Source organism: Passer domesticus, chromosome 5 (genome assembly GCF_036417665.1).
Source record: "Passer domesticus isolate bPasDom1 chromosome 5, bPasDom1.hap1, whole genome shotgun sequence".
In the NCBI taxonomy this organism is placed as follows: Eukaryota; Metazoa; Chordata; class Aves; order Passeriformes; family Passeridae; genus Passer; species Passer domesticus.
Window position 1 is genome coordinate 54,612,185 of NC_087478.1, and position 119,386 is coordinate 54,731,570.

At 44.7% G+C, this 119,386-nt stretch overlaps 3 protein-coding genes and 1 long non-coding RNA gene across 8 annotated transcripts; 1 reads left to right on the forward strand and 3 right to left on the reverse strand.

Annotated features, from left to right (window-relative positions):
- Positions 1 to 31,003: 31,003 nt before the first annotated feature.
- Positions 31,004 to 33,104, reverse strand: LOC135301463 (inositol 1,4,5-trisphosphate receptor-interacting protein-like 1). Its single transcript, XM_064421617.1, has 2 exons — positions 33,043 to 33,104; positions 31,004 to 32,678 (listed from the first exon to the last, which is right to left on the reverse strand). The coding sequence occupies exons 1-2, from the start codon at positions 33,102 to 33,104 to the stop codon at positions 31,004 to 31,006; spliced, it is 1,737 nt and encodes a 578-aa protein (XP_064277687.1).
- Positions 33,105 to 43,343: 10,239 nt separating this feature from the next.
- On the reverse strand, positions 43,344 to 66,809 carry PARVG (parvin gamma). 4 transcript variants are annotated; one of them, XM_064420570.1, is made up of 13 exons: positions 66,226 to 66,809; positions 61,349 to 61,450; positions 60,779 to 60,843; positions 57,865 to 57,967; positions 56,797 to 56,928; positions 56,288 to 56,403; positions 55,363 to 55,418; positions 54,462 to 54,484; positions 52,455 to 52,516; positions 52,280 to 52,348; positions 51,336 to 51,437; positions 47,765 to 47,837; positions 43,344 to 45,760 (listed from the first exon to the last, which is right to left on the reverse strand). In XM_064420570.1, the coding sequence occupies exons 2-13, from the start codon at positions 61,425 to 61,427 to the stop codon at positions 45,681 to 45,683; spliced, it is 960 nt and encodes a 319-aa protein (XP_064276640.1). In that variant the 5' UTR covers positions 61,428 to 61,450; positions 66,226 to 66,809; the 3' UTR covers positions 43,344 to 45,680. The 4 variants fall into 4 exon arrangements, with proteins under 4 accessions (XP_064276640.1, XP_064276636.1, XP_064276639.1 ...); XM_064420566.1 differs by having other exon boundaries at positions 56,797 to 56,937; positions 66,226 to 66,807; XM_064420569.1 differs by lacking the exon at positions 66,226 to 66,809 and adding an exon at positions 63,026 to 64,764 and having other exon boundaries at positions 56,797 to 56,937.
- Positions 60,457 to 67,593, forward strand: LOC135300770 (uncharacterized). Its single transcript, XR_010362544.1, has 3 exons — positions 60,457 to 60,508; positions 61,672 to 61,741; positions 67,247 to 67,593. It is a non-coding gene; the product is annotated as an uncharacterized LOC135300770 (long non-coding RNA).
- Positions 67,585 to 118,605, reverse strand: PARVB (parvin beta). Of its 2 annotated transcripts, none has more exons than XM_064420564.1 (13): positions 118,286 to 118,605; positions 98,906 to 98,995; positions 96,957 to 97,027; positions 90,346 to 90,448; positions 86,957 to 87,097; positions 86,489 to 86,604; positions 81,273 to 81,331; positions 79,669 to 79,688; positions 78,426 to 78,487; positions 77,167 to 77,235; positions 76,116 to 76,217; positions 74,436 to 74,508; positions 67,585 to 70,633 (listed from the first exon to the last, which is right to left on the reverse strand). In XM_064420564.1, the coding sequence occupies exons 1-13, from the start codon at positions 118,398 to 118,400 to the stop codon at positions 70,557 to 70,559; spliced, it is 1,098 nt and encodes a 365-aa protein (XP_064276634.1). In that variant the 5' UTR covers positions 118,401 to 118,605; the 3' UTR covers positions 67,585 to 70,556. The 2 variants fall into 2 exon arrangements, with proteins under 2 accessions (XP_064276634.1, XP_064276635.1); XM_064420565.1 differs by lacking the exon at positions 118,286 to 118,605 and adding an exon at positions 117,923 to 117,944.
- Positions 118,606 to 119,386: the final 781 nt, after the last annotated feature.

The following is a 119,386-nucleotide window of genomic DNA, read 5'->3' on the forward strand; positions in this document are numbered from 1 at the left end:
TTCAGTCCCTGCGCTAGGCCCAGCAGAGACCTGAGAGGGGCTGTGGACAAGGGCCTGCTGGGACAGCACCAGGCCCAGTGGCTTCCCACTGACAGCGGGCAGGCTTGGGCTGGAGATGTGCAAGAAATTCTCGCCTCTCAGGCTGCTGAGGCCCTGGCCCGCGCTGCCCACAGCAGCTGTGGCTGCCCCATCGCTGGCCGTGTTCCACGCCAGGCCGCACACGGCTTGGAGCAAGCTGGCCTAGTGCAAGGTGTCCCTGCCCTTGGCAGCAGGGTTGCAACAAGACCATTTCTAAGGACCCCTCCAAGGCAAGCTCCTCTGTGATTCTGTGATCACTGGGGCCGGGGGCAGCTGGGCTTGATTTCTCATTAGAACCAGTGCAGCACTGCATATTTGGCTGACTTCAAGGAGACTCTTCACAAGCCCAGCTTCACAACTTTTTGACTTTTACCATGTTTACAGGTCTGCTTAAGATCAATAAAGTCTTGCACCATCCACGTTCTGGAATATTGTAGTTTATTGAATCAAGAGCAAAGCAGTTTCCAGGTTGCTACTCGTCAATGCACTAACTATAGAGCATCATGGTGTGTCCCCAGCAGTCAGAGACACCATCTATGGCTTTACTGCTACGTCAAAAACCATTCTTCTATGCAATAAAGAAGATGTAATAGTTATGTGTCTTACATATGTATCTCTTTTATGAAAATCTTTCCAGCTATCAATGTGCTAAGAGCATGAATACATATCACAACTTAGAGTGGCACTAAATATTGGCTATATTGTATTCTCTAAACAAAATTACATATTTGACTGTTTCTAATCATATATCATCACGATATAAGAGTTACATCATTGGTATTGTTGATATAATTGGTTTTTATTATATCTTACTCTTACATATGCTAATTGATATGCTTTCTTGCATATAATATGAATACAGGGGATATATATATCTATATAGATACAAATTAAAAATCTAGACCTTTATATATACAAAATATCAGGTCAGCTGCAACACAGTTGCAGGTACAATGCTGACCTAAAGTTTTCCCATGCAAGAACAAGGAGAAACACCATCCATTATCTGATCCCAAACACTGCCCAGGGATGGTGGAGTCTCTCTCCCAGAGACAGTCAAGAACCTTGATCGGAACGCAATCCTTTGTAGTGCACGGCGGGAAGACCTGGCTGGAGCAGCCCTGGATCAATTGATACCACCAGTGGTCCTTTCAAACATTCCCTCATCTGGCATTCTGAGTTCCCCAGCACAATTACAAGATGTTCTGCAGTAGAAAGATGCATTTTGGGTCACCAGTTCCAGATACATTGATCTTTCTGTGCAGAAACAGGCACAGCTCCAAAGACTGCAGTGATGAACCGCCTTTGAAGAGTCACAGGCTGGTGCTGCTGGCCTTCCCCCTGCTTCCTACCCAAAAATGCTCAACCCCATCAGCACCATCAGTAAGCTCTAGACAGCTGGAACACCCCCTTACATTGATGGTGACCCCAGCGCCTACCCTTCCCTTCCTGTCCCTTCTGCAGTGTTACAAATATATATAAAACGGAGGGAGAATATTAGAGGGGGCCATAGAGTCGGCAATTCGGGCAGTCTGTTCCTTCCGAATACCGCAGGCAGTGGGAGAAGAAAGAGGGTGATGCACCTGGGAATTAGGATAAAAAAGGAAGCTTCGCCCTTGTCCTGAGTCTCAACAATTCCAGACACGCCATGGGAAATGTCCCTTGGCCTCTCCCTCTACTCCAATAACATTACAGGACTCCTCTGTGTCTTTCCTGGATCCAACCGCTGGTGGTGTGAAGGTTTTTGCACACAGGGAGACACCCTTCTCCTTCAGTGCCCATTCTCCAGCTCTTCTCTGCTTTCTCACGCACCTAGAAGCCCGTGTCCTTGCTGCTGCACGGATCTCCCACGGCTCTCTGCCAGCCGCACTCCAGAGCTCCCAGCTCCAGCTGGCAGGGCCTCAGCGCCCGTCCTCTGCCCTCCTTTCCTGACGGCCACAGCAGGCCCTGCTTGCTGCCCTCATGGTGGCACTCCTGGCCCCAGTGCTCTCCAAGGCCTTCTGCGGGGGCACCTTCCTGCGGCCTTTCAGTCCCTGCGCTAGGCCCAGCAGAGACCTGAGAGGGGCTGTGGACAAGGGCCTGCTGGGACAGCACCAGGCCCAGTGGCTTCCCACTGACAGCGGGCAGGCTTGGGCTGGAGATGTGCAAGAAATTCTCGCCTCTCAGGCTGCTGAGGCCCTGGCCCGCGCTGCCCACAGCAGCTGTGGCTGCCCCATCGCTGGCCGTGTTCCACGCCAGGCCGCACACGGCTTGGAGCAAGCTGGCCTAGTGCAAGGTGTCCCTGCCCTTGGCAGCAGGGTTGCAACAAGACCATTTCTAAGGACCCCTCCAAGGCAAGCTCCTCTGTGATTCTGTGATCACTGGGGCCGGGGGCAGCTGGGCTTGATTTCTCATTAGAACCAGTGCAGCACTGCATATTTGGCTGACTTCAAGGAGACTCTTCACAAGCCCAGCTTCACAACTTTTTGACTTTTACCATGTTTACAGGTCTGCTTAAGATCAATAAAGTCTTGCACCATCCACGTTCTGGAATATTGTAGTTTATTGAATCAAGAGCAAAGCAGTTTCCAGGTTGCTACTCGTCAATGCACTAACTATAGAGCATCATGGTGTGTCCCCAGCAGTCAGAGACACCATCTATGGCTTTACTGCTACGTCAAAAACCATTCTTCTATGCAATAAAGAAGATGTAATAGTTATGTGTCTTACATATGTATCTCTTTTATGAAAATCTTTCCAGCTATCAATGTGCTAAGAGCATGAATACATATCACAACTTAGAGTGGCACTAAATATTGGCTATATTGTATTCTCTAAACAAAATTACATATTTGACTGTTTCTAATCATATATCATCACGATATAAGAGTTACATCATTGGTATTGTTGATATAATTGGTTTTTATTATATCTTACTCTTACATATGCTAATTGATATGCTTTCTTGCATATAATATGAATACAGGGGATATATATATCTATATAGATACAAATTAAAAATCTAGACCTTTATATATACAAAATATCGGGTCAGCTGCAACACAGTTGCAGGTACAATGCTGACCTAAAGTTTTCCCATGCAAGAACAAGGAGAAACACCATCCATTATCTGATCCCAAACACTGCCCAGGGATGGTGGAGTCTCTCTCCCAGAGACAGTCAAGAACCTTGATCGGAACGCAATCCTTTGTAGTGCACGGCGGGAAGACCTGGCTGGAGCAGCCCTGGATCAATTGATACCACCAGTGGTCCTTTCAAACATTCCCTCATCTGGCATTCTGAGTTCCCCAGCACAATTACAAGATGTTCTGCAGTAGAAAGATGCATTTTGGGTCACCAGTTCCAGATACATTGATCTTTCTGTGCAGAAACAGGTACAGCTCCAAAGACTGCAGTGATGAACCGCCTTTGAAGAGTCACAGGCTGGTGCTGCTGGCCTTCCCCCTGCTTCCTACCCAAAAATGCTCAACCCCATCAGCACCATCAGTAAGCTCTAGACAGCTGGAACACCCCCTTACATTGATGGTGACCCCAGCGCCTACCCTTCCCTTCCTGTCCCTTCTGCAGTGTTACAAATATATATAAAACGGAGGGAGAATATTAGAGGGGGCCATAGAGTCGGCAATTCGGGCAGTCTGTTCCTTCCGAATACCGCAGGCAGTGGGAGAAGAAAGAGGGTGATGCACCTGGGAATTAGGATAAAAAAGGAAGCTTCGCCCTTGTCCTGAGTCTCAACAATTCCAGACACGCCATGGGAAATGTCCCTTGGCCTCTCCCTCTACTCCAATAACATTACAGGACTCCTCTGTGTCTTTCCTGGATCCAACCGCTGGTGGTGTGAAGGTTTTTGCACACAGGGAGACACCCTTCTCCTTCAGTGCCCATTCTCCAGCTCTTCTCTGCTTTCTCACGCACCTAGAAGCCCGTGTCCTTGCCGCTGCACGGATCTCCCACGGCTCTCTGCCAGCCGCACTCCAGAGCTCCCAGCTCCAGCTGGCAGGGCCTCAGCGCCCGTCCTCTGCCCTCCTTTCCTGACGGCCACAGCAGGCCCTGCTTGCTGCCCTCATGGTGGCACTCCTGGCCCCAGTGCTCTCCAAGGCCTTCTGCGGGGGCACCTTCCTGCGGCCTTTCAGTCCCTGCGCTAGGCCCAGCAGAGACCTGAGAGGGGCTGTGGACAAGGGCCTGCTGGGACAGCACCAGGCCCAGTGGCTTCCCACTGACAGCGGGCAGGCTTGGGCTGGAGATGTGCAAGAAATTCTCGCCTCTCAGGCTGCTGAGGCCCTGGCCCGCGCTGCCCACAGCAGCTGTGGCTGCCCCATCGCTGGCCGTGTTCCACGCCAGGCCGCACACGGCTTGGAGCAAGCTGGCCTAGTGCAAGGTGTCCCTGCCCTTGGCAGCAGGGTTGCAACAAGACCATTTCTAAGGACCCCTCCAAGGCAAGCTCCTCTGTGATTCTGTGATCACTGGGGCCGGGGGCAGCTGGGCTTGATTTCTCATTAGAACCAGTGCAGCACTGCATATTTGGCTGACTTCAAGGAGACTCTTCACAAGCCCAGCTTCACAACTTTTTGACTTTTACCATGTTTACAGGTCTGCTTAAGATCAATAAAGTCTTGCACCATCCACGTTCTGGAATATTGTAGTTTATTGAATCAAGAGCAAAGCAGTTTCCAGGTTGCTACTCGTCAATGCACTAACTATAGAGCATCATGGTGTGTCCCCAGCAGTCAGAGACACCATCTATGGCTTTACTGCTACGTCAAAAACCATTCTTCTATGCAATAAAGAAGATGTAATAGTTATGTGTCTTACATATGTATCTCTTTTATGAAAATCTTTCCAGCTATCAATGTGCTAAGAGCATGAATACATATCACAACTTAGAGTGGCACTAAATATTGGCTATATTGTATTCTCTAAACAAAATTACATATTTGACTGTTTCTAATCACATATCATCACGATATAAGAGTTACATCATTGGTATTGTTGATATAATTGGTTTTTATTATATCTTACTCTTACATATGCTAATTGATATGCTTTCTTGCATATAATATGAATACAGGGGATATATATATCTATATAGATACAAATTAAAAATCTAGACCTTTATATATACAAAATATCGGGTCAGCTGCAACACAGTTGCAGGTACAATGCTGACCTAAAGTTTTCCCATGCAAGAACAAGGAGAAACACCATCCATTATCTGATCCCAAACACTGCCCAGGGATGGTGGAGTCTCTCTCCCAGAGACAGTCAAGAACCTTGATCGGAACGCAATCCTTTGTAGTGCACGGCGGGAAGACCTGGCTGGAGCAGCCCTGGATCAATTGATACCACCAGTGGTCCTTTCAAACATTCCCTCATCTGGCATTCTGAGTTCCCCAGCACAATTACAAGATGTTCTGCAGTAGAAAGATGCATTTTGGGTCACCAGTTCCAGATACATTGATCTTTCTGTGCAGAAACAGGCACAGCTCCAAAGACTGCAGTGATGAACCGCCTTTGAAGAGTCACAGGCTGGTGCTGCTGGCCTTCCCCCTGCTTCCTACCCAAAAATGCTCAACCCCATCAGCACCATCAGTAAGCTCTAGACAGCTGGAACACCCCCTTACATTGATGCTGACCCCAGCGCCTACCCTTCCCTTCCTGTCCCTTCTGCAGTGTTACAAATATATATAAAACGGAGGGAGAATATTAGAGGGGGCCATAGAGTCGGCAATTCGGGCAGTCTGTTCCTTCCGAATACCGCAGGCAGTGGGAGAAGAAAGAGGGTGATGCACCTGGGAATTAGGATAAAAAAGGAAGCTTCGCCCTTGTCCTGAGTCTCAACAATTCCAGACACGCCATGGGAAATGTCCCTTGGCCTCTCCCTCTACTCCAATAACATTACAGGACTCCTCTGTGTCTTTCCTGGATCCAACCGCTGGTGGTGTGAAGGTTTTTGCACACAGGGAGACACCCTTCTCCTTCAGTGCCCATTCTCCAGCTCTTCTCTGCTTTCTCACGCACCTAGAAGCCCGTGTCCTTGCTGCTGCACGGATCTCCCACGGCTCTCTGCCAGCCGCACTCCAGAGCTCCCAGCTCCAGCTGGCAGGGCCTCAGCGCCCGTCCTCTGCCCTCCTTTCCTGACGGCCACAGCAGGCCCTGCTTGCTGCCCTCATGGTGGCACTCCTGGCCCCAGTGCTCTCCAAGGCCTTCTGCGGGGGCACCTTCCTGCGGCCTTTCAGTCCCTGCGCTAGGCCCAGCAGAGACCTGAGAGGGGCTGTGGACAAGGGCCTGCTGGGACAGCACCAGGCCCAGTGGCTTCCCACTGACAGCGGGCAGGCTTGGGCTGGAGATGTGCAAGAAATTCTCGCCTCTCAGGCTGCTGAGGCCCTGGCCCGCGCTGCCCACAGCAGCTGTGGCTGCCCCATCGCTGGCCGTGTTCCACGCCAGGCCGCACACGGCTTGGAGCAAGCTGGCCTAGTGCAAGGTGTCCCTGCCCTTGGCAGCAGACCATTTCTAAGGACCCCTCCAAGGCAAGCTCCTCTGTGATTCTGTGATCACTGGGGCCGGGGGCAGCTGGGCTTGATTTCTCATTAGAACCAGTGCAGCACTGCATATTTGGCTGACTTCAAGGAGACTCTTCACAAGCCCAGCTTCACAACTTTTTGACTTTTACCATGTTTACAGGTCTGCTTAAGATCAATAAAGTCTTGCACCATCCACGTTCTGGAATATTGTAGTTTATTGAATCAAGAGCAAAGCAGTTTCCAGGTTGCTACTCGTCAATGCACTAACTATAGAGCATCATGGTGTGTCCCCAGCAGTCAGAGACACCATCTATGGCTTTACTGCTACGTCAAAAACCATTCTTCTATGCAATAAAGAAGATGTAATAGTTATGTGTCTTACATATGTATCTCTTTTATGAAAATCTTTCCAGCTATCAATGTGCTAAGAGCATGAATACATATCACAACTTAGAGTGGCACTAAATATTGGCTATATTGTATTCTCTAAACAAAATTACATATTTGACTGTTTCTAATCATATATCATCACGATATAAGAGTTACATCATTGGTATTGTTGATATAATTGGTTTTTATTATATCTTACTCTTACATATGCTAATTGATATGCTTTCTTGCATATAATATGAATACAGGGGATATATATATCTATATAGATACAAATTAAAAATCTAGACCTTTATATATACAAAATATCGGGTCAGCTGCAACACAGTTGCAGGTACAATGCTGACCTAAAGTTTTCCCATGCAAGAACAAGGAGAAACACCATCCATTATCTGATCCCAAACACTGCCCAGGGATGGTGGAGTCTCTCTCCCAGAGACAGTCAAGAACCTTGATCGGAACGCAATCCTTTGTAGTGCACGGCGGGAAGACCTGGCTGGAGCAGCCCTGGATCAATTGATACCACCAGTGGTCCTTTCAAACATTCCCTCATCTGGCATTCTGAGTTCCCCAGCACAATTACAAGATGTTCTGCAGTAGAAAGATGCATTTTGGGTCACCAGTTCCAGATACATTGATCTTTCTGTGCAGAAACAGGCACAGCTCCAAAGACTGCAGTGATGAACCGCCTTTGAAGAGTCACAGGCTGGTGCTGCTGGCCTTCCCCCTGCTTCCTACCCAAAAATGCTCAACCCCATCAGCACCATCAGTAAGCTCTAGACAGCTGGAACACCCCCTTACATTGATGGTGACCCCAGCGCCTACCCTTCCCTTCCTGTCCCTTCTGCAGTGTTACAAATATATATAAAACGGAGGGAGAATATTAGAGGGGGCCATAGAGTCGGCAATTCGGGCAGTCTGTTCCTTCCGAATACCGCAGGCAGTGGGAGAAGAAAGAGGGTGATGCACCTGGGAATTAGGATAAAAAAGGAAGCTTCGCCCTTGTCCTGAGTCTCAACAATTCCAGACACGCCATGGGAAATGTCCCTTGGCCTCTCCCTCTACTCCAATAACATTACAGGACTCCTCTGTGTCTTTCCTGGATCCAACCGCTGGTGGTGTGAAGGTTTTTGCACACAGGGAGACACCCTTCTCCTTCAGTGCCCATTCTCCAGCTCTTCTCTGCTTTCTCACGCACCTAGAAGCCCGTGTCCTTGCTGCTGCACGGATCTCCCACGGCTCTCTGCCAGCCGCACTCCAGAGCTCCCAGCTCCAGCTGGCAGGGCCTCAGCGCCCGTCCTCTGCCCTCCTTTCCTGACGGCCACAGCAGGCCCTGCTTGCTGCCCTCATGGTGGCACTCCTGGCCCCAGTGCTCTCCAAGGCCTTCTGCGGGGGCACCTTCCTGCGGCCTTTCAGTCCCTGCGCTAGGCCCAGCAGAGACCTGAGAGGGGCTGTGGACAAGGGCCTGCTGGGACAGCACCAGGCCCAGTGGCTTCCCACTGACAGCGGGCAGGCTTGGGCTGGAGATGTGCAAGAAATTCTCGCCTCTCAGGCTGCTGAGGCCCTGGCCCGCGCTGCCCACAGCAGCTGTGGCTGCCCCATCGCTGGCCGTGTTCCACGCCAGGCCGCACACGGCTTGGAGCAAGCTGGCCTAGTGCAAGGTGTCCCTGCCCTTGGCAGCAGGGTTGCAACAAGACCATTTCTAAGGACCCCTCCAAGGCAAGCTCCTCTGTGATTCTGTGATCACTGGGGCCGGGGGCAGCTGGGCTTGATTTCTCATTAGAACCAGTGCAGCACTGCATATTTGGCTGACTTCAAGGAGACTCTTCACAAGCCCAGCTTCACAACTTTTTGACTTTTACCATGTTTACAGGTCTGCTTAAGATCAATAAAGTCTTGCACCATCCACGTTCTGGAATATTGTAGTTTATTGAATCAAGAGCAAAGCAGTTTCCAGGTTGCTACTCGTCAATGCACTAACTATAGAGCATCATGGTGTGTCCCCAGCAGTCAGAGACACCATCTATGGCTTTACTGCTACGTCAAAAACCATTCTTCTATGCAATAAAGAAGATGTAATAGTTATGTGTCTTACATATGTATCTCTTTTATGAAAATCTTTCCAGCTATCAATGTGCTAAGAGCATGAATACATATCACAACTTAGAGTGGCACTAAATATTGGCTATATTGTATTCTCTAAACAAAATTACATATTTGACTGTTTCTAATCATATATCATCACGATATAAGAGTTACATCATTGGTATTGTTGATATAATTGGTTTTTATTATATCTTACTCTTACATATGCTAATTGATATGCTTTCTTGCATATAATATGAATACAGGGGATATATATATCTATATAGATACAAATTAAAAATCTAGACCTTTATATATACAAAATATCAGGTCAGCTGCAACACAGTTGCAGGTACAATGCTGACCTAAAGTTTTCCCATGCAAGAACAAGGAGAAACACCATCCATTATCTGATCCCAAACACTGCCCAGGGATGGTGGAGTCTCTCTCCCAGAGACAGTCAAGAACCTTGATCGGAACGCAATCCTTTGTAGTGCACGGCGGGAAGACCTGGCTGGAGCAGCCCTGGATCAATTGATACCACCAGTGGTCCTTTCAAACATTCCCTCATCTGGCATTCTGAGTTCCCCAGCACAATTACAAGATGTTCTGCAGTAGAAAGATGCGTTTTGGGTCACCAGTTCCAGATACATTGATCTTTCTGTGCAGAAACAGGCACAGCTCCAAAGACTGCAGTGATGAACCGCCTTTGAAGAGTCACAGGCTGGTGCTGCTGGCCTTCCCCCTGCTTCCTACCCAAAAATGCTCAACCCCATCAGCACCATCAGTAAGCTCTAGACAGCTGGAACCCCCCCTTACATTGATGGTGACCCCAGTGCCTACCCTTCCCTTCCTGTCCCTTCTGCAGTGTTACAAATATATATAAAACGGAGGGAGAATATTAGAGGGGGCCATAGAGTCGGCAATTCGGGCAGTCTGTTCCTTCCGAATACCGCAGGCAGTGGGAGAAGAAAGAGGGTGATGCACCTGGGAATTAGGATAAAAAAGGAAGCTTCGCCCTTGTCCTGAGTCTCAACAATTCCAGACACGCCATGGGAAATGTCCCTTGGCCTCTCCCTCTACTCCAATAACATTACAGGACTCCTCTGTGTCTTTCCTGGATCCAACCGCTGGTGGTGTGAAGGTTTTTGCACACAGGGAGACACCCTTCTCCTTCAGTGCCCATTCTCCAGCTCTTCTCTGCTTTCTCACGCACCTAGAAGCCCGTGTCCTTGCTGCTGCACGGATCTCCCACGGCTCTCTGCCAGCCGCACTCCAGAGCTCCCAGCTCCAGCTGGCAGGGCCTCAGCGCCCGTCCTCTGCCCTCCTTTCCTGACGGCCACAGCAGGCCCTGCTTGCTGCCCTCATGGTGGCACTCCTGGCCCCAGTGCTCTCCAAGGCCTTCTGCGGGGGCACCTTCCTGCGGCCTTTCAGTCCCTGCGCTAGGCCCAGCAGAGACCTGAGAGGGGCTGTGGACAAGGGCCTGCTGGGACAGCACCAGGCCCAGTGGCTTCCCACTGACAGCGGGCAGGCTTGGGCTGGAGATGTGCAAGAAATTCTCGCCTCTCAGGCTGCTGAGGCCCTGGCCCGCGCTGCCCACAGCAGCTGTGGCTGCCCCATCGCTGGCCGTGTTCCACGCCAGGCCGCACACGGCTTGGAGCAAGCTGGCCTAGTGCAAGGTGTCCCTGCCCTTGGCAGCAGGGTTGCAACAAGACCATTTCTAAGGACCCCTCCAAGGCAAGCTCCTCTGTGATTCTGTGATCACTGGGGCCGGGGGCAGCTGGGCTTGATTTCTCATTAGAACCAGTGCAGCACTGCATATTTGGCTGACTTCAAGGAGACTCTTCACAAGCCCAGCTTCACAACTTTTTGACTTTTACCATGTTTACAGGTCTGCTTAAGATCAATAAAGTCTTGCACCATCCACGTTCTGGAATATTGTAGTTTATTGAATCAAGAGCAAAGCAGTTTCCAGGTTGCTACTCGTCAATGCACTAACTATAGAGCATCATGGTGTGTCCCCAGCAGTCAGAGACACCATCTATGGCTTTACTGCTACGTCAAAAACCATTCTTCTATGCAATAAAGAAGATGTAATAGTTATGTGTCTTACATATGTATCTCTTTTATGAAAATCTTTCCAGCTATCAATGTGCTAAGAGCATGAATACATATCACAACTTAGAGTGGCACTAAATATTGGCTATATTGTATTCTCTAAACAAAATTACATATTTGACTGTTTCTAATCATATATCATCACGATATAAGAGTTACATCATTGGTATTGTTGATATAATTGGTTTTTATTATATCTTACTCTTACATATGCTAATTGATATGCTTTCTTGCATATAATATGAATACAGGGGATATATATATCTATATAGATACAAATTAAAAATCTAGACCTTTATATATACAAAATATCGGGTCAGCTGCAACACAGTTGCAGGTACAATGCTGACCTAAAGTTTTCCCATGCAAGAACAAGGAGAAACACCATCCATTATCTGATCCCAAACACTGCCCAGGGATGGTGGAGTCTCTCTCCCAGAGACAGTCAAGAACCTTGATCGGAACGCAATCCTTTGTAGTGCACGGCGGGAAGACCTGGCTGGAGCAGCCCTGGATCAATTGATACCACCAGTGGTCCTTTCAAACATTCCCTCATCTGGCATTCTGAGTTCCCCAGCACAATTACAAGATGTTCTGCAGTAGAAAGATGCATTTTGGGTCACCAGTTCCAGATACATTGATCTTTCTGTGCAGAAACAGGCACAGCTCCAAAGACTGCAGTGATGAACCGCCTTTGAAGAGTCACAGGCTGGTGCTGCTGGCCTTCCCCCTGCTTCCTACCCAAAAATGCTCAACCCCATCAGCACCATCAGTAAGCTCTAGACAGCTGGAACCCCCCCTTACATTGATGGTGACCCCAGCGCCTACCCTTCCCTTCCTGTCCCTTCTGCAGTGTTACAAATATATATAAAACGGAGGGAGAATATTAGAGGGGGCCATAGAGTCGGCAATTCGGGCAGTCTGTTCCTTCCGAATACCGCAGGCAGTGGGAGAAGAAAGAGGGTGATGCACCTGGGAATTAGGATAAAAAAGGAAGCTTCGCCCTTGTCCTGAGTCTCAACAATTCCAGACACGCCATGGGAAATGTCCCTTGGCCTCTCCCTCTACTCCAATAACATTACAGGACTCCTCTGTGTCTTTCCTGGATCCAACCGCTGGTGGTGTGAAGGTTTTTGCACACAGGGAGACACCCTTCTCCTTCAGTGCCCATTCTCCAGCTCTTCTCTGCTTTCTCACGCACCTAGAAGCCCGTGTCCTTGCTGCTGCACGGATCTCCCACGGCTCTCTGCCAGCCGCACTCCAGAGCTCCCAGCTCCAGCTGGCAGGGCCTCAGCGCCCGTCCTCTGCCCTCCTTTCCTGACGGCCACAGCAGGCCCTGCTTGCTGCCCTCATGGTGGCACTCCTGGCCCCAGTGCTCTCCAAGGCCTTCTGCGGGGGCACCTTCCTGCGGCCTTTCAGTCCCTGCGCTAGGCCCAGCAGAGACCTGAGAGGGGCTGTGGACAAGGGCCTGCTGGGACAGCACCAGGCCCAGTGGCTTCCCACTGACAGCGGGCAGGCTTGGGCTGGAGATGTGCAAGAAATTCTCGCCTCTCAGGCTGCTGAGGCCCTGGCCCGCGCTGCCCACAGCAGCTGTGGCTGCCCCATCGCTGGCCGTGTTCCACACCAGGCCGCACACGGCTTGGAGCAAGCTGGCCTAGTGCAAGGTGTCCCTGCCCTTGGCAGCAGGGTTGCAACAAGACCATTTCTAAGGATCCCTCCAAGGCAAGCTCCTCTGTGATTCTGTGATCACTGGGGCCGGGGGCAGCTGGGCTTGATTTCTCATTAGAACCAGTGCAGCACTGCATATTTGGCTGACTTCAAGGAGACTCTTCACAAGCCCAGCTTCACAACTTTTTGACTTTTACCATGTTTACAGGTCTGCTTAAGATCAATAAAGTCTTGCACCATCCACGTTCTGGAATATTGTAGTTTATTGAATCAAGAGCAAAGCAGTTTCCAGGTTGCTACTCGTCAATGCACTAACTATAGAGCATCATGGTGTGTCCCCAGCAGTCAGAGACACCATCTATGGCTTTACTGCTACGTCAAAAACCATTCTTCTATGCAATAAAGAAGATGTAATAGTTATGTGTCTTACATATGTATCTCTTTTATGAAAATCTTTCCAGCTATCAATGTGCTAAGAGCATGAATACATATCACAACTTAGAGTGGCACTAAATATTGGCTATATTGTATTCTCTAAACAAAATTACATATTTGACTGTTTCTAATCATATATCATCACGATATAAGAGTTACATCATTGGTATTGTTGATATAATTGGTTTTTATTATATCTTACTCTTACATATGCTAATTGATATGCTTTCTTGCATATAATATGAATACAGGGGATATATATATCTATATAGATACAAATTAAAAATCTAGACCTTTATATATACAAAATATCAGGTCAGCTGCAACACAGTTGCAGGTACAATGCTGACCTAAAGTTTTCCCATGCAAGAACAAGGAGAAACACCATCCATTATCTGATCCCAAACACTGCCCAGGGATGGTGGAGTCTCTCTCCCAGAGACAGTCAAGAACCTTGATCGGAACGCAATCCTTTGTAGTGCACGGCGGGAAGACCTGGCTGGAGCAGCCCTGGATCAATTGATACCACCAGTGGTCCTTTCAAACATTCCCTCATCTGGCATTCTGAGTTCCCCAGCACAATTACAAGATGTTCTGCAGTAGAAAGATGCATTTTGGGTCACCAGTTCCAGATACATTGATCTTTCTGTGCAGAAACAGGCACAGCTCCAAAGACTGCAGTGATGAACCGCCTTTGAAGAGTCACAGGCTGGTGCTGCTGGCCTTCCCCCTGCTTCCTACCCAAAAATGCTCAACCCCATCAGCACCATCAGTAAGCTCTAGACAGCTGGAACCCCCCCTTACATTGATGGTGACCCCAGCGCCTACCCTTCCCTTCCTGTCCCTTCTGCAGTGTTACAAATATATATAAAACGGAGGGAGAATATTAGAGGGGGCCATAGAGTCGGCAATTCGGGCAGTCTGTTCCTTCCGAATACCGCAGGCAGTGGGAGAAGAAAGAGGGTGATGCACCTGGGAATTAGGATAAAAAAGGAAGCTTCGCCCTTGTCCTGAGTCTCAACAATTCCAGACACGCCATGGGAAATGTCCCTTGGCCTCTCCCTCTACTCCAATAACATTACAGGACTCCTCTGTGTCTTTCCTGGATCCAACCGCTGGTGGTGTGAAGGTTTTTGCACACAGGGAGACACCCTTCTCCTTCAGTGCCCATTCTCCAGCTCTTCTCTGCTTTCTCACGCACCTAGAAGCCCGTGTCCTTGCTGCTGCACGGATCTCCCACGGCTCTCTGCCAGCCGCACTCCAGAGCTCCCAGCTCCAGCTGGCAGGGCCTCAGCGCCCGTCCTCTGCCCTCCTTTCCTGACGGCCACAGCAGGCCCTGCTTGCTGCCCTCATGGTGGCACTCCTGGCCCCAGTGCTCTCCAAGGCCTTCTGCGGGGGCACCTTCCTGCGGCCTTTCAGTCCCTGCGCTAGGCCCAGCAGAGACCTGAGAGGGGCTGTGGACAAGGGCCTGCTGGGACAGCACCAGGCCCAGTGGCTTCCCACTGACAGCGGGCAGGCTTGGGCTGGAGATGTGCAAGAAATTCTCGCCTCTCAGGCTGCTGAGGCCCTGGCCCGCGCTGCCCACAGCAGCTGTGGCTGCCCCATCGCTGGCCGTGTTCCACGCCAGGCCGCACACGGCTTGGAGCAAGCTGGCCTAGTGCAAGGTGTCCCTGCCCTTGGCAGCAGGGTTGCAACAAGACCATTTCTAAGGACCCCTCCAAGGCAAGCTCCTCTGTGATTCTGTGATCACTGGGGCCGGGGGCAGCTGGGCTTGATTTCTCATTAGAACCAGTGCAGCACTGCATATTTGGCTGACTTCAAGGAGACTCTTCACAAGCCCAGCTTCACAACTTTTTGACTTTTACCATGTTTACAGGTCTGCTTAAGATCAATAAAGTCTTGCACCATCCACGTTCTGGAATATTGTAGTTTATTGAATCAAGAGCAAAGCAGTTTCCAGGTTGCTACTCGTCAATGCACTAACTATAGAGCATCATGGTGTGTCCCCAGCAGTCAGAGACACCATCTATGGCTTTACTGCTACGTCAAAAACCATTCTTCTATGCAATAAAGAAGATGTAATAGTTATGTGTCTTACATATGTATCTCTTTTATGAAAATCTTTCCAGCTATCAATGTGCTAAGAGCATGAATACATATCACAACTTAGAGTGGCACTAAATATTGGCTATATTGTATTCTCTAAACAAAATTACATATTTGACTGTTTCTAATCATATATCATCACGATATAAGAGTTACATCATTGGTATTGTTGATATAATTGGTTTTTATTATATCTTACTCTTACATATGCTAATTGATATGCTTTCTTGCATATAATATGAATACAGGGGATATATATATCTATATAGATACAAATTAAAAATCTAGACCTTTATATATACAAAATATCGGGTCAGCTGCAACACAGTTGCAGGTACAATGCTGACCTAAAGTTTTCCCATGCAAGAACAAGGAGAAACACCATCCATTATCTGATCCCAAACACTGCCCAGGGATGGTGGAGTCTCTCTCCCAGAGACAGTCAAGAACCTTGATCGGAACGCAATCCTTTGTAGTGCACGGCGGAAAGACCTGGCTGGAGCAGCCCTGGATCAATTGATACCACCAGTGGTCCTTTCAAACATTCCCTCATCTGGCATTCTGAGTTCCCCAGCACAATTACAAGATGTTCTGCAGTAGAAAGATGCATTTTGGGTCACCAGTTCCAGATACATTGATCTTTCTGTGCAGAAACAGGCACAGCTCCAAAGACTGCAGTGATGAACCGCCTTTGAAGAGTCACAGGCTGGTGCTGCTGGCCTTCCCCCTGCTTCCTACCCAAAAATGCTCAACCCCATCAGCACCATCAGTAAGCTCTAGACAGCTGGAACACCCCCTTACATTGATGGTGACCCCAGCGCCTACCCTTCCCTTCCTGTCCCTTCTGCAGTGTTACAAATATATATAAAACGGAGGGAGAATATTAGAGGGGGCCATAGAGTCGGCAATTCGGGCAGTCTGTTCCTTCCGAATACCGCAGGCAGTGGGAGAAGAAAGAGGGTGATGCACCTGGGAATTAGGATAAAAAAGGAAGCTTCGCCCTTGTCCTGAGTCTCAACAATTCCAGACACGCCATGGGAAATGTCCCTTGGCCTCTCCCTCTACTCCAATAACATTACAGGACTCCTCTGTGTCTTTCCTGGATCCAACCGCTGGTGGTGTGAAGGTTTTTGCACACAGGGAGACACCCTTCTCCTTCAGTGCCCATTCTCCAGCTCTTCTCTGCTTTCTCACGCACCTAGAAGCCCGTGTCCTTGCTGCTGCACGGATCTCCCACGGCTCTCTGCCAGCCGCACTCCAGAGCTCCCAGCTCCAGCTGGCAGGGCCTCAGCGCCCGTCCTCTGCCCTCCTTTCCTGACGGCCACAGCAGGCCCTGCTTGCTGCCCTCATGGTGGCACTCCTGGCCCCAGTGCTCTCCAAGGCCTTCTGCGGGGGCACCTTCCTGCGGCCTTTCAGTCCCTGCGCTAGGCCCAGCAGAGACCTGAGAGGGGCTGTGGACAAGGGCCTGCTGGGACAGCACCAGGCCCAGTGGCTTCCCACTGACAGCGGGCAGGCTTGGGCTGGAGATGTGCAAGAAATTCTCGCCTCTCAGGCTGCTGAGGCCCTGGCCCGCGCTGCCCACAGCAGCTGTGGCTGCCCCATCGCTGGCCGTGTTCCACGCCAGGCCGCACACGGCTTGGAGCAAGCTGGCCTAGTGCAAGGTGTCCCTGCCCTTGGCAGCAGGGTTGCAACAAGACCATTTCTAAGGACCCCTCCAAGGCAAGCTCCTCTGTGATTCTGTGATCACTGGGGCCGGGGGCAGCTGGGCTTGATTTCTCATTAGAACCAGTGCAGCACTGCATATTTGGCTGACTTCAAGGAGACTCTTCACAAGCCCAGCTTCACAACTTTTTGACTTTTACCATGTTTACAGGTCTGCTTAAGATCAATAAAGTCTTGCACCATCCACGTTCTGGAATATTGTAGTTTATTGAATCAAGAGCAAAGCAGTTTCCAGGTTGCTACTCGTCAATGCACTAACTATAGAGCATCATGGTGTGTCCCCAGCAGTCAGAGACACCATCTATGGCTTTACTGCTACGTCAAAAACCATTCTTCTATGCAATAAAGAAGATGTAATAGTTATGTGTCTTACATATGTATCTCTTTTATGAAAATCTTTCCAGCTATCAATGTGCTAAGAGCATGAATACATATCACAACTTAGAGTGGCACTAAATATTGGCTATATTGTATTCTCTAAACAAAATTACATATTTGACTGTTTCTAATCATATATCATCACGATATAAGAGTTACATCATTGGTATTGTTGATATAATTGGTTTTTATTATATCTTACTCTTACATATGCTAATTGATATGCTTTCTTGCATATAATATGAATACAGGGGATATATATATCTATATAGATACAAATTAAAAATCTAGACCTTTATATATACAAAATATCGGGTCAGCTGCAACACAGTTGCAGGTACAATGCTGACCTAAAGTTTTCCCATGCAAGAACAAGGAGAAACACCATCCATTATCTGATCCCAAACACTGCCCAGGGATGGTGGAGTCTCTCTCCCAGAGACAGTCAAGAACCTTGATCGGAACGCAATCCTTTGTAGTGCACGGCGGAAAGACCTGGCTGGAGCAGCCCTGGATCAATTGATACCACCAGTGGTCCTTTCAAACATTCCCTCATCTGGCATTCTGAGTTCCCCAGCACAATTACAAGATGTTCTGCAGTAGAAAGATGCATTTTGGGTCACCAGTTCCAGATACATTGATCTTTCTGTGCAGAAACAGGCACAGCTCCAAAGACTGCAGTGATGAACCGCCTTTGAAGAGTCACAGGCTGGTGCTGCTGGCCTTCCCCCTGCTTCCTACCCAAAAATGCTCAACCCCATCAGCACCATCAGTAAGCTCTAGACAGCTGGAACACCCCCTTACATTGATGCTGACCCCAGCGCCTACCCTTCCCTTCCTGTCCCTTCTGCAGTGTTACAAATATATATAAAACGGAGGGAGAATATTAGAGGGGGCCATAGAGTCGGCAATTCGGGCAGTCTGTTCCTTCCGAATACCGCAGGCAGTGGGAGAAGAAAGAGGGTGATGCACCTGGGAATTAGGATAAAAAAGGAAGCTTCGCCCTTGTCCTGAGTCTCAACAATTCCAGACACGCCATGGGAAATGTCCCTTGGCCTCTCCCTCTACTCCAATAACATTACAGGACTCCTCTGTGTCTTTCCTGGATCCAACCGCTGGTGGTGTGAAGGTTTTTGCACACAGGGAGACACCCTTCTCCTTCAGTGCCCATTCTCCAGCTCTTCTCTGCTTTCTCACGCACCTAGAAGCCCGTGTCCTTGCTGCTGCACGGATCTCCCACGGCTCTCTGCCAGCCGCACTCCAGAGCTCCCAGCTCCAGCTGGCAGGGCCTCAGCGCCCGTCCTCTGCCCTCCTTTCCTGACGGCCACAGCAGGCCCTGCTTGCTGCCCTCATGGTGGCACTCCTGGCCCCAGTGCTCTCCAAGGCCTTCTGCGGGGGCACCTTCCTGCGGCCTTTCAGTCCCTGCGCTAGGCCCAGCAGAGACCTGAGAGGGGCTGTGGACAAGGGCCTGCTGGGACAGCACCAGGCCCAGTGGCTTCCCACTGACAGCGGGCAGGCTTGGGCTGGAGATGTGCAAGAAATTCTTGCCTCTCAGGCTGCTGAGGCCCTGGCCCGCGCTGCCCACAGCAGCTGTGGCTGCCCCATCGCTGGCCGTGTTCCACGCCAGGCCGCACACGGCTTGGAGCAAGCTGGCCTAGTGCAAGGTGTCCCTGCCCTTGGCAGCAGGGTTGCAACAAGACCATTTCTAAGGACCCCTCCAAGGCAAGCTCCTCTGTGATTCTGTGATCACTGGGGCCGGGGGCAGCTGGGCTTGATTTCTCATTAGAACCAGTGCAGCACTGCATATTTGGCTGACTTCAAGGAGACTCTTCACAAGCCCAGCTTCACAACTTTTTGACTTTTACCATGTTTACAGGTCTGCTTAAGATCAATAAAGTCTTGCACCATCCACGTTCTGGAATATTGTAGTTTATTGAATCAAGAGCAAAGCAGTTTCCAGGTTGCTACTCGTCAATGCACTAACTATAGAGCATCATGGTGTGTCCCCAGCAGTCAGAGACACCATCTATGGCTTTACTGCTACGTCAAAAACCATTCTTCTATGCAATAAAGAAGATGTAATAGTTATGTGTCTTACATATGTATCTCTTTTATGAAAATCTTTCCAGCTATCAATGTGCTAAGAGCATGAATACATATCACAACTTAGAGTGGCACTAAATATTGGCTATATTGTATTCTCTAAACAAAATTACATATTTGACTGTTTCTAATCATATATCATCACGATATAAGAGTTACATCATTGGTATTGTTGATATAATTGGTTTTTATTATATCTTACTCTTACATATGCTAATTGATATGCTTTCTTGCATATAATATGAATACAGGGGATATATATATCTATATAGATACAAATTAAAAATCTAGACCTTTATATATACAAAATATCGGGTCAGCTGCAACACAGTTGCAGGTACAATGCTGACCTAAAGTTTTCCCATGCAAGAACAAGGAGAAACACCATCCATTATCTGATCCCAAACACTGCCCAGGGATGGTGGAGTCTCTCTCCCAGAGACAGTCAAGAACCTTGATCGGAACGCAATCCTTTGTAGTGCACGGCGGGAAGACCTGGCTGGAGCAGCCCTGGATCAATTGATACCACCAGTGGTCCTTTCAAACATTCCCTCATCTGGCATTCTGAGTTCCCCAGCACAATTACAAGATGTTCTGCAGTAGAAAGATGCATTTTGGGTCACCAGTTCCAGATACATTGATCTTTCTGTGCAGAAACAGGCACAGCTCCAAAGACTGCAGTGATGAACCGCCTTTGAAGAGTCACAGGCTGGTGCTGCTGGCCTTCCCCCTGCTTCCTACCCAAAAATGCTCAACCCCATCAGCACCATCAGTAAGCTCTAGACAGCTGGAACCCCCCCTTACATTGATGGTGACCCCAGCGCCTACCCTTCCCTTCCTGTCCCTTCTGCAGTGTTACAAATATATATAAAACGGAGGGAGAATATTAGAGGGGGCCATAGAGTCGGCAATTCGGGCAGTCTGTTCCTTCCGAATACCGCAGGCAGTGGGAGAAGAAAGAGGGTGATGCACCTGGGAATTAGGATAAAAAAGGAAGCTTCGCCCTTGTCCTGAGTCTCAACAATTCCAGACACGCCATGGGAAATGTCCCTTGGCCTCTCCCTCTACTCCAATAACATTACAGGACTCCTCTGTGTCTTTCCTGGATCCAACCGCTGGTGGTGTGAAGGTTTTTGCACACAGGGAGACACCCTTCTCCTTCAGTGCCCATTCTCCAGCTCTTCTCTGCTTTCTCACGCACCTAGAAGCCCGTGTCCTTGCTGCTGCACGGATCTCCCACGGCTCTCTGCCAGCCGCACTCCAGAGCTCCCAGCTCCAGCTGGCAGGGCCTCAGCGCCCGTCCTCTGCCCTCCTTTCCTGACGGCCACAGCAGGCCCTGCTTGCTGCCCTCATGGTGGCACTCCTGGCCCCAGTGCTCTCCAAGGCCTTCTGCGGGGGCACCTTCCTGCGGCCTTTCAGTCCCTGCGCTAGGCCCAGCAGAGACCTGAGAGGGGCTGTGGACAAGGGCCTGCTGGGACAGCACCAGGCCCAGTGGCTTCCCACTGACAGCGGGCAGGCTTGGGCTGGAGATGTGCAAGAAATTCTCGCCTCTCAGGCTGCTGAGGCCCTGGCCCGCGCTGCCCACAGCAGCTGTGGCTGCCCCATCGCTGGCCGTGTTCCACGCCAGGCCGCACACGGCTTGGAGCAAGCTGGCCTAGTGCAAGGTGTCCCTGCCCTTGGCAGCAGGGTTGCAACAAGACCATTTCTAAGGACCCCTCCAAGGCAAGCTCCTCTGTGATTCTGTGATCACTGGGGCCGGGGGCAGCTGGGCTTGATTTCTCATTAGAACCAGTGCAGCACTGCATATTTGGCTGACTTCAAGGAGACTCTTCACAAGCCCAGCTTCACAACTTTTTGACTTTTACCATGTTTACAGGTCTGCTTAAGATCAATAAAGTCTTGCACCATCCACGTTCTGGAATATTGTAGTTTATTGAATCAAGAGCAAAGCAGTTTCCAGGTTGCTACTCGTCAATGCACTAACTATAGAGCATCATGGTGTGTCCCCAGCAGTCAGAGACACCATCTATGGCTTTACTGCTACGTCAAAAACCATTCTTCTATGCAATAAAGAAGATGTAATAGTTATGTGTCTTACATATGTATCTCTTTTATGAAAATCTTTCCAGCTATCAATGTGCTAAGAGCATGAATACATATCACAACTTAGAGTGGCACTAAATATTGGCTATATTGTATTCTCTAAACAAAATTACATATTTGACTGTTTCTAATCATATATCATCACGATATAAGAGTTACATCATTGGTATTGTTGATATAATTGGTTTTTATTATATCTTACTCTTACATATGCTAATTGATATGCTTTCTTGCATATAATATGAATACAGGGGATATATATATCTATATAGATACAAATTAAAAATCTAGACCTTTATATATACAAAATATCAGGTCAGCTGCAACACAGTTGCAGGTACAATGCTGACCTAAAGTTTTCCCATGCAAGAACAAGGAGAAACACCATCCATTATCTGATCCCAAACACTGCCCAGGGATGGTGGAGTCTCTCTCCCAGAGACAGTCAAGAACCTTGATCGGAACGCAATCCTTTGTAGTGCACGGCGGGAAGACCTGGCTGGAGCAGCCCTGGATCAATTGATACCACCAGTGGTCCTTTCAAACATTCCCTCATCTGGCATTCTGAGTTCCCCAGCACAATTACAAGATGTTCTGCAGTAGAAAGATGCATTTTGGGTCACCAGTTCCAGATACATTGATCTTTCTGTGCAGAAACAGGCACAGCTCCAAAGACTGCAGTGATGAACCGCCTTTGAAGAGTCACAGGCTGGTGCTGCTGGCCTTCCCCCTGCTTCCTACCCAAAAATGCTCAACCCCATCAGCACCATCAGTAAGCTCTAGACAGCTGGAACCCCCCCTTACATTGATGGTGACCCCAGCGCCTACCCTTCCCTTCCTGTCCCTTCTGCAGTGTTACAAATATATATAAAACGGAGGGAGAATATTAGAGGGGGCCATAGAGTCGGCAATTCGGGCAGTCTGTTCCTTCCGAATACCGCAGGCAGTGGGAGAAGAAAGAGGGTGATGCACCTGGGAATTAGGATAAAAAAGGAAGCTTCGCCCTTGTCCTGAGTCTCAACAATTCCAGACACGCCATGGGAAATGTCCCTTGGCCTCTCCCTCTACTCCAATAACATTACAGGACTCCTCTGTGTCTTTCCTGGATCCAACCGCTGGTGGTGTGAAGGTTTTTGCACACAGGGAGACACCCTTCTCCTTCAGTGCCCATTCTCCAGCTCTTCTCTGCTTTCTCACGCACCTAGAAGCCCGTGTCCTTGCTGCTGCACGGATCTCCCACGGCTCTCTGCCAGCCGCACTCCAGAGCTCCCAGCTCCAGCTGGCAGGGCCTCAGCGCCCGTCCTCTGCCCTCCTTTCCTGACGGCCACAGCAGGCCCTGCTTGCTGCCCTCATGGTGGCACTCCTGGCCCCAGTGCTCTCCAAGGCCTTCTGCGGGGGCACCTTCCTGCGGCCTTTCAGTCCCTGCGCTAGGCCCAGCAGAGACCTGAGAGGGGCTGTGGACAAGGGCCTGCTGGGACAGCACCAGGCCCAGTGGCTTCCCACTGACAGCGGGCAGGCTTGGGCTGGAGATGTGCAAGAAATTCTCGCCTCTCAGGCTGCTGAGGCCCTGGCCCGCGCTGCCCACAGCAGCTGTGGCTGCCCCATCGCTGGCCGTGTTCCACGCCAGGCCGCACACGGCTTGGAGCAAGCTGGCCTAGTGCAAGGTGTCCCTGCCCTTGGCAGCAGGGTTGCAACAAGACCATTTCTAAGGACCCCTCCAAGGCAAGCTCCTCTGTGATTCTGTGATCACTGGGGCCGGGGGCAGCTGGGCTTGATTTCTCATTAGAACCAGTGCAGCACTGCATATTTGGCTGACTTCAAGGAGACTCTTCACAAGCCCAGCTTCACAACTTTTTGACTTTTACCATGTTTACAGGTCTGCTTAAGATCAATAAAGTCTTGCACCATCCACGTTCTGGAATATTGTAGTTTATTGAATCAAGAGCAAAGCAGTTTCCAGGTTGCTACTCGTCAATGCACTAACTATAGAGCATCATGGTGTGTCCCCAGCAGTCAGAGACACCATCTATGGCTTTACTGCTACGTCAAAAACCATTCTTCTATGCAATAAAGAAGATGTAATAGTTATGTGTCTTACATATGTATCTCTTTTATGAAAATCTTTCCAGCTATCAATGTGCTAAGAGCATGAATACATATCACAACTTAGAGTGGCACTAAATATTGGCTATATTGTATTCTCTAAACAAAATTACATATTTGACTGTTTCTAATCATATATCATCACGATATAAGAGTTACATCATTGGTATTGTTGATATAATTGGTTTTTATTATATCTTACTCTTACATATGCTAATTGATATGCTTTCTTGCATATAATATGAATACAGGGGATATATATATCTATATAGATACAAATTAAAAATCTAGACCTTTATATATACAAAATATCGGGTCAGCTGCAACACAGTTGCAGGTACAATGCTGACCTAAAGTTTTCCCATGCAAGAACAAGGAGAAACACCATCCATTATCTGATCCCAAACACTGCCCAGGGATGGTGGAGTCTCTCTCCCAGAGACAGTCAAGAACCTTGATCGGAACGCAATCCTTTGTAGTGCACGGCGGAAAGACCTGGCTGGAGCAGCCCTGGATCAATTGATACCACCAGTGGTCCTTTCAAACATTCCCTCATCTGGCATTCTGAGTTCCCCAGCACAATTACAAGATGTTCTGCAGTAGAAAGATGCATTTTGGGTCACCAGTTCCAGATACATTGATCTTTCTGTGCAGAAACAGGCACAGCTCCAAAGACTGCAGTGATGAACCGCCTTTGAAGAGTCACAGGCTGGTGCTGCTGGCCTTCCCCCTGCTTCCTACCCAAAAATGCTCAACCCCATCAGCACCATCAGTAAGCTCTAGACAGCTGGAACACCCCCTTACATTGATGGTGACCCCAGCGCCTACCCTTCCCTTCCTGTCCCTTCTGCAGTGTTACAAATATATATAAAACGGAGGGAGAATATTAGAGGGGGCCATAGAGTCGGCAATTCGGGCAGTCTGTTCCTTCCGAATACCGCAGGCAGTGGGAGAAGAAAGAGGGTGATGCACCTGGGAATTAGGATAAAAAAGGAAGCTTCGCCCTTGTCCTGAGTCTCAACAATTCCAGACACGCCATGGGAAATGTCCCTTGGCCTCTCCCTCTACTCCAATAACATTACAGGACTCCTCTGTGTCTTTCCTGGATCCAACCGCTGGTGGTGTGAAGGTTTTTGCACACAGGGAGACACCCTTCTCCTTCAGTGCCCATTCTCCAGCTCTTCTCTGCTTTCTCACGCACCTAGAAGCCCGTGTCCTTGCTGCTGCACGGATCTCCCACGGCTCTCTGCCAGCCGCACTCCAGAGCTCCCAGCTCCAGCTGGCAGGGCCTCAGCGCCCGTCCTCTGCCCTCCTTTCCTGACGGCCACAGCAGGCCCTGCTTGCTGCCCTCATGGTGGCACTCCTGGCCCCAGTGCTCTCCAAGGCCTTCTGCGGGGGCACCTTCCTGCGGCCTTTCAGTCCCTGCGCTAGGCCCAGCAGAGACCTGAGAGGGGCTGTGGACAAGGGCCTGCTGGGACAGCACCAGGCCCAGTGGCTTCCCACTGACAGCGGGCAGGCTTGGGCTGGAGATGTGCAAGAAATTCTTGCCTCTCAGGCTGCTGAGGCCCTGGCCCGCGCTGCCCACAGCAGCTGTGGCTGCCCCATCGCTGGCCGTGTTCCACGCCAGGCCGCACACGGCTTGGAGCAAGCTGGCCTAGTGCAAGGTGTCCCTGCCCTTGGCAGCAGGGTTGCAACAAGACCATTTCTAAGGACCCCTCCAAGGCAAGCTCCTCTGTGATTCTGTGATCACTGGGGCCGGGGGCAGCTGGGCTTGATTTCTCATTAGAACCAGTGCAGCACTGCATATTTGGCTGACTTCAAGGAGACTCTTCACAAGCCCAGCTTCACAACTTTTTGACTTTTACCATGTTTACAGGTCTGCTTAAGATCAATAAAGTCTTGCACCATCCACGTTCTGGAATATTGTAGTTTATTGAATCAAGAGCAAAGCAGTTTCCAGGTTGCTACTCGTCAATGCACTAACTATAGAGCATCATGGTGTGTCCCCAGCAGTCAGAGACACCATCTATGGCTTTACTGCTACGTCAAAAACCATTCTTCTATGCAATAAAGAAGATGTAATAGTTATGTGTCTTACATATGTATCTCTTTTATGAAAATCTTTCCAGCTATCAATGTGCTAAGAGCATGAATACATATCACAACTTAGAGTGGCACTAAATATTGGCTATATTGTATTCTCTAAACAAAATTACATATTTGACTGTTTCTAATCATATATCATCACGATATAAGAGTTACATCATTGGTATTGTTGATATAATTGGTTTTTATTATATCTTACTCTTACATATGCTAATTGATATGCTTTCTTGCATATAATATGAATACAGGGGATATATATATCTATATAGATACAAATTAAAAATCTAGACCTTTATATATACAAAATATCGGGTCAGCTGCAACACAGTTGCAGGTACAATGCTGACCTAAAGTTTTCCCATGCAAGAACAAGGAGAAACACCATCCATTATCTGATCCCAAACACTGCCCAGGGATGGTGGAGTCTCTCTCCCAGAGACAGTCAAGAACCTTGATCGGAACGCAATCCTTTGTAGTGCACGGCGGAAAGACCTGGCTGGAGCAGCCCTGGATCAATTGATACCACCAGTGGTCCTTTCAAACATTCCCTCATCTGGCATTCTGAGTTCCCCAGCACAATTACAAGATGTTCTGCAGTAGAAAGATGCATTTTGGGTCACCAGTTCCAGATACATTGATCTTTCTGTGCAGAAACAGGCACAGCTCCAAAGACTGCAGTGATGAACCGCCTTTGAAGAGTCACAGGCTGGTGCTGCTGGCCTTCCCCCTGCTTCCTACCCAAAAATGCTCAACCCCATCAGCACCATCAGTAAGCTCTAGACAGCTGGAACACCCCCTTACATTGATGCTGACCCCAGCGCCTACCCTTCCCTTCCTGTCCCTTCTGCAGTGTTACAAATATATATAAAACGGAGGGAGAATATTAGAGGGGGCCATAGAGTCGGCAATTCGGGCAGTCTGTTCCTTCCGAATACCGCAGGCAGTGGGAGAAGAAAGAGGGTGATGCACCTGGGAATTAGGATAAAAAAGGAAGCTTCGCCCTTGTCCTGAGTCTCAACAATTCCAGACACGCCATGGGAAATGTCCCTTGGCCTCTCCCTCTACTCCAATAACATTACAGGACTCCTCTGTGTCTTTCCTGGATCCAACCGCTGGTGGTGTGAAGGTTTTTGCACACAGGGAGACACCCTTCTCCTTCAGTGCCCATTCTCCAGCTCTTCTCTGCTTTCTCACGCACCTAGAAGCCCGTGTCCTTGCTGCTGCACGGATCTCCCACGGCTCTCTGCCAGCCGCACTCCAGAGCTCCCAGCTCCAGCTGGCAGGGCCTCAGCGCCCGTCCTCTGCCCTCCTTTCCTGACGGCCACAGCAGGCCCTGCTTGCTGCCCTCATGGTGGCACTCCTGGCCCCAGTGCTCTCCAAGGCCTTCTGCGGGGGCACCTTCCTGCGGCCTTTCAGTCCCTGCGCTAGGCCCAGCAGAGACCTGAGAGGGGCTGTGGACAAGGGCCTGCTGGGACAGCACCAGGCCCAGTGGCTTCCCACTGACAGCGGGCAGGCTTGGGCTGGAGATGTGCAAGAAATTCTTGCCTCTCAGGCTGCTGAGGCCCTGGCCCGCGCTGCCCACAGCAGCTGTGGCTGCCCCATCGCTGGCCGTGTTCCACGCCAGGCCGCACACGGCTTGGAGCAAGCTGGCCTAGTGCAAGGTGTCCCTGCCCTTGGCAGCAGGGTTGCAACAAGACCATTTCTAAGGACCCCTCCAAGGCAAGCTCCTCTGTGATTCTGTGATCACTGGGGCCGGGGGCAGCTGGGCTTGATTTCTCATTAGAACCAGTGCAGCACTGCATATTTGGCTGACTTCAAGGAGACTCTTCACAAGCCCAGCTTCACAACTTTTTGACTTTTACCATGTTTACAGGTCTGCTTAAGATCAATAAAGTCTTGCACCATCCACGTTCTGGAATATTGTAGTTTATTGAATCAAGAGCAAAGCAGTTTCCAGGTTGCTACTCGTCAATGCACTAACTATAGAGCATCATGGTGTGTCCCCAGCAGTCAGAGACACCATCTATGGCTTTACTGCTACGTCAAAAACCATTCTTCTATGCAATAAAGAAGATGTAATAGTTATGTGTCTTACATATGTATCTCTTTTATGAAAATCTTTCCAGCTATCAATGTGCTAAGAGCATGAATACATATCACAACTTAGAGTGGCACTAAATATTGGCTATATTGTATTCTCTAAACAAAATTACATATTTGACTGTTTCTAATCATATATCATCACGATATAAGAGTTACATCATTGGTATTGTTGATATAATTGGTTTTTATTATATCTTACTCTTACATATGCTAATTGATATGCTTTCTTGCATATAATATGAATACAGGGGATATATATATCTATATAGATACAAATTAAAAATCTAGACCTTTATATATACAAAATATCGGGTCAGCTGCAACACAGTTGCAGGTACAATGCTGACCTAAAGTTTTCCCATGCAAGAACAAGGAGAAACACCATCCATTATCTGATCCCAAACACTGCCCAGGGATGGTGGAGTCTCTCTCCCAGAGACAGTCAAGAACCTTGATCGGAACGCAATCCTTTGTAGTGCACGGCGGAAAGACCTGGCTGGAGCAGCCCTGGATCAATTGATACCACCAGTGGTCCTTTCAAACATTCCCTCATCTGGCATTCTGAGTTCCCCAGCACAATTACAAGATGTTCTGCAGTAGAAAGATGCATTTTGGGTCACCAGTTCCAGATACATTGATCTTTCTGTGCAGAAACAGGCACAGCTCCAAAGACTGCAGTGATGAACCGCCTTTGAAGAGTCACAGGCTGGTGCTGCTGGCCTTCCCCCTGCTTCCTACCCAAAAATGCTCAACCCCATCAGCACCATCAGTAAGCTCTAGACAGCTGGAACACCCCCTTACATTGATGGTGACCCCAGCGCCTACCCTTCCCTTCCTGTCCCTTCTGCAGTGTTACAAATATATATAAAACGGAGGGAGAATATTAGAGGGGGCCATAGAGTCGGCAATTCGGGCAGTCTGTTCCTTCCGAATACCGCAGGCAGTGGGAGAAGAAAGAGGGTGATGCACCTGGGAATTAGGATAAAAAAGGAAGCTTCGCCCTTGTCCTGAGTCTCAACAATTCCAGACACGCCATGGGAAATGTCCCTTGGCCTCTCCCTCTACTCCAATAACATTACAGGACTCCTCTGTGTCTTTCCTGGATCCAACCGCTGGTGGTGTGAAGGTTTTTGCACACAGGGAGACACCCTTCTCCTTCAGTGCCCATTCTCCAGCTCTTCTCTGCTTTCTCACGCACCTAGAAGCCCGTGTCCTTGCTGCTGCACGGATCTCCCACGGCTCTCTGCCAGCCGCACTCCAGAGCTCCCAGCTCCAGCTGGCAGGGCCTCAGCGCCCGTCCTCTGCCCTCCTTTCCTGACGGCCACAGCAGGCCCTGCTTGCTGCCCTCATGGTGGCACTCCTGGCCCCAGTGCTCTCCAAGGCCTTCTGCGGGGGCACCTTCCTGCGGCCTTTCAGTCCCTGCGCTAGGCCCAGCAGAGACCTGAGAGGGGCTGTGGACAAGGGCCTGCTGGGACAGCACCAGGCCCAGTGGCTTCCCACTGACAGCGGGCAGGCTTGGGCTGGAGATGTGCAAGAAATTCTTGCCTCTCAGGCTGCTGAGGCCCTGGCCCGCGCTGCCCACAGCAGCTGTGGCTGCCCCATCGCTGGCCGTGTTCCACGCCAGGCCGCACACGGCTTGGAGCAAGCTGGCCTAGTGCAAGGTGTCCCTGCCCTTGGCAGCAGGGTTGCAACAAGACCATTTCTAAGGACCCCTCCAAGGCAAGCTCCTCTGTGATTCTGTGATCACTGGGGCTGGGGGCAGCTGGGCTTGATTTCTCATTAGAACCAGTGCAGCACTGCATATTTGGCTGACTTCAAGGAGACTCTTCACAAGCCCAGCTTCACAACTTTTTGACTTTTACCATGTTTACAGGTCTGCTTAAGATCAATAAAGTCTTGCACCATCCACGTTCTGGAATATTGTAGTTTATTGAATCAAGAGCAAAGCAGTTTCCAGGTTGCTACTCGTCAATGCACTAACTATAGAGCATCATGGTGTGTCCCCAGCAGTCAGAGACACCATCTATGGCTTTACTGCTACGTCAAAAACCATTCTTCTATGCAATAAAGAAGATGTAATAGTTATGTGTCTTACATATGTATCTCTTTTATGAAAATCTTTCCAGCTATCAATGTGCTAAGAGCATGAATACATATCACAACTTAGAGTGGCACTAAATATTGGCTATATTGTATTCTCTAAACAAAATTACATATTTGACTGTTTCTAATCTCATCACGATATAAGAGTTACATAATCAGTATTGTTGATATTATTTGATTTTATTATATTTTACTCTTACATATGGTAATTGTTACGCTTTCTTGAATATAATATGAATAGAGGGGATATATATATATATATATATATATATATATACACAAACTAAAAATCTAGACCTTTATATATACAAAATATCAGGTCAGCTGCAACACAGTTGCAGGTACAACGTTGACCTAATGTTTTCCCATGCGAGAACAAGGAGAAACAGCGTCCATTATCTGATCCCAAACACTGCCCAGGGATGGTGGAGTCTCTCTCCCGGAGACAGTCAAGAACCTTGATCGGAACGCAATCCTTTGTAGTGCACGGCGGGAAGACCTGGCTGGAGCAGCCCTGGATCAGTTGATACCACCAGTGGTCCTTTCAAACATTCCCTCATCTGGCATTCTGAGATCAGCATCTTTGCACAAGGTGAAGCTCTCAGAGGCAAAATGGACTCAAAGAAAGAGGTGGGAAAATAACAGCATTTTCCTCTTGCGTGGTCCTTGATCTTTGTAGCCAGCCTGGTCATCACTGGATGCAGTGCTGGGGAGAAATGATGAGACGACACTGCTGCTGTTGAGGGCATAGTGCTGCTACGCAGCGTTTTCCCTTCCCCCTCTGTAGCCCACATCGTAGCCTCTTTTCCCGTTTACTGAGAGCTGTTCTCTGCCACCACGTGTGAGCCTCACAAGCACAGCTCTGTGCAGGAGCAGCTCCTTCACTGTTCATTTTTAAGGATCCGTTTGAACCACTGGTGCAGATCCACGTACTGGCTCATGGCCTGGGAGTGGGCAACCGGATCCATCACCAGGTCATGGAAGAGATTGCACGACCCGGCCATTAGGACCTCTGGGGGCAAATGGATCCCCTCAGGAAGCCTCTGGTTGCCCACAATGAAGTGATTGAGGCGTCTCACTTCCACACACGTGCGCAGACTCTCGCTGATATCCATCAGCCGCCTCACAAAATGTCTCCTGCGCCACTGTGACACGGGTAAGGCGTTCAGGAGGTGCATGACGATGGTCTTCATGGTGTAGGTGGAGAAGCCTAAGCCCAGCTGAAGACGAGTGAAGAATTGCAGGCATTTCAGGTGCAAGCTGTCAGGGGGAGCCCGCCTGGCGATGTACCTGAAGAACTTCATCTCGGCCACGGCGTAGCTCTCCGGCCAGATTGTGCTTGAGGTGTGGGCTTGCCTAGGCTGACTGCTTGCAAAGACATCTGAGTTGCCTTGCCGCACCCCAAACAGCATCTCAATCTGGTAGCTTTCTGTGCCATTGGTCACCTTGAACCGGCAGGAGCGTCTGGAGGGCAGCAGCACTAAATGCCATTGGTGTGACTGAGGCAAAGCCGGCCAGATTGCTTTCACCAGCTGGTAGAACCAGCGAGCAGTTTTCTGCACATCCAGGTAGCAGCCCGTGCACAGGGTATCGAGGAGGCTGGGATCCTGACACCCCCTCAGCTCCTCCTCAGGGTGGTGCAGGAAGCATAGCATGTTCTCACCCTGCTGCTCCCTCGTGCAGGTGCACTCCTGCTGCACGCGGATGTGGAAGTTCCTCAAGCGCCTCTGCCCTGCAGTGCCCAGCTCTAGGTGGAAGCTGTGTCCTCGGGGAGGTGTCATGGGTATGAGCACCTGGTACACAACATCCTGCTCACGGGGACTCCAACCTTCAAAGGCACTGCCCACCCCGATAGCCTCTTGCAGCACTGGATAGAAACTGTCGGACAAGACCTGGTGAAAATAATATGCAAAATACTCCATCAAGGTTGTTGTCCACGTGCATCCTTCTTCCAGGTCCTGCTCAGGCCACTGTATGCGCTCCATTATGATTCTTCCAAAGTTATCGGCACGATCACGGTATTCTTCCGCTTCATTTCCAACATCATTGATGTTTGCTGCATTTGCAGCCTCATTGCCAACTTCATTTGCAGCAGCACCTTCTTCATTTGCAGCAGCACCTTCTTCATTTGCAGCAGCATTGTCGGCTTCCTGTGCATTGCCATCATCATTGTTGTTTTCCTCCCCATCCACGTCGTTGTCTCCTTCTTCTTCGTTTCCGACACCTTCTTCGTTTGCATCCACATTTTCCACTTCCTCTTCATATACACCATCACTTCCTTCTTCATGCTCCTGTCTCCTCAGGCTCCTTTTCCTCCACATATACCACAGTGCCAAGAGAAGGAGCAGGAGCCCAGCAAGAGCCCAGACGTGCCAGTGCTGCCAGGCAGGGCAGAGCAGATCTCCCCAGGCCCAGACACCCTGCTTCAGGGCCAGCTGCTCCACCTCCCGCTCCAGACGAATCCTCTCCTCTTCCTGGAGCTTGGCACGCACCTCCATTCGCAGACGTGTCGCCTCGTCCAAGCCATCACCCACGGGCTGTGGGTACTGGACTACACTTTGCAAGAGCAAGAGCCACAATACCCAGGTATCCATGGTCTGCAAGAGGATGGAGAGAGAAGGCCTTGAGAGAGGCTGTGAGGGAGGCAGCTGGCATTGGGGACAGCAGGGACGGGAATCCCAAGGATCTGGGAGCAGGAAGGACAGGACCCCAGAGAGCTGGCAAGAAGCCAGGCCTGTTCCGCTGCTCCAGCAGCTGCAGCAGCAGCAGCAGCAGCAGCAGCAGCAGCACGGTGCCCTGCCCAAGGCTCTGCCATGAGGGGCTGTCCCTGCATGCAGGGGGAAAAGCCAACCCCGGGTGCAGCATTTCTGCCCCAGCCCTTGTCCCCAGCCCAGCCTCCCCGCCTCACGTGTGCACTCACCGCTTGCCCAAGCAATACAGGGCCAGCGTTACCTTGCTGGGGCCTTGTGTAGCTGCCCCCATTGTGACATGGCATAATGATGTCAGGGACGGCACAGTACACCACAGCCAGCCCAGCCCCGCCCTTTGTCCCCACCCCAGCTCAGACTCTTGGAGGGGCCCTGGGGTGGCAGGGCCAGCCTTTCCGTGAATCTTCTTCAAAGAACTTCTCTTGGTCTTTCTCTTGTCTTTCTTATCAGCGGCCCTCCATTGGCAATCTCACAGATATCCATGGTGGAAGGCACCCTTGAGGATCATGGGGTCTAAAGCTTGACTCCGCACTGAGCTTCAGTTAAATCTCTGAGTCATTAAAGGTGCACGTTGGTTTCAGGCTTGCTGCTTTTCTGAAGGATGAGCATGACAGCATCCTCTTGCTTCCCCACAACCACTTGTCTACCAGGCCTCTGGGAGAGCACTCATGTCTTCTGCTCCAGAAAGAGTTCCTCAGCACAATTACAAGATGTTCTGCAGTAGAAAGATGCATTTTGGGTCACCAGTTCCAGATACATTGATCTTTCTGTGCAGAAACAGGCACAGCTCCAAAGACTGCAGTGATGAACCGCCTTTGAAGAGTCACAGGCTGGTGCTGCTGGCCTTCCCCCTGCTTCCTACCCAAAAATGCTCAACCCCATCAGCACCATCAGTAAGCTCTAGACAGCTGGAACCCCCCCTTACATTGATGGTGTGACCAATGTGTTTTAAAGAAAAATAACCTTGATAAGTATTGTTGCACGGAGCCTCCTGCACCGGGAATGACGAGCCTGGACTTCAATATTACTAGAAGGCTGAACAAATGCTTTATTAATTATATTATACTACACTATATTCTATACTAATACCATACTACTGCTCTATTGAAAGGAAAAACCCAACAGCCTCGCAGACAGTGCAATACACATATGGCTCCATTTGGTTAAATGAAATTGAAACACCATCACCTCATTCCAATTAAGAAACTACCTTTTGTTAAACAATCTCCGTAACACATTCCACATATGCCAAGCAACAGGAGCGGCAAATAGAGATAAGATTTTTTTTTCTTCTTTCTCTGAGCTTTCTCACAGCCTTCCCCAGGATTTTTTCTGGGAAATTTGTGCCTGCTACTTCTGTGAAGAGAGCTGCGGCCACACATAAGGTCGTCCCAGTGCACAGCCATTCCATCACAGCCAGGCAGGAGATTCTACCCAAGCAGAGCCATCCTCCAATGTTCTAGCACAGAGCAGCTCTGTTAGATATGCTGGTCTACATCAGTGCTTTTTTCTTTCCCTTTGCAAATTAAAGGATATCTTTGCCTTGATTTGTAATTACAGAGAAACACAGATTTGCATCTAACTATAGTATTTAGGGCAAACCCCCACCCTCATGGAAAGTTCTTTAATTCAGCATGTGTCTGTTCAGATTTTCAACTTCTCATATCATAAAATGATCCTGAAATGCCTCATTTACATTATTCACCATTTAGTCATTATGTTCAATTGGGCACCTTGAAAGGGAATTTTATACAGGTTTTCTCATGCAGGAAGGCAGATGAGTACACACACCCTCCATACACAGTCAGAAACTACAGAGAGCTGCAAAACAGCATTGTAAAATTAAAAGTAACAGGGCCCAAAAAAAACTAAAGAACAGGTTATGCAGCACCATCTCCCCAGAGTCTTTTTCCCTCTACAGGAGCAGTACCTGCCCCTGCCATGGATAGGTAGTGGTCTGTTTTCCTGTGAAGACCACCCTTGGCCAGCCCTGCCCTGCTTCCAGCACATGGCTTGAGGAGGACCTCACCCTGGCTTTTCTTGCTATGAGATCAATCTAGTTTGCAAAGCACCCTCCTTTTATTTTTTTTTTTAATAAATGATCTTCATTAGAAGGCAGCAAACTAAAACAAGCATTAAAACACATCCACACAGAAAGATAAATATGAAATTGAACTCACAGCAACTGGATTACTAGAGCTGTCAAATCACAAAAAGAATGATTTCAAAAAGGAGCATACCTCCAGCTATTAGTTAATTTTCCAGTACACTAATACAGGCTATTTGCTGATGGATTTTGCCATGCCTGATTACCAATCAGTCAAAAAACAAACCCCTTGCTTGGAAACTACTGGTTATGTACAGCCATTTCTCCAAAGATAATGCAAGAAGGATTTCCATAAACTTGCTTTAGCTCCCTGATAGACAATTAATTCTTAAACCACTCATGCTGGATTTGCTTCAGTGCTTGGATGAGAGGAAATCAGAGATATTGGAAAGTAATAAGGTCCAATACTCTTTGCTACATGCAAATATGGCTAAGTATGCAGAGAGGCTGCCACTGAACAGTCAGCACAATTATCTGCAGCTAATCCAAAATAGCTTATGAGCAAAACCAGAGTGAGCATTTCATGCTGCTACTAGGATTGCAAAGGAGGCTTTCTTAATTGCACTGGCTCTAAGCAGCAACAAACAGATTTTCTGGAGCCACCAAGTTTGTGATAGATTTTGTTCCAGAGGAAAGTTGTCAGGAGGAGGAGGTGGGATTGCCTCCCAGATGCATGTCCGTGGTTCTCCCTGTAACGGGTCAGCACCCAGGTTCCCACACTCTTCCCACCCTGCCTTCCATTTGTGTCCCAGGGGTGGAGTCTGTCACTCTCACAAGCACTCTGTGATGATCCTGCTTGGTCTAGGAGCAGCTCTGGAAGGTATCCACACAGCATCCCCACAATGGCAGACTGTGTATTTTGAAAAGGATTTTCCAACATGCTCTAATTTGGTTTAACTCCCACTGAATTCACAGCTAAGTCAGTGGTGGGAGTCTTCAAAAAAGAACACCCACAACACCATTTTTGGACAGTATCAATGCCTTCTCTGGGTAGAGGAGGTAGGAGGGAAGGCACTGCCTGCCTGGCACACATTCCACATCTCCTCACACACAGTCACCTATGAAAGACCTTTATTCTTCTGTCCTCAGAGCTGTGTGGTCACTTCCACCCATGTATTACCACCTGTGCTGGCAGCATCTCATACTCAGTTTTGTAGGAATAACCTCACAAGACCAAGGCATTGAGAAGTCAGAGAGCAGAGAATTTTCCAGCATGCTCAGTGAGGATGTTTGCTGATGGATTTTGATACACTTGATTACTGAGCCATTAAAAACTCTCTTTGGAAGTACTGTCTGCCTGCCAGCATTTCCCCAGTGGGTATTGTCCTGAACATTTATGTGACAGCTTACGTGCAGCTGGGCTCCAGCAAAGACTCAGGCCACCTGTCTCAGGCTCTGCACCATCAGAAACAGCACAAGCTGGGACCTCATAGCTGGCATTAAAGCAACTATACTCAGCTTGCTGGTCACTGAGCCCTTTCCTCTAAGGGACACAGACCTGAAGGTTCCCAACCATCCATCAGGATTGTTTTCTCGTCTGTGTTACTCTGCCCTTCTGCTGTCAGCATCTTCTTGGAAGGTAAGACAAGGAAAACCGTGAGGCTGTTGAGAAAATATAAACCTTCCCTGTGTACCCTCCAGCTATCCCCCCAGTATCAGCCAAGTTTCTTCCTCCTCCAGGTTACCTGTGGCTGCTTGCTCTCCTCCGCCAGGTAAAACCCAAATCCACTTCCTTTCTTGCCCTGCTAACTCACAACTGTCAACAGCTGGCTGAACACAAGCCAGCAGTGTGCCCTGGTGGCCAAGAAGACCAACAGCATTCCTGTATCAGGAATAGTGTGTCCAGCAGGAGCAAGGAGGTCATTCTTTTCCGGTACTAGGGCGTCACCTGTACTGGTGAGGTCACGCTCTGAGTGCTGTGTCCAGTTCTGGGCCCCTCAGTTTGGGAAGGACATTGAGACACTGGAGTGCATCCAGAGGAGGGAACGAGGCTGATGAGGGCCTTGGAACACAAGCCCTGTGAGGACCGACTGAGGGAGCTGGGGTTGTTTAGCCTGGAAAAAAGGAGACTCAGAGGTGACCTTATCAATCTCTACAGACACCTGAAAGGTGCATGTAGTCAAGTGGGGTTGGTCTCTTTCTCCAGGCAGCAACTGACAGAACCAGAGGACACAGTCTTAGGCTGTGCCAAGGTTGGATATTAGGAAGAAGTTTTTTACAGAAAGAGTGATAAAGTTATGGAATTGTCTGCCAGAGAGATGGTGGAGTCACCATCCCTGGATGAGTTTAAAAAAAGATGGATGTGGTACACAGTGTCATGGTTTACTTGAGATATTAGGGCATGAGTTGGACTCGATGATCTTGAAGGTCTCTTCCAACCGAGTGATTTTGTGAATTCTGTGAATTCGCTGCCCCTCCTCAGAGGTCACTTCCTCGGAGATACTGCCACATTCCTTCATCCATGGAGCTCGAGGTGATGGGTAGGATCTGTTCTTTCTAGGAGATAGCAAATGACTATGGAGAAGAGGCACAGAAAATTATAACCCACTCACTCCACTGGGGGTATGGCAGCTCCACTGCTGAGAACGAGACAAGCTGAGACAAGCTGAGCAACAGAAAACTGACAAATCCTGGTTAATAATAAAGTCATAATGAAACCATGCCAGCTGGAAACAGCATGGTCTGTCAGCACGGCAGAATTTGCATGGAGGAAGCATGCTGTCATCTGGGTCTGGAAAAATGTGCAGGAATTGTGGAGAGTGAGGGCGTCCCCCCACCCTGATCCTTGTCAACAAGAGTCCCACCCTGCACTTACAGACCAGTCACAGCACCTGACACACTGCTGGCCACCCATTTGGACAAGGCAGTCACTGGAGTAATGGTCTGCAGAAGGGAAAAGACTGGATTTTAGGGCTTACACTGAAGAACTCACTGATCTTAATGACTCCCAGCTTGAGCTGGGCACAGATGGGTTCACAGAAGACATACCTTGGCAAAAGGATTTCACCTGCAAGATGTGCAGTGAGGCACTGACACATAAAACATGGGCAGTGATTCATAGCTATTATTTATAATAATATATTATATTTATTAGAGAAAAAGCCATTTTAAAGACACCCCTTTGGGTCACATACAAGCACAGTCTGCAGGACTTTATGCTTCTCAGGTATCACCTGTAAACAATGTCTCAGGCCAGGTCTTTGGGGTGCTCAATGTATCAGCTCAGCTAAATAGCAAGGAGGTAACTGGACAGTCATTTCACACTGTCACACATCAGAAAAAGCTAAAAGAGCATTGCCACAGAAAATCACTTGGGTGTAAAGCCTTGCCATGCCTGCTGAGCACAACAGACCAGTCCAGGTGAGATATCTCAACAGGGTACTTTTGCCTGGATTACAATATAATGTTTTCAATATTCAGTCTTACTGGATAACCAAGGAGGCAAAGGGTATGTTAGTTAGAAGGGGGTTTTTATGACTTAGAGAAGAGGATAAACTCACCTCAAACAAGAAGATGTTTCGCCAAGCAGAAAAATAACACAGGCAAACAAGTTAGCAGATGTTGCAAGTAGAAAAAAGGTCTCAGAATTTTCCACTGCAAGAAAACTTAAAAACAACTTCTAGCTTAAACTGTAATGTACTAACTTTTAGTGACTGGAGAATAGTAACATGAGTATGGTAGTTATAATAGCTATGATAGGCTACAGATAAAGGTAAAGGTACAGATTGCTTCTACTGTACTAAGATGCTCAGCAAAGAAAAGCATATAATGCATTCGTAATCTAAACTTAGGGTCTCCAGGCCTGCCTGCAGCTGGAGCTGACAGCTATAGGCACAGGCTCTGTAGCCCACAACCCTGGACTGCTGTAATGTCTTGGATGTAATAAACTGCATTTTGCAGAGCCGCCTGGAGTCCTGCATCTCTCATTATGGCTCTTACAACTCTGTGTAGATGTTAAAAGTTTGCAGAATCTATTTCTGGGATTTTTTTGCAATAAAGCCTGAGACTTTTATGTCTTCCTGATTCTAAAATAAAGGGAAGAATTATTTCAAAGGGCATATTAAAAGAGAAAAAAAAGATGTTGTACCAGCTTGAAGAAGATTGTGGCTTTGGAATATGAATCAGTTTTCTGGATTTCATTTTCTACTCACACCCTGGAGCTGCCTTTTCCCACCTCAACTCAAGAGAACAACTAGGGACATAACTTCTAGTTTGTTTTGGTTTTTTTTAATTATTGAAAAAACTTTTGGTATAGCAGATGACATAAAATGTGTTAGCTGCCCACTTCTGCAGAGCTGCACAGTGAACTTCAGTAACACACTATGAGCTGAATTAAATTGTCTGCCAAAAGCAAGCAAACTTTTCTAGACAATCTGTTATTTGACACACTCTAACCAGTAAAGCCTGTTGGACCATCTGCTCTGTATAAAGTCCAGGGTACATGTTTTACATGGCTCTAAACTTAGCAGTGAGCCAGAGTCAACATTTCCACAGTGGGAATCCCCTACAAGAAATTCTATCAACAGCTCTTGCCTTCTTGGCTTGGTGTCCGAGATCCAGGGAAATCCCTTCCCCCAGTCTATTTCCACCTGCTCACTGCCAGCCTCACACACTCAGGAGAATTGTGTGCTGCACACACAATTCCTGCACATGGGCATCCAGAAATCCCCTATAAAACCACAAAAAACCCCAGGATACAACAACTGTACCAGAGGAGGCTGACCTGTAGGAGTTCTCAAACACTCCAAAAACTTCAAACCCTCCCTATTCAACATTTTCCTGCCAAAAAAGGAAACACAGCCAGGAAAACTACACACAGAGACATCGCTCAGCTGCCTTGCATCAAAAGGTAAAAGGGGGAAGGAAAATTAGACCATTACTGGATATGGCTGTACTTCTGGATCCCTAACACGCTGGCTCAGTCAAAATGTTATCTGCTATCTTTGATATAATTTTAATGTTCAAGGAAGGATAAAGAAATTCTTCTTGAATCACTGAGAAACATTTTAAATTCTTATACACAGCAGCCAGCTGCTGTTTCCAGAGTTTTTATACAGCTTTTTTGCATTTCAAATACAGTTTCTCTACCAGATACCTTCCCACTGACATCCTGGCAGCTCAGAGTAGGAATAGAAGGAGTTGTTGGACCACTTATATCAGCACCACAAGGGGGGCACAAAAGGGAGGAAAATTGGGGTGGACAAGGAGTTATAATGCCAAAATACTGAAATATGTAGGGGGAAGCACACATAGAAAAATTGGATGCTAGAATGAAGTCCTGCCTAGGTGACAACAGGGGTGCGACAGCTCCCCCCTTTAAGCTGTGCAAGATTCCAGCTGCCAAGGAGGTTCAGCGCAGGGAAAAAAAGCAGCAGCACAGGTCTTGGGGTAGAACTGGGGTAACTTTATTAGATGGCAAACTCTCTGGGACAAAGGTCCCAAGAGCCTGAACCAAGGGCAGGCAGTAAATAAACAGGTGAGGTCTCAGGGGAGAATACCATTTTTAACCAACCAGTAGAACTGGGCGTGGAACACAGGGCGGGGAAACACAATCTGTAACCCAATGGAGGATCTTAAGTAAACCAGTGGATTTGGATTTTTTTACTGACAGGGAAGTTTCTAGAGGAAGAAGCAGGTTCGGGGAAGGACTGACATCTGAGGAGGGGAGAAGCAGGGAAGGTTTTTGGGGAAGAGGGTAGGGACAGGAGGGATTGACAACTTGGCAGGGAATGGCCAGGCAACAAACAGAAGGACTGACAGTTAACCAAACTGAATAACAATGGGGGAGCGAGTCTAAATTTAGAAACCTAAGATACAAAATGGGGATCCCATGCCACTCCATAAGCAGGGGGAGGAAAATATAGAAGGATTTCCAAACCACAAATTAAACAATAAAACATGCCAAATAAAGAAAACACACTACAACAAATGAGGCTGTAAATTGAGGTTAATTCATTTCTTCCATAATTTTAGTTGGTGTGTCAGAAGAATAGCTGTCAAAATACAAATATCTGACTCCACTAGGAGTCTTTATCTTGCTATGACACTAGTATAACTTAACGTGGCCCAAACTATCCAGACTTTTTCCTATTTTATAACAGAATTGTGTTTTTCAGTTGTGCTTAGGGTCAGATCATGTTTTCATTACACCACTACCATTTCAGATCATATATTTCAACTTCCCATTTACCAGCATGGGCACAACCCTGTAGCCGGGCTCTATTCTCCAAAGAAAGCTGAAGCACCCTACTGCCACAGGGTGTGTGCTCCCTGCAGCCCTAGGATAAGCTCGGTGCAGGCTACAGCTCTCTGGAGCAGGTAAATCCCAATGGCACCTACAGTAGAGTGCAGGGAACAGCATGAAGCATCCCAACTGCAATTCCCCAGCATTTCATGAGAGTACATGTGGGGAGCTCCCATGTCATCATCATATTGAAAAAGTTCCATACTGTTGTCACATTATCACAAAAGTTTCATACCATCTTGGTGTTTTCTCATGGGCAGCTCTTCAGAGCACTGACTCTTTCTTCCTCATAAAGTAGCCAACTGACTCTAGCTCTCTTCTCAACCAGCCAACCCACTCTTCTTTTCATTGCTTACAGCTGTGGCCTGTTAAAATCAGGCCTGTTCCTAATCTTTGGTAATTGGCCCAGCTGCAACTCCTTAGGGGTGAGATTACTTTCTGCACTGTCTTTATTTGCTTATATTCTATACCCCCACATTCCCATCTAAGCATCCAGTTACAGTTCTACAGATAAAACTAATCAGTTTATGACTAAGCTGCTCCATTCTCCTCTAATATTTAGGTGCTATTCTGTATTATTTTATTGGCTCCTTGCTGAGGGGTGTGAAATTATGTGCAGGCTGAGAGAGGGCACCAATGGAAAAATCCTTAGTAACCTTAATTTTAGCCAGTGGCTAGAGCAGAATGACCTGGAGGACTTGGGGAGCTCTGGTAATAAAGGAATGACATGGGGGAAAAGGCTTAGAAAACTAAAGGGGGAAGTGAATGGCAAAGGTACCCTGATGCACTTTGTTGAAAACAAGATGCAAAAAACCCCAGAGGTGGTTCGTTGTGTTTAGGGTGTTTTTTTCATAATTTTTAAGCTCTAGAAAGTACAGTTGGTTGATGGAGAAGATAGGACAGCAGAGATGTGCCAGTCAACAGCACTGCTGTCCTGATTTCATTATCACTTGTCTCAAAACTTGTCTCTCCATACCTCAGTCTTTACATCCTGTTCACAGTCTCACCATCCCAGAAAATGTTGAATGGCAGAGAAAACACATCCATCTCTACAGTGAGCAGAAAGGTTCATATACACTCATTTGTTTCCTCCAAAGTAACACTTTCATCTAGTCTTTATTAAAATATCAATTGACTAGAAAAAAAAATCACTTGTGAAATGCTGACAATGGCTTTTACTCTTTGGGGAAATTTTAGCAGCCTGTAAGAGAAATAACAGTAAGATCCTTTCATACAGACACAAACACAGGTCATGGAGAGCTCATGGAGAAGAAGAATTTGAATGAGCTAGTTTCATGGTTGGTTTGAAAAAAATTGGTTTGAAAACCTAATTGCCAAAGAGACTTACAGCAGCCACTGTGAGGATGGCTCCCTGCAAGAGACAACACAAGAGAAACCATTGGAAAAGAATAAAGGAAGGGGGAAAATGAGAAGGAAGGAAAGGACAAACACTAAGAATTGGCACTCCCACCATCAAGCAGGTAAAGGCTGCCAGAATTTTCCATCTGGAGTTCCTCTGCCCCATTGCAAGGCAGCAAGGGCCTGGCTCCAGAGCTGTAGCCACATGATGGGGGTGACAAAAATGTCAGTGTGATCCTGACAGGACCAGTTCCCAAGGAGGAGAAGGAAGTTTGACAGCAGGGACAGCTCTCCAATTCCCTGTCTCAGGCTTTACAGGCAATCTCAATCAGTAGCTTGGTCCTGTTAATGAAAACTTCTGTGCATCTGCATTCCCTTAAAGTCACCCTGGTAACTCTGCACCTTCTACCAGTTCTCTCCACACAGCCTTGCCATTCCACCTCCAGAAATATGTATTTTATGGATGAGTCTGGGTATTTTGGAAAGAATGGATGATAGAAAGATGACAGCAAGCAGGAGTTGGGAACCCTTCAGATCTGTCCCACTTCCCAGCTACTGCTGTGACCCCAAGTCATCACGCCACTGGCCTATGGGACATGGAAAGCAACAGAAGCTCCTGTAGGGCTTTGGAAAGGACCTTAAAGATTGTCCAGTTCCCACACTCCTTCTCTGGGCAGGGGCACCTTCCACTAAACCAGGTGTTGGCATATTCTTTTTGGCTCTGTCACCTAATTATTAAAACGGTGCCAAGGCTGTGGCTACATCTCAAGCATAAATAGTGCACTTGTATACTACACCAATTTATGGAGTGGGTGTCTGTATGATGGATTAGTAAAATTCCACAGCATGTTTTAGGAATCAAACACAGAGCCTTTATCAAAGACATCAGACACATGAAATGTATTATATATTTGCTCTCAGCATAAAAAGCAGATTAAAACATTAATTTTTGGTCTCAGCATGTTTTTTATTCAAGTACATTAACCATCTTTTCTCCTCTGTATGTTTTCAAAAGAATGACTTGTTTATAACAGGTGTAGGCAAGCTGGTGTTGGAAAGGGAATATGACCCTTTCTTTTATTAAATATCAAGATCTAGACTTCCCCCGTTGGAAGTACAAGCACTGGATTTATTTATGTCAGAGGAGTGGAACACAAAACTCAGAGCACAATGATTAAAATCCAGCAGTTTCCTTGAGCAGAAATAGCCATCTAACTAGAGCAGCACTAGCTAATCCTCCTAGCACTGGTGGCTTTTTCCTAACCCAGGTCATATGCCTGGAGTCACACACTGGAACTGAATTCTGATCACCAGCAGAGGGCAAGAGGTTCAGGACAGCTTCCCAGGAAGAAAAGGCTTCACTGCTACCTAATCACTGCCCAGGCCCTCCTGCCCCCTCATCCCTGCTTTCCACAAGCCACATCCTGGGTTTATCTGCTCAACAGCAATTCATTTTACAATAAATGCATATTCTGTGTGCAGTGCTACAAAATTTTGCAAAGGAAGAATGAACATCTCAGGTCTCCCACTTGATTCTTGGAAGCCCATTAAGGAATCAAGCAAGATGCCTATGGGGACTTGGAAATGAAAGAACCAAGTATTCTTTACTTAAGTTGTCCAGATCAGCACACACAACTAATATTTGCTGGAGAATCAAGTGATCTTGGTAGCTCATTGGCACCAAAGATTGTATTTTTCTCTGTAAAAATGTCACAAGCTAATTCTTGGTGCAGAAGGGATTGGTCTGGGGGCAGTTTGCACAGCTCTGTCCCCCAGCAGCTGTGCAGTGTTACCATTTTCAAAACTTACCAGCATTGCTATTTAAGGATCTTCCCTGGGCTGCATGATGCAGATGTAGATACAACAAATTCTCCTCTGTAAATGTCAACACACCCAGCAAGCTCTGGTTTCCCATTAACACACAGATAGAGGTTCAGACCAGAGACCAAACATCAGAGTTAGCCATGGCAGGAAATTTATTCAGTTTAGATGGAAGCAAAAAAAAAATACTGATGCTTTTTTTTTTCCTAATTATATCTCTAGTTTTATGCAACATGATATAAATTTAAGGTCAAGAGAGTAGATGGAGGTTTTGAAAGGAGTTCTGATTTAAATCTCCCAGGAAAGACCGAGGGTGATCATTAATAAATCATGGCTACCTTGATGTACCCAGAGGAAACTGCTGGGAGGCTGGGGATGGAGGCTGGGCAAATTCACCTAGGAGCGCCTGAGGAGTTTGAGATGACTCAGCTGTCAGAGGTGCTGGGAAGCTGAATTCACTGCTCCCACCCGTAGTGGCCTCTAGCTCCACCAGCTGCAGAGCCAGCATCTGCCCACCTCTTACTGCAGACAAAGTGCAGATGTGTGACTCCCTCTCACAACATGCAGGACAAGGACTGGCATCCCTGCTAGCCAGAGTTGGTGTCAGGGCTTCAACTGGATCTGGACATGGTTTGGCACTGGCTTAGCAAGGAAATAGGGGCATCCTTCTAAAGCTGTGCAGGAGAACCCCCTGTTCCTGCCCAGTCTCACACCAGCATATTGTGCTGAGTGCCTTTTCCATTTTCAAGCAAATGAGCACTTTTATAGAACACTTGGTAAGTTCACAAGTTTATAGAACACTTGCTAAGTTCATATTTCATTTTTGCTACCTATTCATTTGTCATCCAGTTCATTCCTCTTGTCTGACAGCACTGGCCACCTCCCTAAAGCAGGTTTTGAACTTCAGGTGTGTCTCAGCCCTCCCACTCTGGTGGGTCTTTCTCCTCTCTAGTTCTCCAAATGACTTCCAGAAGCAGGAAAATGGAGAGGATGCAACAACTTTCAAAGTCACCTTCAGGAGCAAAGAATACAGGGCCCAGAATAAACACACATTTAATTTCTTTGCAGCATTGGTGGAGTTCAGAGAATACAGAAGGCAGGATCTGGAAGAAGAGCTACAGCCCTAGAATTTCATCGGCTGTGGACACACATTTACACTTGCTCAGGCTGTGTATGTGAAACCTTGCATGAACAATATATTTGCTATACAGTGTTAACACAGCGAGTGTCAAATGCCAGTGCATGCCCAGAAGCAGTGGCAAATAGAGCTTGGAATCCAAAAACCACACCATGGCAGCTCATGCTCTTGGCCTTGTTCTTCATGCTTCTTTGGTTCTGTATTTGGAATACAAGCAATACAGAACTCGCATTATAGCCTTCGTATCTCCGTTCACAATATCTGTGGATACACAAACCAGAAACAACAAAACCAGATGGGAAGTATTAGCAATCCCTGGAACAGGATGAGACTGCACATGCCAAAGAGAGTCTCCCACTTTTCCTCAATTATAATGTGAACCTGGACAATCGAATTGCAACAGGAAGCAAAATAGGAACTACAGATGTAGAAACTAATAATTTATTAAATTAACATGAAGAAAAGGGACTTCTGCTGCAGGAAGACAAATAAGGGCAAATAATGCAGAGTAACAAATTCACTAGCAAAGTGCAGAGTAGATAATTTAATAGGGCTTTATATCTTGAGGTTTTTATGATTATTCTGTGTCAGGAATCATAATTTTTTTTGTTGTACACTTTTTTGTTGACACCTTATTTTTTTTGTTGTAATATTTCCATCATGTTTTGCTGCCATTTGATGCGTTGTCTTTTATTGGATTTTTGGTTTTGTTTTGTTTCTGTTGTTTAGGTTTTTTTTTTTCATTTAGTTTTCAGCTTTTTTCTTCTTTGCTATATAAACTGCTGTTTTATTTTAAAATTGCAGTGGAAGAGAGTAATGGATTCAGAGGGGTTTCTGTTCTTCTTATGATACTGTAAATCACTGGGAGAAAGACTAACAAAAAAACACTAGTAAAAGTAGATCGTTGAAGAGTCTATATAGCATAGCTCTAGCAATGACTCCTAAATAATATTAAATTCACTCACTAGCTGAGGATTTCCCCAGTGAAAGTAAAGGACTTAAAGATGATAGCACCAGTATTTCTTATACTGATCAGCTCTTTGTTTGAGACTGTGCAGAACAGCCAGAGGGGAGGAGGAAAAGCACAGATTTATTTCTTTTTACACAAAAGGTGGATCTCAGCATGGAGACCTGAGACCACACCCATTACTCTGTTAATGTTAACATCAAAAAAGGTCTTTAGCTTTCCAGGTTCCTAGCTCTGTGCAGCACATCAAAAAGCCCACAGTTAGTGAATGCCCAACATGCAAACTGCTGACATCACCAAAGTAGTAGTAGGAAGAGAGAACAAAAGAAAAAACAAAGGAAGCCCTAAATCCTCTCTTTCCCTCTCCATGTTACCATGTGTTATGTACCCAACACATGTACCCAACCCACTCATAAATAAGTAACAGGGAGCTAGAACTGGAATAATACTTTTTATTTTTAATAAAGATTTTACTTCCTTTTTCAGCAACAAGCTTGTAGAGGAATGCAGGGATTATGTGCCCTGCAAGAGGTCAAACTTTGCAACCACAGTACCACCCATTAATTAACCACATCCCTCCTCCCATCAAGAGCTGTCACCAAATTTTTCTGTGAACTTTTTTAACTGGAAAACTGGACTCATCCAAATGGAGCTTGTTTGTTTGCTTTTGTGGTGGAGAAAGAAAGAGGAGCATGCATGTACATTGATTCAGTGATGGAAGCATTCCCTTGAATGAAGGAGATCAAGATTCAGCTCCCAAGTCTGAACCAAGCATAACAGCCACTAAAAATATTTCATATTTTTATATGAAAAATATAAACTTTAATATTCAGGAGACTGGCCCACCACTCTTCTGAGTTTGAATAGAGTGATCAGTGTTTCTGATTTTCCAGAGAAATTCTTCAAGGTATCTTCCCACAGAAACAAGCTTGCTTTTAATGCACTGAAAGCTTTTATGAGACAGGAAAATAGCTTTGCCTCCAGCTCAGCTGCTGTAATTTCCCTAGGAGCTGTCACTGGTTTAAATTTTAATAAATACTGAATTACTAAACAGTTTAAGTTTAGTGTAAAGTTACTAAACTTATAACAATTCAACTTTTTTAGTATAGAAGTAATGATTTTTCAAAAAAAAGGTCTTATATCTCAACAGTTCATTCTGCATGAGAAGATGTAGAGCAGCCATATAATGAAATGTGTCAGTGTCATTTCCAGAACTTGCTTCTTGCAATTACCCAAACTTTTGCTAAGCTGGGAAGTTAGCAATTCTATTCCAGGTAAATTTGCGTGTTATGACTCACCTTCAGAATTCACAGGAAAATTCAGAAGGCCTCCCTCTGCTAGCAGCTCCAGTGCCAGGTTAACATTGTGCAGCTGTTGGAGAGAGACAGATATTAATATAGCTGAAAATATTTTCTAATCAACAGAAGATTTTAAAAAGTATTTCTCTAGTAGCTGAGGATACTGATTCATAAATATGTATTCATATTCCTCTCCTTGGTTTTGATGAAGTGGTCTTCAGAATTTTTACCAATTATCATATAAAATTAGATATAAAATCCATCTCCAGCAAAACATATCCCATGAGGTGGGCAGAAGAATCCCTTTATTTAAAAATAGACCTTGCATGTGAAAGACTTGTGTTAATGAGGAAAACAGGCTAGATTCGTAACTGGATCTAATGGATGCATGGAGTCTATTTCTGGGTATTTTTAAAAAATGCCCATATGCTTACCACACTTGGAATAAATGAAAATGGAAAAGTTCTCTATATTTCCTTCAGAATTGCAAAGACTAGGTATAATTGTTAGCTAAAAGTTTTTGCTGTACTTCTAAAGTGTTTATTTACCTTAATACTAGTGATGATGTCCTTAATAACACTCATGAGAAATGAAGCCCACATCTATGAATGAAGACACAGGTTTTTTTCTGATTTTTCCTCACTGCTTTTTCTCTCCCTTTCCCACATAAAAGCAGCATCACAAACATAAGCAGTAGTTGTAATTGATTTTTGAAAGTAAAATTCCCTTCTAACAGCTTAAGGGTAGTTGTTTACTTGGCTGGTAATTAGCAAATTCCCTTCCTCTGAATGAACTGACCTGAATGAACTTCAGATTTTTCTCTTCCTGCCTTCCCTGAGCTACTGGGCAATTTATCCTTTGGGAGGCTGCTGTTCCTTGTTATGTTTTGACAATAAGCACAGGAGTCCTCCCTGCATAAGCCAAGCAAAACCCCTGTGCTCTGAAGTGAAGCAACAGATTTATGTTTCACCTGGTTTTCTGGTTTACAAGTAACTGAGGCTGCCTGTTTGGATTCAAGTTTGTTTTCTTCCTTTGATAGTCAGCAGACAGGAGAGTTTAAGACCATGCAGTTCTACACAATTTGCTGATTGATGAGTAAATCAAATGTTTCCTCAGTGAACCAGCACAGGCAAAAAGGGCACATTTCCCTCTCTGTAATACATCTGGGATTTTCAAGGAATGGCAACATGTGCATTTCAAAAAGCATCTTCAGACAGAAATACCAATAATTACCCAAGAAAGAGAAGCCTTGAAAATAAGGTGCTTTGTCCAGCTGTGCATTCTGACTCAAAAAAGCTGGACAGTTTTCTAGAATTTACAACTGGACAGCAGCCAGGACATCTGGGGTGTTTCAGCTCTGGGCCTGTTTTGGCAAGAGAACCAAATTCACACAGTTTTGACAAGCACACATGCCCTCCATCATCATCATCATCATCTCATGACTGCACAGATATCACCCCTAGTTTCAGCCTGAACTATTTTGCGATCATATTCTTTGTCTCAGAGAACACACTTTTCTACATTCACGAGCACCCAGAGCTGCACTTCTTTACAGTTACTTGTAAGTGCCTTTTATTTTAGCAATCAACACCCCAAAAAACTCTGCAGCAAACCTGCCTATTTGCAATGTTAGATTCTTGCACTTCAAAATTGATCACCTCCTAAATTTCTGTCATGAAATTGTTTTCATTAGAAGGAACCGTAAGGTGGATGCACCACACTGATCCCAACAGTGCATGTGGTTGTCACCATTCCAAGAACAAATGAGATCTTTTAAATCCCAGCAGAGGCTTTAGACTTTACTGCACCAATAAATGTCTAAAATAACAGGGAGTTAGAAAGCACAGGGGAATTGAAAGACATGTTTTGTATACAAATGACAGCTGAACTATGGTCAATCAATATTTTTAGTTGTCATGCTGCTTTTCATTTGTAATGAGCATCACAGGAGAAACAAATTGGAAATATCGCTTTGGCAAACTGTTCAACAGCAAGTCCAGTCCTTGGGAGTAACTTTGCTAAAACGAAATTACTACATTTTGTAAATGTAGTACATTTTATGTAAAGAATTATACTGAAGCAGTACCCAACCCCTTTCTACTCTTCTCTGATGCCTGTGACAGGCAGGGTAAGAACTAGGAAGTCTGAGCTTTGATTTGTACCAGAATTTTAGGGTTATCTCATTTCTAGAAAGACATCTGTGAGGCTAGAATAGGGCTGAACCAAAAGGAAAATGGTTATTTATGAATTTTTAAATAAGAAAATATTCAGTGGCTTCCTCTGAATAAAGCTAATGGAAATGTTTAAAATTTCTCTCCAACTCAATAGGAACAGACCAAACAATTTTGAAAACTGAGTGGAAGAGAAAGGGAAGAAAAATAACTCTAAGGAAATGCTTTGATTATGTCAGATTAGATGCTTCAAAATAGATTTTCCTTGTTCTTGGACTAAAAAAAAACCCCAAAGGAACCAAAAAAACACAACACGTTTTTTTTCCTAATACTTTAAACAGTTACCAACTGACAGCAATGAAATTTTGACAACATTTGAATCAAGGTGTCAAACAATTGTGCTTTTAAACTTTCTGATTAAAAGCTCCATGGGAATATTTATTTGTTAATATAGGACCTCTGAGAATTTTCGTTGCAAATAAATATTGCCCAGGGGCATTAACTGTGCCAAGGTTGGGAAAAAGATGAAAGCTTCATCTGTGCGGAGAAGCTGTAATGCAAACTGCCAGAGGAGAGATTTTCTTCTCTGGCAGCTCTCAAGCAAAAAAGATCTGACACACTTCACTTCCAGAGATTTGAGCACAAAACAGGAAAAATAGCTAGAGTTTCAAGATTTTCAGAGCTACTCAGAGACCCAAATGAATAAAAGCCTACCTATACCAGAGACAATCTGAAAATACCTCAAATATCTCAAAATATATCAACAATCCAGACCTGTGGAGGAGGCAGCCCAGCACACACTTCCTTCTGGCTGATGACAGCTCTTACTTTTAAAACACAGATGAAATCTGCCTGGTAGAGGTGGTAAAAGGTGCCAAGCAGGTCTGCCTGAGTATGTTACAGCCCCCAGCCTTGGGGGAGGAAAGGATATAAACTCTCAAGAGCTACCCAAACACAGAAGGGGCCTTCAAAATGTTCTGGTCATGTCTTGATTAAAGTATATTTTTAGGGCAGCATAAAGGAGCTCACAGGGATCCAGTTCTGCTATGCAAGACATGTCATCCTCTTTGAATCCTGTTTGCAGGACAGACTGGTAGAAGAGAACACACTTCACAGCACACAGAGCCCTGGAATTCACCAGAAGGCTGCAGAAGCATGGCCAATGCCAAACAAGTGCAAGTAACAGGTGTTTGCCTCCCATGAGATGCTAATTTTGAAGAGGACACCAACCTGTTCTGAGATATTTTGACAGCACCGAGTGCCTGTGTTGGCAATGCCCCAGACCCCCCTCCTGCAAACACTGTGGGCATGGGACTTCACACACAGCAGCAGCAATGCAAGCAAGAGGCAGAACACACAGTTTTATGGCTCAAGCTCTAAATAATTACAGAACAACCTACCATTTCCATGGTGCTGGCTGGAGTCAGGAAGAAATTCCTTAAATTCAGGAAGTAACCCTCTAGTTGTCCAATTAGGAGAAGTAAGATAACCCCATCTGAAAACTAGATAAGAATTACCTGAAAATTATTTGGCTTTAGTAAGCTATTGCAGTAAAAGCCATTCTAGCAATAAAATAATTTAAATGTTACTCAGGCAAGCAGACAGTCTAATGACCCAGCTCCCTTAACCTCTTCCACAGTGAACTTCATATTTAGTTAGATAAGGCTCCAAAATTCATATTTGTGGAAATACAACCTTGTAAAAGGACAGCTATTAAAACAAACTATTCCAGATAGGAAAACACTTCAGAGGAGCACAAATGCATAAGTAGAAATAATAGAAAATTGTGCCTAGTTATGTATGACAAAACACTTGAAAGCCTTCTTTTCTTACAGTTGCCCACTGGAAAAATCCAGAAGAGCACCCTGTTCACCAGAGCCCAGGGTGCTCAGCCCAAATTCTCTTACAATTTCATACACTAAAGAAGCTCTACAGTTAGAGGATGAGACTTTGAAATGTGATGAAAATAAGGCCTTCATACCATGAAGCAAATGCAGCATCAACAATCACTAAATACAGCAATTCACTTGATTTTCATTTTAATGTTCAGGAAACCTTTATTTCCATCCTGACAAAGAGAGCACCCTTAGGAGCTGGGCAGACTCTGAAAATTACTCCCTGTAGCATTACAAGGGCAGCATTCAGTACAAAGGCCGTATCCTTGCATTAATTATTAGCTTCAGAAACTTCAGAGACCAAAGCTTGATAGCTTAATGTAAACCTGGAAATCATTATGTTGCCAAATTTCAAATTTACTGTAATAAAAAGGAGAATTCCTAATGGTGAGAGGAAACACCCAAATGGCTGACAAAACATGGGTACCATGCAGCTTTGAGGACGCTACCTGAGATTCGATGTCTTTGACATTTAATCCTAATTTTCCAACATGCTGGTCAACAAATTGCAGAAGTGCCTAAAGAAAAAAAAAAAAGAGAAGGAAGGGGGAAAGGAAAAAATAACTTTTTCAGTATTTAAGCTCAGCCTAACAGATTTTGATGTCTACTAGAAAAGTAAATTACCTTTTTTGCAGCATGCTGTTTATCTGAAGCACAGCTAAATAATTCATCAAAGACATCATCTTCTGTATCAAAACAACATTAATTGGTTTCATTTTTAATAACTGAAAGATCAGAGCTTTAGTGTGGCTACAGAAGGGGAAAGGTATTTGCAGCTTGGAATCCAAGGAAGAAAAGAATAGCAGGGAGGCAGAGAAAGATGCTGCTTTTATATTTATCAGAGGACAGGATGACAGACTTCCCTTCAGCCTGACCATATCAGAGAAAACAATTTACTTCATTCAGCTCTTCATTTTCACCTGCAGAGATTCTGAGTTTGTGCTGCCATCAGTCTGAGCACTGGCTAAATTTCACGTTACTACAGTTTATTTCTTTTCATTTAGGTTTTTTTTTTACTCGGAACTTCTGGGATAAAATGCAAGGAGCAGAAGAACTGTGTGTTTTACTGCTCTTCTCAAATAGAAATGTCAGTTACATCAAATTTGCAAAAAAAAAAAACAGCCTCCTTCCTTCAAAAAACCACAAGCAAGATATGGAGACTCTGCCCTTCCTCTGAAAAGTCAGAGACCTCAAAAATGGCCAGTGCTGCCACCAGTTTTAAGTAGGCAAGAAGCTGGTGCCAGCAGAGCTGTGCCAGAGAACTAGGAGGACTATAAAACTTCCAAGGAAATGAGATCCATCCAAGTTCCACCCTCACCTCCCCTTTCTGCCCAGGTGCAGCAAAAGCAGGATCCATCTCCTCACCCAGCCACAATTCTGGTTCAAGCATGAGCAAAATATTTGAAACACTCTGAGCAAGGAGAGGCATTCTGGCAGCTCAGTTAAATGGAGAAACAGCTTCTACAGCACAGGAAAGCAGAGGCAGCTTTGCTTAAGGGAAATTCCTCCCAAAAGACAGTGACAGAGAAGCCTCCTTTGTGAAAGGGATTCCTCAGGTTTCTCTGTTCTGCCTGTTGGGGGTTGCTGCGGGAGCAATGTCAGGGAACAGGTGGATGCATCAAACAAATCAGAGAGAGCCCTCTTCTGGAACCATGCTTTGGGATTTCTCTCTTTGCTAAGAAAGCTGTGTCAAAAATAGAGAGAGAGCATCTTGAAGAGTGAATTGCAGATTTCTCTTCCCAGCAGAATCAGCCCCACTACAAGAAACACGTACTTATGGGTTGGGGGTTTTTTCTTCCTTTTTTTTTTAAAGGGGGGGTGGTTTATTTTTTGGGGTTTTTTTGTTTGGGGCAGGGAGTGAGAGTTGCAGGTTTTTTCACTATTTCAGCCCCCACTATAGAACACTCAGTGGAATAAGTAAGATATTAAATGATATTGTTTGCATCCCTGCAAAGGATGAAAATGCCAAAATAAAGGACACAGCAGAGAATTCAACTAGTTGCCTTGGTTCTCTGAGGGTGCAGTGTGCTCCTTTGCAGCAGGGAAGAGCAGCTCACACTGAAGCCAGAGCAATTCCCAGACCTTCTGCAGGCTTTGGGGACACTTTTCACTCCCAAGTATTTCGCAGCCCTCAAAAGCCCTATGGGTGAAAGCTCTGGGGATGTTTGACTGAGCTGCCATCCATGACCCAGTACCAGTGGATTGCAAAATCTCATTTGCAAACTGTGGGAAGGAAAGTACAAAAACCGGTAGCAACGAGAAACATAGTTCTGAAGCCTTTATAAATAGTTCCAACAGTGAATATGGTCCATGCACAAATCCAAGCTGGCATTTTGCCTCCAGACAGGTTTCTTTTTTGGGGTCATCAAGCCACCTTCATGCCCTGTCTCCTCTCCCATCTGTTGCCCATAGCCCACAGGCAAAGTGACCACCCATTTTCCAAGCTGTATTCTGCTGGTATGAATAGGAATTAACAGAAGACATTTGGAGAAAAACACCAGGAAAAAAATCCATTAATCTCCATTAACTTTAGTGGGAGCATACTGATTTTATCATGGGGTAAAAATGGATCAGGACATGGTGTATAAAGGCACATAATGAAACACTGAACTAGGCAATGTCAGCACTTACTTGACTGTGCTTCTATATTCTCTCTGGAAGTGCAATAAAAAGCAAGAATTAGAAAAATTATTCAGCAGGGCTGATCTTATTCATCAGCTTTGCTTATCTGCTATCCTGTAAAGCAGGAGATAGAGTTTAAAGTGGCATCAACTTTATGTCAGAGTGACTTTCCAACAGACATTTTAAAGTAGATTGTATATCTGTGTAGGGTCTTGGAAGCATATGAGATTTTAACTGGCCCACACACCAAGGAACATTTATTTTACAAGCACAATCCTCAATATTTTCTTCCAATAAGCTGCTCATGATATTAGAGCTTGAAGATGTTTTGGTATATAAAAAATGATAGTAGGAAAATCTGTTTCTAGTTCTTAGAATGATGTGCGTGTTTTTTTGGTATATACATGGTATCCCACTAAACTGCTTTAATAATGGCAGTACCTCGCACACTCAGCAAGCTAAAACATTTCTTTCACAGTAAAATAAGAAAAGAACTGCCTCTTTCCCTTTATTTGAAAACAAAACAGTGGCAAATTTAAAGTACATTTAAATCTTTGTGGCTTCAGCAAATATGCAGTTTAGTTTCACACAGGTAAATTTACACTACTGGAATTTTATTACTGTATTTGCTGTGAAATTCCATGGCAACAACAAATGCTAAGCTTAAGGAACAATCATGCATATTGTTTTATATATAGAATAAATAAAGGTATTGCACTATAATGCCAAACGGGAAGAGCGGAATCAAAAAAAAAGGGAAGAAATCAGAGAAACAACTCACATACATATACATGCCTGGGCTTACATCTCTTTCATCACCACAATCCCAGCTAATTTTTGTGAGGGGGAACACACCCACAATGTTTCTTTTCTGAGTGACAGTGTAAAAGCCAGATATATCCCCTCTTACTTGTTTTCTGTGATATATTCCACCGCATTTGAGGTCTTTAATCCTCTGGAGGTAGTCTGTTGAAAGGACAATAAACAATGTTTGGTTTGTCACACAAAGACAAGCTTTCATGACCTGCTTGCTGCCTTAAATTATTATCAGAGGGCATTTATTCAATAACTCCAGTACAATTAGTACAGTTACTTTGAGAGATTTCTGCTTCCCTCTACTCTCTTCAGTTTCAAACAGGAAATCTCTTACTTCCCAATCAGAAGAAGCCCTTGGTGTTTGCTTCTCTTCCATTTCATGCAGTGAAAAACATTCTGTGTTCACATACACTGGTGGTGCTAATTTTTTGCAATTATAAATTGTAAATAAATACAAAATAAATAAATATTATAAAATAAAATATAATCATAAAATAAATAAATATATAATAAATAAATCTTCTCCTACAGTCTCAGAATTGACTTTAAGAAACAAAATAGAGGAAGAAAACATGTAGATATCTGCTTGTAGAGAAAAACACCAAAATGTGACCCTTACAGAAGGGGAGTAAAAACTCCCTAAAAAAAGAAATATTCAGCATTAAAAAAAACTTCATCATTTATGAATACAATCTTCTATGTTAAAATATTTAGAGACAGTAAGAGCAGAATTTCTTCATTTTCTTCTTTACAGAGATCAACATCTGCTTTCAGTTTGGACGATTCCCTTGTTTGGTGAGGAAGAAAAACAGCATAGTGCTTTTCCCCTTTTAAAGACAGAGTATCCAAACTGAATACTCAATCTAATCCAACAAACTCAGAAACTGAAAAGTGTGGTTCACAGAAAATACCACTATCTCTTTCCCAGCTGAACACACATTTCTCTCATTCTAAGCAGGTTAGCCTTGTGAAAGGACTTTAGGATCTACTGTAACAAATACAAATCAAACTACAAATACCTCGATGGTGATTGTCTCCACTTGAACATTTGGAGGCAGAGCCAGGGTGGGTTCAAAGTGCTTTGCTATTGCAACCAGAAGATGCAGTGTGCTCAGTAAGTCTTTTGCCAAGATAGCTATAACGGAAGAAAACAATGCTCAGTGTGCAAAACATGTGAACTTCCCTGTAACGTAAGAATTCTCCCTGTGCACAGAACCCCCTAGTCATGGAGGGCTATAACACTGGTGGAACACCAGATTGGGGTTTGTATAACATCAAAATTTAGCAATAGCACAGCTTAAAAGAGCGACATACAGGCATGTTGAGGGCTCTTAAGTGATCCACAAGCCACACACTTAGAAGAGGCAGACCCAAGTGGACTCAGATATTTCTGTCTCACTTTTGATTCAACTAGTAATTGAAAACAGGTTGTTTATTTACTGTTCTGGCAGCATGTTGCCTCACAGCATCCATATAGCACAAGAAGCCTGTGATGGATAATTTTCTTCGATTTCACTTCTGCACCTACATTCCACACTCCATTTCAGCTGACTTTCTTCCAGTTGCAAACACTTGGCCACAACTTCCAGAATCACAGAGAGTTTCTGTCGCTGTTTTTTTTCTGTTAATGCAATCTTCTCAACATCCAGCTTGAGAGATCCTACGTTTTCTTTTACAGAGGATCCATAGGAAGAAGGATGTATTTTAACATCATTGTAAGGAAAAAGAAAATAATTAGAAACATAAAATGACAGCAGAGCACACAAAGTCTTGTTTTGAATGTTCAATATAATTTAAGAGCTCTGCAAAAGGGAGAGGACTCAAGTCACTCCTTGTAGTGTTATCCCCCAGCCCTAGCTCTTTCCATTTCTTCTACAGAAATCCAAGGAGTGAATCTTTCCTGTAGATAATACACAAAGTTGGTATCAACTCATATATAGAAGAAATCCAAATTCATTGCTCAGGCAAGTAAACTATGAAAAATCAGCCAGTCCTGCTCATGCTGCTGCTCTCAGCCTTCATGAAAAGGAAATAGATGTAAAAGATGTCCCCAAGGAGAGTGAAAAGGGTAAGAAAAATATATTAGGGACAGGAGAGATGGAGAAATAGAAATAGGTAACAGGCTGCTCCAGGGGATCACATCTTTATACAAACACCACATAATGCCAAAAGCCTCTTAGATTTTTACCAGTTCCAGAACAATTCTTTGGACTCAGAGCTTTAAATATTTCTTTTTTTTAAGGCAAAAAGCCATATACTACAGTGCTGATTCCATCCAGTGTTTCTGATAGCACCACAAGCCACCTTTGTGTTCCTGGTTTGTGTTCCTCCTTCATTTCAGAAGCACGGAATTTCACACTTCATAGTTAACCTTTTCATTATCTCAACTAGCAGATATTAAGAATTTCTTAGAAGTAAAATAACCATGTGAAACAATAGTGGGATTTTGTTCAGAATTGTGATTATCACAGCTGGCCCCCAGTGCAGTGAGAAGAGATGACAGGTCCCTGCTACTGTGATTCCTGAGGTTTATTCTCTGCTTGGAAAGTTCCTCCATGAGATGTCTGCAAGAACTAAACTCAAAGGAGCAGCTCACCCAGGAGATGATGAAGTACCAGCCCATCATACAGGTCTTCCTCCAGACTTTTAACTACTATGTGTTCCTCTTTCAGAGTTCTGTTGATCCACTCAGTCAAGAACTGCAGGGGAAAACAAAGCAATTATAATCCTGCTGTTCAGGCAGCACAGCACTTGGTTATATATTCTTTTTCACCTCTCTCTTCAGTCCCTTATCTCAGATCTTGGTTTGCTTTCAATCTCCACTTCCTTTGTGCTTTTTGGTTGTTTTCTAAAGGGTTAATTTTTCCTAATTATCAAGTGAGACAGACATCTTGCTACTTATATTCCAAGGAATTATGTTATACATCTTGGGAAAGAGACCCTCTTCCCACTTCCACCAGGGAAAAGGCTGCACAGTGCACTTCCCATCCCCTGCCTTCATCCCACACCACAGAATTCACACAAATTCAACTGCCAGTAAGAAAACTGTAAGAAAAGAGGCTTGGCTCATTCTGTGGGTAGTTTCTTGTACTCATCCACACTATTAGCACTCCTCCTTCTCATCTTCTGGTTTTGTTTTCTTTTTCTTTCTGCAATATTTCTGCACTCAATCCCCAAATACCTCCTTGGAACTTTCTTATGTGGCAGTCCTCCCACTGGCCTTCCAATATCCCTCCTGCCTTTGCAAGGGGGAAGCTGCTCAGGAAGCCAAGGTCTGGCTACAAAAGGAGAGGAACCACATGTGCTCCTAGGTGGAAGAACAAAGCAGTTCCTCAGTGCTTCTCCAAGCATGTGTTTTATTCATGTGTGTTGACGGAAAGAGAATATGACCTGGTGAAGCAGAACAGAAAAGCAGTACCGCCAGCTGGCTGCCAACATGAAGATCCCTCTTGTAAGAGGGAAGGGTAGTGCTTTTATTGTTGTGATTGTTATGAGTGAGTGTCAATCCTTCTCACTTGCTGTAAACAGAGGAGAAAATTCATACCAGATTCCTGTAAGCTTGCCAACATTAACAAAAATGTAAGAAGGGTTTGAAAAGAAAAATCTCTGGGAAGCTTGAAACTGCACAAGAAATAAAAAAGCCTGAACTGGGAAGCTGTCAAACTGTAAAATGCACCTCAGCTAAGAAGTAACAAGAGCAGAAAGCTGTGGTCTTCAGCTGATGCTTGGTAACACTTTGGATGTGCAAGGGGTAGAGCAGAACTCCAAACACAAGAGTCCAGCCAGAGGGAAGTCAGAAAAGCAGCAAGCACTGCTGAGCACCCCTATGGTATCCCTCCTTTGCTCTCCCAGCTCAACACATCCTGCATCCCTCCTTTGCTCACCCAGCTACATGCACAGCCTGCAGCTCACACAGTTCTGCTTTCTGCCCCGTTGTGGGGGCCCACTCAGCTGCAGAGCAGAGCCTCATGTCTACAAATGAGCAAACAGGGAAAGTAGAAAAGGAATGCTTTGACAAGTTTGCTGCTGGCTTCTGAGTGTAACCATCTTCTAATTTACATGCAGCTGGATATTTATAGCAACTACAGGGAGCCATTTAGTATTTCTCAGTTCTCCAAAGCTGCCTCAAAATGAAAATGCAGTGAAAGTCTCTCCCCGCAGTGAATTTATTTACTTCCCTTGTTCTTCCCTTGAAAATTCCTCCCTTTCCCTGTCTCCATCCCAAATGTTTCTCTAGAGAAGCCATCAAATCTTTAGATTAAGAAGGCAATCAAGGGGCACTGATGGGAACCCAGAGGACTTTGTCTCCCTCAGGACACAATTTCCATCTCCTCATCACCCCAAGAAAAGATATCAGACAGTGATGAACATCATTTCGGGAATCTCTGACAGGAAGTGAATTAAGCACTGAAGCTCACAGAATTTTCATAACTGAGGAAAACTTCATTTTTGGCAATCTCAAAATAACAAATCCAGTCTTTCTGTAGACAATATAATTGCATTTTGCAGCATCACTTTTCAGACTTTCCCTTTGGTATAACAACATCATGAAAACCTGACACAAAATCTTTTTGATCAAATGTGCATGAATACCTAATATAGAAACACACCTCCCTACATGTTTATAAATGATACAAAATACAAACAATAGCACATATCTTAAGCTGCTTTTCATAATATTTATAACAATTTCAGCACCTCTATAATGCAAGGATTGCTGGTCTCATAAGACACATGCCACTTTTCTTCCAGGAAGTTTCATTACGTGGACTGTGCCATTAGAGAAATTGAAATAATGATTGAACACACTGGGGAGACTTTCAAAATTAGGTGGAAATAAAGCACTTGCCTGTGGAATGGGACTGATCCTTCACAATTACCACACAAGAGCCTGAAAACTTTCATCCTGATTTCTTGGTGACTTGCATACTCTTCAGCCCATCCCCCTCTGCTCTCTTCTAACCTTGCCAGCTGAGCCAGCTGCTGGTGAAGGCTTGCTGCAAATCAGTAGAGCACTCCTAAAAGTTACCATGGGATCAGTGCAGCAAACCTGCACTGTATCACTCTTTAGACACAGCAAATGCTGACATGGGTCTGCTTGAGGTTCCAAGATTCCCAAGAATCCCTGGATTCTTGTAGCTATTACCTTACCATCACAATGAAAGAGCAACTGGGTGCTTCTGGTGTGGCTCGCCCACACAGCCCAGTTTAGGATAGGTGTCACATCAGAAGCCACTCAGGTTTGTATCTGCATTCCACACCCAGCAGTGCTCACTGCATTGGAAGCTTGATCCTGTATGGTCCCAGCCACCCTCATACTGTGCTGAAACAAAAGTTCTGCTTCCTTTGTGTGAAGCCCAAAAGCAGAGCTCATTCTCATCTGTAGAGTGGGGGACTGGAGTCAGAGGACTGGGCAATTTACAGGGCTGAAAGAGGTTAAAGAACCAGGTTCTGTTTGCTTAAGTACAACTTGAAGTGAGGGTTAAACAATGCAGTAAAAGAAGTGGTACCAGTTTCAATTCTTCCAGTTTGGGGTTTTTGCCTGGGGTCGGTTTTATGAGTTTCCTCTTCTCCCCTGTGGAAGGAAGCAAACAAGATCCATCACAGTTATCAGATATGACTAAAGCAAGTGTGCAGCTAAATCTGCTATCAGTTTGATATTCCCAATATGGCTAATTGCCTGATATAGAAACATTTATTTTTCAATTTAGCTAATTCCTTATGAGCAAGAAACTGGTATAGCAGACTACTAAGCCTGCTGTTGGAAATTATGATTCAGTATACTTCAAATGAGTAAGATCTAGATGGACAGTTATAGAAAGAGGAAAACACACTTGGTCAGATCCACATGTGTGAAACTTAAATTTTACTTAAAGAACTAACTGGACTTCATGTTGCTTCTTCATGATCTGCCCCCAAAGAGTCAGCAGCCAAGTTACACACAGAGAGCTTACTAATGTCTGAAACAGCCATGAGATCACTGCTGAATATATACAATTAATTTGTACAGCACATTTTCTGTTTGGCCCTTCAGGTGGTTCTTTGGGCCTTTTTTCTGTCCTGGTTCATAAAGCACATACCTTTAGCGATGACATCCTCAGCTAGGAATCGATCGAGTGTAGAAGGCTGTGTAAATGCATTTAAAAAGTCTGGATCCATTGTCTTTAATCACTCCTAGTAAACTAGTAAAAAAACATTGGGGGGAAGGGAATATGAATAATGAATAACAAAAAGATCAAAATTAGTGCTAAGAAAACAAACCAACTGAAAGGGAGTTTTTATCATTTACTATTTCATCACTAGCTGCTTTTAAAAAAAACTGAAAATATATTTAAATGTGTGCAAAGAAAAGAATTAAAAACATTTTTCTTTTTTTTTTTTTTTATTAATCATCAAAATGTAGGGAAAAAAGACCTGAAGACCTGAACTAAAACTTGTTTTAATCACATCTAATTGTATTTTCCCTGTATTAGGTAAGTAAAATCATATTTCAACCAAAGTGAAAAACAAGCTTTCAGTCCCTAGGTATTCATGGATATCTGCTAGAAAATTTAAAAATTACCAGTACTTAAGGACCATTAAATCAAGAACCCAGTAGTTAAATTACTAAGACAAGTTACAAAATATAAGCAGCTTCCTTTATTGGACCAGCTGGTACAGATTTGGGGAGACAAGGACAGTTATTGGCATCTGAATAGTCTCTCTTATAAATTCTAATACAGAGTCATAGAATCAATTAAATTGGAAAAAACCTCTGAGATCATTGAGTTCCAACTCCTCACCCACCGCTAAATTCTGTTCCCAAGTGCCACATCTGCTTTGTTTTTGTAGCTTTCCAGGGATGGTGACTCCAACACTTCCCTGGGCAGCCCCTTCCAGTGCCTGAGTGCCCTTTCAGTGCAAAACTTTTCCCTCATGTCCAACCTCTCATCCCATCCCTTGTTCCCTGGGAGCAGAGCCCAATCCCCCTCAGCTGTCCCCTCCTGTCAGGAGTTGTGCAGAGCCAGAAGGTCCCCCCTGAGCCTCCTTTTCTCCAGGCTGAGCCGCCCCCCCCCCCCCCCCCCCCCCCACTGCTCCAGCCCCTTCCCCAGCTCCGTTCCCTTCTCTAGACACACTCCAGCCCCTCAATGTCTTTCTATTCCTGAGGTTCCCAGAACTGCCCCAGGATCTGAGGTGTGGCCCCAGCAGTGCCAGCCCAGGGGACAGTCACTGCCTTGGCCCTGCTGCCACACCATGGCTGGCACAGCTCAGGTGCCATTGGCCTCCTGCCCCCTGGGCACCCCTGGGCTCCTGTCCAGTGCTGTCCCCAGCACCCCCAGGGCCTTTCCCAGCCCCTCTGCCCCAGCCTGGAGCTGCAGGGGGTTGGTGTGTCCCAAGGCAGGAGCGGGCCCTTGGCCTTGTGGAATCTCAGACCACTGGCCTGGGCCCATGGATCCAGCCTGTCCAGATCCCTCTGCAGAGCTTCCTGCTCTCCAGCAGCTCCACACTCCCTCCCAGCTGGGTGCTGTCCATAAACTGACTGGGTGTGGCCTCGATTCCCTTGTCCAGATCATCAATGAAGACATTAAACAGGACTAGCCCCAGTGCTGAACCGTGGGGACTCCTTGGGACTGGTCACCATCTGGATTTGACTCCATTCCCCACTGCTCTCTGGGCCCAGCCTTCCAGACATGCAAGAAGCAAAATGGTTCTTCATCATAAACTAAATGCACACTGATTTAAGTGCCAGAAATCAGAACTACAAACTGCAACCATACTGTGGCCTGCAGAGGTGCAATAAATTACAGGAGAATGAGGGCTCTGGACACTTAGAACAGACTATGGTTCCAGCACGAGTAAGTGAACTCATCCTTCCCAACAGTCCAAAAATCTCTGGAAGTCAGAGCAGAGCAGATGTCATGACCAGACTTTTGCTGCTGGGCCACTGCAGGAGAGGAGATGCTGACTGGTTTTGTGCTTTTTTCTAACAGAAAATTACATGCTTCAGAGATTCTTGCAGGAGAGTTCTTCCATTCCTTACCTGGGGTGCCCACATTGAGAGCCCTGTTTCTTAACTCTTCCTGTGAAATGAGTGGGAATGGCACTTTTAAAAACAATCCAGAGCATTTAAATGAGTGACTAATCCTAGTTTTAAGAATGGAGTTACCTCCATTCTGTTACCCGAGACAGCCCTGGCTGGTGCTGCAGGTGCCTGAAGTAAGGTTCTCCCACCATCCAGAACAAGGTACCTGCTGAAAATGCTGTGGCACAGAACATCTCCAAAGTGACATTCCCCTGCTTGATAGCTTTATACACCAAACAGCACAGTGCTGCTCTGAAGGCTTTCACATATTTCTTACAGGCTTTGGTCAGTACATGATGAACATGTGTTTTAACACAGATTTTGCCAAAGCTGAGAGAATATCCATAGAAAATAGCAATGGATGCTTTTACACATCAATCTGACAAAACAAATTGGTACAAAATTGCCAGCAGGGCACTAGGAGAAAGGGTCACAAGAGAATTCATTTCATTATGGTGGCAGCAAAACTGAATGCTATCTGTAAAAAGGTGCTTGTTAAAAAAAAGATGGGAGAAATTGAATGATGTTGTGCCTGAGGAACAACTGAACTGTGTGAGATAAGACTGCCCAGATGAATTTAACTGAGAGAAGTTAATTAACAGAGAGCAACCCGAAGGACAACTTCTTTTTAAATTAGGTTTCTGGCAGCAGTGATGCCTTGGGGATGTCCAGCTTATAACAGAAATGGTCTGTGTAAACCACAACTTACTCTCACTCAGCTTTGCAATATTCCATTTGTGTACCTTCTACTTCCTTCAACTATCAAAGTGGTGTGTGCTGCCTGCCACACCCCTGGGCCCTTTTTGGCCAAAGATCCTGAACATCAGAAGCCACTCTAAAAACTGGAAACCTGTAAGGAAAGGCCTGGAATTCAGAATTTGTAATAAGGTAGCATAATACCCTTTAGGGCCTCAGTCCTGTGTGACAGTCAGAGTTAAAATTGCTACCCTGGGTAAGATTAACTTGCCTGGTGTCCAGTCCCCCCCTTTCAGTACCTTAGGAGAAAAAAACAGAACCCCAAAATCTATAAGCAGTGTAAGGATATAGACACTTCCCCTGCAGTGTCCCCATTAACAGTCTGCAGTTCAGCCTTCCTAAAGCAAAGCAGGTCACTAGGAGCTGTCAACACATTTACTCCTCATGAACTCCCTGCTCACCCCTTGAACATGTCTGTCTCTCTCAGCCCTCAGCAGCGAGGAGTGCAGTGTGGCCCTACATCACCTGAAGCCCCATCTCTTGTTTCTTGTTCTGACCCACCAGCTGTCCCTGAAGGCAAAGGCCAACTGATCCACAATTTCACACTACTGTGTTAATGCTCCATGTCACTCCTGCCCTACAAATCCAAAGCCTCCCTGTCCATCTCTTTCCAAAACTGAGCTAAGACAGCCAACAGCTGCCCTTCCCTGGAAAACCAGCTGCTCATCCTCAGTGCTCTTTTCTGAGCTTCCTCCAGCATGATCACAGCCTTTTGGATGTGCTAGGAACCAGATCTGCCCAGATTTAGAAGGGTGCACTGCAGCATTCACAGTGGTCTCTGCTCCTCTCCTCCTAAGTCCTGTTTGCTTTTTTCATCACTGCTGACCCTTTATTGGGAGTTATCTATTAGATCTCCAAGATCTTCTTCCTACATAGCAACACACCATTGAGAACCCATCATTTCTTGTATTTCAGCTCACATTTCTCAGTATTGATTTCCCACAGGCATTTCAGAGCCTGAGAACTGCAGTTCTCCAGCATTTAATAGACCCATTGCTTATTACTCATAATTAGCATTCACGAGCAGCCCTTCATGTGGCTGTGCAGCATATTGGTGAGGCTTGGTCCCAGGCAACAGCCTTTCAGAGAATAACATACTGCAGGAAGAACACAAAATGGAACATGTCAGGGCTGGGACACCTCCTTGGGTGAGCTGTTTAATGAAAAACAGGAAAGGTCAGAAGAGTTGGTTCTCACATGCAAATTTCCATATTTGCTGCAACCAGCACCTGACACCCATCAGTTAAATTCGCTGCTCAGAGGCTGACATGCTGGTTTTGCAGCCCACATCCTCCTGCACAAGTTTTTTTATCAGTACTTGGAATACATAGTAAGAGACAACTGCTTGAATACTGACTGTACAGGCATTTCATTATGACATCTTTAAATAAAATAGCTGCTTAATTATGGACTATTCAAAGGAAATGGCAGTCTCTGAATAAAATGCTCATTCTCTGAGAATGACATGGATATACAGGATTTCCTTTAAACCCAAGGGGTGTTTGATTTCTTGTGTGCCACCTGCAGTGGCTGCCAAGAAGGGAATTGTTCTTAGGTCAGGAGCTAGGCTATTGTACAAACTTGCAATGTCACAACTACTGATAAACAGCTAATTCTCAGGCTGGGTCAGAGCTTACTTTTCCTGCATGAGTCTTCACAGGGTCTGGCTCCCAGATATCCCCAAGGCACCACACAAAGCACTAATGGGGGTCTCTGGCTTATAAATCAGCTGTAGAATATTCACAAGACATTTTCCAATCCTACCAAACTCTTTCACTTGTTTCATTTCCTGTTTGAAAAGACAAAAGCCCTACTCTGCCTACCTCAAATAAGTAGATCACAAAAAGAAAGAGAAAAAAAAAACAAATGGGAATGTTAATAGTAATATTTCCACCTTTGGGAAACCAGAATTAAAAAATAAGAGGGAAAGAGAATGCACATTGTGAACACAGTTTAAAACTTAGTTTCACTTCCTGTATAGTACCCTGTATAGTACCTTTTCAGGAGCCATCTTTGCTCATAAGCATCAGAACAGATGTTATCTTAGTAAGAACAATCCACAGAGAGGCAGAAAATCTTCCAGTTAAGAACACTAACTATGAAAAAAGTACCCAAAGGAGCCCCATTTTCCAGACTTACTATTCTGTCCTTCAGTAACTCTCCAGAAGCTCTTCCAAGACCTTATCCCACCAGGAACAACGCAATTTCTGGGTGAGAATGCTGAGCCCAGGCTTGGAGGTCTCCCATGCAGCACAAAGCACACAAAGGGGAAGTTGTGCCGCAGTGCTCGGCTCTTAAAAACGAAACCATGGTCCCATCCGGAACTTAATTGTGTGCTGGTCCCTGCTGCAGAGACTGAAATAAACAGGAGCACAAGTGCAGGAAACATGCAGCCCTGCAACTCCTGAAGCACCAGAAAGCATTAAAAAGATATGATTGTTCTTGGATGGCACTGCCCAGCATGACCGGGCTGCTCTGCCTCTGGGGTGACTCAGAGAGCACTTATGCTTTGTATATAATAAAAAACTAGACAAGAGCAGACAAGAGCATGTTCCAATACACCTTTTTCTCATGCTCCTTTGAGTATTTTATAAAGCAGAACAGCACCACTCTACCTACCCAGCAGATGGAGAAACCTAGAAAATTAATTTATTTATCCTTAGAGAGGAAGTTGGCAACAGCAGTGCCAAAAACTCTGGTATGAGACATGAGTTATCTCCAGCAGGCAGTGCTGCTGCTCTTCCTCCCCCTTTTACATCGCTGATTAAAGAGGAAGAGCTCCCTACAGAAACCACTTTCCCTAGACATTTCCTCCAGGTGTGAGTTGCATTTATTAACACACCTATTTTCCTCCAAAACCTGATGTAGTGACCAGTGCATGGAGTATCCAGACTTCTGTAGAACAGCAGGAGTCAATCCTGTATGAGCTGCATTTGATTTCATGCCTATGATGCCTAAAGATTTTTTGCTTTTTATACATTTTTCATGTATTTGTAGTTTTGCAGATAACTGCTAATACATAGTTATATAGTTCCTGGGATATTCCTACCCTTGCTCTTAGGTTGAGTAATAAGCAATCCCTTTTAACATTGCTGAAATTCTGTTGAGTCTTATTCTCAAGAAGAGAGCCTCTAACAAGGACATTTTGTTTTGCAACCAGAATCTGAAGAGACATCACAAGAAAATAGGGCACGGAAGTCCCTGGACCAGCTCCGAGGGCCTAACCCAGGGTGGGTGTTTCTGTAAGTTCTCAATGCACATCTCATGCACACACCCCCACCACAAACACTTGGCCCTCACAGGAAAATAGCCACTGAAGAACAATTCAAGGATTCAACAGCAATAACAATTTCTGATAATGCATTTTCCTGCTCCTTCACATGGCCCTACTGTATTAGAGAGCCACTCAATACTCTCTGCACACCAGAGCAAAGGGAAGCTCACCATCCATAAGTTCTTCCTACAGATATTTCCATTAAGAAAAAAAAAAGCAGAAAACATAGTGATCATTTTTTTTATTTGAATAAATAGTTCAACTGTCAAAAACCATGCATAAACACTCCTGCTGTGAATTTTAGCAAACATAGCATTGCATTGTAACTTGCTTACAGTACGCAACTCTTATCACTAAGATGGATGTCTCCAACATATAACAAGTCCAGAATTTTATCTGCAAGGCTGGTTTTTAGTAGTTAGAAATCCAGAGTAAACATTGTTAAAAACAGTAGAAAAGACTCTTAAAAACACATTAATACTGAAAGCATTGGGGTGTGGGGAAGAGGAGTAAGAAATCTTATAAGGTTTAAATCAATTTTTAAAAATCTGCCACTGTCCATTTTTCATCTTGAAAAACAGAATGCAGCTGAGGACTATATGAGCTTTCAGTGGTAATACAGCTCACTGTAACTATGTGTCAAGTAAATGCACCTAAAAGTCAAGTTATATGGACTGGAAAAGACAGACATTCATTAAGTACTTACAAATGTGGGAGCTTTTATGCTTCAGAGCAGTCAAGCATTCCAGATGAACTCAACAGGATTCAGACTGGTACCCATATGTAAAACCCCAGTAACACAAAGATACCATGAATAACTTTTTTAACACTGACTCAGCTTTTTGAGAATCAAAAAATTATGGTGCATGTGTCATAGAAAGGCATGACAAAAGCAGGTTTTCAGAGAAGCTTTACCTGCATGGCTCCTCCTGGAAATTGGGATGAAGCCACATTTCAGTTCCATCTGCCCTGCTCACAAATCCGGTTAACAATAAATACAGTGTCTACAGAACAGTGAGCTGGCCAGACAGACAGAAGCCAAGGAATGAAAAAAGTCTTTTCCCTGTGCAACATCTACCAACAAACAGGACCACAACAGAATGGGCTGTGACTCCTGATCCAGGGAGCAGTCCAGGCTGACAGGGATATTAACAGAAGGAATGCTAAAGGAGACCCATGGTTGTAGCAAGGAGACCAGAAACACAGAATTCAACAAAACAGACACTCTTCTATAACTTGTCATAACATGCTCACCTCTGCTTATGTGCCCTGAAGATGCCAGCTCTATGATCCCAGCTCAGAAACAGCCATTCCCCTTTCCAAAGCCAAATCACCCTCAGCCATCTCTTCTTTTTATCTTCTGTTTGCTTTTGATATTAATACTGCTTGCAATTTCAATATCTACACTCTCTGGAGGTCTTTCCCAACAACTCAGAGAATATAAACAGAGTTTGCACCTCCACATCACCTGAAGGAAGGAGGATGAAATAACTCTTTAACAGACTTGCTTCCTGCAAATACCCCTGCATTAAACTAAAAGTTTGAGACCTCTCAGCTCAATGACTTTCCAGCCTCGTGATACCTTTATTTCTCAGCACAAAAGTTAGAGCAATTTCCTTCACCTGCCAGGAGAGCTGTCCACCAGGCATTAGCACCTGTGCAAGTCTCCTCTCTTGGTGCTGTGGTGGAGTTTAGCGGCCACATCTGAACTGCACATCCTTGTTCCCGGCTCAGTATAAACAGTGAGAGATCAGCTCCTTCCTAAAGCACAGGCATGCAAAGATTCCCCAGAGAGCCTTGCAGAGGAGATGTTAATTTTTCATGCAAAAAAACCCCACAACTTCCATCTTTTTTTTTTTTTAGCAGTGTGAGGGGAGGTGATCCAAGTAATCCAAATACTAGAACTTGGAACCCAAAAATACAATGCAAAGAAGCAGAAGCCCATTTCTCTCCCTCTGAGGTGAAAAACTGTTTGAGAAGAGAAGGAGAAAATCCCAATTGTAAAATTATACCATTCAAATAGCATGTCTCCTTTTGAATCTGAGCTCAAAGGCAAATAATGTTTGGTGTAAAATAACTGCTATTTAGGGAAGGAAGATGCTGACTTACAACAGGACTCAAGTGAGCCCATGGAGCAGAGCAATTGCACCTGCTCTCCTTCAGGGCCCTCTGCCTAGTGTTTCAGCCAAAAGAATGGATTCCCATAAAACAAAAGCTGCTGCTGTGATACATGAAAGTAGCAATCCAATCTCTCCTCTGTGTGTTCAAAGGAAAAGGGTGATATTGAATGCATATTCCACATATCATTTTCTCTGGAAATGCCAATCCCATTTCCTCCACAAAGCTCTCCTCAAAAATCCACTCAGATGGCTCCTGTTCCAGCACATTCGCTGTGTTAGTTTCAAGAAGGACAGGGGAAAATGCACTAATCCAGCCTGTACCTGTGTGACCAGCTCTGGACCAACCTGACTGAAGCTGCCCTAACGGATGACAGTGGCCCTAGCAACCCAATTTTCTCCTAGAAAAGAGATTAAATAAAAAATAGACACCAAAAGATTAGTTGGTCATCCCATTGAAAGACTTATTCTGTGTAAACACTGAATGGAAGTAATGCTGAGTAGAAAGATGTGAACACAAAAACTGAAGCTTTTGCCATTATCTTCAGACAGTGCCTGTAATTCCCCTCAGCCTAAGCCACCAACAGAACACCCAAACCCTTATTTAGTAGAAAAGGCTCAGCTTCTAAATAAATTCCATTGGTGATCTTCTATTGTTAACACTCTAAGCCTGGAAAATCATCCAATGCCAGTTGAAACCAAGGAGTATGCAAAAGCAAGTCTTCTGCATAAGCAAAGACTCTTGAGCCATGAGGAAAGTCTCATGTTCTCCCTGCTTATTAAAGTAGTTAGTGGTATGTTTCCTTTCTCAAAAGATCATTTGTGGGTTATAGCAAACAACAGATCCATTTGGCAGAAGTGTGAAATACCTACACATTTTCAAGTGAGACCTAGAGAACACACATGCATTATTTTTAGTGGGATTGTCTTACAAACAGCTACAGAGAGAACACATCAGCTGTAGGAAGAATGCATGAAGTACATAGCATAAGGCACAATGGGAGCATGCAGAGGGTGTGTTTATTGTAACTTCTGCCTGGGGAGGTTGAAGGATGAAGAGACCTCAGCAGCTTCCAGAATCATTCAACATTCTTGTACTTGGTGAAAAGGTTGTACAGAACCCTGAGTGTAGACTTCAGGTCCAAGTTGACAACATCTGTGGAAGAAAAGGAGAAATCTTTTATTTGCATTGTGTTTTCCCTCATTTGACCTGACAGGAACAGAAGTCCCCACATCTCTGAGCTGATGGAATTGTGAATTAAAAAATATCAACAGAGTTCTGATCTCCCCAAGCCTTTTACATGTCCTGCACAATGTGCCTCAAAACAGCTTTACAATCCTACAGTCACAGCTAAGGTCTCTCTGGGAAACAGGAAGATAATTCCCTTCGCCAGCTAAAATTTGCTACAGAGAAAGTCTGCTTCTGTCAGAGACCAGGGATAAAGGCTTTGGGAAATACTCCAGGTGACTTTCTGGGCAACAGAAGCAGTGAACAAGCAGTCACACACGTCCTGAGATACTGAACCACATCCACAGCTCTGCAATGATATGGTCCATGAATTAACAAAGCCTGAATCCTTAGCAGACTCCAAGATTTTTATTATTTAATAACCCTTCTTATCATGCTAGGCCAGGAAACAGGTCTGGAACAGCTCTCAAGAAAAAGCTTTCCTGTTAGCACCTCTCTACCTATACTACAATAAAACACCAAGAATGCAGGGATTCTGGGGGGAGGCACAGCTCAGAGAAGGCTGAAGAGGTAGAAAGAAAGTTTGGATATAACATGTCAGAAATGAATAGGAAGCAGCAAAAAATACACAGTGACCAATATATATGGAAGCAGAAGTGAGGGAGAACAGATAATTAAAAAATCATCAGAAGTCCTAGGAAGACAGCAAACTGTTAACAGACCAAGCACAATTAACATGATGTTCAAGGGAAACCCCCACTGTCTGCTTTGAAGACTCATTGCCAGGACCTCTCCACCCTTCCCTCCCATCCCACACTAGATACTTCCCCACACTTCATCTGGTATTTTCAATAATCTCTCAAATATTTTCTGCCCTTTTTGCCTGTATTATTTTACATATTTCATTTATGATTTTCAGTTCACATTTGCAGAAGAATCTTCTCCTGCCCAAAGAAAGATCCTAATTGCTGTGAAGTCATGCATCCTGAAAAAAGAAATGTCCTATTGGGAAAACTGAAACACAAAACTCCTAATTTTTCCAGGGATCACAGAAAGTTGATACCCAAATTAAAGCAAGCCAACTCAAATTAAATCACAGGCTTAACACTGAACATTTTCTTATTTTTATTTTTTTCTATCTTCCAGTGGTGGAAATTCCATCTCCATTCCTTCACAATACAGAACAATGGTTAATAGCCACTACTGCAAAAGTTATATTGTAATTCCAGTTTACCATCTTCCTAACTTTCAGACCTTGTTATCTCTTTGACTGATGCATTAGACTACAGAGTGTGCAGTGCATACTCCCTGTGTGGGCAACTGCAGTGTTCCTGATTGATCATTGTCTAACAGGTATTTCCAAAACTAAACATATTCTCAGCCTCCTGCTTCTTGTAATAAGATAAAACATGCACAGCTGTAACTTACCAACAACAACTAATAAAATGTTAACTGAAAGTGGCCATAATACACCCTAAAATTACTTTAAAATATTCCATTAATTTAAAACTCTCACAGTCCATAATAAATTTATTAGAGGATATTAAATTAATCCACTACAATGTAGTTTTGCTGCAACAACTCAGCACCGAGTTTTGCTGCCGGCCCAATCCACTGAATTGGCTGGAAGAACAGAGAAGAGGAGATTATCTGTGCGGTCCTATTTTTGTTTACACCTGTGCACAGACACACTACAAGATTTAACAAGACCTATTTCTTGCAAGCACTGCAGAAAGCATGGACTAAAGGGATAAAAATTATGTTCTGCCCTAGACAACCTTTTTCCTTAAATCCTACAACTAATTAAACTGGTTGGACAGCCAGACCCACCACCTCAAATCCTGGGGGAAGTTTTGGGAATCTCACATTAGAAAAGACATTGAGGAGCTGGAGCGTGTCCAGAGAAGGGAACAGACCTGGGGAATGGAGCTGGAGCACTAGGAGGGACTTAGGGAGATCGGGGTCAGCCTGGAGAAAAGGAGGCTCAGGGAGGACCTTCTGGTTCTGCACAACTCTGTGACAGAAGGGGACAGCCAGGGAGGGTTGGGCTCTGCTCCCAGGGAACAAGGGACGGGATGAGAGGAAACAGCCTCAAGTTGTATCAGGGCAGGTTTCCCCAACTGGGTATTGGGAAAATTTCTTCAGCAAAAGGGTTGTCAGTCATCAAAACAGGCTGCCCAGGGAAGTGATGCAGTCTCCATCCCTGGAGGAAATTAGAAGCTGTGTAGATGTGGCACTTGGGGATGTGGCTCAGTAGTGAACACGATGGTTCTGGGTTAATGCTTGAACTCAATGGTTTAGAGGTCTTTTCCAACCTTATTCTATTATTCAATTATTCTAATCCAAGAGGCATTTACTACCCAAATCATGCTCAAGGGCATGGATTCACCTGACAGGCTTCCCAGCCTACTGATGACCAAACAATGGATCAAAGTGTGGCATTAACAGAGCCTAACTAGACACAGAATTATTTGGCTGAGCTTCAGATTCTCTGTCAAAATGAATTGGTGTTTTGTGAAACACATATTGCAATACATGACTGACAAGATCTTACAAATGACACTACAGTGACAAGCCATTCTCAAGATGTGACTGTCCTCTCCAAGGGAGGAGTTTTTCAGGAGCCACAGTCAGTTCCACAGATACCACACAAGCACACTCACTCCAAGAGCTGGGAACTGCTGCCAGAAACAGCCACACACAGAGAAGAGGAAGGAAAACACACAAGAGATGGTATATCTTGCAGCAGCAAAAAGCAAAAAAGCAATGTTGTACAAGCTAATTTGGCTCTCCAGCTTATATTAATTGCACTTTCAATCAGTAAAACACTTAAAGTCATATTTTGCTCCTTATTAAATCTCCACAATCAAGATCTGCTATAGTGTTTTACCATTCATGATAGCACAAGGATGGAAGAAGGCCTTATGAAAAGGTAACCTTTTCTGGTTTTCATCATTCTTTTCAGCATTCTTCAGAAGCACTTTTCACCCCCCAGTTTAAAGCAATGTACTGACAGCATGTATAAGCCATTTAATACTGTCTTTTGTCTTTTCCCCCTCTATAACCATCTCCACTGTTTGTTAATCTATTTATTATCACCACTTTTTCTCATTTTAAGTCAGAACAAATGTTTCCTGAGGGGGTCCTCATTTTCTTTGTTATGCAGAAACTTGCAACACATGCATAGTCTCTAACAACAGGAAGAAAAAAATGCTCATTTAGCAGTCGAAGTTTTAATTCCTCTTTTTATCCCTAGTGCAAGGAACAATGCAGACCTCATCAATAATTAATTTTAAAGTTCAGAGACTTAAAGAGAAAACCTGAGTTTTACACTTTTTAGTTCTGACCTCTACATCCACATAAATCAAGATTGTTTGCTACTGGTTCTCCTAAAAAAAACCCTAAAGCCTTCCAGTTACCTGTCAATGAAATCCAATCACAGGAGTCTAGACTAGCACCAGCTTCAAGAATTAGACTATGAAAAGCTTTCTGCCTGGATTGTTATTGAAAACACCAGCTGAATTTATCATGTAGCAGAGAACGGCTCTTGAATGACTCACCAAAGCTCTACTTAGACACCTCAGTGAATCTGCTCTAGACAAGAAGCATGGGCAGGATATACCCCAGGCACAGACAGTGAAAAACCCTCAAGGGGCCCATTCACAGCTCCACTTTGTGGTACTACTGCTATTTTGAATGGAATTGCACTTGAAATACACCTGCTCTGATGACTTTATGCACAGTTTAAAGCTAGGTGGCAGGTCCATACCTTCAGGACGAGCTTTTGGCTTCTTCAGGCCTCCATCTTGCATCAGCTCAAAAGCAAAAGAAACATTGTGCACCTGAAAGACAAAGAATCTCACAGTTATATAGGTATCAAAAGCCTTTAATCAAAAATTTTAGATGCTTTATTCTCTCTGTACTTGATAATTCTACTTAAATCAATATTAAACATTTACACGATTAAGCACAGCAGAACCATAAAGTGCTTCATGACAGCAGTTCCTGGGCAGGCTGTGCAGAGAATCTGCAAAATAAGCTAAGCACAACTGTACATAAAGAGTTTCTGAACAAGCCCCCAGAGATCACACAGGAGTATAAATTCAGAGGAAAGAAAATGGACAAAAAGGGAAAGTAAAAGAAGGTAGGTGTCTTTATTTAATCTCTCCTTTGAGTAACAAAATTTTAAATTTAAAGAGATCTGCATAGCAGATTTCTTGTCCACACTTACTGAAATTTAGGCAAAGTAATTAACATTATGAATTCTGTGCAGTTTTATCACTGCATATGACAGTTCTGGAGATACACAGTTTATTACTCAGGACTTTATTAATAATCTCTTTTACCTGCTGCAGTTCCTCCTCATTCATTGCAACAAAACCAATCACTTTCAACATGGTATTTTTTTTCCCCCCAAAACACAGAGCCTACCTCTCCTTCTTCAGTTTACAAATCCCCATTCCTCAAGGCTAAGTCTCCACACAAAACCACACTGTGACTTCTGGAATACTGGGTAATCTTTATCAATTCCATCCATTAATAATAAAATTGTAATCAAACAGATGCTGGCTGCAACTCAGTACCCTGCATTTCTACAAGAATAAAAATTTAAGATAATAGGGCAAAGAAGCAAGAGAAAGCTATAAAGGATGTGTGAGATGGAGTAGAGAACCATGCCCCCCAGAGATATACCTTTGCTGAGGGGCTGACAGCAACAACCTGCGCAGGAGCTGTTATGAAAACCCCATTTTAAACAGCACTCACAAAGCATTCCATCTTTTAACTTTAGACAATGTTTCCACTTTTGACCTAGCCCCCTCCTGCTGCAGCTCAGACAACACAAAACCTGTCCTCTGCCCTGCAGAACCTGCCAAAATGAAAAGCAGGGGCACCTGCAGGACTGCATCAGGACCAGGTTCAGGGTATTCTGATATACCATCACCAAATACACACAGATGCATGTGCAGGTCTGGGAACAACTGCAGAGGCAAACTTTTGGTTGTGACATTAAAACACAGCCTAAACACTTTTCTCATTGTGAGCATAAGGAGGGACCCAGGACAATGGAGCAAGTATGGGGCTGAGAGCAAGAGACCTACACACAAGAATGCTTCAGGCAGTACTACAATCTAAAAAATTACTTTGGTTATGCAAAGTACTATACAGTACAGAGCACTCATTTTATTTATTCACCCTAGATATCTGTGAGCTTTATGTGTTGTCTGATGCCAGGAACAGAGTACCTTTCTTCCTTAACTATGAGGAATTTACCCATTTATTTCACAAATTCTAGTGGTTTTAACCATCAAGTGCCACACCCTCATTGCTAGATCTCCTGAAGAAAATATATCAGCTTCTATTTCACCTGGCACGTAGAGAAAAGATAAAACAATTGGAAAAAAAATGGGATAATAATGCAGAAAGAGCATAACCTGGAGTTTCTACCCACCTTTTGATCAAAACTTTCAGGTGTTAAGTAGAAGTTGTGAAGTGGAACAAAATAGTCCTCAAGGAGACCCATGAGCAAAACCAAGTAAACACCATCTGCAAACTAAAGAGAAATTATGAGGAGAAAGCATCTCTTTTGTAAATCAGCATTCATAAACAAGAAGAAAGAATGCTTGGCCCAAATTACGGTGGTTCTTTTTGTTTGTTTGTTTGTTTTTTGGGGTTTTTTTTTTTGTTTGTTTGTTTTTTGGGGTTTTTTTTTGCTAGCACAGAAGTGTGAGATGGTTCAGGAGTCTTTTCTTGCTTTCCTCATGCTCATTTAATTTGCTTGAGGAGTCCTGCAAACTTCACAGCAGTAGTTAATAAAACTCCAAACTTCCCAGGGCACATTATATACCCACAGTCCTACTACAACAGTATCAGGTCACTTCAAACACTTCAATCCCTCTTAAGTTGTCTGTGTTAGACATTTAAATCTTTGTCTTTAATCAAAACTTGAAAAGAAGTCTCCCCTATCACAGGTAGGAAGTTGAATTTCATAAAAGAATTTTTTTTCCCCAAGTAAAAATAGATTGTTTACGGTTTCAGAAAACACTAAATTTCCTATATATTTTCAGCCACCCTAATTCAGTGTTCCTACCAGACCAGATGGCTACTGACTGGCTAAGGGGGATAACATTATGCAGTTCTAAGACTTCCCACTTGCAATCATGATATGGCACATGTCACATCCTCTAAAAATAAATTCTTGGGTATGGCTAAGGCAAGAATTTCTTGTGACAGATCAGATCCAGTCACCCATTTATTTCAGCAAAGCTATAAAACAGCAGTGAATGAATGACTGGTATTACACCAAGCCAGGCTTAAATGAATTACCCATACCCCTGGTATCATTACCTGGATACTGTGCTTATAATTTTGCTGAGACAATAAGATAACCATCTCTCATGGTTCAGTAAACTTTAGAAAGAAGGTCTGTTTCTTCTTAGCCAACCCATGTCTGAAAATTTGCAATTTACACAGATTACATCTAAGAAGACAAAGCTTCCTACCTGGGTTTCCAACTCTGTTACTTCCAAATTCAGTTTATTCAAGTGTTTGTTCACAAAGGTGATCAGAGACTATTAAAAAAACACAGCAGAAACAGCGATGTCAGACACTACACTCAGTGCTGATGTGAAACAGTTAGCATAACCGTTAAAGACATTTTTAAAAACAGAATAGGCATGTTTGCTGCCTGCTTTGCACAAATAAGTACACGGGACTTATTTGTTTGCACCAGAGGCCAAAACTCAGCAGATGGTGCTGTTACATGCAGCTTTCCCAGTGCACCAAGCAAACTTCAGTGGCCTTGGAAAACACTGTGATGACATCGGTGTCCGAAGATGAAGCGAGCAGTAGGTGCGGTTACTCTCCCCACTAATTTTTTCAGGTTCTTGAAGGTGCCAATAGCACAGTGGTGTGCAAACAACTCTGTTCCTGGAGGGATGTGCAGTCAGCACACAGATTACAGCCAGGATGTAGCCCAGGTCTGGGATTTCTATTCCAGATGCAAATCCTGCCGTTACAAACCAGACCTGTGCTAATGGATTAAAGCACAGAGATCCGTCAGCTCACTTACATCACTTACAGAAGGGACACAGAGCAGAGTGTTACCACTTTTATTATGTGGAAATAGTTAAGTTAGTTGTTTATCCACTTAAAAGGACTTTTGGAAAAGACATTTCAGGCTGGAAAGATAAAAATCTTCTTGAGACTTCAAAGCATTATTTTAAAAGTACACATCCTTTACTTCACACAAGGGGAAGGGACAATTTACAACGCTGATTTTCACATACTGTTCTCCTAATAAGCAGCTTAACAGCCAGGCTGGAACTATCTGATGGAACTACATGGAGTCTCATATATTGCCCCAAAGCAGCAAGAGCTGGCAGAGAGAGATAAACAGCTACATTACCCCTCTGATCTAACACAAAGCCATGCCAAAATTATCTCTGCATGGACATGTTATGTTGTCCAATGATGCTCAGCCTTAAAGGACAAAGCAAGCGACCATAGGAATAAGTGCTTAGCACCTGGGCAAAAGCAGCTCTTTTATAAAATCTTTATATTCAGAAAATTTCTTTATGGTAAATCACATTTTAATGTTTGGAAAACATCACCTGGCTTTGACACAGTGATCCCTGGGGATAAACACCCTTTTCACTACTTCAGATTCCTCTTCTGTTATTTGCTGGATGCTTCTGAATATCTTTCCAAAAGCACAAAAAAAATGCAATGTGGAAAATAAAGCTAGGATTTTACTTTTTACCTTTTTGACTACGCTGAGCTTGTCTGGTGCATGATCAAAAAGAGTGTCAAAGGCATCGCGCTCTGGTTTGGGGGAAAAAAAATTAAAATCAGAACACCTCCAACAGCACAAGTGTGGGAAGCAGGTTTCCTGTCCAAAACCTAAAGGTTTTTCTCCTGAGAAAGTCATGTAACAGAGACCCAAGATAAAAGTCAGCAGCCTGTTCTGGTGTCTGGCTACATGCCAGAGCAAACTGCCCTGTGAATTTTAGGGGTAAGTGAAAACAAACCTATTCACTGATTTCCCTTTCTGCCAGTCAAAATTGGTACACAAAATGTGGGTGAAAGAAAAATTAAAATGAAACACAAATTCTGATTATACCCCAATTCTAACTTAAACAGCTATGGTTCATCCATATTCAGTGTCAAATTTGAACATTAATTTAGTTAATTTAAAATTACTGGTAGTACCCTTGAAATCAGTAATGCTTAGAACTGAACTCAAGTGAATTCTGATTCAGCAGTGTATGAAAAGCAAAGCCTACAGACAGCATAAAGATTTAAATTACATTTCTACCTTCAAAGCACTGTCTATCAACATCTAATCAAATCTGTTTTCAACATAATTTTTAACAGCTTTTCCATGATCAAATACTTTTTATTTACAGAACACATTTTAATAGTTTTCTACTGTCAAATAAACAAACATATTTATTATCTAAATTCATTTGGTATCTGAAGATACTTTATTTACCCCCTATAGCTCCCTGACATTACTTATTTTCCAGGGCCTTATTAGTATTTAATGTAGATATGGTGCAAGAGGAGAAATGATAGTTTTGACATATTATAGTGGGAAAATAAAGAAAATAAATCACTTCATCCTTTACAGAAGCATACATCTTAAAATAAGAAATTACGTAATGCCACTAAAAAAAATCAATGCACAAAGGGAATTGTCTTGGCAGCAACACCAAAAGAAATGGGTTTTGTTTAGAAGACCAGACGTACAGTAGGTAAGGCCTAAACTTCAAAGTCCAGAAAACGCAAAGGAGATAAGACTCTCCATGCAAAGGAATTGGATCTGGTCCTACCCATTATGCTCCACATCTGCATGGAGTAACAAAACCTGTCCCCACAATATATTCCAGCCTCATGGAATTGCTCAACCCATTGTCCAGGTCTGTTGAAAGAAAAAAATGACCAGATTTCTGTGTCTGACACAAATCAAACAAACAAAAGATTCAGTCAAGTTTGTTACTTACCAAATCTTCCCATCATCATCCTGCAAGTCAGAGAATTCAAAAACATGGAGTTAGTTCATGAATAATCAGTTTGGGAAGACAAGACAATGGCCATAAAAGGAGCCGTCCTTCAATATGCAGAGGGCCAACAACTTGTGCAAACTCAGGGGTCTGAGCACATCACAGAGCAGACCCAACATGCTGCAGGAATGCCCCCAGCAGAGCACCAGTGAAGTCAGGGAAATCCATTTGAAATGAATGGAAATGCTGAATTACATTTTGCACACAATTATGACTTCTTAGCCATACTTTTTATGATGAAGGGTGAATGGCTAAAAGTGCTTGTGTGCGTATTTCCACAAACATAATCCAAGTCACAGAGCTTAAAAGAACCAAAGCCATCTATCTCACTTTAACCTGTCTTCTCTGAAAAAAACACCTTCCTTCTATGTGAATATAATGTAAATAAAACTGCCACATATGAAATACATACATAGCCAATGACATTACCAGACATATGCAGATGTTTATCAGCTGAGAATCAGGCCCTGATTTGCACAGAGGAATTGGAAAGTATTCAGTGAATGTTGGATTCTGCTGATCACTGCATTTTCCATAGGTGTACTTGTGTCTGGATATGCAACACATTAGCAGTAACCTCCTAATACTGTGTAATATTAATTCGCTCCATAAAATATACATATAAACACAAAGGCAAATCTGCAAACATCTTTCCTACTAAAAAACATCCAAGCCCCAGCCGGCAGATCACATCTTGAAAACCACATCTGGAGGAGAGCACAAGCTCACTGCATTGTTCAAGGGCAGGAATTTTGGCCCATAGACCCGAGCCAGAGCTCTAATCCTACAAAAACCACTATGAGATCTTTAATGTCCACACAGAGACATTATGATCTCATTTCTGAGCACTTCCATCTGAAATATCTTCCCCACTAAGCACCACATTTATGTTCATTTATGTTCAAAGTCATGGGAAGCTGAGCCAGCTCTACAGGGAGTCAATACACTGATAAACTGAAGGCTCATGTAAGCCCCTCTTAGAAAAGCTGCCTTCAGGCCATGTCAAGGAAAACCTCAGCTTTCAGTTGCCAAAATGCTTGTCTAGCCTTGTCCTTATAAAAAGAACTGTAAAAACATACAGTAAAGTAAGCTTTTACAAAAACTGGAGAGGGAAGAGGTTTATTTATTTATTTTTGCTGAGCTCTTCTCTCCTTACAGTTTTAACTGTATCACTTCAGTTTAGAGAGCTATGTCAAAGAATTGCCTTTTTCCAAACTAACTCTCCCCCAAAATATATTAGCCCTTCACTCAATAGAGAAAATAGCACGAAGCAGAAAACAGATATATATAGCCACATCCAGTAGGCAGGGGATGGAAAAAAGGCTCCCAAAAGTCACTTTCAGTTAAAAGCTTCTAAGACACAAGAATTTCCAGAGGACACTTCTCCCTGGTAGCATATTTTTAGAGACCAAGTCATTTCTATGTAGTTAAAAAAGCACCACATGAAAGGATTTCAATAATTTAGCAAGGATGGGGGATGATTAAACTTCTCTCTCATGCTTAGAAATGGTCTCACATCCTGCACAGAAGTGTTTTGTGCTTACTCTGTCGTCGTCGTCAGCTCCTCTGAAACATGAGTGGTCTGAAGAAGGCCTTCACGTTTCTGGAAAGGAAGATGGAATTAGCAAAGGAGAAGCTCATCAGGGGCTCATTCAGCATCTTTCAGAGCACCAGAGGACAGAAATGGATGAATTCACTAAGTTTCACAGAGGCAGAGGTGAAGCAGCTGACACAGGAGGATTCACCCCCAGAACAGCCAAAGGGATGTTTGGGCAATGTGTATTTACACCTATATTTGCAGCTAACTGCCTCACTAACAATCCTCCTCAGACCACAGTCAACATCATCTGGAGTTTGTCAGCCCCACTTTAGATCCCCGCAGGGCAGCTGGTCATGTCACAGTGCCAACCAGCAGCTTAGCACATCTAGCAGCCCGATTGTTCTGGGACAGAAATGACACAGATGGCTGTTCCCAGGCCAAGGCTCCAGAGTGCTGGCACAGCTCTCCTAGAGAAGGCATGGCACTGGGGCCACTGCCACACACCTAACGGGGACACACATATTCTCCAAGGAAACACAGGGAGCACAAAAAGCTCAGCTAATGATTTCACAATGAAAAGCACTTCCCTGATACCAGGTTGTCTCTCCTTGGCATAATTTTCTGCATGAATAAGGAGTCTCTACCCATGAGAAACAGCATGTGTTGAGACAGTTTCAAAATGCCTCAGAGGGTGGAAGTGCCTTCACCTGAGTGAAAAAACTCACTTAGCATCTCCTTTCAAAACTATGCCTGAATGGAGAAATTTCTTTCCTCCTTTCTGTGTGCTCAAAAAGCTCACAGAAAGAGCTCAAATCTCAGCAGCCATCTAGCAGCCAGGTCTGTCAGAATGACTTAGAGTAGGGTTAAGGGAAACAACACCCCCAGGCACAAGCTCTGTACATTTTTACCATCTCAGCCCAACCTCAAGCAAGAACTTATTACGGAGAACAGCTCTGAGGAGAAACACATCCTTCTCCAGAAGCAGTTTGAGAAATGAGAACTGAAATTTAAAACCCTGTAAGAGGAGCTTCTACCCCTCCACTCCCTACTGAAGAAATGAAGGTAGGCAGAGCTGCTGGAAGGGAGGGAGCCTGGCTGGAGGCATGGGGGGAGCTGTAACAGCTCCATGCCTGCCGGGGGCCCTGGGCTTTGTGCTGCCAGCTGGCCACGTCTTCACAGCCCTCACTTCCCTATCACACTCCTATCTCATCCTGCTCTCCTGAGGGAGCCACGGGAACAGCACCAGGAGCTTTGGGGGAAAAGCCAGCATGACAGCATGGATGGAAAAATGAGGAGGCATCTGACAGGGCAGTGTTTTCCTGCATACAAAACAATGCCGCCTTTGTTCCATCTCACCACGTCTGTTTTATTAACACAGGGCTCAGGACCTTCCCGGCACCCTGAAACCCAGGGAGAAGATGGTGTAACCTGTGACCAAAACCTCAGTAAGCGATGACTCATGACTAATGACTCCAAATGCCTGATAAGAAAGAGGAATGGATTTCAGCACTGGTTCCCCAGCTGGTGGAAAAGGAAGCACTGCTCTCCCTCCCAGGCAGCCGAGCATGCTGATCTCACAGCAAGCCTAGGTCTCCTGACCTTGCAATCCAAAAGCAAATGTCATTCCTTGATAAAATGTTGATTGCTTCCACCACTGGCATCAGACATATCTACTCTTCATCCTTTCAGTCTGCAACTCAGACTAAAAGGGAATTACTGTAAAAATACCCCAGATCTCCCAGCAGCATCAAGGTGGGACATGCTGCAATTTTAAGAATGAGGCTGAGGCAACCTAAGCATAAAAGGTGACAATTCCTGAGCCTTGCAAAAATAACCAATACAGTGAGCCTTAAGAACAATTTTTCCACTTAATTCTGAGAACTTTTTTTGTTTTCCTGAATTAGGGTATTTCTTCACCATGCAAGTTTACATTTAGAATAGCAGGCAGTCAAGTCAGCTGGAAAATCTCAGTATTTTCACTCCTCACTGGAAGCACCACCAAAACCAACAGTTTCTCTCCTCCCTGCCCTCACTGAGGAGGGCTGGAGTGACAGGCATGTGTTGAGTGACACCAGCATCAAAGCATGTATCACCCTAGACTCGTAGCTCAGCACTTAGAGCAGCTGCTCACAGAATTTAACTAGAAGGCCCACCTGAACCCTTGCTCTGCCAGGACCCTTCTTGAATAACTTGAGCATATACTGCCATGGTTCCCCAGTTTCCTATTTCTGACAAACGAACCAGCAAGAAAACAAATTCTGGAGGTTGATTGCAAAAAAGGTTTTCAAGTCACTTCCAAGTAACTGTTTCAGGAACTCTGCTCTTGAGAGGGGCTATGACATAGAGGCCATTATGAAATAATTAAAAGAAAAGTGGTTTTCTGCTGCGTTGGTCTTGTAGTTGTTCCATATAATATGGAAAGACAGATAGATAGCTAAAGGTTCTTCCTGCCAAGGAAGGTAAAACAGAAAGTCATCTCCAAAACGCTTGCCAGTTTCTGAGCAAACTAACAGTGCAGGACCAAAAAAGGATAGTGCACTGTTTGACAGACCCAGATTGAGCTACAGATATTTCTGATTCTAAATCAATTATTTTTTAATTTAAAAAACATATGCAACACCTTAAGAAAGTCTCAGTCTGTCACCTCAAGATGCTAAAGGAAAAGAAGGATTTAATGGAAGGGCAGAATCACCATGGAACTGTGGAAATCTGGATAAAATGTGCTACCTTCCATGTAGCACAGTGCTGTCATAATTATTATCTCACTTTGTGATTTAGGGCACTGAAAGTAAGAGGAAAAAAGAGCCCACAGCACTTACACAAGCTCATAAGGTATTCTGCATTGCTCTGGGATGGGCTGTGGAAATGCACACATCTTGGCTGAGCAGTCACTTGCTAAACCACTTTATTTTCATGATGTAAGCATAGTCCTTTTGGGGAAGAAGCACCTCAGAGACCTGCACAGTGTGAGGACAGCTTAACAAGTGGATTAAGACAAAGTCACCCATGAAAATGAGACTTAGGTAGTTTTGAAAATTTTAGTGTGGGTGTGTTCTGCACCATACTCCACAGCATCTTGCATGGCTTTCTTGCTGCAGGGTCAGTTCTGAAAGACTTGTACAGAAGTCACTGTTTACTTACCCCCTCAAATGTATATCCAAGCAAAAAGAGGCATTTAAATTAAAACCTCTCAGTTAACACCTTATGCTAACTGTGATCTAGTTTGGCAAAACCCTGTTCATTGTTGAAATATGTAACAAGAGATCACTTTGAAACAAATTGGTAACAGTGGCAATAATAACCTTAATAGTCGTTTTCTCATTTGGATTAGGAACACTATTCACCTCATCACCATTCTGTTTGTCATTAGAATAACAGAGGCTAAACAAAGTCCATTTAAAGAGATCAGTGTTACTGAACCAGCATGTATTTTTAGACTAGATTATGGATGCTGAGCTACAAAAATTCAGTTTACCAAACTGGAAGGCAGAAGTTTTTTTTTTCCAGAACAAACATGCTCTTTTCACACCACCCCTCACTTTCCATTAAATAAATAAAGATGATGAGTTGCAAGCTTTTGCTAGCAGTGGGTTAGGGGCTGAGAGAAGCCTCCTCTTGCACAGGGCCAGCTCCAGGACTCCAGGTTCTAGATCCAAGAGCAAGAGCCTCTAGGATTTGACTTAACTCCCAGTATACCGGACTCCTTGGGAACACAGGTGTTGCTCTTTCCTGCCTAGTTTCTTGTCAGCCTTTATGTCATCCTTCATCTAGTCTCAAGAACCAGGGACTCTGATGAACCAGATGGAGTCTCCTCTATATCCCTCCAATAGCAAAAGAAGTGAAAACTCCACAGCCTTCTCTCTGAAGTACAGGTGGATGGTTCTGAAGCTTGAACTAAGGACAAGGAAAGGGAGGCTTTATCTCTCTACCTCATTTTTTTTTCTGCCTTAGCAGTTATAGAAGACACTTCACTGTACTGAGCAGAAGGAGGTTTTCCACATCAGGGTGTGAGAGAGCTGCTAACCAGCTTATATTTATATATTCCTCCTTAGCTTTCCAAGACAAAATAAATCTAAAAATAAATCAGTCTCCTATTTACATTCATGTTACTTTATAACTAACTCACTGTTCTTAAATTCTGACTCTAGTTCTGAAAGAACTAAATCAGTTCAAAATCACCTCCTATAGATAATACACACATTTATTATGAACCAGAGAGCATCCATCATTTACAAATTTCTCATTTACATCACACCCTGCATGTCTAGAGCATCCAGGCAGGCAAACCGGAAAGCATCATTACTTAAACATAAATCAAAATGAAGCTCATCTAATCAACTATCCTGCATCTTGTGAGGGGATCCAGGTTTGCAAAACAGGGTGTGGGATCACTTTATCTTCTTCATTCTTGAAACAAAACTCACAGCTGGAACAGTAAATAGCACTTGCAGAGTGTGTGCCACAGCAAACAGGCAGAGTGCCAGCTGGAACACATCTGCCTGGGGTTCAGTAGCTGGGAGAAAGCTTCCCATGGGAATCCAGTTTTTCACTGGGATAGAAGGCAAGAAAAAAAGAAGAGCTACAGATGCTTGAAAGTAGAGCCTTTGTAGAGGGAAAGGTAGACACAAAGCAGAGAAAGGAATAACCAGAGCAGTATCTAGCACAGGGGGGAAGCAGTCAGGTTCCTTAGGTCAGATCTCTCCCCAATATCTAAGGAAAGCTAACAAAAACACAGGACGGTGAAAAATTATGAAAGTCTATCAGGCCTGCCAAGGAAAGCAACGTGTCTAAGTCTGCACATGAAGTCATTGGGGAAAAACAGCACTGCTAACAGGCATTCCAGACTAGGGAGATTTTATGTGCTGAAACTCCTTCCTGTGCTGTTTCGGTTTCAATGGCTTCTCTGCAAAAAATGCATGGCAAAAAAAAAAAAGTACCGCAGTGACAGAAATTACAAGCCCAATGCTCCCTTTTGCAAAATCCCATTGCATGCTTGAGCTTATTATTGCAATAGCAAAGAGTGGCCCCAAACCTACCAAAGATGTGCTGTCCTTGGGGGTCTCATTTAAGCACATGCAACCCAAAAATGCATTCCCAGGCATGGGATTCACCAAACAAGTGGGACACGCATTTTCTAAATGACAAGAGACGGGAGGCAACGGGTGGGAGCAGCTGAGCAGTGCAGAATCCCCTCTGCTCCCCCCAGGAGCTGGTACTCACCCGTACAACCACCACCTGCACAGACACGTGCTCAGGCAGCCGGATGGGAGCTCGGAAATGCATGGCCAAAGCCACCAGAAGGTGCAGTATGGAAATCAAATTCTTCCCATGGATGGCTGCAGGGAACAAGGGAAATGAAGCAAATGAAAGGACACTGAAGTTTTATTTTAAACAAACAGCTCTGGGGAAAAAAGGCAGTGAAAAATACTTTTGGTCAACACAGTCTTTTTATCCTTATTCCTCTTCTTCCTGAATTAGTAAGGCCTACAATGTAACTTCACAGGTAGCAAAGCCTAGATTCAGCCCTTCCTTTAAGCATAATTTATAAGTCCCAGCCCCCTCTGATCACAGACAGGCAGACTCAATCACTGGCTTTTCACTGTACTGGAGGATACTGGGGAAAAATGCACTTAGCAGACTTCCTAAGTGATAACACACTGAGACAGAAAATATAATAAAAGTCCTTACAGTCAACATTCCACTTGATTGTCCAGCCATGGGGTCGGAGTAAATCATGGACAGCTTCCAAGACCGTCTGCAACTTCTGCTTCTGACCAATTTCAGATTGTGTCACCTCTGCCACATTCAGTTTACGGTCAGCCAATTTTTCTGCATTTGAAAAACAAACAATAAATAAAAAGGACAGACAAAACCAGATTAAACTGTGTGAAAATAAGCACAGACCACTGGAGTCCACTAGACTCCACACTCGTCCAACTCTTCTAAGAGAATTATTTTCCTTGGAAGGAAAAATAGCTGAAAGTAAACTTTCACCACAGTAGGTCAGTTCCAATAAAAATGTGACAAAACTGGTAGTCTGGCTGAACATGCTCATCAATCAGGTGCCAAAATACGTAACAACTTTCAGCTAGACATCAAGCTAGCAGCAATATTAATTATACCCCTTGATTTCTGTCACTGCAGAAAAGCATTTGGCACAACACAGCCTTCACTGCACAAGGAATCTGCACAGGTGTAAAGGACTTTTTAAAGCTGATTTACAACAATAAATGGGAAATATTTTGTATGAACATTTACTTCAGCTTGACAAGCTTTATTTCAAGTCAGCTGAAGGTATGAATTTAAGCTAAAGCACATTTTACATCCTCAAACCCTCAAGACTCATATGACCCAGGATTAGCTCAGTAGAACTAATTTAAAAAGTAAGTTGGTACATTGTCACAACATAGCTGATTACATCCAAAACGAAATAAAGCACGAGAACTTGTAAAATTCCATTACTAAAATCTCAGTTCTGCTTATGTAATATAACTATTTGTCACCAAAGTCACAGACAACTCATTCTTCTCTTCCTCCATGTTGTGGCCCTTGCAAAAGAGACAGGAGCTAAAATTCTAAAACAAAGAAAAACCAGGCAGCTGAGGAAGGTGGGGTAGAATTCTCCAGCCATCAGAGCAATGGGAACAGCTGATCTCTGCACTCCCTTCACATGCATAAAAAAGTGTGGCCAAATTCTCTGTGCTGATCTGTCCGGGACATCCAGACTGGTCGGCCATATTCCAATTATATACTATTCCACTCTCTAAAACAAAAAACATACTCCACCCAAAACTGTTTCCACAAAATGAGATTCTAAAGAAACTGAAGACTTTCAGAAATGCTTCAGAGTTGTCAAAATTCCTCTTTTTCCAATAATGGAGATATTTCTGCTCTCAAGTTCAAGAGTACGTTTCTTCTGGATGTTATATCTAGTTGAAGAATTTTTAAATTTTTTTTTTTTTTAGTGGCAGCAATACAAAGTACTCTAGTAACCCAAAGAGAAGAGACTTGGAGGTTATCAACTAACAAATATTTTGAACATCTTGACTGTTTCTAGCAATCAAAAGTAGGGATTTTTTAAATCAGTATTATTTTATCAAGATTATCAAAACAAGCAAAATAATTTTTCAGTCACATGTAGGGCTTCTTCCTATTCTCAGCCCAGGTTACCTATCAGTCAGCAAACAAATTTATTTCCTTTCACACCAACATCGTATGTACCAGGCCATTCCAGCTTCTCTGAGTGGCACTGCTTGCACCTTGATAAAATTAACTAAACAAGGAGCTCCACCTCCATCAGTCATTTACTATTATCTTGCTTCAAACCACTTCAGTGACAAGCTGCTGTCTTTCACCCTTTTTTGGGGAGCCTGGCTATCAAGACAAAACCTCTCACTCAAAAGGAATGGTTAACTACTACTTAAAGTTTAACGACCTCACCTTGTTAGTTTTTCCAGGAAGGTGAAGGAAGGAACAAAGACACTGCTGAAGAACAGCACAAGACTGGGGCTGAGCCGTGGTAGCTCCAGGTCAGGGGAGATGCCTCTGCTCTCCAGCCAGGGGTCCAAAATGAAGGAAATTAGTAAAAGCTCTGTACAGTAAAAGATCTCAGGCTGCAAGATGTCCATGTCCATCTTTCCTCCTGTCAGATATGCTAAGTCTGACTGATCTACACTGAGAACCATAGAACCATTTGGAAGGCAGGAAAAACCTTTAGATTACTGAGTCCCAGCACTAACCCAATACTGCCAAGTCCACCACTAAACCACATCCCCAAGTGCAAGACACGCATGATTTCTGAACACCTACAGGGATGGTGACTTCAACACCATCCTGGGTAGCCTGTACTAAGGCTTAACCACCCTTTCAGTGCAAAAATTTTCCCAATATTCAGCCTGAACCTCCCTTGCTTGAGACCGTTTCATCCTGTTCCCTGAGAGCAGAGCCCAACCCTCCCCAGCTGTCCCCTCCTGTCACAGAGTTGTGCAGAGCCAGAAGGTCCTCCCTGAGCCTCCCCTTCTCCAGGATGAGGCCCCCCAGCTCCCTCAGCCTCTCCAGCCCCTTCCCCAGCTCCACAGAGTTATGAAGAATTGGATTCAAGCAAATACTCCCCAGTTAAAATTACCTGTTTACCTGCTGATCCATACAACATTTGGAGGCTCCTGGCTGCAGGCTAACCCAGAAGTGCTGAAAGTACTCTTGCTTCATTCCTTAAGTTACGATTTTTGTGGAGTTTCAACTCCACACAAAGCTAATTGTCATTAACTAAATTTAAAAGCTTGTGGATGTACATCAAAACACGTCTCATTTAAGGGGCCTGTGCAGAAAATCCAGCAACCACTGCAACCAGGAGCACTAGGTCCTCCTGCCCCACTGTGACACACACACTCCCCACAGCCCAGCCCACTCCTGAAAACACACCAGAAGTGAGCTGAAAGCAGTCTGGCTAAGAAAAAGTGTGGCTTTACACTGTACTGGAAGCCTCAAGCCTCTTTATTTTCTAAAAGCATCCCTATAAATCACTGGATTATCCTGAGTCTTCTCCACTGTGCTTCCTGCATCAACACACACGTTGCAAAGATGGAAGGGGGCTGCAAAATCCCAAATTCTCAACAGAGTGTATCCTCTCATGTGTCATTCACACAGAAGTGCACATTTTGAGCACGTCTGCTGCCATGCATTCTCTTCTTCTCTTTTCTCCAAAAAAAATACTTTTAATCAGGACCTCAAAACAGCTCTCAGCCCAAAAGCTTTCAAAAGTAAAATCAACTGACAAAATTTTGGACCACACAGCTTCTGCTTGGCACCATAAACACAAACCTCTTCACTCCTTTTCTACCCCACATTTCAGCTGCCTGGACTACAGTTAGTCCATGAAACAGATACCTAGGAATTATCTGTATTTCCTCCCCTCTTAGCAGACAGCCTGAGGAGAACAGAAAGAGAAGCTGAGGCAGCTTTCAGTGACATCAAACATCTCTCTGAGATGTTCAGTTGCTGCACAGTCTGCAGCTTTGGGAGAGGTTAATTTTGGGCCCTCCCAGTCTTTGGGGTCACCTTCCCTGATGGAGACTCACCCAGCAGCTTTTGCAGCACTTGCCCATCATAAAGATCCTCTTCAAGCTGTTTGACAATGATTCTCTCCTCCACCAGCACATCATTAATCCAGTCAATTAGAACCTGCAAGCACAGAAAAAGGAGGCAAATATCTAAAACCAACCAAAATACGTTCCTTTCATTCAAGGCAGTAATCAGGACTATAAAACAGATGAACTGCAAGCATATTTATGTATTTCCAATTTGCAGAGATGAGACCTGAATTTAAAAAAATATAATAAAAGCATCCGATTGTCCCCTATGCTTTTAATTCAGGTCATGACAACAAGACAAGGCATTTTATACTCAGCTATTGCAGAATACAAAAGTCCAGAATTAAAATCTTGGTCAAATGGGTCTGAAAATAATTTTACCATTTTAACAGTTCCCATATGCTGACTACCATAACTACAAAAATCATTCAGTCACCTGTAAAACTGGAATGAGCATAAAGAATCTTTAAAAAGAAAAGGAACTGAGCTAAGTTTCCCAGGTGCCAAAGACAATTGTTTCTGAACAGTTACAGGAAAACAAGCCTTGACTGTTTGAAGCTGGTAGTAACATTCTCCTCCAATTTATTACTTGGAAATTTAAATTATTTTCACAAAAATAACACAGTTATGTGGGAAGGGACATAACGTTAGCTCCTGCTATTTCCTAGGTTCCATAAGATAAGAGTATTGCCAATCACAGATATGAAAAATCCATTGACTAGAGTCACCTGAAACAAGCTTCCTTTAAAGATACTGTAATCTTTATTTTGCATCATACAAAGTTGTAGATTCTTTAAATTCACTTTCTGATTAAATCCCATATTTCTGCCTCTTCTTGGCAGTTGTGATGGCTAAGAAGGTTCTGGGATTTTATTATACAAGAGATCGTGAAAAAAAAGCAAATAAAAAAAATCTATGCAGGCTTGCAGTGGAAAACACCCACCCCGGGAACCCTAGGGAACAAGAGCATTTGAATATGTTGGGCACAAGGACATTCAGCCTGGCTGCTGATGCTCACTCAACCTAAAAACCCCAAATAAATCTGGCTAGGCTTAGTGACCATGAAAAGGTTTACAACCCAAACATGAAATACTAATGCTTCATGTACCTCTAATCCATGTCTTTAGTATTTCCAAAGCATGCTGAAAATACACAGAGCTGAAAGTCAGCTCTAAAAATATGGGCAGTGTGTAAGTGGCAAGCTTTAGCTGAGTGATTTGGCAAGTACTCAGTCCATGGAAAGCAAGGATCAACATCAATGCTCACCTGGGTAAATCACCATTGCCCTCTAAGCTGTCCAGAAGGATTAAAACCTCAGTAATAAAAATTATTCTTCCAAAGACCTGTCTTTGAAAATAAAGGTTTTCTGGTAAGTTATTCGCTATTCAATATCAGCAACTTGTGTCAGAAGTGATCTTCTTGCACACAGGTACAAGAGGGAAGGTGAGTGAAGATACATGGATACACAAGGATGAGCTCAGTAGCAGCAGCATCATCACCCCATTGCTCCCCTGGGACAAGTCAGCAAAGGATCATCACAGCTGGAAGCCAATGAGAAACACAATACTATCTTTCACCTCAAAAACTTCACCAGTTATACAGAAAAATCAGTCCTAGATAACAAGATATCTAGAAACAGTTTTTTTTTAAGGGGACTGCCTAATTCCATAATTATACAAGCTTGAAACATGGACACCCATAGAAAAAAAATCAACTGAAGAAAAAAGATTTAGGTCTTCCATGAGACTTGCAGAACAGACTTTCAAAAGTTATCTGAAGCACAGTGGAAGATATTTAATAATCAGATCCCATTACAGGCCTTATGAAAAGAGGATTTCAAGAAGTCCTCAAAAGCTTTGTTAAAGGAAGTCTCAGGATGCTCAACTATTTGAAACCATTAATAAACATTTTATTTTGTTTGTCCTGTTCTGAATGGTATTGAAGTCAGAATCTATAAAATGCCAAGGAACTATAAATAAAAGACTAAAATGGAAGATCCAACATCCCATTTCCAAGAGTGCAGATAGACAGGAATCACAGTACAGGGTCTTACAAAGGGAAAATACATACACTATTTGCTAATTAAATTTTTCACAAAAATTTAGCACTGAAAAACTAAGTAAAAAAACTACAAAAAAAGACAAAACAGGTCTAGCCTTAACTATTTTATTATTTTAACAGTTTAGTACCCAAATCAAAGAAAAATATCCCAAAGAACATTCTAACTTTTTTACTATTCAGACTACGACTTCAGCTCCACTAGAAAAAATGAGTTTGCAAAGGAAAAAAAAAAATCCAGGTGTTTTTTTTCAACAGCTGTTGAAGACTATAAAGTAATGCAATGAAAAAAATCCCAAGCCTTTCTTGATTATGTCTTAATTAGAAACCTGGAAAATTTTTCACCACATATTTTCTTTTTAACTTTTACAGAGGAAACACCACATTGCTTATTAGAACGATGAAGGTGCAGAAGTAGTTTCTGACTGCTCACAGAACGTCAGCTCTCTCCAGTTCTTTGTGATTTTTCCTTCATAAAAATGCAGAAGCAGCAAATATTAAATAACCTGAATGTCTCAAAATTTTAACTGAGGCACGTTGGTGCTTGGTGGGAAGCAGACAAGAGCTTCTCCTACATGTGAAAAAATGCTTAACCTCGATGTGTTTGGTCTCACACTCCTCTACCCATTCCTTCCTTCCTGTGCTTGCACTTCATACAGATCAATATTACATTTTGGGCTCATAAAAAGCTGCTTTTCTATAGCCTTCCACAAACTTTGGAGTTAGTAGCGTGGTTTTAAAATTTTAATATGATATTCTGATGTCCTCACAACTGTGCCTGACATTTCCTGCATATCTGCACTCATCTAAGGCACTTTTGAACTGGGCCAATGCTCAGACACATGCACCTGTAGCTGTAAATATTCAGAGTTCAAGGGCATAAGGACCCCACAGTCATTGCTGTACAGTAGTGGAAAAAATGCAAAACAACTCAAAATACATGAATACATCTGGCATGGTGGGAAAACAGGAAGCCCAGCCACCAAAACCAGCCCATAAAGAAAACCCTGGCTTCAATGACCCACTTCCCCTCAGCTTCTGGGGAAATTAGGGAGCAGAGATCAAAGGTACGAAACTGGCTTCAGGGCTGAACACAAAAATTAGTAGCAAAAATTCACATTCAGGCCTTGTGGCTAAGCACATTCAGGCCTCGTGGCATCTTGTAAGCAAGGAGAAGACTTCTTGTTGCCAAAAGCAGATCACAGAGCATTTAGGGAGCTTGGTTTCATCTGGTCACACATGACAAACCATGTGAAAGGACAGTGGCCTTATTTTGGTTTTCTTCACCTCAGTAACTCTAAAAAAAAAGCCATAAAACCAGAGATGGGAAAAGTCAGTATCTTCCAGGACAGCGAGTGTTTTGCTACAAATAAGAATGTTTACTCTTTTCAGACAGTGTCCAGAGAAGCAATGTTTGGGTCTGTATAAAGTTTAGATCAGTCTTTTAAAGGCTAGAAGTTGTTGCAGTTATAAGTCAATCTTACAGAAAGCTTTGCAGGGAGAAAACCACCTTACAACTGTGGCTTGCTGCCTGTGGTCAAGGCACTTTCAGACAGGACCCAACTCTTGCAAGCTGATGTTCTAAAATTTTACATTCAATTAGCAGAAGCTCTCATATTTTTCCTACTGAAATACAGAAAATGAGCAAATACTGGACAACAAGTAAAAGAAGCTCATATATTTCAGACACTAAAAATAGAGCATTTTGTGAATGCAATATTTATACACACATATAAATAATAGCAGTAACTCATCTTTCTTTCCCTGATCTGAATTTTCAGCTTTAGGTCTGTTCAACCATCTACCAAATTTTCATTACAAGGCAAATAGAGTTTAAAAAAGCTGCTAGCCAGAGAGGGAACTTTGGTGAACACTTTATACTAACAAATTGTGACTATTTTTAGAAAACTGTCCATGGTGATAGCATACAACACTTACAGGCATAATGGTTTTCATATGTGCAAGAAGACTTAAAGCAGGTATTTTCAAATCCCCAGCTAAGCAGCCTTCAACAAGGAGATTCTATGTATATTTGCTTCACTATGAAAGAGGCATGAAGCTTTTTGTTGTGTTTTTCATCTGCTGGTCTGCTACACAGTCTGTCCCTCTAGAGTTGCAAAGGCTCTGTCAAAATCACTTCCAAATGCCCAATCCACAATGCATGTAATTCCTGTGGCATGAGGTTAGCAGAAATTAAACCAACATTTGGTGGAGACAAAGAGGTACTAAAGCAGCGTCAGCAGCAGATATTTCTGCTGCTTCTTTGCACTGAGATCCATTTACCCCACTGCATTCAACTGGCAGGACAGAAACACTCAGCATCAGTAATGGCAAGTTGTTGGCACGTCTAACTCTGGTGCTGAAAGAGATCTGGGCTGACCCCAATGAAATTGAGTCCTACTGGCAGCTTTGAAAAGGCACCAATATCTGCTGCTGCTATTGGCACATTCCTGTCTGAGGGGAAAGAGAAAGAAGGAACCACTTGGAACTATAAAAACTCCATCTATTCAAGTTCCCACTCCTCACTAGTCCATGGAGGGCTTTCCTTTCAGGCTCTGCAGGGCAGACACTTTTCTGCTGGCTGGGTTTCTAAAGAACAGCAATTCTCATCCAGCACTGGGGCTCTGGAAAATGACATTAACCATCAAAGAACAGAAAACAAGGAATAAATTACTCTTTTTTTGCATGATCCAAACTCTGTAGTATAAAGCAAGTTTTGCCAGCATAATTCAAACCTCCCCTTGGCTTACAGACTGACACCAACACAGTGTGAATTCACACCAACATTCCTGAATCTCTGTAAAAATTCTAACAACTGAGAGGTATGCAAGTTATTAGCAATTACCCGAATTACACAGGCACTCTACAGAACATGTCTCTCCTTCAGGGATGACCCCAAGGAAACAATCTCCAGTTCCATGCTGGCTCCCTGCACCAGGTGATGCCATTCCGTTGGAACCTCTCTCCTTGTGCAAGTGTGAACCGGCCTAGTGACCCTGAACCTGATTCTGCAATGCATTCAAACATTATCTTCAAGCATTGTTCTGGCCCTGGTTTTCATTCCTCCTGGAGGTTTTCAGATTTTTAATCTGAAAAAAACCCCAAACCTTACTGGACTACAGCATCTAGGGAAGACTCAAACTTGTATTAACCTCAGCAGGAAAATTAATAATTTAAAAGCAATTGCAGTCTCTGTATCAAGTCTCCTGAATCACAGAATACATCTGGTTCCTCCACTGCAATGACTCTTGTTGAGCTGATAATATCACTGCTCCACTAGCAGAGAAACCACATTACATTCTGAGAGGGTGATGCAAGACCACTGCACCTTCAAGATAATTAATGGATTTCAGCACCAACAAAGAAAGAATGTTCAGTCACTTAATTAAAAACCACAACATACTTCCAGTGAATTAGAATAACAGAAATTTGAGCACAGCTCCTCACTAAGCTCAGACTGATGTGGTTTTGTGACGCTAAACACATTACTGCAGTGGTAATAACAGATCACTGAGCTTGTCTTAAAGATGTATCAGGTGAGTAGTTTGCTGAAGCATTTGCTGAACCAGTTGACTTTGGGGAAGTACCCAGGGTGTGTGCAGCCAAGGTGTATCAGGTTTGCAGCACGGAATATGCCCAAACTCAGCCCCATCTCAGGAAATTATATACACTATCCAAAGTTTTCATAGCCACACAGATATAGCTGGATTGTCATTTTACAACAAAGTCATTTTTACAATTATTTTAAAGAAATGAAGCAAAAGTGGTGTAACACCAACACAATACTTTTCTGAAAGAGATCCCGCTTGTTCAAGCTCACCATCCCTTCTCTTCATGCTGAAGCTTGCACTATGTTAACTCCAGCAACTTTCTGCATAGAAAAGGCTCTCCTAAACATGAGTCCTTCAAGAGCAAGCCCTCTGATATGCCAGGTGGGAACTATGGGCACTGCTGAGTCAGGAAGTCTCATGTAACATCAGCACATCTGGGCACACTGTATCAACAGGTAGGGCAGTTGTGTCCAGTCAGACTCAGAACCACCCGTCCCTAACCCAGAACATAGGTAAACTGAGGGCAGAATGCAGGGCAAGAAGAACCTCAGTTCCAACTTTCCCAGGACACAAGAGATCTCTTCTTTGTCCCCTAACATTTCACTTCTACTCTTTCTTCTCCTGAAACCTCACTAATGATTTGCAAAGCTCCTTCCCAGCTTTCAGAAACAGAAGGTACCTACATTTTATGCATAGGGACTGCAGACAGACTCAAGTCAAGCACTGATCCTTGCTGTCATCATCACAAGGACAGAAATTGACAGTGGAGCTTAACTCCGTAACTCCACGGGCACCTGACATTCAGCCCTTCCTTGTCCCTCTCACTGTTACTTTTAGCCTTACCTTGTTGTTGACCTTGCTCTCAGTTTCCACAGCTACATTCCAGTAACAAGTTGCCATTCCTCAACTGTGTTCTTGGGTGACCAGCTTACAAATTACTCCAGCTTGCTAGTTAAAGGTTTAAAGAAGGACCAAAGACTGATTTCCTACCTTGATCAGCTCCTTGAACTTGGGATCTTCTTTTGAGTTAGGATCAATCATAGTGCGTTCCTCATTCTCCTCTGTTCAAGTAAGAGGGGAAACCTTAGTGAGATCCACTTCAAATGTGCACTGCTGAAACTGCAACAACTCCATACCATGAAGGGGCTTGTCAGCTGACTGAGAAATGGCAATGCCTACTCATCCTCTTAGCCAGGGGATGTCCAATGACCCCAGGGTCAGACAATTTTAGAGACACACAGAAAGACAGCACAGCCCCACTTCCCTAAACTAGGATTGTCTCCCCTGACCTTTCCCTGCTCCAGCCCTGCCCTATGCAGAATGCTTCAGGAAAATCCCTGTCCTCATGTGGGGCACATTCATAGTAACACACCAAAAACCACAGTGAACTACTTTTCTCCTTCTCCTCAGTTTGAATTTAACTTCTAGTTGAAAACACCTGTCCCAAATTGCAGCACCTGGGAGAACAGAATGAGCTAAATGCACTACACTAGTGCATTAAGTTACAGTGCAGCTGCTGAGATTTCGGCTGAGAGTTTGTGCCTCCACCCTCTAGTTCTCCAAAACTTGGGTCACACAAGTACTCCTGAGTGCAGGAACTCCTCAGCCTTTGATTAAGCTTATGAAATAAAAATACCCCACTTTGTATCAGCTGTGCTGATGCATGGGGGAAGAACATAAAATAGATTTCACAGGTATAAAATCTTCTATTTCTTCTGCTGAGGAGATGTGTGAGAAGTACTCTCTAATGGCCAGAAGGCAGGCCATATACAATCCAATTTTCCTATTGATTTTTTAATTCTTTCTTTCTTCCTATCAGGACACAAAGTTTTGGTATCACCCTTGGTCAGGCCATTGTGACACTGCTCAGTGAACCCCTAAAACCTGGCAGCGACCAGTCTACAGTGACTTCCCACTGCAGAGCCAGACCTTGCTTCTGTCAGATGGGAAACATGACACATCCTGGACACAAGACTGACTACATAGTATTTAGTAACCAGTGTCTGACTGGTTACCTTAGACCTCACCCCCACATTTTGGGGTCAATATTTTCCAGGGCTCTTCATTTTTATCAAAAAAATAAGACTGTACTACCTAAACACACTTGAAACCTTTTCACAAACCAATGATTAAAACGTTAATTTTTTTGCTGCCTTTTTCCCCACCCCATTCCTTTACTTCCTCATTACTGCCGAGGGTGAGTCAGGCAGTCCATCATAAGGAAGTGACATCCACTACACACCCAAAACACTAACCCTGAACAGGACTTGACCAACAACAGAACATGATATATCACAAAACTCATGGTGATCATGTTTTTGCAGGATAGGCCTTCAGCAGCAGTCCTGCATCTTCCAAACACATACCCAGCTTTAGTGGTATCCAGAAGAAATCACTGGAGACACCCCTGGTCCAGACATATCAAGACAGAACAACCAACACTTCACCTACATCTTAGGAAAGAAGTACTGTGCATTTCCTACTACTCTCCTAATCAGAAAATCCAAATGAATAACACTCTTGGCTTAATTTATTATTTTGTTATTTATCCTAATGTTTGATTTACTCTTTCATAATTACCTTGCTTCAACTAATTGCATAGATTAAGAGACATGTGGCCAGGAAAGACAAAAGTCGTTTATTTCAACAAGTTTTAACACTTTTTGCTATCAAATTATGCTGTTTCTCTTGTAGGGACCCAGAGTGCAGGAATGGGGCTGGACATGGGAGAGAGTCCATAAACTACCTCGCTTGGTACTGCTTTTCAAACTTCATTTAGCCTTTTTAATTTCTAGTTTACAAGTAACATGCAGCTTTTTTCAACTGTCACTTCCAATCCTCTCAGCTCCAACTGGACAATCTGCATTCAGCACTGCAGCAATTATGTGAGGGCCACAGTGGCCCCCTTCCCAAACCATCCCTGCAGCACGAAACTTTACCTAATAGTGTGTCTTCTGGATGGATGTCCACAGTGCTTGGGTTCATTGGTGCATTGATGGCATTTTTACCTTCTTCTTGGAGGTCACTCACTGGGTGGAAGGAAAAAAAAACCCAACAGAAGAATATAATAAATACAGAGTTGGTGTATACATAGGGGTTAGGGACAGTTCATAATAACAGACAACATCTGGTAGATCCATTTCAGAACAGGACCACAGTTTATGGCATGAAGAACTGCAGCCACAATGGAAAATAAAATCCAGGTAACAACCGTTTATAGCTTCCTATTAAACAGAGCTACCACAGAAGAGGCTGGAAACTTCTAGAAAGAAAACCAATTCTGTGGTAAGAACAAGCTCGGAGTACTTGTTTCTCCAGAAGGAAGGGGTATGAGTTTTGCCTGCAAGATGGCCCCACCCTAGAGCAGACATCAAACTGTAAAAACAAACCCCTTTTTTTACAGCACAAGCACTCATCACCACCCTTTCCAGCTGCAGAACATGCAACTTGCTACTGGCCTTTTAAATCCCCAGATAATCCCAGGCAGACCCACCAAATAAAGATGAAAATGTATTTAATTTCAGTGTTGCCACTGCATAAAATAGATGTGCCATGATCTGGTGAACACAAATTGGATTTTTTTTTTTTTTACTTCAAACTGTCCTAAACTTATAACTCTCATTGGGAAGCTCAGTAAAGCACCCTTCATAAATAAAATTTATATTAAAATACTTCCCTGCATCCTGCCATTAGGAAGGAACTAAAATTGAGGACAAACACTGAATAGTGCTTCAGTATTTTCCCAGAGCTTGTCAGTAAGAAAAACACCAGCATTGCTGTAACACTTCCACACCCTCAAGGCACATCTCCCCTTAAACTCAGATGACATTGATTGCAAGGCATGAAACCACAACAGCCCCATATTTTCAGTGACAGTTCTGCGTAAGCATGAACTAAAATGACTTGTGGCTGCATTTGTGGTAGCATAGCCTCCTTTGGGAGGGGTCCCACACTCTTTTCAGGAAAAAGCAATGACTTTGAAATAAATAAGGTTTGCTGGCAAACTCTTCTCAGGAAAGAAAAGGAGGAACAGTTAAATAACGGTCACAGTATCCCTGCAAGCTCTCCCCTCCAAGAGCAGCTGTTATTCCCCTTTCCCACTGGAAAAACATTCCACAGGCTTGACATTAGCATGCAGTCTGTGAAGGTTACAAAACCCTGCATCAGGACTTGCTGTTTTCTTGCCCCATAGAAGTGGAAAAGACAGAGATCCTACTGCCACAAAGGAAGACAGGGAAGAAGAATATACTGCAATCCCCACTCCTTCCCTCACAGAATATTGAAACAGGTACTTAAAACAAGTGCTCACATTTCTTAATTGCAGTCTCAAGAGGTTACTTAATTCTGGTTAACAGCATGGTACTGATCACCACTGAAATTCTCATTATGGAGTGCAAGCAACAATCCCCAATCTTGTATTTTGTGACCTGATGGCTTATGGCCCATGGTTCCCCACTGCAAACAGAACACAACGTTCTCAGGCCAAGATTTCCTCTCCTGAATAAAGATCCTGGTACAAAAATTCTTAAGTTTCCCTTTTCAGCATTCCTCCTCCTTTTCTTGAAAAAGTCCACAAACAAAAAAGTCAGGGAGCAAGAAGGCCTCATACAACAGATCACACCAGCTCTAACAACATGCCTTACTCAGCCCTGTTTGCATTATTCTCAACTGGAGCTTTCTCACCCCAACAATTCCTACATTGTGATGCTGCCAGGTGGCACAAGACAATTCATGTGAAAACTGAAGTTTGATTTTTAAAACCCTGTTAGACTATAAATGTCAATTAAGTCAGACTTATTTAGAAACTATGAGCCTTATTTCTAGATGTAGCACTCTTCATTATCACAGCAGTGCTGTCATTCTGAGAATGCCAAGTGTTCAGTGAGTTCAGGGCATCACTGTTCCCAGTGCTCTGCAAAAGCAGAGGAGAGCTGCTAAGTTCCTCTGGGCAGTGAATGCATGGCACAGTGTATGTATATGAAGAAAAATGATGCATACATTTCAAACCAGAATACTTCTAAATGCAGCTAAACTAGATTTATTCCCAGAAGTTCAAATAAGGTGATGCACTTGCGCTTTTATTTTAATATAAAAATTATCTCTACTGTTCCTAACAAAGACATCTAGTTTCTGAGCAATTTACTAAAATGGAAGAAAACATTAATGCAAATGTGTGTATTAAGCCCCCATCCCTCATGACATGAAGAGCCACACAAAACCTTCATGCTTGTCTTCAGACCGTGTGCAGCTGTGCCAGATCCCATGGGACCAAAACACCCTCTTTCACCTCTGCCAGCAAAGCAAGGCTCTGCTAGCAGAAAGCTTCCCAAAGCTGCCTCCCAGGGAGAGCCCAGCACACCAGGTCCTCATGAAGAGATTCCTGCCCCAGAGGAAGTGTTTCCTACCTCCTTTTTTGCGCCTCCCGCAAAGCAGTCCGGCCATCCTGGCCCCAGCAGCAAGGACAGGTCACAGAGAGAGCCCATGGGATGTCTGAATGCTGACAGAGTGGCAGCAACTGGATAAAGCACTGCCACGTCCAGACTGCCAAATGCCCCTAATTTGGGCACGGTGACATGGGAGAAGGCACTAAGATCAGCTTCCAGCTGCCAGGGACAGGGGCCAGGAGAGAGGACACAGCACTTGGCCATGCTCCCAGCCAGGAATCCCTCCCTGTCCCAAGAGGGCCCAGCACCTGCCTTGGCCCACCCTGGCTGCCTAAGAGCAGGCACCTAGGGATAATGTTTGCTGTGCATGGAGATTTCCAAGCAAATCACCGGCACCTTCTTGTCAAGGCACAGCTGGGTTTCCACAGCTTGCCCCAAGGGACACACAGCTTCCCAGAGGCAGCATGCAGACAGGCACCTGCACTCAGAAACACAAATTTTCCAAGGTATTCCCCACACATGCAGCACTCCAGAAGCCTTTCACACTGCGCTGGAATAATGCTGAGGACTTTTTCCCCCGCACTGCCCCCAGTATTCACTTATCACTGCTGAGCAAAGAAACAGAAGCAGGAAAGGAAACAGAGTCACAATGCCAGAAAGAAGAGAACCCACAAATGAGCAAGCCGAGGCTGTTAATCAGGATGGAGCAACAGGTACATTCCTGAGAACTCAACAGGTATTTTAATGCAAATTTACAACAAAGAATGGCTTTCAGCCCATGCCTTCACAAACGGAAAGGTACTGTAGATTATGGACATTAAAAGATTGGCAAGTACCAGCAGCAGTGGCTTTGCTGTGAGGTTTATACCAGAGCTGTCCATGCAAGAGGCATTGACTGCAGAGCAAAGCTGTGCTTGCACAACAAGTGATAGTCATGATAGGTCCCACACGAGGTATTACTGCTCCTTGCCTGCCCAGTCACAGGGCTCCTCTTCCCCTTGCCCACAGGGAACAGCTTCCCCTGTGGTGATGGCACAGGTCTTTTGCTCCCTACCCGATGCTAGTGTAAAACAGTAACTTTTTGTAAAGCCTGATCATTCCATTTCAGAGACCAGTCACAGCAAACGCGCAGCACGAAGGGGTAGGACATTAAGAACAGGCTGAAGGAGCACGGCTTAGTCCAGGCTGGCTTTCAGCAAAAACCCTATGTTTTCCCCTAAACTAGAAATTTTAGTTCACATTAAAAGGTCACTGCTCTACTGGTCCCCAGGAAAGCAGCAAGGGTTCCTGGCAGCCCTGTAATATTTTGACAATCAGTAGTCACCATGATTAAGTCACAGTGGAAGCTGTGCTGGCCTTTCAAACAAACGAATAGAATGGTCTGATCACACACACACACACACACACACACACAGAACACAGCACCAGATCTTTAAGCCAAGCAGGCTGTCTCAGACATGGGATTACAGGCAAGCTCCGCATAGCACAAACAATTAGCTACAGAAAGCTGGAAGTGCCACCAGAGCTGTCAAGGATTTCTCAAAATCCAAGAGTTAGCCTTTAAAGCAGGAGCACTATAAAAAGATGTCCCAGCTTTCTCCTTTTTAAGAGAAAGAGTCAACTGATGTCAACAGCTTTCTACCTTCACTCTTAATTTTCGTGAAATTTTAAAAGGTAACAGCAGCAGCCCAGGTCACTTCAGTCTTTGCCATTCACAGCCTTGTTATAAAAAATTGGACCACAAGTCCCTGCATCTTACAAAAACAGATGGAAAATTCTACTTAATTTTAGCTGCGGTTATTTCTGACTGCAAGGCTAAATCCCACCCTGCAGAAAGCAGCAGCTGTTGTGACAGTGATCCCTGTCACAGAGTTTCTGTGCTTCCCTTTGCATTCAGCCAGTGCCCACCTGGCTTAGCAGCGCTGCCTGACCACAACTTTTACATGATGCACTTCCATCTCGTGATTCAATCCTAACTTTGGAAGCTATCAGGCTGCTTTGAGGTCCTTGGATGATGATGGTCCCTGCAGATGATCTGTCCAGGTAACTTTGTCCTCCTCTCTGGTGGGAGTAGTACACAGACAGCAAACTTGCAATGCCCAGGTAACTCAAACAGCACAGGAAGCTGCCTTCCTGCCCCCAAGTTCTTACTGCTTCCCAAGTTTCTTCCTTCTCGCCAGAGACAAAACTGTGACGAGCTGCACTCTTTCAGATAGCAACTCACCTGTCTGCATTCATATCCTTAAAGTCCAGATCACCATGTGCAAAATAGAAAGACCATATTCAGGACCATTCTTGGCCCTTTCAGAGCAGCGACACAACCCCCATTCACTCACATCTCAGAGGAGAATGTGGATACAGGGCAAACCCCCCTGGTTAAGCAGCAAACCCTTGCATAAAAGATGAGGTATCAGCTTGTTGCAATCTTATTGCAACAACAACAACAACAACAACAAAAAGTTGTCTTGAAACCTGCAAGCTTTCTAGGCCCATTTAACAAAAGGCAGTTTTGCTAAATCTCACATTTTCTAAGAAAAACAGATAAACTGAAAGGTTTCAGAACCAGGCCTAAACATGCTGCTACACTGCACTCTTTTCTTAGAGACAAACCACACACAGCTCAGACTACTGATCACTTCACATTTACAAAAGGCCCTGAGATCTTTTCATAGAGGCTGCAGGAGAAAGACAAAGCAGCCATTAACTATAACAGAGAATTAATAATCCCAGGCAGATCAAAGGGAAAGACTTGACCGAATCCACATAAAGGCACTGTATCAAGGGACTGCATTCAAAGCAGAACTGTGGTAATAAAACAGATTATTTATATACCTCAGCAGGCAAGGCATTTGCAATGGCCAGACCCTGATACATAAAGAAATGGAAAGGTGTAAAAGAAAAGGGAAAAGCAATGCCAAAGACAACTTTTAGGAAAGGGCTATAATAATGCTTTTTGTTTAGTTGCAAAGATCAGGCCACACTTGCTTAAATGGATGCGTTAAAATTTACACAGGTAAGTGGTCTATTCTGTGACTGCCAAAAGAAAGATCTACCCTTTATTTTTGCCAAAGGTAAAACATGTATCTAGCATGGAAACAGCATATTCAACACTTGTGCCAGCTGGGAACATTTATAAGAAATTTGGGCTTTGTTTTGTTTGCTTGGGTGAAATACTGCTTTTGTATTTTCACAAATTAGAAGATTCCTTTCTTTCTAGGGAGTTGTCTGGGGTGTGTGTGTGGAAAGAGGATTTCCATTTTTTGGTGGTGTTATATTGCTGTCTGTGTCAGGCAGGGATCCCTTATGGCAAAGAGGCACTCAGACTTCATCTTGAGCCCTACCTGCCACTCACCCCTTCCTTTTGCAGACATTACTGGTTCCAGAAGTCACATTATGTCACACAGTGGGGAAACTGTGCCTGCAAACTAGCCAGATAAGAAAGGGGGGAAAATATAATTTTCACTGTGTAGACACACAAACATTCATGCTGGGCAAAATTAAGGAAAAGAGCCAACCAAAAAACCCAAACAAAACCATAACCCAAACAACTAAAAAACAAATAAACAAGCCCACTCCACCCCCAGACATCAGAAATACCAGTGTGGACAAGAATGGTGTTTTAAAGTATTTGTAAAGTTACACTTAAAAAGATAATAGATGGATACCCTCAGGGATGCAGAGCAAATAGCTTCTACACTCCAGGACATGCACTTGCTTTGTCCTGAACAGATGGCTTCAATCCCAAAGTTTCTTGACTGGGAAAAGCCAGGCAAGAATTAAAGCTAAAAAGAACCCTAAAAGCAGCCAGGAACAGCTACACTCCTCCCCCTGCACCCAAGTTCTACTTAAAAATGGGGAAAATGTACTCTTTCAGTCTCTCCCGATATAATTCCCTCCCAACACAGAAAGGGTTATTTTTCCCCACAAAGTAATGCTGGAGGGTTATGTTCTTCCAAGGACACTGCATGAGCACCAGAACAACTTCCAGCAGAAGGGGGGATATGGAGCCAAATCTGACATATGAGAGCAGAGGGAAAGACAAAGTCTGGTAAGAAAAAAAAAAAAAGGACTGAAGGAGATGTTGGTCTTGTGTCCACTCCCAGTAGAAAACCATCAAGGCATTTTCAATTTACTGCCATCCATTCTCCATGAAAAGCTGTGCTCTCCTAGGAAGTCCTTAGCACTCTCTCAGGCTTTGGTGTACTCCTACAACCAAAGCTGATGGCCACAAGCAGTTGAAGGAACAGTACCTTCATGTCTAGGAACTCAGTCCAAGATCCCAAATGAAGCAGGTTGGTTTCCACAAGATGCCAAGCACCAACAAGGCTCCTGTAGCCAAAAGGAACTTCAGAAACCAGAATCAACTCACTGCTTAAGGTATCCACATTTAAGGGGTCCAGTGAAAACAAACCACCAAGGGAGAGACAGCAGGAGATGTCAGAAGCAGAGCCAACAGCACTACTCTGGAATAGAGACACCCAACACATTCATTCAGCCCTTGTCTTCTGCAAGAAGAAATCTGAAGATATCTGGGAGAAAATGGCCACTTGAGTTTACAGCCTCCTACAAGCTCTACCTCTGGATCCCACCTCCACATCTAACCCTGAAAACTTTATCAAGCAGAATACTCATCACTACTGCAGCTCAGGCTAGCATGTTTTGCAAGTGACCAGCTTTCCATTCCTCTGCCAAATTTCTTCCACCTCTTCCACGTGGTTTGGCACTTCATTTGTAGGTAGGCAAGTGAACAAACCCCTTAGTTATCTGCCATGCAAGTTTCACCTGTTTCAGCCTCCTGCTCTCCCCATATCCTTTGCACAGAGGAATGATAAGGTCACCACCACCACCACCAAAGTAATCTACTGTGCAAATATGAGAACATTTTATGCTGTTTTTTTCTTCTGGACATGCCAAGAGAAGTAAAGAGTAACAGACTCACTTTTAAAGGCACTGATGGCAGATGAGCAGCAGCAAGGCTCCATTTTCCACAGCTGACAGGACAGAGCTCAACAGCCAAACTCCAGGGAAATGGAAAGGAGGCTACAGATATGACTTGCATTTCAAAAAAAGCAACTATTTTGCTTGTGGAACATGATTCTACAGGAAGAACAAGCCAAGATAAATTGTTCTGCAGACCACAAAAAGTGCACATGCCTCATGCAGTTGCCCAAATGTCACCCAGAAAGACAAGGAAAACCCTGAAAAACACATGCAGCAACTCTACTTGCAACACACACATTGAGAGTTTGCTAACCACTACTAGAGGACCAGTGGAGGGACACGCCATACTCCAAACCAGAAGCTTTACCCTAAACACTCAACACAGAGTTTTCAGTGTACCATATCCCAAGGTTGCTCATGTCCAGCTGTACCTTTCCTGTGTCCTCCCTGCACTCAGGGCAGTAAAGCAGTGTATTAGAACTGAGATGAAAGATCTGTGTAAGTAAAAGCTACAAAATATTAGGGAGTTTTCTCAGTGGTTTCCAGACATGTCATATGAGGGAAATTATTTTACCTGCTGCTTTGAGCAGCAGAGGAGCCTGCCAAGACAAGTACTTCAGTGAAAAGCACTACAGACCTCACAGTAAAAGCCTGGAACTCAGAGCCCACAACCAGATAAAAGCCAGTCCATGAAGGGAAGGTACAGTGGAGATAGTGGCTGCCATAAAAGCATTTAGATGTTTAACTCTGCTGAGTTTAAGTAAGAAATAGCCCCAGCATTTCCTAATGGAGCTGCTGAAGACTACATAGAAAGAGTAGAGCCCTTCAACTGACTTTGCAGTCCAGTCTCCCAAGCACAGCCCTCAAGGGATATCAAAATGCAATCATGAAACGAGCCAGCCAAAGAAACAAATCAAAACAAGTCCACAGCACAAGAAAACATCACATTTCACAAAGTAGGAAAAGACCTGCCGCTGTTTATATTCATTTACTTAGCACACAAAGTTTCACAGGATTTTCAGTTAGAGCTTTCTGTGGTCCCTTTCAAAGCTTTTGCACTGGTAACATCAGGCCCTGTGAGCTAGAAAAGGTGGTGCTGGACATCTTGAAGACTTTCAAGCTCAGCTACAGGTCAGTCCCAAACCAGGGAACGGGACACATCCCAAAACATGAGACAAAGAACTCATGCAGTGCAGGTGTAGCCAGGAGTATCTTCTCCCTCATCTTCTTGCATCTGCTCTTACTCTGTCCATGACTGCATGGATATGGAATGGAATGAATATGGAATCACATTCCCCACAGAGAATCACGTGGCCAGCTATGCTGCAGCATGCTAAACCACCCAACCCCCTGCAACAAGAGTGCCCATCTCCTGTGCATTCAGCACAAGAGTGAAATTCCCCAGCTCAGACAGTTTCAAATTGTATCTGCAGTCCTGAAGAAACATCTTACCAACCACTGGATCAACAGCAAATGAAGCACTCCACTAAGGATGCCTTCTACCAAGATTCTGGGTAGTATAGCACCTATACCTAATGCCATTCACAAGAAGAAAAGTCCCTCCCTAAAAGTTATAATTTCTTTTATCAGATGGAAACAAATATATAAATTTCTCCCTCAACCATACAGCAGAGAGTGGACACTAAGGCCAGTTCCTCTCATCTTCCTATTACCATCTGTCTCTTTCCCTGAAAAGGGACCCTCAAAAAACTCAGAAGGTGAAACTCAGAAACTAGGAGAACATAATCAGAGAAACCTTCCTTGGAAGGACCTAAAAAGTTCAGGTTGAAGCTGGACTGTTGCTGCATTAGGTTAGGTCAGGCACAACAGCTTCCTCCCTTCCACACGCAAAAATAAAACCCAGCCACAGCTTGTGTGGTAGACAGCATCAGATCTGCTTCACAGGCAGCACATCTGGTTTGCTTCTGGCACGGCAGGGCCATTTTGCAGCACGACATCCTGGATGTAATTAAAATCCAGTTTCCCAATGATATGGCTCCATTACACAAGCTTATTTAACTACCTGATTTCATCACCTATCCTTCCAGTTTCAGAGAACAACAAGGGAAGTAGCAGGAAGAGCCAGCAGATCAATACCTGGCTCCAAGTCTGCTTAGGGTCTTGAAATTTGTTTTTTTTTTGATCATGGATCAGTTTGCATGACACAAAGCCTGATGGTGACAGATGAGATACATCTGTCTCAAAGTGGAACAGAGTCTCTTGGGAGGCAGCTCTGAAGGGCAAAGGGGTTCAGAAAGGTTGAACATTCTTCAGGAAAGGAGTTTATCACCTTGGAAGGAGGGGAGGCAACTCAGGAGGACTACAAGAATGCCATGAGGTTATGCAGTGAGAAAATTAAGGGAGTCAAAGCTCAACTAGAACATAATCTGGTTACTGCTGTAAAGGACAATAAAAAATGTTTCTACAAATGCATCTGCTAAGGAAAATCCCTGCCTTTTATTGCATGCAATGGGAACACATAATGAAAAAGGCTGAAGACAAGGCAGAGGTACTAATACCTTCTCTGTCTCACTCTTTAACAGTCAGACTGGTTGTTCTCCTTGTACCCAGCCCCTGAGCTGGAAGCCAGGGACAGGGAGCAGATCAAATCCTGGAAGCAGTTTTGAGCCCATCATTGCAGAAAAGACATTGAATGTGTCCAGAGAAGGGAAAAGGGCTAGGGAAGGGTCTCAAGCACCAGGAGCAACTGGGGGGTTGGGAGGGGGTGTGTCAGCTTGGAGAAAAGGAGGCTCAGGGGGGACCTTCTGGCTCTGCACAACTCCTGACAGGAGGGGACAGCTAGGGGGGATTGGGCTCTGCTCCCAGGAAACAAATGATGAAGCAAAGAGGAAATGGCCTCAGGTTGTGTCAGAGGAGGTTCAGGTTGGATATGAGGAAAAATTTCTTCACTGAAAGGGCTGTCAAGTACTGGAACAGGCTCCCTAGGAAATGTTGGGGATCATCATTGCTCGAGGCACCTACAAGATTTGTATATGTGGTACTTGGGAACTTGATTTAGGGATGGACTTGGCAGTGCTGGGAGAACAATTGGACTTGATGATCTTTTGCAACTTAACTCCAGAATTCTAAATAGAGCATCAAGATTTCTGTCAGACCAAATTCTGTATAGTTACCATGCCTAAATTTCCAGTGGAACCAACTGTAACAATACTGGGAGTCATACATGGGGAAGAAGGCAAACAGGAATCCTGAGGTACAATTTCATAAGCCTGCTCCTGTGGGAGAATGTTAAGTGGGAAGTGTAAGCAGTTACTTTTTCCTATAATTTTTGAACAAAATCCTGTCAGTTTTGCAAAGCCTCCAGATCCATCTGCTGGACTAGGCAAGCCAGAGAGTAAACAACACTATTCTATTTTAAAATTACAGAAGTGCCTGCATCTGTTTAATGCACAAATGCATGCATCTGCCAAACAGACCTAGTGGAGCAACACTTTCTGAGGATTACACATTCTTCTATTTAAAGACACTAAATGAGACACGACACCATGCCTCTATAGAGACATCTTCTCATCCAGCTCTCAGTCTCCTTCCTTACTCCAAATAAACTGTGTATGCAACCATCCCACAGCTAATTAAAAATTAGCAGTAAGGCCATATGGCAGTTATAATGGAAAATACACTATTTTTTTCAGTGGATTTCATTATGATTCAACCACACAAGAAAAGAAGTACTAAAGAAAGAACTGGGATTCCAGGATCCAGACCAGTTGCTTGTTTTATAATCAACATGCAGCATATATTGAAAAGAGTTTTTATAAAAGTCTGTATCTGATTGCCAGACAGGTCTTGGGGATTATAAAGAAATCTTTTTTGACCTGGAGAAACAATCATTCAGAGGCAGAACTGAATTCCCAATTTTCTCACCATCAGAAAAGCCAAAATGAGACTCTCATCCCACAGCCTCCCCTCTCCTCCTAAGGCCTCTGGAGGGAGACGGGTCTGCAGAGAGTGCAAGGAAACAGATCAGTGTACAGGATTTATAATTAAGAACCCCATTGTTCCTCCAGGAGGAAGTGACAGTGATTTAAGGGCCCGGAGTATACAGACCCACTGCTCCCAGTACGTGCTGCCAGGTGTGCCTGTTCTCTCCACATCTGGTTTTCAGAGCAAGACTTCACCGGATTCAAATAACAAAAGGCTGACACCACGTGTTTTCCATCATCCTGTTGCAGCCAAACTAGACATACACAACAGAAGCCATGAATTTCAGGTTGCAGCTTTCTACTTGGCCATCAGAAGAGTACAAATTAGGGAATCTACACCTGAGCACAATATGCTTCACCCTGGAGAGATCACAGATCACTGGTCTATTAGCTGTGCAACACAGAGGTTTCTGTTCTCCTCTCCCCCACTCCCAAAGGCAAACAGGTTTTGCTTACACACAATTGCTGGTTTAGACCCCCTGCCCACAGCCACAGAGCAGCCTGTCCTCAGCAGAGCTCCAGCATCCAGGTTGAGGAACTTCCCCTGAAGGCAGCCTGGCAGAACCCCTGGATAAGCAGTACTGTCCTACTGGTCACACTGGTCATTCCCTTCCACCTCCATCCTCCTCACAACAATTCACACCTCCCTCAGCAGGGCACAAGTGCTGATGCAGCCTATGACAGCAACCAGAGACAGGTATGCTACAGCCACCACAAAATCACAGAAGACCCTGAGATGGAAGTGACTCACAAAGCTTCAAGTCTAACTCTGGCCCTGCACAGACATCCCAACAATCCCACCCTTTGGACAGTGCCTCAGAGCACTGTCCAAACTCTCCTGGAGCTCTGACAGCCTTGGGGAGGTGATCATTCCCTGGGGAGCCTGTTCAGTGCCCCACCACCCTCGGGGGGAAGGAAATTTCCTAAACTCCAACCTAATCCTTCCCTGACACAGCTCCAGCCATTCCCTGGGTCCTGTCCCTGGTGACACAGAGCAGAGATCAGGGCCTGCCCCTCCGCTGCCCCTAAAGAGGAGCTGCAGCCCCTGGTGAGCTCTGGCCTCAGTCTCCTACACTTGAAAAGACCCAGTGCCCTCAGCTGCTCCTCATGTGGCTGCCCCTCAAGGCCCTGCACCTCTTGTAGCCCTTCTCTGGACACAAGGTCTCTACCAGGCAAAGCAAGGGTCAGTCCACACTATCCCTTGTGAGTGAGAGTTAAAGACTTGGTTGGTTGGGCTGTGCTCTGAGCAGAAAAGCTGAGCTTCATCAGTGACAGTGCATGTCCACAGCACATCTCACAGAGCAGGCAGTGGGTGTACGAGGGTGGGGAAAAGCAACTACCAAGATCACCATGCAGAAGAGCTCAAGGCTGGGCAGAGTAAGGCATGTGGATATTGTGAGAGCTCAGCAGAACAGAGCCTGTGCCATGAGCTTCATCCTGACACTGGCACAGGTTCAGATCATTCTCTGGAGCCACCTCCATGACCTTAAGGTATTTGGCTTCTCTAACAAAATATCTGGATCCTGTTAGTTCAAAGAACCTGGAGGTGTGCTGGAGTTACAAATGCTCTAATGATAAGACGTCAGCACAAGGAGAAGCCTTTGGGAAACATGGTCGATTTCCTTTCCTTCTTCCTTGCTGACATCCAGGTCTCCTGGAAGGGCGGAGAGGAGCTGGAGGGCTGAAAAGAGAACAAGACTCCAGGGCTGAGAAGGCACACACAGCCCCTCCTGCACTGGAGGAGTAACAAGGATCACAAACCAATGATGGTACAGGTGAGGCAGAAAACTCCTTCTCCTTGTGATACACGCCAGTGTCTCTGTATGGTCACATTCCCCTTTGAGACATCATATCCCAGGAACCCTGACAGAGACAACCTCAGGAATCTTGCAGGCTGAGATTTCTAGTGATTTGCCCGAGAGATTCATACACTTGACTGGCTGCATTTGAAAGCTGACAGCAATTTGGCATCCAAATCCCACATGGGCAGCTCTAAAGTAGCAGCTCTGCTGGACTTCAGTAGATACAAAGCTGAATCTCCTCAGCTGTGACTGTGAAACTTGTGTGCACAAGGCACACATACCAAAGCTCCTTCCAGCTGAACAGCAAAGCTGTGGCTGCTGAAACACCAATTCCTGCAGCCAGCAGACTCTGCCTTGCCCTGGGTTTGCCTCAGACCACATAAGCCTGGATCCCTCAGCAGCAAGTTGTTCTGACATGCTTTTGCAATGAAAAAAGCTTGCCAGCTAATCTCCCAAATCTCCTAACATCAAAGGGCAATCCAAAGCTCAGAGCAGTGCATTGCAAAACTCCACCAGCTCCATCTGTTCTCAGATCCGCTGGCCTGTAACAGTCCTTGAAGTACATAAAAGGCATTTAGCACTGTTATACATAACTATACTCTCTCTTCTGGACTGCCCTCTTGCCAATGTGCACATCAGTAGGATGCATGTATATCAATGAAGTGATCTACATATCCCAACTCTTACAAACATGAGCACACAATCAGTAGGATTAATGTATTTATGATAATGCACTGCAGAAGACAGCCTGATATCCCTGCACAGATTCACCAGTGAGATCAGGAGTCTCTCCTTCACACACTTTCCCTGAGTTGTGACTTTGCAGCTCCCCATTCCCATCAAGTCCATGTGCAGCTCTGCAATACATCAGAGTCTCACAGGGCTCACCCACACACTCCTTGGACACAGCCAGATGCCCCCTTCTAAAAGCCTCTCTCTATCCAGTGTCATAATTAATAAATCCAAAATTAAAACAGGTGTCATTGAATAACTGCTCTGAAATAAGGGTAGACCTTAGGGAGAAGAGGATTGGAATTCTGGTTTTGGAAAACTGGAAGTGTTGATAACCACCCTGCTAAGGTTTTACAATAAAGTTTAACAGTATTCTTACAATGAATCTTATTTTAAAGATTGCAACTCTGGAAATAAAATTACTTTTAAATGCCTGTTTTCCTTAAAGGAAGGCAAGGCATTCCTTCAACACTACTGAAGAACTACAGAGCTACTTTGTGTGTCTTGCTGCATTCTGTCTGGAACAAAACTTGGGAGTTGTAATTCCAAACTCTCTTATCTCACCAGGAGACTGTGCCTAAAGCTGTACTGGGTGAAGCATCCTAGCCTAAGTGCAGCTACAGGCGAAAAATGTGGGGGTTACGATACTGTTAAAAGCACAATTCTTGTACATGTGAAGTTCATTTCAGTTGAGACATTGATGCAAAATACATTCCCAGTACAGCTTTTGTCAGAATAGCACACAGAACCCAAACCAGCACCGCTCTACCAAGACTGCAACCAGACCTAGTCAGGCCTGAGCTCTACAGAAGAAACAGCAATCAGGCTACACAGGTTCCAACTGGAAATTTAGGTCTGTTTAAATCAGTGGTAGAAAGGATAATAAATTGAGGTTGAAATATGAATCTACATGTGTTTGCACAGACTTTCTATATATACACACATATCTGGAACAGTATGTAGTTTCAACATAACTACTACTACTGCAGAAAGGAACTGCAAATTCCTTTCTTCAAGAGCAAGTAATTCTACTTAACCAGCACTCATCTTCTGTGGGGGTATTTCAGCAGCAGTAGCACATCACAATGCACAGACACACTTCTCCAGCCAAGCATCCTCTCAGTCTGCAGCTAAAAGTCACAGTACTTGTGTGAAGCAACACACAAGAATTAGTACTTGTGTGAAGCAACACAAATACAAAAATACTCATTTTGTATTTGTCTCTCCATCTGCCTAAAAATTCACTACCACATCCTGTGAGTGCAGAAAGTAAATTAAGAAGGGGGTGAGACACCATCAGGACATCTCACTGTAACACCAAGACAGGGATCCCAAGAACAGGACTTTGGCCTCCCCTGATACACAAAACCTTCCCCTTATTCAGCTCCTGTTGCAATAATCTGCCCTCTGCAATGCCATCCTCTCTTTCACTCCCCTCTCCTACTGATTTCATCAGGCACAAATGAATGGCACTTCTCCAGAGCAGCATCCTCACCCCTGCACCCACCCTCCATCATGCCACCATGTCACAATTGCTTAGGGACACAGCACTAAGCAATTGACTCTGTTTTATTTCTCTCACTGACTCCCCTATACTGGCTATACACACAGAGAGATACAATAACAGAAAGTTTATTTAGCCAAACACCTGCTGCCCAGATCTTTCATACAGCGTGTCATCAGGAAAAGAAAACCAAGCTTTGCAATGAGGCTGGGAGTGAAGCTTGCAGCAAAGCCCCCTCCTTTATTTCAGTGCAGCATCATCACTCTGACAAACAGGAAAGGGAAGATTTTCTCAATTTCCTTTTGCAGATGAAGTTGAAATGCAGTACTACCTGAACCAGTATCTTCTACAAAATCTGAAAAGAAGCTAAGGAATCATCTGGCTTAAAAACCATGTCCTCTATGGGCCCTGCCAGCACCCCAACAGTTTTTTAAGATATTTAAAGCAGATTTTGGAGCTCTTGAACAGGCGGCACATTTTGGAAGACCAAAATCACAGAATCATGGAATGGTCTGGGTTGCAAGGGACCTTAAAGCCCATCTCATTCCATGTCCCTGGCATGGGCAGGGACACCTCCCAGTAGCCCACGTTTCTCAGAGCCCCATCCAACCTGGCCTCGGACACTGCCAGGGATGGGGCAGCCACAGCTTCTCTGGGCAACCTGTGCCAGGGCCTCACCACCCTCACGGTGAAAAATTTCTTCATAATGCCTAATGTAAACTTCAGATATGCCAAGACAGAGCTGTGGAACAGTAAACATCACAAACTTAGATATTTGCAGATTTCCACGTGGCCTAAATGGGGAACAGGGAGAGAAGTAAGAACCAAAGCAGTTGCAGAGCACAGGAACTGACCCATCCCACTTTTCTAAGGATGTGCATCATGATTGATTGTAACATTAGTAACACTCATCTCCCTCCATGCTATCCCATGGCCTTTCCCATCCATCCCTTCTCTGGACAAATCCCTCTCCTGTGGGCTGCCTAGTACTATCGTGGTATGGCTGAGTTCATCTGCTGGTTTTCCTGCTGCAGAGCTCCACTGAAGTGTTCCTATACTCACTGGTGACCCATTTTGACATAGCCTGCAGGCATTAATAATCAGCAAGACTTTTCTCCCTGGGGCATTTTTACCCAAACTGGGGTTAAAAATATTCCTGGGAAGGAAGAGGAAGGGAGGAGCCAGACACTGAGATCACTCACCAGCTTTCCATAGGAAACCAGGGTAAAAACAGCTTCCCCACGAGCTGCTCTTTCTCTCAAGTCAAGGCTGCCTAAAAACTCTCCCCAAAAATACATTGCAGCAAGTTATGAAGTAATTAGCTAATTTTTTTTTTCATTTAGATGCTCATTGTTAACAGCTGCACATCATGATTATTTACAACCTGTGATTAAAGAAATGAAAACCACAAATGAGAACCTTTTCAGTATCATTACAAGGAGCTTTGAGCTGTGTGGCTCAGAAGTTGTGCACAAAACGGAAAAGGATTGATATAAGTGGATTTTAGCTCTCACACAGACCCCGTTAAAGGTCACTGTATGAGCACAGCTGGGGCAGTGACAGCTGCAATACACAGGCAGGCAGTGAAAGCAAGCAGAAGGTATAAAGAGCCCTCGGGCTGGAGCTTTTGGAGCTGATGGAGGCAGAGGAGGCAAGGATGATTTCAGGCTGTGGCAGTCTCAGCATTCTCATTTGCCGCGGAGAGGACAGGATTTACTCTGGGAAGGTCGTTCTGACCTCTGCTGGTCCCCTCAGGCAAACCAAGCAGAAACCTGGAGGCAGGCCAGGAATTCTCAAGGGCTGAGCACATGGGGAAACGCTGACCACATCTGCTCCTACCAACTCATTCAAGGAACGCCACTCATATGACCTCCTTCCAGTTTACTTCTGCTCCACACTCACATAAAAAAAATTAGTTTCTAGCCCTGAAATTTGCTCCTGGGGCTGCCCAGGTCCTTCCACAAGCCATGTTCCAGCCTCTCTCCCCCTGATGCAGATGCCCCAGCTCATCACTCTTGCCCCTTGGCCTGCTCTCATTGCACAGGCATGGCTGGGACAGCTTCCACTGGAGAGCTGCTTCACAAAGGGAAAAAAGCCAGTTTCCTTCACAACAAAGGGGCTGGGCCCCTTCAGCACTACAGAATGTCACACCTGAGTGGCTCCTCAGGCTTGCCGACAGTGGCATTTCAGACTGGGTGAAAAGCTCTCACAAAAAGCTGTCCCTTGTGTTGCAGCTTTCCCCCCATCACACCAACGGAAGGAGGGCTGGGAGGCATCAGTGTGGCTTCCCACTAAGTACCAGGCACAGAGACCAAGAGAGGCCCTTCCACTGCCACCAGGAGCTGTGGCCACACAAGTAGGTAAAACCACAGGCAAATTCAGCAAAACCAGTGGGTGGCCCCTGCTGGAAGTGATCACCTCAAGAATACGTCCTAGTGATGCTGAAATGCCTGAGAAGCTGCCAACCTGTTTCAGCTTTGAAGCCACCTTTGACATGCACTTTTTTGGAGCACGTGCTTGGCATCTGTGCCAGATGAGTTTTTTACACCATCTTTCTTTGGAAGCAAATGAGATCATCTCAGGAAGGCACAACTGCTTGTGCTGGTCCTCAGCAGAACCATGTCAGGGAAACTTGATTAAAAACAGATAATAAAGGAAACACCAGTAAACCACACCAAAACAGGCAGCAGAAGGAAAGGGAAGCAATTTCCTTGAACCAGATTTCAAGGCTAAATATTGAGTTTTTAAAAATTAAAAAACTGTCTTCTGAATGTTGCTGGCAATTCATAGACTCAATATAGGCAAAACATGCTCAACAGCCAGCTGAAAGGAGGCTGAAACTTGAATTACATCCCTACCCTACACACAGCAGACAATAGGACAAAACCAAGGTCAGTTTTAACCAGCCATCAAATCACAGTTGTGTTAGGCCATAAGGCAAGGACACACATATTTCCTGCTGGCAGATGCCAGGAGTCTGGGGATAACATGGACGCAGCTTCTCCACAGAAGCCAGTACTGGTGAGTCAGGGAAGCTGGGGAGAACAGCACACACCATCCCCAGAGGACACTGCACTCAGAGGAAGGGCACACTTTGAGCATTCAGGTCTGGGCCAGCTTTATCAAGTCCAGCAATGAGACACCTCCCTTTTTCAACAGCAACAACACTGCTATCTGCACAGCCCTGGCGAGGGCCAGCGACTCTGGGGACACCTCACAGATGTGCCCATGCCCCAGGTCAGGGTGTGAAACAGGGGCTGACCCCCCCAGCGTAGGTGCTGGTCCACTGAGCTAGGGCTGGGGAGCTTCTCCAGGCTCTCTGCAGCAAAGGGAAGGCTCTTGCCTCCCCACCCAGGTAGCACCAGCAGTGACATCCCACACGGACATACTCGTACAGCCGTAAGGGGCTGTGTGTGCCCATACAGAATCCTTCAGAGTGAGGTGGGTGGGATGGGTGTGTCTGGTCTCTGGGCACAGTGCCTACGCCAACATAAAGCCTATGCATGAAGCAGACCTGGAATGGAACATGGGTGGACTTAACCATTCCCTCTGGTGTCCTCAACTCTCAGACCACAAGAAAACGAGTGCAGTTTTGTCTTGTTGGTCACCAGGATTTTATTTTATAGCACAAAACGGGTTCTGGGCTTACCTTCCCGGACATGCGACATGGGCTGATGTCCCGCCGTCCATCACTTGTCTCCCTCATCGCTGCCAGCCTCCCCCCACTGCTATCAGCCGCTCCCCATCGCTGCCATCCATCTCCCACGATTCCAGTCTCCCCCATCCCGGTCAGCCGCTCCCCATCGCTCCAGCCGCCCCCCACGCCCGTCCCCAGCCGCGTTGTGCTCTCGGGGGCGGGCACGGCCCCTCCACGGGGCCGCCGAACAAAGCGCGGCTCGGGGGCTCCGCCGCTGCTCCCGCGGAGGAACGGGACGGGACGGGACGGCGGAGCGGCCACGAGTCACGCCGGCCCCGAGCACGTTCCTTCCTTCCCCCGCGCCGGCGAACTCACCCTCCTTGGCTTTCTTCTTCCTGGCCAGGGTCCCGCCGAGCTTGCCCAGGAACGACTCCTCTTTCTTCATCCTGTGCGGCCTCAGCGTCGGGGACCGGACGGGCGCGGCGGACATCGGCTCTGCCGGTGGCTCGCCGTGGGAGCCCGCCCGGCCCTGCCCGATCCCACCCGGCGGCTGCGGGGCCCGCGGGGCCGAACCAAATCCGGGAACGGGGAATCACTCGCCCGAGCGAGCGGGGCGAGCCCGCGGTGTGCGCTCGCAGCACTGGGGGCGGGCTGGGAGCCGCCGCAGCCACAGCGCCCTGCCACGGCCGGGAAGTCCGCGGGAGGCGGGGGCGGGCCGAGCCTCGGACACCCCCGGGTGCCGGGGGCGGGCACCGAGCCCACCCGAGCATCGCCTGCGGCCAGGCGGGCGGGCCCCTCCGTGCACCGGACCCACGCGGGTGCCAGGAAAAAAGCATTGCCGCAAAACAACACCTCCGGTCCCACCACAGCCGGAGTGGTGTAAGGCTTGAAAGTACACAAAGGTTAAATTTGAAATGACGTCCTTTAAGAACAGTTTTCTATAGTCCACATTTTGCAACAATTGGACACAACTGGAGGCAAACGCTCAGCATGTGCCATTTGTCAAGGCACAGCAATTCCTTGCTGGCTTCATTCAGGTGTGCCGCCTGATTTTGCAGCCATGCGCCTCTTCTGTCAGACCAGCCTGCCTTCTCCTCCTGGCATGTGGTCGGTCAGGTCTGACCTCTCCTTTGTGGGAAGATCGAGAAGAAGGGGCCGTAGGCTCTGTGTTTGCCAAGCCACCACCTCCCAGGTGTCCCCGCACTGCTGCTGCCATCAGCACGGTGTGTGTGCGCAGAAACGCCCCAAACCATACTCAGTTGTGATCCCACAGGTAGAGTTTCTTATTCTGTATCATTTCACAGCAGCATGATAAGTGCGTTGTGGAATACACGTTAAAAACAGGTCCTGAGGAGTTCATAGTGTTAGGCTCTGGTCATGTTTAAGCCCCTGAAGTGATCCCACCGATTTTAACGGGACTGCTGGGTCCTCAAAGTCACACGCACCCTTTGTCTGTGCTGTGTCCCTGTCGGCAGC

What these genes read in the sequence shown, in the direction of transcription:
- PARVG (XM_064420566.1), bottom strand. Translation starts at nt 61,427, where the DNA reads ATGGATCCAGACTTTTTAAATGCATTTACACAGCCTTCTACACTCGAT. An exon ending in TGAGGATGTCATCGCTAAAG is followed by an intron (nt 60,844 to 61,348) that starts GTATGTGCTTTA and finishes TTCCTTCCACAG; the next exon opens with GGGAGAAGAGGAAACTCATA. An exon ending in GAATATAGAAGCACAGTCAA is followed by an intron (nt 52,517 to 54,461) that starts GTAAGTGCTGAC and finishes GTTTTGATACAG; the next exon opens with AAGATGATGTCTTTGATGAA.
- LOC135301463 (XM_064421617.1), bottom strand. Translation starts at nt 33,104, where the DNA reads ATGGGGGCAGCTACACAAGGCCCCAGCAAGGTAACGCTGGCCCTGTAT. An exon ending in CTGTATTGCTTGGGCAAGCG is followed by an intron (nt 32,679 to 33,042) that starts GTGAGTGCACAC and finishes GCTCTTGCAAAG; the next exon opens with TGTAGTCCAGTACCCACAGC.
- PARVB (XM_064420564.1), bottom strand. Translation starts at nt 118,400, where the DNA reads ATGTCCGCCGCGCCCGTCCGGTCCCCGACGCTGAGGCCGCACAGGATG. An exon ending in GAGCTGACGACGACGACAGA is followed by an intron (nt 79,689 to 81,272) that starts GTAAGCACAAAA and finishes TCTGACTTGCAG; the next exon opens with GATGATGATGGGAAGATTTG. An exon ending in CTGAAAGTTTTGATCAAAAG is followed by an intron (nt 74,509 to 76,115) that starts GTGGGTAGAAAC and finishes TTTGTCTTTCAG; the next exon opens with GTGCACAATGTTTCTTTTGC.